General features: G+C 37.6%; 12 protein-coding genes, 4 long non-coding RNA genes and 1 pseudogene across 21 annotated transcripts; 10 read left to right on the top strand and 7 right to left on the bottom strand.

Moving 5' to 3' along the window:
* The first annotated feature begins 2387 nt into the window (after window positions 1-2387).
* On the top strand, window positions 2388-5864 carry LOC136998364 (uncharacterized). Its single transcript, XM_067350897.1, has one exon. The coding sequence runs from the start codon at window positions 4788-4790 to the stop codon at window positions 5859-5861; it is 1074 nt and encodes a 357-aa protein (XP_067206998.1). The 5' UTR covers window positions 2388-4787; the 3' UTR covers window positions 5862-5864.
* A 124-nt stretch (window positions 5865-5988) lies between these two features.
* On the top strand, window positions 5989-7651 carry LOC136999035 (uncharacterized). The gene is made up of 3 exons (XM_067352430.1): window positions 5989-6665; window positions 6882-7523; window positions 7567-7651. Exons 1-3 carry the CDS (start codon window positions 5989-5991, stop codon window positions 7649-7651), a joined length of 1404 nt encoding a protein of 467 aa, XP_067208531.1.
* A 12-nt stretch (window positions 7652-7663) lies between these two features.
* Window positions 7664-8496, top strand: LOC136998365 (uncharacterized). Its single transcript, XM_067350898.1, has one exon. The coding sequence runs from the start codon at window positions 7714-7716 to the stop codon at window positions 8494-8496; it is 783 nt and encodes a 260-aa protein (XP_067206999.1). The 5' UTR covers window positions 7664-7713.
* Window positions 8497-9898: 1402 nt separating this feature from the next.
* Window positions 9899-11971, bottom strand: LOC136998363 (uncharacterized). Its single transcript, XM_067350895.1, has one exon. The coding sequence runs from the start codon at window positions 11315-11317 to the stop codon at window positions 10223-10225; it is 1095 nt and encodes a 364-aa protein (XP_067206996.1). The 5' UTR covers window positions 11318-11971; the 3' UTR covers window positions 9899-10222.
* A 4414-nt stretch (window positions 11972-16385) lies between these two features.
* LOC136998366 (myelin transcription factor 1-like) lies at window positions 16386-20915 on the bottom strand. Its single transcript, XM_067350899.1, has 4 exons — window positions 17008-20915; window positions 16856-16921; window positions 16543-16767; window positions 16386-16467 (listed from the first exon to the last, which is right to left on the bottom strand). The coding sequence occupies exons 1-4, from the start codon at window positions 17117-17119 to the stop codon at window positions 16409-16411; spliced, it is 462 nt and encodes a 153-aa protein (XP_067207000.1). The 5' UTR covers window positions 17120-20915; the 3' UTR covers window positions 16386-16408.
* A 202-nt stretch (window positions 20916-21117) lies between these two features.
* On the top strand, window positions 21118-25450 carry LOC136998362 (uncharacterized; annotated as a pseudogene).
* An 8941-nt stretch (window positions 25451-34391) lies between these two features.
* Window positions 34392-43311, bottom strand: LOC136998338 (uncharacterized). The gene is made up of 4 exons (XM_067350871.1): window positions 37919-43311; window positions 37568-37784; window positions 37214-37459; window positions 34392-37064 (listed from the first exon to the last, which is right to left on the bottom strand). The coding sequence occupies exons 1-4, from the start codon at window positions 38070-38072 to the stop codon at window positions 36998-37000; spliced, it is 684 nt and encodes a 227-aa protein (XP_067206972.1). The 5' UTR covers window positions 38073-43311; the 3' UTR covers window positions 34392-36997.
* A 650-nt stretch (window positions 43312-43961) lies between these two features.
* On the top strand, window positions 43962-45998 carry LOC136998337 (uncharacterized). The gene has a single exon (XM_067350870.1). It carries the CDS (start codon window positions 43962-43964, stop codon window positions 45996-45998), a length of 2037 nt encoding a protein of 678 aa, XP_067206971.1.
* A 12560-nt stretch (window positions 45999-58558) lies between these two features.
* LOC136998339 (uncharacterized) lies at window positions 58559-64962 on the bottom strand. Its single transcript, XR_010888905.1, has 3 exons — window positions 60268-64962; window positions 59962-60127; window positions 58559-59881 (listed from the first exon to the last, which is right to left on the bottom strand). It is a non-coding gene; the product is annotated as an uncharacterized lncRNA (long non-coding RNA).
* A 21277-nt stretch (window positions 64963-86239) lies between these two features.
* LOC136998336 (uncharacterized) lies at window positions 86240-91199 on the top strand. Its single transcript, XR_010888904.1, has 3 exons — window positions 86240-87622; window positions 87721-87813; window positions 87969-91199. It is a non-coding gene; the product is annotated as an uncharacterized lncRNA (long non-coding RNA).
* A 2280-nt stretch (window positions 91200-93479) lies between these two features.
* On the bottom strand, window positions 93480-98729 carry LOC105670437 (uncharacterized). The gene has a single exon (XM_067352431.1). It carries the CDS (start codon window positions 98727-98729, stop codon window positions 93480-93482), a length of 5250 nt encoding a protein of 1749 aa, XP_067208532.1.
* Window positions 98730-103333: 4604 nt separating this feature from the next.
* LOC136998335 (uncharacterized) lies at window positions 103334-107249 on the bottom strand. 6 transcript variants are annotated; one of them, XR_010888902.1, is made up of 8 exons: window positions 106993-107249; window positions 106690-106854; window positions 105358-106390; window positions 105057-105283; window positions 104672-104708; window positions 104206-104350; window positions 103849-103948; window positions 103362-103761 (listed from the first exon to the last, which is right to left on the bottom strand). XR_010888902.1 is itself a non-coding variant. In XM_067350869.1 (7 exons), the coding sequence occupies exons 3-7, from the start codon at window positions 105494-105496 to the stop codon at window positions 103662-103664; spliced, it is 603 nt and encodes a 200-aa protein (XP_067206970.1). In that variant the 5' UTR covers window positions 105497-106390; window positions 106690-106854; window positions 106993-107249; the 3' UTR covers window positions 103334-103661. The 6 variants fall into 6 exon arrangements, 2 of the variants coding, with proteins under 2 accessions (XP_067206970.1, XP_067206969.1); XR_010888900.1 differs by having other exon boundaries at window positions 103363-103761; window positions 104191-104350; XR_010888901.1 differs by having other exon boundaries at window positions 103363-103761; window positions 104191-104350; window positions 104672-104711.
* Window positions 107250-107693: 444 nt separating this feature from the next.
* On the top strand, window positions 107694-111273 carry LOC136998645 (uncharacterized). The gene is made up of 3 exons (XM_067351695.1): window positions 107694-107928; window positions 108343-108687; window positions 108860-111273. The coding sequence occupies exons 1-3, from the start codon at window positions 107914-107916 to the stop codon at window positions 111011-111013; spliced, it is 2514 nt and encodes an 837-aa protein (XP_067207796.1). The 5' UTR covers window positions 107694-107913; the 3' UTR covers window positions 111014-111273.
* Window positions 111274-112206: 933 nt separating this feature from the next.
* Window positions 112207-114390, top strand: LOC136998858 (uncharacterized). The gene is made up of 3 exons (XR_010889386.1): window positions 112207-113156; window positions 113949-114078; window positions 114166-114390. It is a non-coding gene; the product is annotated as an uncharacterized lncRNA (long non-coding RNA).
* A 3115-nt stretch (window positions 114391-117505) lies between these two features.
* On the top strand, window positions 117506-121064 carry LOC136998607 (uncharacterized). The gene is made up of 2 exons (XR_010889192.1): window positions 117506-118482; window positions 118562-121064. It is a non-coding gene; the product is annotated as an uncharacterized lncRNA (long non-coding RNA).
* Window positions 121065-121078: 14 nt separating this feature from the next.
* LOC136999036 (uncharacterized) lies at window positions 121079-122020 on the top strand. The gene is made up of 4 exons (XM_067352432.1): window positions 121079-121190; window positions 121277-121342; window positions 121433-121666; window positions 121893-122020. The coding sequence occupies exons 1-4, from the start codon at window positions 121079-121081 to the stop codon at window positions 122018-122020; spliced, it is 540 nt and encodes a 179-aa protein (XP_067208533.1).
* An 817-nt stretch (window positions 122021-122837) lies between these two features.
* On the bottom strand, window positions 122838-124583 carry LOC136999037 (uncharacterized). The gene is made up of 2 exons (XM_067352433.1): window positions 124383-124583; window positions 122838-124013 (listed from the first exon to the last, which is right to left on the bottom strand). Exons 1-2 carry the CDS (start codon window positions 124581-124583, stop codon window positions 122838-122840), a joined length of 1377 nt encoding a protein of 458 aa, XP_067208534.1.
* Between the last annotated feature and the right edge of the window lie 19596 nt (window positions 124584-144179).

Consider the following 144179-nt stretch of genomic DNA (forward strand, 5'->3'; position numbering starts at 1 on the left):
TTTCCTTTCTTATTTCTTTCTATCTTGCCTTAGAAAAGAGCTGTGATCCGTCCCACTTAAATCATCTTGTATGTATACAAGGTGTATAAAATAGGTGGGAAGCCCAGAATATCTTGGAAAATGTTTAATACAAAAATGTTTCACATTAAAATTATAGGGTTTCAAAAGATGTATTTACTAATTTTATCAGTTTTACCTTGGGAGGAAGCACTTCGGAGATTTGAAGATCATCTTTATTTTTTTAAACGGTACCATTCTAATTTTTTTGTTGAAATCGATTCTTCGCTATATTCACCGTAAAATTTTATAACAGTAGGATAGCAAAAAATTGTACAGTTTACGAGATATTTTACACTTTTATTTTACATTATGTTACATAAACTATGAAAGATTTCGTTAAATATTAATTTTTCAATTATCTTACTTTAACACTTTAATGTACAAAATAATGACAGAAATGAATTGGTGTTAAAAAAACATATAGTTGTTTTTAAGAAAAAATATGTAACTAAAATATTATTATTTACCATGTTTTTTTCACACCAATTGATTCTTTTCATTAATTAGTGCATAAAAATGTTAAGGTAAGATTATTGAAAAATGAATATTTAATGAGATGTTTCATAATTTATGTAATATTATGTCAAATTAGTGTTAAATATCTCGTAAGCTGTTCAATTTTTTGCCATCCTATTCTTATAAAATTTTACAACAAATATAGCGAGGAATCGATGTATTAAAATAAAAATTAAGGTAATACCATTTTAAAAAATGAAGATGACCTTCAAATTACCGAAAACGCCTTCATCGAAGGTGAAACTGATAAGATCAATTAATAAATCTTTTTGAACTCTATAATTTTTATCTGAAACATTTTTTTATAAAACTTATCTTTTTCGAGATATTCTGGAATTCTCATTTTTTTTACACTTTGTATGAATCTATAATTGAGGGCCCGGATCGAAGAACTCGCCTAGTGCTCGAAATCCTGTAAAGGTATTATCCAAACGTCTCAGAGCATGAAAATTGTAAAAGTCGCAAAATTAATTTTTTTAAATATAGGCTTGTAGAGAATGACGAGACGGAACTTTTTTCTATTTGCAGTTTTTTGTTCAATGCCTATTTTTAATAATAAAAATAAAAAACTGAAAAATTTTTATCCCCAAATTCAATAAGATTTTAAGATATAAATCGTCGTAATTTGGCCAAATTTTGTTAAAATTGTTTGAAATTTGGTATACGCATGCAGTATAGTCTGGCGATGCCTACAAAACAATAAAGAAGCTGAAAATCATCTATTGTTTGATAATAATTAATTGCAAATTGAGGCCAGTCAGTAATCACGTTTTTTTAGTTTCGCCGATAAAAAGTATCGAGGAAACTTGAAATTTTAAACAACCTCCAGTGAGACATTTCTTCCTCATTATTGAAGGAAGGTTTCTGGAAATTTTCAGATCAATTCATAGAAAATTTGTGGAAATATGCATTTTATAAAAAAACATGCGACGCCGCCAATGATAGCTCCGTGAGCGCTAAGCACCATCAGGCAGCGTACTCACCGTTCGGCTTTCCAGGACTCGATTTTATAATGATTTTTTAAACCTTCAACTATTGTTATTTGTTAAATTACTATCGTCCTAGAGACCGCGTCTGTGGAGTGTATGTGAAATATTTTGAAATAATAATAATAAAAGTATTTAATTAAAGACCCGTATTAATAATAGTTTATTTCGATATTTCGTGGGGAGTGGGCGATTGTTGAAATGTATAACCATTAAAAAATCATAATAAAATCGAGTCCTGGAAAGCCGAACGGCGAGTACGCTGCCTGCTGGTGTTCAGCGCTCACGGAGCTATCATTGGCGGCGTCGCATGTTTTTTTATAAAATGCATATTTCCGCAAATTTTCTATGAATCAATCTGAAAATTTCGAGAAACCTTCCTTCAATAATGAGGAACAAATGTCTCATTGGAAGTTGTTTAAAATTTTAAGTTCCCTCGATACTTTTTGTCGGCGAAACTAAAAAAACTTTATTACTGACTGGCCTCAATTTGCAATTAATTATTATTAAACAATAGGCGATTTTCAGCTTCTTTATTGTTTTATAGGCATCGCTAGACTATACTGCATGTGTATACCAAATTTCAAACAATTTTAACAAAATTTGGCTAAATTATGACGATTTATATCTTGAAATCTTATTGAATTTGAGGATAAAAATTTTTCAGTTTTTTATTTTTATTATTAAAAATAGGCATCGATCAAAAAAACTGGAAATAGAAAAAAGTTCCGTCTCGTCATTCTCTACAAGCCTATATTTAAAAAAATTAATTTTGCGACTTTCACAATTTTCATGCTCTGAGACGTTTGGACAATACCTTTACAGGATTTCGAGCACTAGGCGAATTCTTCAATCCGGGCCCTCAATTGTGATTCATTTGACATAAATTGAACATAAATTTTGAGTCATTTTTGTTTCTTTAATTTTTTTATTGTTAATATTTTTTACATTTTATGTATTGCATGTTATATTAACTGCAAAAGTAATGCTATGTAACATAAGAAAGCGATCCTTTGTTATTTATTTTTACAAATTCAAAATTACATACTAAAATATATAAATATATATTTATTAGTTATGTCTGTAATACCTAAAAACTAGAGACGAATAAAACGTGGGCTGGCAATTTGTAATAAATGTAGCCAGAGGCGATCTAACGTGGGCTGGCAATATTTAAATAATATAGCCAGAGGCGATCTAACGTGGGCTGGCAATATTTAAATAATATAGCCAGAGGCGATCTAACGTGGGCTGGCAATTTGTAATTAATGTAGCCAGAGGCGATCTAACGTGGGCTGGCAATATTTAAATAATATAGCCAGAGGCGATCTAACGTGGGCTGGCAATTTGTAATTAATGTAGCCAGAGGCGATCTAACGTGAGTAGCTATACTATGGGGGTTCTAACCCAGGGGCAATGAGGGGGGTGCGGGTGAAGAGGGGAAGAGGGGTATCGGATAACAGTGGAGGGGGTAATAACGTCATCGTTTTTGGAGGAGAGGGGGTAAATGTGGAGTGGTAGGGGTATCAGATTACAATAATTTCCGGAAGATAAGGATTGTTAATACAAATCGCGAGATAAGGATTCCCGGAAAAGATAAGGATTGTTTATTGGAAAGAGAACTGTTTACATCCTATGGTTTTTTTCTACACATCAAAGTAGAGCGCCATGTTGTTGGAATCGCAATGTTTATAGTATGTAGGTTCGTGCAAGTTTACGGATTGCGTCATCGCTGTATTTTAGAACAAAAGCCCATAGCAACAGGCAGCCACGTCAACATTTTTCGGCGCCATGTTGTTAGATTTCAATTTTGTATGCAACAAAATAATTCCCGGAAGAGATAAGATGAGGATTGTTAATACAAATCGATAGTTTTAATCAGTGTCGTGTGCAACAAGCGGGTATATAAAGCATGTGAAAAAGAATAGGGAACCATCAGTCGTTCGAAATCATTGTGAAAATCACTAGTTCGCTGTGACGTTTACTAGCAACGATGTTTTGCACCATGTCAACCGTGAATAATCAGATCAACGAACAGCAGAGTGCGAAGAAGCTGCAATTACCTAACGTGTAAGTTGACTCTCTTACTATTTGCACTTTTAAACTCACCGCCATTGTTACACTTTGAACTCACGCAAGCTTTTATCCACAGAAATAAAAGTAATTCACCAAGTAATTCACCAAGAAGCATGATCACGCCTCCCAGAATTTTAGCTAGAAGATACCCGTTGACAAAAACCGGCTATAAATATCTGGATATCGGAATCAATATTTCTACGCCGAGCCACATAGAAATCGCTCTCGGTGACAACCATGGCAGAGAGATACATTTTACATACAACATGTGGAAGATCCTCCTGGATCAACGACATGCCATCCACCATTTCTTTAACAATGATGAAGACAAAGCACATGCATCATCTCAAACCATCGAACATGTCACGCTACGGTTTGGAAAGATAAATAATCTAAAAGTGCTGCGTCTGGAAACATCAACGGTGTGTTTAGCAATGTCACACAACACCATATATAACATGATCGCTCTCGAGTATTGTGTGGATCGTATCGTTCAATCGTTGAACAACGTCACTAGTATGGTCGACATCAAGTTCACACACTTTCGAAAAATCGCGAGCGGTGCGAAGGATCCCATCGCGGTGATACGTGAGAGCGAATCGTTCGATAAGAATGATATAATCGATTGTGAGCTGTTAGCTCAGGTCTTTGGATCGCAATAATTCTAGCATATCACATACTTTATTGTTAAAATATTTTCACCATCATAATGTATTTATTAGATGCATCTGTTTAATAAATATTATTTCAATTAAATTATTTTTTATTATCTCGACTATATACCTTTCTCACCCTATCCGCTATACCGACTTATCCTACAACGCGCGCATCAAAGTAGAGTGTCTGTTTAAATCGCGTCATCGCTGTATTTTAGAACAAAGAGGTAGCATTTGAGCGCCGTTTCTTAGAGGGTGTGATAAGGATTGTTAATACAAATTGTAGGCATCGCCATGTTGCTAGATGCGTAATCATGTTTGGAGGAGAGGGGGTAAATGTGGAGTGGTAGGGGTATCAGATTACAATAATTTCCGGAAGATAAGAATTGTTAATACAAACATGAGCCATTGTTATGCTTATAGTTAGTGTCGTGTGCAACAAACGGGTATATAAAGCGAGTGAGAAAAATATGAATCTTCAAAATCATTCGCAATGGAGAAGGAGCGCGATCTTACCGTACGAGCAGCAAATATCAAAACGACGGGAGAGTTCCTTCCATGGGACTACGAGTGCAACGAGTACCTCGATTCTCTCAAGGAACAATGTCGCAAGAGACAACGCACCGGAGTAGTCAACTCTCTGGTGGCGCAAATTGCGCGTCTGGAGGATGTGAGGGACGCCCTGCACGAGCGTTTCGTACCCATCGGTGCTGGATACGGTGGATACGAGAAGAAGGGCTACACGTGGAAGGAGATCGAGACGGCGTTTAGGAACCGTGTGCTGACGGGTGTGGTTGTCAATCGCGAATACATCGATCCTCGTGAATTTTTTGAAAATGTAAAAAATACGGTTATCGAGCGGATCCAGGGCGTCATGGCGGAACACAACAGCGTCAAGATTAACACCGCGTTCAACGGGGAATTCGTCGCGGGCGACAAGACTGCCGTGAAGACCATCGCCACCAAAAATTGCGAGTTGTTTCCCACATCCGATCTCAACGAGTGGTACACGCGGCACGTGGAGGATGATATTCTGGCGGCTTTGGAGGAGTTTCAGGAACGCGATAGCGGATGGGCGTTGTCGCGTATCCTGAATCTCACCGTCAATGTGAACAAGTTCAATCCTCTGCACGCGGGATGCCACATCGAGTTACCGTGGCAAATTATGCTAAAAAGGGCTGTGGTCAACGTGCAATCGACAGACAATGCATGTTTCGCGTGGGCGGTGGTAGCAGCTTTATATCCAGCGAAAAAACATCCGGAAAGAACGATAGAATACCCACATTACTCGACGGTGCTCAACCTGTGTGGCATCGAGTTCCCCGTGACGCTGTCACAAATATCAAAGTTCGAGAAACTAAACGCCATCTCCGTCAACGTCTTCACCACCGAAGACTCAAAAATCGTCCCTCTGCGGCTCGCCGATGACAAAAAGGAGAAGCACGTCAACCTGCTATACGTGCGTAAAAACAACGATGCACACTTTGCGTGCATAAAGAACCTGCCGCGGTTGGTGAGCTCACAACTGAGCATGCACAAATGTAAAAAGTACATTTGCGATCGGTAAGTAAAAACACATTTATAGAATAATTCGAAACTTTATTCACAGTATTAATCATACAAATTATTACAGGTGTCTACACTACTTTTATACACGGGAGAAATTATCGGCGCACAGCGTCGACTGCGGGAAAATGAACGACTGCGCCGTCGTTCTCCCCAGCGAGGACGACGAGTGGCTGACGTTCCGGAATTACAATCGGAAGGAGCGGCTCCCGTTCGTAGTGTACGCCGATCTCGAATGTACGCTCGAGAAAAAGGTGGATCAGGACGGTACTACTTACGCCTACCAACATCACAGAGCCTATAGCGTAGGATTTTATGTAAGTTGCACGTACGATAATTCTTTATCTAGTTTTAAGTCGTATCGCGGTGAGGATTGCGTGACGTGGTTCGTCAACGAACTTCACGATTTGGCGCGCCGTGTGAAAGCGATCCTCACCACCGTCGTCCCCATGGCGGATCTTACGCGGGAAGAATCGGAAAAATTCCGTAGCACCGCGACGTGCTACGTGTGCGAGAAACCGTTTACGCCGGACGACACGCGGGTGCGCGATCATTGTCATCTGACCGGGCGTTACCGCGGTGCCGCGCACTCGTCGTGCAATCTAAATTACAAAGACTCCCACGTTATCCCGGTGATATTTCACAATTTATCCGGTTACGACGCGCATTTCATTATTAAAGACGTTGCCAATGCCTTTGAAGGCAATGTCGAATTGTTACCGCTGACGAAAGAGCGATACATTTCTTTTACAAAAAATGTTAAAGATACCATGGATCAAAAATCAAAATTGTGTATAAAATTACGGTTTATTGATTCGTTTAAATTTCTCAGTACAAGTCTCGACAAATTGGCATCATATTTAACTGTGGATGAATTAAAGATTACACGATCGGAATTCAATCATTTATCCGCGGAACATTTCAATTTGCTTACTCGGAAAGGTGTGTTTCCCTACGAGTACGTCGACAGCGTCGACAAGCTCCGGGACACAAGCCTGCCATCGCGCGAATCGTTTTACAGCTCGCTCACCGGAGAAACGGTATCCGAGAGTGATTACGCGCACGCGACAAACGTCTGGCAAACTTTTTCGATCGAAGATCTAGGTCAATACAGCGATTTGTATCTAAAAACAGACGTTCTTTTGTTGGCGGATATTTTCGAAAATTTTCGAAACATGTCTATAAAGAGTTACGGTTTAGATCCCGCTCATTATTACACTCTACCGGGATACACGTGGGACGCTATGTTGAAGTACACGTGTGTAAAATTCGAGTTGCTCACGGACATCGATATGGTACTGTTTGTCGAGCGCGGTATACGCGGCGGTCTCAGCCAATGCTCCAACCGATACGCCGCCGCCAACAACAAATACATGCCATCCTACGACCCATCGGAACCGTCGTCGTACCTAATGTACTATGATGTAAACAACTTGTACGGCTGGGCGATGTGTCAACCGTTGCCCTACGCCAAATTTCGATGGGTCGATGATGTCGAAAACTTTAACGTAATGTCCGTTGCATCCGATTCGGCTACCGGTTATGTGCTGGAAGTCGATCTCGAGTACCCGGTGAATCTTCACGACGCGCACTCCGATCTGCCGTTCTGCCCGACGCGCGATAAGCCGCCCGGCAAGCGGGAGATCAAATTACTCGCCACGCTGTGCGATAAGCAGCGTTATGTCATCCACTACCGTAATCTGCAGCAATGCGTGCGACACGGTCTGCGAATTGCAAAGATTCACCGCGTACTGCAATTCGCGCAATCTCCGTGTCTCCGCGGATACATAGAACTAAATACACAGTTTCGGACACGGGCGACAAACGATTTCGAGAAAAATTTATACAAATTGATGAACAACGCCGTTTTCGGCAAAACCATGGAGAATGTGCGAAATCACACGGATGTACGACTCGTTACACAGTGGGAGGGACGGTACGGAGCGGAGGCTATGATCGCGAAACCGAATTTCCACAGCCGAAGCGTGTTCTCGGAGAATCTGATTGCCGTAGAGTTGCGAAAACTCGAAGTGAAATTCGACAAGCCGATCTACGTGGGTATGTGCATCCTCGACATATCCAAGACCTGCTTGTACGAGTTTCACTACGAGTACATGGCGCCTCTCTACCGCGACAATTGTAAAATTATGTACACCGATACCGACAGTCTGATATACTTTCTGCACTGCGAGGACGCGTATCGGGATATGAAACGTGATATATCCAAATTCGACACGAGCGACTACTCCGAGGACAACGTTTACGGTATGCCGCGCGCCAACAAGAAAGTACCCGGTCTGATGAAAGACGAGAACAACGGCGCGATCATGACGGAATTTGTCGGACTGGGAGCGAAGATGTACGCGTTGAGAGTCACCGGTCAAAAAGACACCAAAAAGGTTAAAGGTGTAAAAAAGAGTGTAGTCGCTAGAACGATAACGTTCGACGATTACACTCGGTGTCTCAACGCCGAAATCGAGCTGACGCGGCGTCAATCGTGCATCCGCTCAAAGTTGCACGAGGTGTACACCGTGTCGGAGTCGAAGCTCGCGCTCAGTCCGTACGACGATAAGCGGCACGTCGTATCCGGTTCCACCGACACTCTACCATGGGGACATCGCGAGATACATTTGTAAATAATGCGTAGTAATTTATATAGTTTAATATTTTATGTATTATTGTTATTAGTTTTTTAAATGTATATATATTGTAACATATTGTAGTAATAAAGAACACCATTGTATATATATGTATAATAGTTTATTATAATACAATGTAAAATATACACAGTTTATTACAATACATCGTCTTTATTTATCCAAGAGTTGTGCGAATTGTCGAATCCCAACCACTTTACAAACACCTTATCGTCCTTTCGGCGCAACACCTTCTCCACGAGATAAACGTCGGGTTGAGCGGTCTTGAGCAATTCGTGCTCGTAAAAGCCTCCCGCGACCTGATCTCCGCGATAATCTTTAATCAGATACGTCACAGGATTGGTACGTTGCACCGTGGCGATCTTAAACACCTCCGTCGACCAATTCGGCGTGTATCCTTTCTCGAATACAGTTTTGAATTTGCTCACGCGCACCGAATCACCCACCCTGAATTTCGCCGGTGCAGCAATTTTTATGTTACTGTACACGGTGTTCAAGAGTCCCTTTGCGATCGCGGGAGTGACATCGATCGGACGCATACCGATCGTACGATGTTTACGACCGTTGTATTCCGAGACCAATCGCGGTAAATCGTCGATCCACTTGTACGATCCCGCGAGCGTAAAAAACTTCCACATTTCGTTCTTCAACGTGCGATTGAATCGTTCCACCACCGAAGCCTTCATGACCGAGTATGTCGAATAATGATTGATGCCGTGTTTCTTGACAAGATTTTGGAAATCTCTGTTGTAAAATTCTTTTCCATGGTCGGTCTGCAAGTTTTTCGGAATTCTCTCCCTAAATATCGCGGAAAATGCTTTGGACGTTTCGATTCCACCTTTGGTCTTTAAGGGCACGGCCCACGCGTACTTGCTCAGCACATCGATAACGGTTAGAATGTAGTTGCAGCCGCCGTTGGATCGCGAGTACGGTCTCATCTCGACAATGTCAGCCTGCCACAAATCGTCGTATCCTTTCACGACGACTGGCCGACGCGTAAAGTTTCTTCTCGCCGGTGCGTGGAGCTCGTCCACGAGCGATCTCCTCTCCAGGCTCACCGCTTCCTTCTTGCTCATTGTGATTCGTTTTGCTTCTTCTTCTTCTTCATCGCATCATCGTAGTATTCGATGAAATTTTTGCAGCTTGTTACGACAGTGTACTAGAAGACTCCGAGGAGGAATTTTCGGTGTTTTTGAAAGAATCTATCCTACCGATATTGATGCAAAAGTTGTACTCTTCCATCGAGTAGCGCCACACTCTCGTCGAGGAGACCTCTCAGATCGTGAATCTGTCGTTCCAACGCCACGTATCTGGTCTCGATGTAATTGTCGTGGTCTCTCTTCCAGGTCCGCTCGGTATTCTCCGAATCTTCGAGTCGCGAAAGTACTTCTCGCTTAAAATTTTCACAGAGCATACGATCTCGATTCGCACGATCGCTCATAAGCTTGAGGTGATGATCCAGATGCAGCTTGTTGACAGCGTCGGTGTCCGCTTCAGGGTCGGCGAGATGTCTGATCACGCGTGACTTGGCATTGAAAACCTCACCATCCTTGCAGAGACAATTCTCGCGCACGTAATTCTTCGAGACTCCGCCGCTCTGTCTCGTCACCCTGACGCTTCCTCCTCCTAACTGTAGTCCGAATTTGTTGATAGACATTCCTGTAGCATCACACGAGCAATACTGGCGATAGTTGAAAAGCTGTGATTAATTTATAATCAGACCGGCTTCGCGCAGTTCCTCGATAATCGAGAGAAACTCGTTATCGTGCGCGTTGTTTCCCGCCTGACGGGAGGCGTCCAGCAATCGAAGGCGATCCACCAATTCGTTCGGATCATCCCAGTGCACGTAATCGACCGCGTTGTCGGTCACAGTCATGGTCTGTGGTACGTTACACTTGGGTAACGTGCGACCCACACCTCTCTTGTCGAGATGTGCAACACCTCCACCTTTCTTAGATATCAGAGATGTGATGATATGTTTGTATTTGTATCCTTTGTTTCCCAAAACAGGTAAATGCGCGTTATGACCGCGTCTGTGAGCGTTAGTAGCGAGTAGTATGCTCTTGTACTTTTGTTTGTCATCCTCCGTACACAGCGTATCGTCGGGAAGTCTTTTGAATATTAATTCGAACAGGCCGGGTGTGCCAGCGTATTTCACACCGTCCACGATCACATTGTCGTCTTTATCAATGTCGAAGACCTTGTCTCCGAGAAACGTTCCCGCATCGTTAAAGTATACACCGTACACGTTGTCGATCCCTCTCTTCTTGTCACCGCTCAAGAGCTCCCCGATGTACTCTTGACCCAGCGGACCCATTTGGCCGTACAGAGCTTCCCGACCATCGGACGTTTGCATCGTCTGTCTCACGGATGTTACGAAAGACGGGTCCGTGGTTTCGAACACGTTTTCGGTCGGTAAATATGTCGGCGCTTCAAACACCAATTTTTGCGGCTGGAACGGAGTCGAGGCTTGTATCGGTGGCGTCAATGGGTTCTGTATCGGTGTCGTCAACGAGGTACGCTTGATTTTCTTCTTCTTCTCAGAGCTTGTCCGCTTTCGTTTGATGTCCGGTTCGTTTTTAATCTCGAGATCGTCAACCGAATCATCGTCACCCTTGATGTTCTCGACGATTCGTTTCAACGGTTCTACGATCGGTTTCAACCGTTTCTCCAATTGCACCTCTTGCTCCACTCTACCCGTCTTCAACGTCCGATGCTTCTTGCGAATCGACTCGCTCGTACGAGCGATTTCCTTCGCGATCTTCTCCCTCTCGTCGATATCTTTCGTGTCAAGCGTCATCGTCAACGTCTCGAGAACAACTAACCATTCCGCGGTACCGCAAACTCGTTAAAACCACGTCTGTAACGTCCATCGTTAATCGCACTATCCTTGTCTATCACTAAAAATCCGTACTTGTGCTGCCAACATGCGTGACACAATGTACCGAAATCTTCGTACGTCATGTCCGTATTCACATGATCGTTGTAGACGTGCTTAAGGTTTGTTCCATCCTGCTTGAATATTACGAGTAAATTCGCGTTGTCGCGCACGAGATGTTTCGGTATTTTTGCATACGTTTGGCATAGATAAAAACAATCGACCTTCGAATGTCGACCCATAGCAAAGTACTCACGTATCGCATTCTGCTTGTCGCACGCTATATCGTCGAAGACGAATACGGAATTCGGTAACGCCTCGCTGTGCGGTACAATTGTGTTGTTGTCCGAGAATGTAAAGTAGCCGATTTCATCGATCGATCCGAGCAATCTTTCGAGATATCGATACTTTGGTTGATTCAACGATTTCGAGTACACGTACACGTTTTCGAAACGTACACCGTTCGGACTTTCCAGCAGACTAATCATTACATTGGTTTTACCGCAATTCGAGGGACCGCAAATGATACCACGTATCGTGTTTGGCAGTATTTTACCGTGTCTGCACGCCTTCTCACAAACCCCTTGCGTCTTATCATCCATGTTTTTCACACGGATCGTGTACGGTTGTTGTACAAATTTCATTTTTTTTTTTTTACCAGACTCTTTCTCATCCTTGTTATTACGCGACGAGTGCGCAGCATCGGTTGTTGGAAAGAGCGGTACTGGTTAATGATCGATACGCGCCTCCTATTTATAGGTGAGCGCTGTCGAAACACACCTCAGTTGGAAATATGATTTACACGCGATACGTTAGAATTCGTGCTCTATGAAACGATACAAGGGTGCCGGTTTACTGAACAGTGTAATAAATCGACTACCGTTGGAGCTGCATATACCCGGCTACCAATTTTGCGGGCCGGGGACTCGTCTGCGGAAACGACTCGCGCGAGGGGATCGAGGTATCAATCCGTTGGACGCGGCGTGTCGCGATCACGACATCGCGTACTCGCAAAACCGCGAATCAGCGGACCGCCACGCAGCCGATCGCGTTCTCGCCGATAAAGCGCGGGTGCGGATCACCGCTGCGGACGCGACTCTCGGTGAGAGGGCTGCTGCTACCGCCGTATGGGCTGCTATGAAAGCAAAGACGAAATTGGGGATGGGTATGACAAAGAGAAAGAAGAAGAAGACCAAGAGGAGAACGCTTCCGACGGCGAAACGCGGTGGTATGTTACCGTTGTTACCGCTCTTGGGAGTCATCGGTTCGCTTGCCGGTGGAGCGGCGGGTGTTGCAAAGGCGGTGAACGACTCTAAGGCCGCGCGACGACAACTCGAAGAGACGAAACGTCACAATAAAGCAATGGAAGGACGGGGGATTTATCTCGCTCCGTACAAGCGGGGCAAAGGATTGAAGAGAAAAAAAAAACGTCGAAAAAACGATAGAGATGCCCACGGGTGCCACCACCAATCTACAGTTGTTACAAATAGCGAAGCGTATGCGAATACCGTATTTCCGAGGTGTCTACATGCGTAACGCTTTACCCGACAAGATACATAAAAATGAGAGCGGTATCGTGAATTTGGACGATGTCGACGGGCCGGGCACGCATTGGGTGGCGTACGCCAAGAGAGGCGATCGCGCCGTATACTTTGACAGCTTTGGCAATTTGCAACCGCCGAAGGAGCTTACACGCTACCTCGGAGACACCGATACAACGATAACGTACAATCGCACGGTCTACCAGACGTACGATCAAACGATCTGCGGACAATTGTGCCTCCTGTTCCTTCAGAAAATAGATATAAAAATCGATCCGCCATCGATCGACATCAGTTGTCGATGGAATCTCGACAATGTCGCTGACGCTCACTCTAAGCGGTAAAAGCAGCGTTCTCACGGTGGATTATTTTCCACCGATAGACTTGAGCGATGGGGACTACGAGCTCGGCCTAACCACGATGGAGACCTACAACACGATTCCGAACGTGACGGTAGCGAACAATAAATTTTATTTCGACGACAATGACGAAGAAATTACAATTCCCGAAGGATCGTACGAATTGGACGCCATTGCTTCTTATCTGAAACGCGGGATACTGCAAAAACGAGGAAAAAGTGAAGAGCAAGATTATCCATTGTCACTTCGTCCCAACGTTAATACCATGAAGAGTGAAATCATGTGCGCTTTTCGAATAAATTTCGCCAAACCGAATACCATCGGACCGCTGTTTGGATTTTCGACGGGTCGTATACTGGAACCGAGAAAGTTGCACGAATCAGATTCCTCGGTAAACATCGTCAACGTAAACATTATTCGAGTGGAATGCAGCATAACCACGGGTGCGTACGCCAACGACAGGTCGGTGCACACGATACACGAATTTTCACCGAACGTGCCTCCGGGATATAAAGTCTCGGAAACACCGGCGCAAATCATTTACCTTCCGGTCATCGCGAGGAGCGTTACCGATATCACCTTGCGTGTGGTGGATCAAGACGGACGATTGATCGATTTTCGCGGAGAGGAGATTACCATCAGACTGCACTTGCGGCGACGTGGTGCGAGGAAATGCTCGTGTTGAACGAACAGCGAGTGATTGAGAGAACAACGAAAATTGGGAAAACATCGCCATTCAAGAGGCTCAGTACGACGAACGTAAACTTTTTAAAATCGTTGGGATTCGTTGTGAGAAACGTTTAAAGAGATGGATATACTCGACATCGCTGACGAGCCCGTCTTCGACGAGCGTATCGTGAAATATGAGATGCACACGTACAATCCGTACGCTAACACGACGTTGGGACACAGCGACGAGATACGAATACCGATACAGCAACAGGATTTGTACACGTTACCGTGTGAGAATTTTCTCTACGTTGAAGGAAAACTCGTTACTTCTGCCGATGAGAATAGAGATAACGTGTGTATAATGGGAAATAATTGTGTCGCGTTCATGTTTGATAAAATGCAATACGAGCTCGACGGAGTTGAAATCGATCGTAACAGAAACGTTGGAATAACGAGCACGATCAAAAACTATGTATCGCTGACGACGGAGAAGAGCAAGACGCTGAAATACGCATCGTGGAATCCGGATGGATATTCGTTGCTCGATGGAAACTTTAATTTTTGCGTTCCGCTCAATACTCTTTTAGGATTCTGCGAGGACTACAAACGGATTGTAATCAACGCTCGTCACGAACTTGTATTGATACGATCGCGCAACGATAACAATTCTCTCGTTGGACGAGCCGGTGCGAATCCGACGATCGAGCTACTCAAGATACAGTGGCGAATGCCTCACGTATCTCTGAGCGAAGTCAACAAGCTGTCTCTTCTTCGAACTTTGGAAAGCGGAAGATATCTGAGCGTGTGCTTCCGTTCGTGGGATCTGTACGAGTTTCCTCTGCTGCAAAACACGACCAAGCATTCCTGGGCGGTCAAAGCTGCGACGCAATTGGAAAAACCGCGATACGTAATCTTCGCTCTCCAAACCGGTCGAAAAAACGTACTGTCTGAAAACGCTACGCAATTTGACGCTTGTAAACTCACCAATGTGAGACTGCATCTGAATTCAGATTTTTATCCGTACGACGACATGAATTTGGATTTCGACAGAAATCGATACGCTATACTGTACAATATGTATGCGCGTTTCCGCAAAGCTTATTATGGACAGGACGATACGTATTTGGACATCGATGAATTCTCGAAAGCCGGTCCGTTCGTAGTCATAGATTGTTCGCGACAAAACGACTCTGTCAAGAGCGCCACCGTTGACGTGCGAATAGAATTTGATTGTAAGGAAAATATACCGGCCAACACCACCGCCTATTGTCTCATTATACACGATCGAATGGTCGAATATAATCCACTGAACAACATTGTGCGCAGACTCGTGTGAAAAGTTATAAATTAGACGTGTGCGAATGGGAACGTCAGTTTTCCGACGGTCGACGATGATGTCTGACGTACCAATTTTCGTCGATCTGCAAGGTTACGCGTTCAACAACATTTTTATCGTGAAAGAGGTAGCGGTACTTCGCGATGGCGAAACGTTATCTCATTACGTATTTCGTGAACACGTACCGTGGTATCTGTTGACGAAATCGGAAAAATCGCTGGCGTGTTGGTTACGGATACACCACCACGGCTTCCGATGGGAAGATGGACACGTCTCGTACAGTCAGATGAAAAGTCTTATCAACAATGCCATTGGTACGGAACCGTCTCTGATATACGTGAAAGGACTCGAGAAGAAAAAGTGGTTGTGCGAGATTTTGGAAGATGATGTAGAGATTGAAACAATAGATGCGGATTACGAAGATATCGCACGCCTGACGAACTTGGATGTAATCGGAACCTTGCGCTGCGCGTATCACACGAGACATTGCGCTATGCGGAATGTTTGCAAATTGTACAAGTGGTGGTTTGAGCGTAACAAACGTGTAAAACAACTATGATTTATGCTAATAAAATGATGTGTATCACACTCGTATGACTTTTATTCCACCTTTTACCCATCACATAATCCACCATATAATCTGGTCTATCGCTTATCTCGCAGTAAAATAGGACGTTGAATAGGATGGGGAAAGAGTCTGGTAAAAAAAAATGAAAAATTAATTTATTTAATATAAATAATATTTATTAAAAAACTAAAAAAATATATGTACATTTGAGTGAACAGAATTTTTTCAATTGTATAAAAAATGTTTTTCCGACGCCTTTCCACCGCCGCCGCATCGATATCCCTCCGCTTGCCTCGTTTCCTCCGTTCTTTCCTCGCGAGGAATCGACTGGCGAAACCGACGACTTCGAAAGCGCGCCGCAGGAACCTCGCCCGACCAAGTTTTCCTCCGACTCTTCTTCTCCACCACCTGTTTGAACTGCAAAAAGTCCAAATTAAAAATTAATGAATTAATTAAAAAAATTTGAGTATGAAAATATAAAATCGAAAAAATTTGTAGTGTTAAATCAACTCACCTCTCGATTTTCTTTTTTTTACTTTACTCCCCCGTTTGATAATTGTAATCGGGAGAGTAAGAAATCACAGGGGGGCTGTATCCTGTGAAAATTTTATTGTTTAAAAAAATAAAATTCGAGCATAAAAGTAACTGTAAAAATTTTCAATCTTTCTTACCTCTGTCACCCATTCCCCATCCGTCTTGCGCGTAGCCTTCCTCATCCCCTCCTTCATAATACCTCTCCTCTTCCTCAGTCTGTAATTCCTCTTCCTCAGTCTGTAATTCCTCTTCCTCAGTCTGTAATTCTTCTTCCTGCTCTTCCTCCTCCTCGCGAAGTGAGCTCGTCGATTCGTCGCTCGCGAGATCGACGAGCTCAGGCGTTAGAACAATTCGAGCGCGAGCTAAAACATTAAATTTTTTGTAAAATTTCCTAATATAAAATCGATGGTGTTATTTTATTTCATATAAATAATGTATGCAGCGACTTACACGAGGGTCCGGCTTCGTCGCTCGCGAGATCGACGAGCTCAGGCGTTAGAACAATTCGAGCGCGAGCTAAAACATTAATTTTTTTTTTGTAAAATTTCCTAATATAAAATCGATGCTGTTATTTCATATAAATAATGTATACAGCGACTTACACGAGGGTCCGGCCTCAGGCGAGGTATCTGCTCGACGTCTTACCCCGAGACGTCGAGTAGCTCGCTCGTCACGGTTTTGACGCGTACCACGCACCACACCCTCCACCACCATGGTTTTTTTAGGTGTTGAATGTTGTAGCGTTCCTAAAACAAAAAAAAAAAATGATTTTTAATTTTTTAAAACTTTGTTTTAATATTCATAATACAAAAAAAAAAATAGAAACTTACCATTTTTTACCGCACCATGATAGCAATTCGACAGCCTGATGATATAGCCTCCCACATCCTCTTCCTCGTTGTCGTTGAACGCTCGCCTTGTCTCGATTATTTTGCCAGCAATAATCAAGAGCTGCAGATAAATCGAAAAATGTCCCAAACGGAATAAAACCGCGAGCACCGCACTAGGGCACGCACCCGCAAACTTTGCGAATACCGCATAATTATTATCGTCGTTGTCGGATAACGATGATAAATAATTATCGATGTATAGCCCGTTTAAGTTACACGCCAATCGCAAACACGAATCAATAATTTTCCGCAAACTAGACATTTTTAAAACGAATAATTAGCTCTCGGATGATTTCCTACGTTCCACTCGAGCCTTGAGAAGTTAATACGTCGATGCAATAGTTAATCCCGGCTTATATACCCTTACATCAAAGATGCCGCTAAATCTTATTATAATCTAATTATGTTCACAGATAGCTAACATTTGTATCGATATCCACTATAGTTTACAATAATATGTCGAAGACGAGATAACTCGCTCGACAGCAGCATTTCCTTTTCGAGGAACAGTAATCGTGGATCTAAGGTTTCGCTAGGACGATAGGTGCTAAGCTATTCGTCGCTAACTAACATTCGTATCGATATCCACTATAGTTTACAATAATATGTCGAAGACGAGATAACTCGCTCGACAGTAGCATTTCCTTTTCGAGGAACAGTAATCGGGATCTAAGGTTTCGCTAGGACGATAGGCCAGCGTATCATATTTCCATTTATTCAACGTCTATCGTACGTCTTTGAACCTCTATCGAACGTCTATCGTATATCTTTTAACGTATTGTTGAACGTCTTACGTACAACTTTTAACATCTTTTGTACATCTTTTCAACATTACTTAAACCACTTTTAACATCTATCAAACGTCTTTTAACGTTTATTACTACAGCGAAATTGACGTTTTTGCGTCGAGCTGTATATAAGGTGTGCGGAAGAGAGAAATTTATCAGTTCAAAGTGTGCACGCGGTGGAGAAAAAAGTATAGAAAAATGGAGCGTGATCAGAATAGAAAAAATTCCGAATACGAGAAGTGTAAGGATTGCGGAGTGTACCACAAGCCGATAGCTGTGGTCGAGCCTCGTCCGAGAACGACTCAAGCGCCTCCCGTCCCTCCTCGTAATCGTGAAAGGCGTTAAAGGCTCGGTTGAAACAATTTTTTTTTTTTTTGTAAAAAATGTATAGATGAAAAAAAATATGAATAAAATTTGTTAATACTAATCTTATTGCAATTTTTTCTCCTTTCACCTACCATCCTTAAATTACATATTAAGTTTAGATTAGAGTTCCTATTAAATTTATATTTTTACCGCGGATAATTTGTATTAAGAAGAAAACATAAGTATATTATTGGTGTTTAGAATAAATGCATAACTTAAATAATTCACTCTATATTATTCGTCACAATTAAAAGAAAAAAAAAATGATAGTCACTGGTCCGCTCGTTTCCTTCTATCGTGTAGTGTAACATGACGCGCGCGCTTATCTCGCAGTAGGATAGGTCAGTGAATAAGATGAGGCACAGGAATAATAATTCAAATTATTTTATTGATAAATAATATTTATTAAAAATAATTAGTTCCGCATACATGGTTCAGTGTTGTATACTCCGTTATCCCGGTTCTGCAAAAACATTGTTCATTCTTTTCTTGCACCGAGGTGTTGCATACTCCGTTCTCCCGGTTCTGCAAAATGTGTACGATCGATGTTTGATGTTGAGGAGTTGTGTGTACTTTGTGCAAATGTATCGATGTCGGCACCTTCTCTGGATGCATTTTTCTAATTTTTTCCAGTATCGCTGATCTATACTGCTTCGGTATCATATAATATATGTAGTCATAATAGTGTGAAGAGATCCTTGATATTAGACTATCCTGAGCGCATAATGAGCACAACTTTTCCATCAATATCGGCAGGATAGATTCTATTAAAAACGTCGAAAATTCCTCCTCGGAATATTCTAGTACACTGTCGTCAATTTCACTCGTCCATTCGATAAATTGTTGTCGAAATATAGTATCCGGAATATATGGTTTAATGAATGCAGGAAATGTTGTATACTTTTCAATTATTTCCTCACTGCTTTTATACTTCCTTCTACATTCCCGACATGTTGTTAACCAATCTGTGAGAGTACTCAGATTTTCCTCTCGTAAGGCGAGACTGTCTTCCATCTCTGTAATAAATAAAAATTATTAAAATAAAAAAATATCCAATTAGTTATTACGCATTCGAAAAATGTGTATTAAAGATATTTTAAAAATGTGTACTTTACCTATTTCAGTTTGCACAGAGTGCAATCTTTCCTGTACGGTGGGGGCCCGTCGATGTGGTCACGCTGCCACGACTGGTTGTAGTGCAACGAGCACCGACGATAACCTTGCACTTCCGGATCCGCTCTTAAATGATCCGGTAGCCTATCCCACACGTGATCCACAAACCGAGCAAAGTTTTTTATAAGAATCACTTTCGGCACGATTTCTAATTGCTCCGCGGACAAGCTCAGAATGTCACGTTCGTCCAATAGCGCGATGAACATTTCGACTGTTATACCACTCGTTCTTCGCGGGCCTTATATACCCGCTTGTTGCACACGACACTGATTAAAACTATCGATTTGTATTAACAATCCTCATCTTATCTCTTCCGGGAATTATTTTGTTGCATACAAAATTGAAATCTAACAACATGGCGCCGAAAAATGTTGACGTGGCTGCCTGTTGCTATGGGCTTTTGTTCTAAAATACAGCGATGACGCAATCCGTAAACTTGCACGAACCTACATACTATAAACATTGCGATTCCAACAACATGGCGCTCTACTTTGATGTGTAGAAAAAAACCATAGGATGTAAACAGTTCTCTTTCCAATAAACAATCCTTATCTTTTCCGGGAATCCTTATCTCGCGATTTGTATTAACAATCCTTATCTTCCGGAAATTATTGTAATCTGATACCCCTACCACTCCACATTTACCCCCTCTCCTCCAAAAACGATGACGTTATTACCCCCTCCACTGTTATCCGATACCCCTCTTCCCCTCTTCACCCGCACCCCCCTCATTGCCCCTGGGTTAGAACCCCCATAGTATAGCTACTAACGTGGGCTGGCAATATTTAAATAATGTAAAGTCTCAGGCTGTCAGTTTACAGGGTCTGATAACTTACAATAATAAATTATAAATTATAGATGTCTATCCGATTACGTACAGATATAGGTAAAATATAGTTAAGTTATAAGTAAGGAAAAATAACAAAGGATTGCTTTTATTTATAACGTACAAATTTTAAAATTTTCATGTTATGTCAATTTAATAAAGTATATTAGTAGGAGCATATATATATATATATAGGGTGTCCTATTTTAAATGAGAACTTCAAATATCTCTTGAACAAATGCATTTTAAAGACAAATGTTTCAGACAAAAGTTGTAGGGTTTCAAAAAAGACATAAAAAGAATGAAACAAAATATTTCTAGATAAAGACATTTCATAGATTTGGAGGGCAACTTAATTTTTTGAAATGGAATTACTTTAATTGTCTTATGTCAATAGATTCCTTGTAACATTCTGCATAAAAGTATTATGATAAGATTATCGAAAAGTAAATATTTTACGAGATATTTTATATCTTAATCTGATATATTTGGATATAAAATACAAAATATCTCGTAAAATATTTACTTTTCGATAATCTTATCATAATACTTTTATGCAGAATGTTACAATCTATTGACATAAGACAATTACAGTAATTCTATTTCAAAAAATTAAATTGCCCTCCAAATATATGAAATGTCTTTATCTAGAAATATTTTGTTTCATTCTTTTTGTCTTTTTTGAAACCCTACAACTTTTGTCTGAAACATTTGTCTTTAAAATGCATTGTTCAAGAGATATTTGAAGTCGTCGTTTAAAATAGAACGTCCTGTATATATATAAAATAAATGTAATGTGCATATATTTATTGATTTCTTTTTGCAGGCGTCAAATGCTGCAAACAGAAGTGCGAAATGCGCAATTCGAGGAAAGAAGTGAGACAACAAAGCAGCAAAATGAAGAAGAAATAAGTAAGTACAATAAAAATGTCGAATATAACGACGATAACAGTTTGGTTATCGAAAAGAGTCATCTGGATACGAATCGTATCCAAGAAAACATGCCCGAAAGTCGTTGCATTGTCGACCTTTCTTTTATGTGGAATGAGATCCACAGAGTATTTGATGATCATGCACGAGGAATTGAGTGCCAATTTAAAGATTGGAAACTCGTAAATTCGCGTCGCCGTGGATTACTAACGCAGTTGTTCTTCAAGTGCCAAATGTGCAACTATGAAGCCAACATATGGTCAGAACCTTCAGAACCTAATAAACTGGATCTCAATAAAGCTGCTGTAGCTACAACTATAACAATTGGGAATGGTTATGCCCAACTGGAAGAATTCTGTGCGGGTATAAATATCCCTTGTATGTCTGAAAAGACTTATATCAAATATCGAGAAAATGTAGTCGATGATTTTCAAAAAATAGCCATGGAAAGTATGAAAATGGCAGGCGAACTCGAAAAACAACTTGCTCTCGAGAGGAATGAAACTATAAATGGCATTCCGTATATAACCGTTGTAGCGGATGGTAGTTGGATGAAGAGATCATATGGCAACACCTATGATTCACTGTCTGGTGTTGGTGCCATAATTGGATATCGCACAAGGAAAGTTCTCTTTATTGGCATCCGCAATAAATTTTGTACGGTGTGTGATATGGCAGAGCGAATCGGTCATGAGCCACATAGCCATAAATGCTATAAAAATTTTGACCGCAACGCTAGCTCTACAAGAATGGAAAGCGACGCCATTGCAGAAGGTTTTAAAAATAGCCTTGAAATGCATGGACTGATCTATAGAACTGTTATTGCTGATGGCGACAGCAGCGTATATCAGTCCATTAAAAATAATGCGCCATATCGCGAACAAAAAGTGACTGTACGAAAAATAGAATGCAGCAATCATTTGCTTCGCAACTTGTCCAAAAAGCTGAAAACTGTTGCAGAGACAGCACAGCCAAAACAGCATAGAAAACGTGGCTTTGTACAGCTACGAAAAGTTGTAGGAAACAACATTTTAAAAATACGGAAAGAAGTGGTAGAGGCAGCCACTTTACGAAGGGAAGAAAATATACCTCATCATAGCAAGGCTACGGAATTACAAAAAGATATTTTGAACATTCCTAGCCATATTTTTGGTGAGCATAAAAGATGCAAAGAACGCGGCCGTATATGCGAAGAAAACCGTGAGAAAATGCAAAATTATGTGCCGTATTTGAAATTTCACGGTTTATATCAGAAAATTGAAAGTGCTGTTACGTACTTGAGCGCTTATTCCGATAGTTTGTTGTTAAATTTAACAAACAATCCTGCAGAATCGTTTAATTCAATAATCTGCAAAACAATAGGTGGAAAGCGCATAAATTTCGGCCTACGTGGTTCTTACAATGCTAGAATTGCGGGAGCTGTTGTGCAGTATAATACTGAACAAGTTCTTACGCAAATGTATGAAAACATGTGTAAGAATGTCCCTCCAGTCGTTGAGAATTTAGAAAAGCGACGACAAATAAAAATTTCGAGAACCAAAGAATCTCGAGAAATGCATGGCAGATCAAAAAAATTCAAACAAGAGCCAGGAACAGATTGTTATTATGGCCCGCAATCACAAAAGCCAGATCTTCCGCCTAACGTTTATCAACAATTAGAAGAAAATCATATGGAAAAGTTAGCGGAAAATGCGGAAAAGAGGCAAGAAATAGAATTAGAGACAAGAGGCCAAAGTGATTGTGAACTATGGCATTCATTGAGACGTGAAATGCTAACAGCATCCAATTTTGGAACCGTATGTCGCATGAGACCAACAACGTCTTGTGCAGCAACTGTAAAAAGCATTTTGTATCCTCCACACATTGACACTGTAGCCATGAAATATGGTCGCGAGAAAGAGGAAATCGCCAGAATAGAATTAGCTGCAAAATTGAATAAAAAAATTGCACTATGCGGATTGTTCATTGATTATGAAAATCCATGCTTGGGTGCTTCTCCCGATGGACTTATCGATGAAGATGGACTGGTGGAGATTAAATGTCCTCCATCAGCTGAAAATTTAACAGCTGATGAAGCTGTACAAACATTGCCTCAATTAAAAGGCATATTTGACAAAAAAAATATTGATAAAATGAATCGAAATCATCGATTCTTTTATCAAGTTCAGGGGCAGTTGAACATAACGCAACGCAATTATTGCATTTTCGTTATATGGACCCCAAAAAGTTTAAAAACCGTGCGTGTTAATAGAGACAATGTCTTTTGGGAAAAAGAAATGGTACCTATCTTAACACGCTTCTATTACGAGTGTATATTGCCAGAAATCTTAGACAGTCGGCATAACAGACATATGCCTATTAGAAATCCACAATATATTATGAATGCTCAAGAAAAAGCATCTAAAAAGAAAGTTAGTCACAAATTAAGTGTGCAAGAAAATAACAAAGTACAAGAGACAAATATTGTACAAGCTAAGAAAGAATTACAACGGAACATTTTGCTAACAGACGCGACAAATGTTACTGCTGATCTGAATGCAGAGCAAGATAGCGATTGTATCTTTGTCAGTTATACAAAAAGAAAAAATCTGACTAAAGATGAAATAGCAAAACGTAAGAAAGTTCTAGATGATACAATTGTTCCTCTTTCTTTGGTGAGAAACAATGTTTTGCCTGTACAGAACCAACTAAACGATGAATCGTTAGACACATTCTTACGCATCGTTAGAAAAACTTCTTGTTTCGAAACGCAAAGCGTTCAGTATTTGCAATTTCCTGAACTAATAACAGCCAGTGATAGCGATAACAGTTTACAAATAATTGGAGGCAACTGTACTGATCACTGGCGATGCATTTTTTTTATGGCTCCAAACTGCACGTGTATGACAGTTTACCTAACTGTACATACGACAAATTGGCAGAAAAAGAGAAAGATTATATTCGCAAACGTTATCCAACGATAAACGTGAGCGATATAACATTTCCAAAAGTTCAATCACAACCGGACAGCACAAGTTGCGGAATTTATGCAGCTGCTTTCGCAACAGCTGTAGTTTTAGGAAAAAATTCTTGTGAAGAAAAATATTCTAATGACGTTCAGCGCATGAGACGTCATTTAATGAATATAATAAAAAAGAACAAGCTGTCGCTTTTTCCTTCACAATAAGTGATTTCCGCAACATGGCATTCAAAAAAAGCAATATAGTTTAAAAAGTAGCATTTTTTAATGTAATATCGATAATATTCGATCTGTGCTTTTCCACACTTAAAAAATGCTTTATTATTCACACAGTTGGTGTGCAAAATCGGAGAGACGAAGAATAAGAATAATGGTTGCGTCTCACAAGAATGGGCGGCGGATGGGGCCCATTCTATATTATTTTAATTAATAATAATAATAAAAAAATACAAATAAAGCCAGAGACGATGTAACGTGAGCTGGCAATTTGTTATAACGTTTTCTTTCGTTTACTACATTGATCTGTGTTATGGTGTAAATTGTTAACAGATATTTGTACTTTTTTCGATCGAAATTCCGTCACAAAACTGCAATTTAATATACCAAACAAAATCGGCATGATACCAGATGTCTAATAAATTGTGATAAAAAGTAGCAAAGTAAAAATGAAAATATACTTGACATACATATAATATTATAGACTATATTACATGTAATAAATGTCATATGCTTTCCTTATTTGTATCCGTATGTAATTAATACTCAATTAGTTAATTATTGTATATTTAATGTACATATATGAAACATTTCATTATCTTTATTTTGTACATTATACAATAACGATTAAGATTATTTAATACATTTGTTTTAATGTTTTATATATATATTGAATACACATTGAATATTACAATATGTATTAATTGTTTCAGTCATTATTTTATAAAATCCTAAATAAAGATAAATGTATATGAAATAGGTGTGTGTATGTTATAATTAATAAATTAACTATTAAATTACTTATTTTTTTATTTTGTATTCGTTACATAAGAAAAAACAGAAAAGAATGGCTTTCTTTTTTAAGTTTATTAATTTCAATTAAACATATGGTATATACATATGTATACGGTGTATATATATATATATATATATATATATATATATATATATATATATATATATATATTGTTGCGCCCGTACTATTTCGCCGCTGATGCTGTGTGTGTTACAGCTGACGGACCGATCGATATTATCGATCGGTCCGTCAGCTGTAACACACACAGCATCAGCGGCGAAATAGTACGAGCGCAACAATATATATAATACTGTACGTTAAAGTAAAAAAGAAAGCTATTCTTTCCTTTTTCTCCTTATGTAATGAATAAAAAATAAAAAATAAATAAATAAAATAGTTAATTTATTAAAGCATGCACATACCTATTTCATATACATTTATCTTTATTAAAGATTTTATAAAATAATGACTGAAACAATAATACATATTATAATATTCAATCATATGTATTCAGTATATATATATACAGAGTGTGCCAAAAGTTCCGGAACGGTAAAATATGTCGAAAAAAAATCATTATGAAGAAAAATGTTTGATACAAAAGTTGTACGATTTAAAATGTACTATATACTGATCTTATCAGTTTAATCTTGATTGGAGACGCTTCGGAGATTTCAAGGTGATGTTCATTTTCTTCAATGAAAGTACCCTAATTTTGAAATACAAATCGATTTCTTGCAATATTCGGCGTAAAAAGTTATAGAAGTAGTATAGCCGAAAATTTAATACTTTACGAGATATTTTATACTTTTATTTTACATAATTGTACATAAACTGTAAAATATCTCGTAATATTTATTTTTTAATTATCTTACTTCAACACTTTTATGCACAAAATAATGAAAGGAATTGATAGATGTAAAAAACATAGTTATTTTTAAGAAAAATATATGATTGATCATTTTGACAACATATTTTTTTTTTAAGACAACGATGTGTTTTTTTTTTACATTTGTCGATTCCTCTCATTATTTTGTGCATGAAAGTGTCAAGGTAAGATAATTGAAAAATTATTATAGATATTTTATAGTTTTTATAAAATGATGTCAAATTAAAGTATAAAATATCTCGTAAACTATTCAAATTTCGGCTATACTATTTCTATAACATTTTTCGCCGAATATTGCAAGGAATCGATTTGTACAACAAAATTAGGATAGTTCTATTTCAAAAAGTGAAGATGACCTTTCAATCTCCGAAGTGCCTCCATTCAAGATCAAACTGATAATATCAGTATATAGTACATTTTAAATCCTACAACTTTTGTATCAAACATTTTTCTCTAAAATAAGTTTGTTTCGACATATTTTACTGTTCCGGAACTTTTAATACACTTTGTGTGTATATATATAAAATACGACAAGAAATGTATTATCCATTAATCAATTATATAAAGTACAAAATAAATATAACAATATATGAACATTCAATATACAATAATTTGTTAATTTTATATAAATTACATAAGGGTAAAAATAAGAAAAGCGTATTATTTATTATATATAATATATATAGTCTAAAGTATTACACATGTATGTCAAATATATTAATTTTTACTGTACTAGTTTTTTTAATTTATCAGACATCTGGTGTATGCCTATTTCATTTTGTACATAAAATTGTAGCCTTATTACGGAATTTCAGTCGAAGAAAAAAACGCGAACATTGTTTACAAAACATCTGACGCGCAGATGACGTAACCGCACGTCGGTGTAGTGTGTCACCACTACAAACAAATATATTTGTAGTGGTGACATTTTTTTTAGAAAAAAGAGAGCCAAAGACAATTTATTCGTGATCACGATCTATCGTGAGCTGACAATTTTTAATAAATACAGTCAGAGGCGATCTAACGTCAGCTGACAGTTTAGAAAAAACAGAGCCAAAGACGATTAATTCATGAGCTGGCAAATTGTAAGAAATATTGTCAGAGGCGATCTATCGTGAGCTGACAATTTTTAATAAATACGTATTTCTAAGTTTGTTATTTACTACAAGTGTGGTCTTTTAATGTTTTATCGCATAATTTATAAAGTTATTTCACCTTTTTTCTCGCAATTGAAATTCTATCGTATGGCTGTGTGATGTACATACAAGACGAAATAGACTTATACAAAGTATCTAATAGATATAAATTAGATATGATAAAATATTTTATTTGAAAAATATATATATAATACTATATATCTAATTGGAAAAAAATATTATATGCTTTCTCTATTTTTATTTTTATGTAATTAATACAAAATAAATGAATAAGTTAATTAATTATTCAATACATACATATACATATTAAATATAATTATCTTTATTTTATATTTTATATAATGACCGAATTGATATATACTCTCATTATTTCAGCCATTATCATATAAAATACAAAATAGGGATAACTATTTATTCAATATATGTGTATATGTATATATTAATTAATTGATTAATTAGCTATTTTGTATTTATTACATAAGGATAAAAATAAGAAAAATATATGACATTTTTCTTCAGTGATATATATAGTATTATATGTATTTTATTATTTTGTCATATTTAATTCATATTTATTTGACACCTTGTATACGCCTATGTCTTCTCGGACATTATATTGCAACCTTGCGACGAAATTTCAATCGAGGAAACAAGCGCAAGCATCGTTTGTTTACAAACTATCCGATCACACGTACACAGACCACACGTCAATGTAGTGAGTTACCACTACAAACAAATGCGTACACACGGACCTACGCGGCATAGGTCCGTAGACTACGCCGATAATGTCATTTCTTTTTTAGTACCATCGAAATGATGGCGCTTTCGCGTCGGAGTTCGGCTTCCACTCTAGCATCCTCTTAATTCATTTTAGTTAGCAAACACGTGACGCGAGCTGAATAGCCTCAAAGGAGGATGATTAATTAAATTTTAAGTTAAATTTATTAATATCCGCGGCTACAGGCTTGATCCTTGCGATTTAGATATCGGGGACATTGTATTTTCTAAAGCCTGTAGAAATCGGTTCCTAAATAAGGAATCAAAGAACGATAGCGCAAACAGCGGTAAAAGTCATCAAAGATATATAAAAAGAAGTGGTCAATAGTTAATCGAGCACCGCTAAACTTTTACCGCTACGAATGAATGGGCTATAGTTCTTGTGTCGGCTCGATGCCGCCGCCGGCGTAAACAACATGCGTCTTTGTCGGGTAACCTTTACACCGATTGGCGGAAGTCTAGCTACCATAAGGCTGAAACCGGATTGGCGAGCGACGCCAAGGAAGGGGAACGTGGTAGTGGGACAGGTATATAAGCGGCCGGAACGACGAGTCGAGAGAGTTGAACAACCGAGACCGCATCGCGCGATGTGGGTCTCTCGAAAGAAAATATACGACGAACAACCGTCGATCTTTGGCAAGTAGTGAGCCAAAGACGATAATGAGGTCCGGTATTGTCGGCCTCACGCGACACGAACATCCGCGTAGTGCATAAGTGCGATGTATCGCGTGTGTAACAATCACCTCGGTGATTACAAAATAAATATTTTACTTGGTTAAAATATTTACCTGTGTGTGTGTCTGTGTCAATTGCGTCAAATACCTACCTACCTCTGAGCGAGTCGAAAGACAATCCATACGGCAGCTGGCAGTCCTGGACGATCCATGATCCCGGGGAGAACCTGTAACAGAAAACCGAAAGATTAAATGGACAAGTAAGGGTAGAAATAGACTGTAATGCTCACGGAGAGGATGGCGAAGAATCCGTGTCACCGGAGAGGGCTGACATCCGACGAGTAGCAGCGGACCGACCGACGCAGTGGATAACCTTGCTGTTGGCATAGGAGAAAACAGCTGGCGACCGTCGACCAAAGCGAAAGCGCTGAAACCTGGAGGCCGGTGAGTCCAAGTTTGGTTCCTTCCACCTTGCGCGCTCGGTCACAACCTAACCTTGCAACCGACTACTGGTCTCGTACTAACCGCGGGACCATCATCCGGTCGCGAGCCGGAAAGCTGCAGCGGAACCAGGGACAACCGGAGCGGAGCCCAGGAACACCGCTGAGACGAGGGAGATCCGGGAACCACCGGTCAAAACCTAAGTACCTCGTCTAAATAATTAATAAACTGGCGTGAGTAATAATACTCAAAATTCTTTTATTTTAACTATTTTTATGTATCCGTAAATTCGGAAAAGATTATTTTTAATTTAAAGTAAAAGCCAGTTGCGAAAAGTTATCGCTACGCCCGATATTATCTTAAAGGCGTAGACGTAGATTTTAAGATTACATTTACATCTAGCTATAGGATATAAGTGTAAATATAATAGTGTTTTGCGTAGAATATAAGTAATAACAATTTTCATTAAAAATTAGTTTTTCATCTCTTTTAATAAGTACGTAATGAGCGTCTCGAAGTACGAGACGCAAAGTTTAAGTTACACAATCAATACGCTCGGAAATGACTCGCGAGATAAGTTGGTTAAGTTAAATAAAGATTAAAAGCGGGTCAAAATATTATTATGTTGTTATTAAGTTAATTTCATTTTATATATCCGAGGCTACAGGCAAAATTTATTATTTTATTTTGACACGGGTAAAAATACCTATAAGCGGCCTGTAGCATATTATATTCCTTATTAGGAATCAAAAGGGCGATAGCGCAGACAGCGGTAAAAGCTATCAAAGAGAATAAAAACAGTCGGTCAATAAATAACCGAGCACCGCAAAACTTTTACCGCTAAGATTGAATGGGCTATTGTGCTTTTGACGGCTCGATGCCGCCGCCGGCGCAAACAACTCGCGTCTTTGTCGGGTGACCTTTACACCGATTGGCGGAGATCTTACTACCAAATATCTGGAACCGGATTGGCGAGCGCCGTCAAGGAAGGGGAAAGCGGTAGTCGGACGAGTATAAGAAGACAGGCTCGAGCCGAGAGGAGTTAGTTGAAAAATTCCGTCGGGCTAACCGACGTAAGATAGTTAGTTTAGAGTTTCGTCGGTCTAACCGACGCACGATCGAAGTTAAAATGTATCCGTTACTAAAATCAAGGTGTCTCGGCAAGTAGTGTGCCGAACATCTTTCGAAGACCGATTTATCGGCCTTGCGCGGCGCGAAACGACCGCGTAGTGCGTAACACATGATGTATTGCGTGCGTGATCGTTACTTCGGTGACAGTGAATAAATATTTCACTTGGTTAAAATATTTAAACCTGTGTCGAATCAATTACATCCATACCTACCTTAGCGCGAGTCATCCGACGATCCATGTGGCAGCCTGGCAGTCCTGGGAATCCTGTCATCCTGGGGAACCTGTAACAGAAAAACCACAATTAGTAAATGGATGCGCGAGTGTAGTGTAGGCCGTAAGTCTCGTGGATGGGATAACTTCGAATACAGATCGACCGAGGAGGCCGACATCCATCGAGGAGGCAGTGGAGAAATCGACGCAGCGTTCAACCTTGCTGTTAGCAGAGGACAAAACAGCTGGCGACCGTTGACAGAAGCGAAAGCGCTGAAACCTGGCGACTGGTAAGTCCACGTTTGGTTCCTTCCACCCTACGTCTCCGGTCACAACTTAACCTTTCAATGTCATTTTTCTTTGATTTTACGCACTTTACGTATATTAACCGGTATAACACTAAATGAACACACTTAGTTATTTTTTTACAAATTATTCTTTATTTCTCATTATATATTACATATCAAAACGAATGGTACATATATCGCATGCGTCTTATTTCACTTTCTGGCAAGTAACCTTTAATAATCTTTAATGTCACATGTATATTTACAATTTCACACTTCACGTTTATTTACCGGTATAAAATTCAATAAAAACATTGTATAATTATATTTTTCACAAATTATTCTTAATTTATTTCCATTAATTACATATCAAAACGAATGGTATATATATCTTTCCGTGTCCAAGCGAACGCACAATTGAGCGATGCACAACTGAACAGTGCGCAAATAAACGGTGTCCAAACGAACGGTGTCCAAACGAACGGTGCGCAACTTTCTGTGTCCAAACGAACGGTGCGCAACTTTCTGTGTCCAAACGAACGGTGCGCAACTTTCTGTGTCCAAACGAACGGTGCGCAAATAAACGGTGTCCAAACGAACGGTGTCCAAACAAACGGTGTCCAAACGAACGGTGTCCAAACGAACGGTGTCCAAATGAACGGTTCGCAACTTTTTGTGTCCAAATGAACAGTGCGCAAGTAAACAGTGCGCAATTGTACTGTGTCCAATTGAACCGTGCGCAACTTTCTGTGTCCAAATGAACCGTGTCCAAATGCAACGTGTCCAATTGAACTGTGTCCAAGTGAAGGCCACTCAATTTACGCGGTGTCGGCAGTAAATGCACGACTCGGTAATTTGCAATATCGGCAATAAATGCACGATTCGGTAACTCGCGGTAACAGAGGTAACAGAGGTAACCCGACGAAATCGGTAACCGGAAATGGGTACCAGGTGCGTGTAATCGCACCGCGATATCGGTAACTCCAATAATTCTTTTAATATGTTTGGCCGCTCCCCGCTCAGTATATGGCAGAGGGGCGCAGTTCTTCTAGGTAACGTTAACAATCCGGAGTGAGAGGCGAACACAAGGGCAACTCAATAATTATTGAACAATAATGTATGTTTAATAATTTATTGACAAGGTTAAAGATAAGTAAAATTCGGCATGAGCCAATGCGACGGTAGTTGTTCGATGAAGGCGGCGGCGATACAAATCGCCCGCAAGATCGGCAGCATAAAATAAACTTCGGTAACTACTTATATGGAACTTTGAAACGCGATCACGAAAAACGGTAGCTGATCCGACGATACTCAGTAAAATAGATAGCACGTATAATGACAACACGACGGGACCGATAAAGGCCAAATAAATACAGTTTGAAACGACGGTTATCTAGCGGCCAGAAATGCTATGTCGCGCAGCGGCTATTTTCGCGGATTTTCTTTGTTTCTCGCAGAGACGCTAAAGTGACGGTAACAGCAGTCTCGCGGAGAACGTTCCCGCGCAAAATCCGTCCGTCGAAGGTTGGTGGTATGGTGAATCGTACGATGATGGGCCCGGTGGTGGATACGATGGTGGGCCCGGCAGTGGATACCGTGGTGGGCACGGAAGAAGACATGGTGGAACAAACGCAAGAAACGCTGAAGCGTGTGCAGAGTATGTCGTAACATACGGCGGAGCGCATGAAATATGCCATTGAGGTGGTGGTGGTGCTGCTGCTGGTGGTGGTGCTGCTGGTGGTGTTCTGCCTTGTTGTGTCCTTTTCTGCACCGTGCGCAATTTTTTCTTATGTTGTGAATTCGCTGCAAACAGAAGAAATATTAAATTAAACATTTTATATAATTAATTGTGCATGCAAGCACATACACGCACATACACTCGCGAATACATATGCACGCACATACGCGCACATACACTCGCAAATACACATGCACGCACATAAACTCGCGAATACACATGCACGCACATTTATTCACACAGATACTACAATTTAATTTTATTACTCACCTTATTTAATGCGGTTGATTCTCTTGCACGGGCTGTAGCACGCACATACATGCGCATGCACGCACATACACTCGCGAATACACATGCACGCACATACACTCGCAAATACACATGCACGCACATAAACTCGCGAATACACATGCACGCACATTCATTCACACAGATACTACAATTTAATTTTATTACTCACCTTATTTAATGCGGTTGATTCTCTTGCACAGGCTGTAGCACGTGGACGGACGCCTAGACTGGTGCCTGGTCGGGCGCTCGGACTGGCATCTGAACGGGCGACTGAACAGACGCTTGGACGGGCACCTGAACGGGCGCTTGGATTGGCGCCTGAACGGGCGCGTGGACAGGCACATGGACGGGCACGTGGTCCGGTACCGATGAACGTACCGAACCACGTGCCAGCGATGGTACTTGTCCTTCACTTCTGACTGCAATAGAAAAAATATATTAATAATTTAATACTTATTGTAATATAAATGTATAAACTATATCAGCGCTCGGAATTAGTTGCACATTTTGAGCCGATTCAGGAGACGACGCCTCCTGTTCCCCCACTACCGCCCGGCCGCTGGCGGCCGAGCCGCCGATAGCTCTAACGCAGGGGCGTTTTATATAAGAAATAGGCTGAGTTGTTGAGGCACCTCTCAGAAAATAGTAATATTTTCTTTGCTACATAAATAATGTTTATTTTTATTAATAGTTAAATATATATATATTATGTATTAATGAAAATAAACATTATTTATGTCGTGAAGAAAATGTTACGATTTCCTGAGATGCTTAAACAATCCAGCCTATTTCTAATATAAAACGCTCCTGAGCCAGAGCTATCGGCCGCCAGCGGTCTGGCGGTAGTGGGAGAACAGCAGGCGTCGTCTCGGGAATCGGCTCGAAATGTGCAACTAATTCCGAGCGCTGAACTATATTATAAGAATACTTACTTTTGCGAGTTCGTTTTTCCATCTCATCGGCGTCGTCAGAAAGAACTGAGCGGGAACATGATGTAAGAATATAAGGTGTATCATTGCGCATAATGGCGGCCGAATGTAGGAATAGCCAATCAAATTGTTGCCCCAAATGCAACGTCAAATAGCGCAAAATTTGAATGTACAAGTAATAAAAATATGAATAAAAATGGAATAAGTATAAAATAAATATAACAAAAAACAAAAAAGATTAAAAGTAATGACAAACTACGTAAAAAGGCGTAATACGCGTAATGAAAGTAAAAAAAAATTGGAAATTAATAATAAAAGATATTATGAATATTAAGAAGTACATAAAAATAATAAAATTGATTACTGCATATAAAATTTATAACGATATAATATTCTTAATGGCTATATATTGTAAGATCAAATTATCAAGGCTATTATATATAATAATAACAAATAAATTCATTTATTTAATATAATACATTTTGTTATTGTTTACATTTTCTTTATTACAGATGTTATATAGTTTTTTAGATTTTTTCTTGAGTATATTATTTTCCACGATATTTTTATTAATATTTCGAAGTCTTATATATGTCCGCGTACGCACGAGACATGCAATTACCTCTTTAGGAAAAGTATTATTTATTCTTTTTAATACAATATTGGTTAATTTATCAAAGATCTTATCTTCTTTACTAAAAGAATTAGCATGAAATTTTATGAATTCCTCTTCCATAATTTGTGCTGCTCGTAAAAAATGTTTTGAAGGATACATGAGATTTCCTCTGGAAATTGTACATATCCAATCATTAGATATATTAGGTAAATTTTTTGTTGGAATTCCCAAGTTATTATAGCGATTTCGAAATTTATGTGCTACATAACCAGTAATATATAAGGCAGCATTATATTTTATTGTTTCTTGATTAACGGCTTGTTCAAAATCATCAGTTAATTTTAATTCTTCATAGCTAGGTTCATAGTTACTTAAATCATGCACTGAAATAATTAGAATAAGAGATAGAATAGAATAGAATTAGAATAGAATAGAATTAGAATTAGAATAGAATATAATTAGATAAACAACTGAAATAAGGAAGTGGAATAAGTAACTGAAATAATTAATATATTAGATCTATTCGTATTGTTCGAAATTCCAAAAATTCTTTACGCACTTGAAACAAGATAAATATATGTATATTCAGGTAATGAAGAAAGAGAAAGCAAAGATGTTGAATGCAAAAGGTGGAAGCAACACGAACAGACGTATTGGTAAAATATGTCCCAGCCAATCGTAAATTAATATTAACAATAAATTTAATATTTTTTAAATATTACCAATAAAAAGTTATACGAATGATTTAGAGACAAAGTTTCAATTTGTCTGCATACCTTCTGCAGTTTCTTCTGATTCGCTATGTTCAACTATTTTCGCTATTATGTTATTGCTATTTTGTCCGAAACTTGTGGAATATTCAGGAACTTGTGGAATATTCAGAAACATATCTTTCTCTTCTTCCTCAGACAATCGGTTTGCTGGATAAATAGAGTCTGATCTACGTACATCGGTCATAGTAATGAATGAGTTACAAGTATTATCCTCTTCGATATTTATTTGTTCAGAAAGTACATGTTCCGAATGTCCCAAGAATATACCATTTTAAACGATTTTTTATTTCAACAGGCGTAGGATGATCATATCCACTTCCCATGGATCTTATGTATGAAAAGAAATGTTCAAGGATATCTTGATTTAGCCTTCTTGTTAGTATGTATTTTACATCAAAAATTTCAGAAGAATACTGATTTTTTAAATATGCAAACACTTCTGGCAACGATCTGTTGCATAACAAAATTCCTTTCTGAAATTGCAATAGACTTTTTCGTTGTCCTACTCGCATTTCTATCATAAGCTCAGTCATATTATTAATAATCTTATTTTGTTCTTCGATATTGATGCCATAGGCATTTGATATGTTAGATTTGTGATATTTTAATGAGCTATTAAAGATATCAAACCAATCATTGAAAAGTTGTAATAAGTCGGATGTATTTTTCCATTGTGTATTGCCAAGAAAACCATTTTCTCCACACCATTTAATTTCTGCTGCATTTGTGTTTGAAAAAATCTGTGCTGCTAGTTTTACGTTTTGTCGTCGCGTCCCTTTCACATCAAGGTGAGCAGGGCTCAATTTATGACATATTTTCAAATCATTGTTATTTAATTTTAATAGTAGTTCTAAGCATGTTTTGTCTACCAGGATCCCTTTAGTTGTAAATCCAGAGTCAAGTAAATTGTTTCTTGCTAATTTTATTAGATGTGGAAAATCAGCATAAAAAAATATTTTTTAAGATTCGTTTGCAGGATGTACAATAAAACATTTTTTTTCGATGTCTGTTGTTATGGTTTTGTCCTTTGATTGATTAGGATAATCAACTCCGATGTGTAAAGTTTTCCACAACTTCATGTTAGTTGGACCCATATCACTTGTGACAGCCGTAACAATATAATTTATATCGTATAAATGTTGTACGACAGTAAACAATATATCTCGGGACATTGGTGTATCAAAATTATAATAAATTGGTTGACTCCAATTATTAAATAAACCCCGAGCCATGATAAACAAGCAAGTTTTATGTGATCCATATACTTTTTGTTGCTTTCGATCTATGTCTAACTTATTCTTAACATATACATCATCAAATGTAAGCACAGTTAATTTCTCTACTGTTGAAAGATTGCGTCCTTTAATTGACATAATATTGAGAACCTCTTTTAAAAATTCAGGAAACACGTTAAAGCTTGATACCCAATTGTGTAAAGTAGTTAGACATGGCAATGGTATCTTTTTAACGTTTCGCAAATATTTATATGCTTTCGGACTTAACGCCCGTAGTAAAATAGCAGACATTATGTCTTCTGATGACCATTGCACGCGACTACTTGATGATATTAACATTGAAATTTGACCTGGTGTGAATACTTTACATAAAATGTTGTTAACTATTGCTTCGGCTTCCTTCTGATTATTATTCTTCAATTTTGATACTTCAGCTTGCAACTGTGCTACTTGCGTACTTAATGCTTCATTTTCTTTCAATAATTCTTGCTTTGTTTCCTCAGAGCTTCAAAGTTGTGTCATTAATGTTTTTTTTTGAGATATTATTTCTGCTAACTTCTTTGTTTCTGTAAAACAAGAAATATTTTTATATGATATATATAAACATACATACGTTAGGAAAATGCTTATAATCAGAATAATCATTATTTACTTCATAATTTTTGACAATGTAAAAGAGTAATAAAAAAGTTTTAAAAAAGGAATGAGCAGATACCTCCACGTGGTGCATCCTAGATATGCATCCATCTCTTCCTGACTTTGTGCAGCTCCTGTTTCCATATTTCGGACAGTTTCTGTCTCCATATCTTCTATAATCACTTCCTGACTTTGTGCAGCTCCTTTTTCCACACTTCGGACAGTTTCTGTTTCTATTTTTGGTACAGTTTTTACATTAGATAAATGCTGTTTTTCTTTTGCATATTGCACAAGCTGCGTATATGTAGGTATACCAATCACTGTTCTGAAATAATATAAAACCATTTATTTATTCATTTATTTACTTATTTATTTATATCCACGTGTACATGTAAAATTATCAACATATTAAAAAAATGTGTAAAATACTTACAGTACGTTATTTACTTTAATATGCTTGTTGCTTCCAATGCTTTTTTTCTTTTGTGAGACTTCCTTTCTTTTTTCTTCTGCATTTAATCTTAACATCTTGCAAGGAATAGCATCCTTTTTTAAACGTCGTAATTCTTTGGCCGGTGTATTTTTTGATCTCGGTTTTGTAAATGTCATAACGAAATGATTTGAATCAAAATGGTTACTGCATATTCTTGCTAAAAGTTCATCATAATATTTTTATATTGTAACATGTATAAATTATATATATATTATATATATAAATATATAAATAAATAAATGATATAAATGATATCATGTATTTACAAATCAATCAATTATAGGAACTAACCTAAATCAGCATTGAAATTATCATGTTCATTTTCAATGGCATCAAGCCACTGTTTTCGATTGCTAACATCTTTCGGGAATCTAAAAAATGTTATTCCGTTGCTATCACTTTTATATGTACGACTTTTACAGTCCTTTATACAACACGATGGCATGACTGTATTTAAATCCGTTTACCGTAACTACGGAAGCAGACATGTTCCTTTTCGCATTTGGGGTAACTCACTGATTGGTCGAAAAGCGGGTCTCATTTTCGTTCTCTGCGCATCTCAAGAATGCATTGAACTATATACCATACTGGAACGAGCACTGTTACGTGCCGCAACTTATAGTTTCTTATATTACTCTTTTTTATTCGAACCTTTGAACCTTTTTTATCTTTACTCCTTCTTGATCCTAAACACATGACCCTTCGATGACTGCAATAAACATAAACGCTGTCCCTATGCCTAACGCATATTTTCCTTTTGACAAAACCGCTTCCTTCCAATAAACATTCCGCCGCTACGATTTTCCTACAGCATCTTAAACGAAGATCATTCTCGCCAGTTCAGTTCTCGATCAAAGCTCAAACCAGCAACATCAAATAAAGACTTTTTCCACAAACGTGTCCCGACTTATTCTAAATAATCTATTACGTAGCTATACGCTCGTAACAATTGGTGGCAGCGGTGGGATTGTTTGTGTGTAAAAGTGCGGAAATTTTTACTATAATTGAGCTGATTGCTGTTAATTAATATTAAGTGAAAGAAAGTTAGAGACCCGGAATTCGAGAAAACTTCGTAGCCAAGCAAGACTATCAAGTAGAAGAACCGAGGTCAATCATAACTTGGTGCTATCCTGACGAAATTAACGGGAGCACATTTCGATCAACCTGCTGAGATCCTGTCTGTTAGCCGATAAAACCACGACGTGTAGTTTACAACCTACTCCGAGGAAAAAGGCATCAGGACGCTCCTGGACGAGCACAGCAGCTAACGAAGGAAAAGGACAGCAACAACGAGACTCCGTGGACGGCCAGCACGAAAAAAGGTCAACCCTCATCATCATCTCATCTACGTCATCATCATCAATTCATCTATATCTACCAGCGGCGTGAAACCATCTCGTCATAGATATGCTGCGCATCGTACTTCTGTAAGTCTATGAATTTTGTAAACTTTAGAGACACTAAAGCGCATTATAATACAGACAGTTCGGAAAGTAGTTCGTCGATTAGTTATATTAGCGATAATAATTCTAAACATAATCACGTAATCTCAAATCTAGAAACAATCAATATGAACGATCGAACAGAAACGGTAGAGTCAGCGCAAGGCGTAGATCATTTTGGCACAAATCTAGAAAGTCGAAGATCCTCGACGAGTAACAGTAGCTATTTTCCCGTCCGTAATAGTTTATCGCTCATACCTGTTTTTAATGGAAAAAATATTCCAGTGACGCAATTTACAGCAGATTGTAAAGGAGTTAATGACTTAGTCGAGCCAGACGATAGGTTATTTTTCTTTAGATCGGTCTTACAAGTTAAATTAACGGGAGATGCCGCGTTAGTGAGAACAATCTATACAATAAATAATCTTGATGATTTATGCAAAGCATTAGAAAAGGAATTTGGAAATTCCAAAAGTTTTGACCATTGGGAAGTGGAAATTAATAAACTTCAGCAAAAAAGAAATGAATCCATTGAAGATTATGCTACTAGAACCAGAAAATTAAACTCTGAAATGATCCTTGCAATTTCTAATTACCCTGATCCAACAGCAAGAGCAGGACTAAGAATCTTTGCAATGAATAAATTAATTACTCATTTCTTAGGCGGATTACACAATCAAACGGCACAACTTCTTTTATCACAAAAATTTAACACGTTAGAAGACGCAATAGAAAGTGCAACTAGGTACATTACAACATCTAATTATCATTCAGAAAGATTTAGACAAAATAGATTCAACGATACATCGAGAATAACTTGTAATTACTGCAGGAAAATAGGACACACAGAAAACGAATGTAGGAAAAAACGTTACGATTCACAAAATGCCTCTCGTGAAAATCAAAATTCTTGGCAAAATAACCAATATAATAACGTCAGACGCGAGCAAAATTTTTCGCGGAATAATAACCCGAACGGAAGCAGATTTAACAGTAACCAAAATTTTTCTAACACTAACTATCAATCCAACCGGTTTAACCAACCCAATCAATATAATCAAGCGAATTATCAACGTAATAATAATTTATCTAACAACCTACCTAATAATTCAACTAATAATTCACATTTAAACTACCATGGCCAAGCGAAAAGCGCGCAACGTCAAGGCCAAATATCGAGTCGCGCACATCCGATTCAATCACTAGAACAAGAGCAAGAACATATACAATCAGAACAACCTCAAGAAATCTTATATCAATCCCATTCGAAGAGCTTAGAAATTCAGGAGACAGATTCTTGTTAGATACAGGCGCTGATATTAACATCATTAAAGCTAACGCATTAGAGCGCGATACACTTGTGTATGTCGATGAAAAAGTAGAAATTCAAGGCATAACCGAAGAAAAGCAACAAACTCTCGGAACTGCATACTTACATTCAAATACGGGAGTTCACGAATTTCATGTAGTGTCCAGTAAATTCCCTTTGAAGGAACAAGGAATTATAGGTTCTACATATCTGCGTCAAGAAAACGCGAAAATTGACTTCAAAACGCGAACGGTAACAATTAGTAATAATCAAAGATACCCATTAGAATTTAGTAATCGAATAACGTTACCGAGTAGAAGTATTTGCCCTGTGATGTTACAAACGAAACATTATAACATTGATAATGCATTCATAGATCACAAAGAGTTAGAACGTGGTGTTTTTCTAATGAATAGCATAGTAAAAGTGAATCACGCGGGAGAAACGTATACATACGTGACAAACACGACTGAAAAAGAAGTAGAACTAGAGTTACCTGAGATCGATGTAGAGCCAGTGGATATTACCACGAGCCCGAGGGACAGCCCTACATATAAGATAGACTCGGTAATCTCAAATAATGTAACAAAAAGATTAAAATTATTAAAACAGAATTTAAGATTAGATCATTTAAATGAAGAAGAAAAACAGTCAATACAACCTATAATCGAAAATTTTAATGATATATTCTATTTACCGGGAGATCAATTAAAAGGTACTAATAAAATTACACACTCTATAAATACGACAGATAACATCCCTATAAACGTAAAACAATATAGATATCCACCGATCCATAAAAACGAAATTAAAAATCAGGTAAATAAATTATTAGATCAGGATATTATTCAACCGTCTGTTTCACCGTATAACTCACCGTTATGGGTAGTGCCGAAAAAACCCGACGTTGATGGTAACAAACGATGGCGGTTAGTAATAGATTTCCGTAAACTAAATGAAAAAACAGTTGGAGATGCATACCCTTTACCTAACATATCAGATATCTTAGATCAATTAGGCAAAGCCAGGTATTTTTCGTGTTTCGATTTAGCCTCAGGCTTTCATCAAATTCCCATGGATCCGCAAGACACCGTAAAAACAGCCTTTAACACGCCTAACGGTCATTTCGAGTATAAAAAAATGCCATTCGGTTTAAAGAACGCCCCCGCGACGTTTCAACGCCTGATGGATAACGTTTTAACCGGACTACAAGGAAATGTTTGCTTTGTTTATTTAGACGATATCGTTATATACGCACAAACTTTAGAAGAACATAAACAAAAATTACACCAAATTTTTGAACGAATCAAAGAAGCTGGTCTTAGCTTACAGCCAGACAAGTGTGAATTTTTCAAGCGCGAATTAACATATTTAGGCCATATAATATCAGATAAGGGAGTTAAACCTAACCCAGAAAAAATAAAAGCAATCGAGCAATATCCAGTCCCTAAAAATCATAAACAAGTAAAACAATTTTTAGGACTTGTAGGGTACTATCGTAGGTTTATTAAAAATTTCAGCAAAATTACAGAACCATTTACCTCGCTCCTCAGAAAAAATGTACCATTTAAATGGGAAATGATGCAACAAATTAATTATGAAAAACTAAAACAGTTACTATCGAGAGAACCTATTTTACAATATCCAGATTTTGATAAAGAATTTTTATTAACTACTGATGCAAGCGATGAAGGAATCGGTGCAATCTTATCACAAGGTGAAATAGGCAGCGATCTTCCCATTGGTTACGCTTCACGAACATTAAATAAAGCAGAAAAAAATTACGATACAACAGAAAAAGAACTTTTAGCTATTGTCTGGGCAGTGAAACATTTTCGACCTTACTTGTACGGTAAACCATTTAAAATTATCACGGATCACAAGCCGTTAACTTGGCTCTTTAATGTTAAAGATCCATCATCCCGACTAATGCGCTGGCGATTAAAATTAGAAGAATATAATTATAAAGTCGTATACAAAGAAGGAAAACTAAATACAAATGCAGATGCACTCTCTAGAAATCCGCAAATAATGACCTTTCAGATACAAGCTTCAGGTAGTAGCGATGCGAATTTGAGCTATAGCTTATTTTTACAACACGCACTAAATGATTCATTGTGGGAAACAGATAATATAATCCCTCAAATTTCAGGTAGCATAAAAGGTCTTTTAGTGAAAGAAATAAACTCTTCTCCTAAAATTAAAATTTCTCTTTCTAAAAACGGTAATAAAGCAGAAGACATAACGCTCGCACCGGGAAATATTAAAATTAAGAAAAAGAAGCATCTAACTGAAATAAATCTCGTTACACGCGAAAATAAAAATACCCCAATAAATATGGAAGATATTTTTAATTGCTTAATTAAACTAAAAGAATATGTAATTGCACATAACCAAACGATAATTTCGATAGCACCTATAGGAGACGCTAACAATAAAATAAAAATAACTCAAATGATAAAATATATATTTAAAGATACACCAATTAAAGTATATCTATTAGAATCGTTAACACAAGAAATTGTTGATCCAATAATAAAACAAAATATTTTAACAGAACTACATAATTCAGCGATCGGAGGTCACAAAGGCGTAACAAAAACTTTAAAACGAATACAACAATACTTCTCATGGGATGGTATGAAACAAGACGTAAAAAATTATATAAAAGCTTGCCATGATTGTCAAAAACGAAAATTAGTTAGAGTAAAAACAAGAGCACCCATGTTAATTACTGACACTCCAAGTGAGGCATTTGAAAAGGTAGCGATCGACATTGTGGGTCCCTTGCCGGAAACAGAGGAAGGACATAAATACATCTTAACCACACAGGATCAATTAACGAAATTCTGCACGGCTTATCCATTGCTAGACACAAACAGTACGACTATAGCTGATAAAATCGTTAATAAATATATTTATACCTATGGTTCACCTAAAGAATTGTTGTCCGATCAAGGTAGTAACATTTCAGGAGAGTTAATGAAAGGAATTGCAAAGATCTTTAAAATCAAACAGGTAAAAACAAGCGTTTACCACCCTCAGTCAAATGGAGCATTAGAGCGCTCACATCACGTATTAGCTGAATACCTTAAACCATATATTAATCAAAATCAAAATAATTGGGATTCATTTCTAGATGCCGCTATGTTCTCTTATAATACCGCTTATCACGAAGGAACAAAAATATCTCCGTACGAACTAGTATTTGGACGAAAACCGCGACTTCCTTCCGTACTTGTAGAACCGAGACAAGGAATCACTCACGAGGAATTTCTCGCAGATTTAACGAATAGATTGAATTACTTAAGAAAAAACGCTAAGAATAATTTACAAAAGGCTAAAGAGTCAGCAAAAGAATATTACGATAAGAAAATGAAACCATTAGTTTTAGATCCGGGAGAATACGTTTATGTATTACACGAAACGGTCAGAACAGGCAGTAAAAAATTGTCTGATCAATACGACGGACCATTCCAAATTACACGTAGACTGAACGATGTAAATTATGAAATTAAAAGAGGCAAACGCAATCAAATCTTGCATGTCAATAAATTAAAACGCGCATATTTTCCTTTACAGAATGTTGATGTCGATGATGACTAGTTCAGAGTCTTTTGAGGCCTTTACTAACCAACCACTAACGAGACTGGCAGGAGTCTATTTTGAAAACTTAGGCGACCTTCTTATTTTTAGAGACCACTGGAAGTTTATTAGTTATGTAAATCTTGCGCCATTGGAAGAAAAAGAAAAAATATTGAAATTTTACGCGGAGAAAATCGAAATCTTATGTTACAGCAGATACCATATGTACGGAAACAATATAACATGTTCAGGACTACAAGAATTAGAACGTATTAAACGAAGATTAATAACATTAAAAACAGAGCGAGAAACTATCAACGACATGGTAGGACGATTCGATGACGAAATCCGTTTCAACAACCGCGGAGCGAGAGTCAAACGTGGTGTATTTGACTTTGTAGGACAAATTTCGAAAATTTTATTTGGCACACTAGATTCATCCGATGCTAATTACTATAATGAACAAATAGATCTCGTCTATAACAATTCAAAACAGCTAACAGAATTATACAAAAAACAAATCAGCATTATGCGATCCACGATTAATCAGTTTAGTCTTGCCTTTGCAGAAAATAAACATAAATTTGAGGAAATTGATTTTAATTTGTATAAACTTAACGACGAAATTTACAAAAACACGGGAAAATTAAACGCATTACAATTAAACACCGAAACAAATTCATATTTGTTAGAATGTGCCGAATTGATGTTAGAATATGAACTAGATTTAACAATACTTACCGATGCTATATTACTAGCGCGCCGAGGATTACTCCATCCGAAAATACTTACACCTAGAGAATTATTTAATAATTTAAAAGATTCACATTATATGACAAACAACAAAAGATTACCTGTAACTTTAGACCCTAGCCAACTTAATAACCTAATCGATGCTAGCGATTTAAGTATATTTTATAAAAATCATAGGTTAGTTTACATTTTCGAAATTCCATTAATCGAACAAAATGATTTCATATTATACCATATGATTCCATTACCGATCAAACAGAACGAAGAAAACGTTTACGCATTCATAAACCCGCTACACTCGTACATAGGACTCAGAACTGACAAACAATTGTATACACACTTAACCGATCGAGATATCACAAAATGTAAAAAGATTAACGACGCAATGATTTGCAAACAAACGGACCTATTGTACCAGATTTCGACCGTCCATACTTGCGAATCGGAACTACTGAAATCCGCTAGATTAGAAAACATATTGAAAGAATGCGATATCCGTGTAATGAAAATTCATAATACTGTCTGGTATCAATTACAATCTGCAAACTCGTGGCTTTATACTGCGCCGCGGGAGGAGACCCTTCACATTTTATGTAAAGACGACAAGCCGCGTCAAACACAACTACTTTTAACTGGTTTAGTTAAACTATCCCCGGAATGTGATGCCATTTCGGATAATGTATTATTACATACCCAAACTATAAGTATAATCGATACCATTGACAAAGATTTTATTCCTAACGTTAATCTTAGTACAAACAAATTATGCGAAGATATCAAAGAAAGTAATGTTAATATTTCAGAGCTTCAATTGTTAAACATTGGTAAAACACCTCACTTAGATATTAATTTGTTAAAAACAGCTAGTTCTAGTTTGGACGAATTATATAAAGAAGCAAATGAGATAGGCAAACATCACCGAACTAAAACCTTATATGAAAAAACCTTGAGTTGGTTTTATTATATATTATATACTATGATAGGATTAGTTATTATCTATATAACGGTAAAATGTTCATTGATTAGTAAGTTCGTTCATATTTTTAAATTATGTTGTATACCTAAGGAAGGCTGCGTTCAGTATTTTAACAACTGTTTTAATAATAATATAACCACTCGTAGTGCTCATCCGACAGCTACGCAACGCGAAGTTACCTTTATATCTGTACCGACCGACAGCGAAGAATCCCTTCGTATCGAAAGAGAGGGACATGGAACAAATAACGAGATCCGACGTTCTCGCTCTCGTAATAATCGATTGTCAAGACTTGAACGCGTGTGAGACAAAGCACAACTATTGTATCGTTTTAAGGAAATTTAACATTGCGAATTAATGACATAGTATAAGAGCCTATACATGTGTATGTTAGAGTATAAGACTACGTTATACCTCATTGTTTAGAACATCGTTGAATATTAATTTTTCTGATCATTGTAATACTAGATTAAGTTACTGCGTTAATTTAGAAATAAGATCTTAAATGTATTTTTCTACTTCGAGAAAGATCTTCATTCCTAAGGGGGGAGATGTTACGTGCCGCAACTTATAGTTTCTTATATTACTCTTTTTTATTCGAACCTTTGAACCTTTTTTATCTTTACTCCTTCTTGATCCTAAACACATGACCCTTCGATGACTGCAATAAACATAAACGCTGTCCCTATGCCTAACGCATATTTTCCTTTTGACAAAACCGCTTCCTTCCAATAAACATTCCGCCGCTACGATTTTCCTACAGCATCTTAAACGAAGATCATTCTCGCCAGTTCAGTTCTCGATCAAAGCTCAAACCAGCAACATCAAATAAAGACTTTTTCCACAAACGTGTCCCGACTTATTCTAAATAATCTATTACGTAGCTATACGCTCGTAACAGCACGCCTTTGTTCTCGACCGGTCAGATGGAGATAGCTGTTTGGACCCGGATCTCTCTATCTAACCAACAGTCTCGGTCACGTGTTCACAGCTACTATTAGTTCTACAAACATTCGCCTTCATAAAAATAAAATTTTATGCTTTAAAATAAAATTGTTGGATAATTATAAAATTTATATGTTGAAATTTATTTTTATATTATAAAATTATTTAATAAAAACAATGTATATTGTTTAATAAAAATTGTTAATATATAACATGTATGTATACATATATATTAAATAAAAAAACTTAATACATTTAAACACTTCTATATTTTATTTGTTTAAATATTATAATTTTGTTACATTTATTAATTATAATATCACAATTAAATCACAATTGAAATTAAAGTAAAACAAAATTAATATACATTTAAAATAAAATATATAATTAAAATAAAATCAAATAACAAATCACAATTGCCTCAAATTAAAATATTGCACAATGCACATTGTGACTAAAGAAAAACGAAGCAAAATAAAGATGAACAAGAAACGATTATACGTGACTAAATAAAATAGTTTTATGCAATTTTGCGCGTTTTGTTCCACGTTCTTTTAAATGTCGTTCTGTCATTTTTTTACAAAAAGTCAAAATGCGAAGTTTTATATACTTCATTGCTATTACTTTAATTATTTGAATTTCATGCAAATCTTCACTTCCCGTATTATCAAGAAGAGGATGTTCAGGTATAAATAATTGTTTTATTTTAGGCAATAATAATTGCATGACTCTGATTACAATATTTTGTTTAAAAGAATTATTCTGTATGTGACCTGAAGCTAATTCTATTTTGAAAGCTTTTTCTGTAGTTTGAACAATTTGAAACGCAACATTTGATGGATAATAAAGTTTTCCTCGATTAACAAAAGAAGTGAATGAATTGTATTTATTGATATTAATTGCATAAGTATGAAATGTATTACATCTTTCCATATTTCTTTCTATTAAAATATTTATGCAATGATGGCAATGTATTTCAGTAAGAAGTGTACGAATAATAGAACCCGTTATATAATATAAAATATTTTGTTGAAGAAACGATAAATTTACATTATCTATTAAATTTGATAGGGCTTGCAATTCTTCTTCATTTATATTTATACAATTATCATCATGTATTGTACGTTTTGGCGTTCGAAATTTTAAAATAGAGGGTACTTCGTAATTGTCACTTAAACAATTTGCATTAAAACTAGCACGTACAGAATTACGAAACAAAAGTTGCCGTAAAGCCCATTTAAACTGTAATGCATTAGGATTATCATTCCATCCACCACGTCCTCTTATGCATGAAAAAAATAATTCTAAATGATCTTGAGAACACTTATATGCTAAAAAATATCGTAAAGCGTTTACTTCTTTGTACAATAGATCGTGTGCTAAATTGTAAAAACTTTGACAATTTATAACAAATCCTAGTGCAAAAGTACTTCGAGAATGGACAAAAATATTAATGTCATTTATTTTTAAACTCGAAATGTATGTGATGCTATCATCAAAAAATTGTTTGACTAATTTTAAGTTGTTAATCGTCATAGGTGACTTAAAACCTGTACCAAAACCGTTTCTTGTATTCATCGTGTCAAATAATCTATCAATGATACGAATAAATTCTGTTGTTGCTTCACTATTTATAAAGTTTTTATCTCCACTTGTTCTAAGAAAATCTATTGCATCAGCAACACCACTACTTAATACCTGTGCTGCCAAAAGTACATTCATTTTCTTATTTGAAAAATTAACGTGATTATAACTTAATTTATTAGCAAGTTTTAAATCTGCTTCTTCTTGAATTGTATGCAGTTTTTTAATATAACTGAATGAGATTAAGCCAGCTTTAGATGAAATATTTGTTTCTGCTAAGGCATTACGTGCTAATTTAACCATGTGACATGGATCCATTATACAATAAACATTTGACTTATTTTGTGGATGTTTAAAAAAGGTTTTTATATTGTCAGTAGATAGATTACATCCAAGTAATTTAAACGTTGAAAGGTTTGTTTTTGTTCCATCACATGTTAATGAACGTACTATTACGCCTACTTCATATAATTTTTCAATTGCACATTTTATTAGTTGTGCTTGCATATTTGCATTTATTTTGTTAATAAAAAAATATGCAATTGGGCATTTAAACTTATTTGTATATGAAACTATTTGAAAAACTAATACTTCTGTAGCTAAATCTTGAGAATCAATATTTAAGATATCACCATAATCAACATAGCCTCTGTTTTTATCGGTTTTTATATCATGTATAATTTGAGTACGAATTGCCATTGAGTCAAATATTAAAGCTACATCTTTCAAAAATTGCTTTTGTGGTATTTCTGTTTCTAAATATTTAAAAATTTCCGAAAGAAAACCTACTTCACAATTATAATTTCCAAGCCATTTTCGTAACATCGACGGATGTGGTAAACACAATGTTTCTCGAAGCGTGTCATATCCTTTAGGACTATAAAAATATAGTGTTAATGCAAATTGTTTCATTTCTTGCGTGTATCGTCTTTGCGTTGAAACAACATTATTATTATGATATTCATTTAAAATAATTTGTAACTTAGAATCACTAAAATTATTCAGTAATATTTTTTCCAGATCTGTGTTTGTGTCATGATTCGTTTTAAACGTTTCAACAATGTTCCGTGTTGTTTTAATAGTTTTTTCTCGACGATGTAAACGTTTTTGTAAAATGTGTATTTTTTTCAATAATTCACCTTCTCTTCGCTCTTGTTCTGTTGCCGTCTTTATTACATTAGAATTAAGCATGCAAATATCCATTTGTTCATCCACTTGTTTATCTAATATTTTTTTAGTTGTTTTTCTCTACCAAAATCAAATAAATATTTTATACACACACGCACATATTAAAAATATTAAGATATATATTTAAAGCTATCACACACATCTGTACGTAATGTTACAAATGCCTTAAAGCGTTCTTTCACTGCTTTTCTATTTATTGAAAAGAAAGAGAAAAAACACATTTCAAAGCATTTGTAACATAAAATAAACTCCAGTCTCTTTGGATAAACTATAGTGTGTATATTCTCAATATTGTTCATTTCTCAGTGACATCAAATGTAGCAGTCTATTGTGAGATGCAATGAATGACAAATTAACTTTAATGACAAATATATTTACTTTTATGCTTCTAATTATATTACCAACTTACAATATGTACAAGTATAAAAGCGTAACTAAATATATATAATATACATAAAATTGTGTATATATCAATATTCAGATAATTGAAACAATCGCTGAATTGAGTCGTAGATACATCCCGATTAATCAGATTCAAATATATATATATACACAATCGATTTCAATTATATACACACATTGATTATACATACATATATATATATATATATATATATATATATATATATATATATATATGTATGTATGTGTATTTTATAATAAGAATCCAGACAGAATGCATGTCTAAAATTGGAAGAAGATCCTAGAGATCCTGAAAATGTGTCTGTTATAGACAGTATCTGGGAAAAAATTTATTTTTACAATAGTAAATTAAAATATTTTCAATAAACCATACCTCAATATTCTCTTTATCTGCATCATTGCTAGATGTTATATAAAAAATTGACGGACTTGCATCTTTGAATAATAGATTTTTTGCTGTTCGTAATACATAGGAATCACGTGAAAAATGCTTGCTACATATATATGTGTGCTGTTTTAGGGGCAAGTCCAACAAATCTTTTGGTATAGACATTATCCATTTTTTATATTTTTTATTATCTTTCATAGGAAAGCTGAAAAATATTTATTAAATACTATAAAATGTACATACACAAGCACATGCACACACGCACATAATTATACATATATATCTATATATATTTATACATTATAAAATATAAATAATATATTTATCAATTTTAATTTTAATACCTGTGAAAAGAAAATTCCATATTGCTATCGCTGCTGTTTAAACAATTTTTTAGGCCACAAATTTTTCCCATGCTTGACAGATAAATAACAAATTGTCCTATATGTATATAAATGGTATATATGTATGCGCAAGGCGAATGTTTTCAGCTAAGAGAGTAGACGAGATAGAAAGAGAAATCCGGTACCAAGTCGCCGCCTTGTCTGACCGTTTTGTCGAATGGAGGGGGTAGCCTGTGCTCCTTCCAGTATGGTATATAGTTCAATGCAAGAATGATACACCTTATATTTTTACATCATGAGCGGGAAGACCGCGCTAGCAGCACCGCGGTAGGGGAGGCACGCAACAAGCGAGAATCGCTTACGTCACGCGTCCGTGTGCGCTCGGCCGACTGGTGTGTAGAAGCGAGCATCTGTCTCGCTTCCACCGAAGCTTCTAAACACGAGCCGACAACAGCGTACGATAAATGTTAAAAAGCAAGCGTTTCTAAGGTGAGTGGGCCGAGTAACTAGAATATTAGAGATCCCGTGTTCGAGACCTGCTTCTTGCTACATTTTTTTTGCATTAGTTTCTAATAGTTCTAACTATTACTAATGAATAATGTCATAATTTTTTGGCTAAAAAATATTCTTTTATATTTATTAAAAATATTTGCATATGTAATAGTAACTAAACATATTGATTAGCTATTGTTAATATATAGAAAAATAATTAAATAATTTTACAACAAAATACTAGTTCAACATATGCGAATATCATAAATAAATATAATATTTTATAGCTAAAAAAACTTTTATAATTTTTTTTATTGTACTTGTTTATATATATTTCTTTAATTTTGAACTGTTACATACAAATGCAAAAAAAAGTTGCAAGAAGCACATTTCGGACACGGAATTTCTAATATTGTACCTACTCGGCCCACTCACCTTAGAAACGCTTGCTTCTTAGCATTTATCGTACGCTGCTGTCTGCTCGTGTTTAGAAGCTTCGATAGAAAGGAGACAGATGTATGCTCGCTTCTACATACCGGTCGGCCGAGCGCACACGGACGCGTGACGTAAGCGATTCTCGCCTGTGTGCGTGCCTTTCCTACCGCGAGCGGTACTCTCGATGCTCTCGATGCAGAACTTGGTATCACTGCACTGATTCAGATAATTGCATTATTGTTACATACACACGACTTCAATAAATGTCTGTGTATAAATTAATTTCACAAATTTACAACACTGACGTTTTAACGCGTAGGCTATGTTTTATTTTTAAAAAATTGAAAATAATATATAATAATTGTACATTATATTATGCAACATAGTTTGCAACATGCAACTGCATACTTTTTCTTGAAAGCAACTATGTGTTTCTTTATACCAATTGATTCGTCTCATTATTTTATGCATAAAAGTATTAAGGTAAGATTCCCAAAAATTGAATGTTTTACAAGATATTTTGTATTTTATGTCAAAATACTGTAATTTACAAGCCTCATAACTCGAAAAGTACTTAATGAAAAATAACTTCATTATAGTGTTTTGAAAAGCTCTTGACACCAGCTATTAGATTTTGGAATCAAAAATAGGGGTTTCCATTTTAAAAAATAACTCTGACCTTTAAATGACCTTGAAAATCAACTGCAAGATCAAAGTCAAGGTCACCATCAGATAGATCCCTCGAAATCATGCAAATTTCGTCTGAGCCATTTTTTTGTACAAGCACATCTCTACGTTTTAAAAGGGTGGGACGGGTGGTCTGAAACACCCGGTATATCACATTTTATGTTAGTACAAAATATAATAAAATCTGAAAAATACAATATTAATAATTTATCCATATAAGTAACATACAACTAAAAAATATTGGCTAGATGTATCAGCATGTGTCTGTTATGCAAAAAAATAAAAATAATTAAAAATAAATAATAATTAGACAATAAATATTGCACTAAAATTGCACATAAAAAATAAAATAAACAGAAAAGTCTTAAGTATTAAGAACCATCAGATGAAGTTCCTGCTTTTCCATATAAATTTTGCGGATTATGTAATTTTAAATGTTCGGAATCAATTTCAAAATTTGAACAATAAATGCCTTCAGCTTGAAAACTAGACCGCATAATACAAATTGCAGAAACAGTTTCATTAGATAACTGATTTCTTTTTTTAGTTTTTACATCTGTAACCATTGAAAAAATTCGTTCCGCTTCAGCATTAGAATGGGGAAAAGAAAGAACCGCTTCGACTAATAACTCTAAATTTTGAAACCTTTTTTTCCCATTAAAATTTTTTAATTCTAATATTTTTTTCCACATATCGATTTCTAAAGAAGCTAATTCTTTTTTTTCTTTATCATTAAAAACAGATGGTAAAATTCTCCATTCAAAAGCTAATTTAGTAATATCAATATTAATATCTCCTAGCGGGCAATAAATGTTAAACGCGTAGCAATAAATGTTAAATCTTTAAATTGTAGATTCTAGATTCATCGTAAAGAGCAACTTTCGGCTGTAAAAACATTAATTGTTCAAAAACAGTATCTCTATATGGCAAACGTTTCAACATTTCGCGAACTGCAGTTATATAAAACTCTAAACAATTTAATTTAATTTCTTGCGCGCATTCCAAAGATAATGTTTCTAAAAGACTTTCACATTCCGGACCAACATATATATTATTAATATATTTAATATTTTTTTTATCGTTTATATTAAAATTAACAATACACTTTAAAGCTTCTGGAATAATAAAATTTTGTGCTATTTCGCGAATTAATTGTTGGCTATTTTCAAACAATGTATGTATTAAAACTTTACGAGCTTGAAAAAGAGCATTAAACTCGTTAAAAAAATTCAACGAATATTTTAAAAATAATAAATATGCTTTAATACAATTATTATTTAACTGATTTAAAATTATTTCCGCAGATTTTAATTTATCCTCTACTACAGCCAAAATAAAAAAATTTTTTAAAATTTCCCAATTATTTAATAATCTAACAACGCATTTATGTAATACCAACCACCGAGTATTTGATAATTTTAAAATCTTATTTCTTTCCACATTGAAAAACGCCTGAAATTCGCCTAAAATTGCACATCTCTTTGCACTACCTGAAATGTAAGTACTAACTCCTCGAATTAAATTTTCGCACGACTCAAGAAGTTTTTTGCATACTCTACTTGCTACAAGCGCGGATGAATGGCAAATACAGTTTAACGTGACAAGACCCGGTATTTCTAATTTTAATCGTGACATATGTAACGGTGCAGCCCGCAAGCTGCATCGTTACGGCTACGGACCGTCCATCGTCCGTAGCCCACCAAGGGCGCATCGAGCGCCGATAAATTTCTTATCGTAACAACGGCGGTCAACCGCCGAAAATCCCCCACACCCGACCGTTCCGAAATTCCGTTTTGTAGGGGACTCGCCGCCGAAACCGCCGATGCTTGCCGATTCGAAACCATTCGGCTGCCAGCCGGGTATAAAAGAGGCCCGGCTGTACGTCTTCTCACCAGATCCCGTTCGCTGATAGACAGCGAACATCCCTCTACGAGTATCCTCGTAGTCCAAACCGAGCATACTCGGATTCTATACCTGTTCCAGCACACGAGTATCCTCGTGTACCGCCGAGCGTCCTCGGTATTCTTGACTCTCGCATACGAGTATATTCGTATACCCGCCGAGCGTACTTGGCTCCTCTAGGCCACCGAACTTCGTATTGCGGGCATTCCCGCGTACCTAGCCAGGTCGCCGTTCTAAATTCTAAATTCCGCCTTCGTACGAGCGTCCTCGTGCTCCCGCCGAGCGGAATCGGCAGCCTAAGTCCGTATATCGCGTTTATTCGCTGGGATTTCAAAACCGTAATCCGTCCGGCAGGCAAAACCGCGTCGACCAATCCACGCCGCCGAATAATCCGCATCGATCTACGATCGAACAGACTCGCGATACTCTACGAACGCATTCACCGACAAGCGCTCCGTCTTGTACCAACCGTTGCGACACGATCGCCCGCGCTTGCGCTCTCGCCGACCGCACCAGGACGCCTCACGTCATACTTTATAGTTTCGCATAAATAATTATTCCACCGCTGCCTAAATAATTATTTCACCGTCGCTCTTTTATATCACTATTGCCGATACTTCACGTTGCTTTCGCCTTTATTTTGCGCCGCTTTAAAATAATTATTTCACTATTGCCGATACTTTGCCTTTATTTTCACGTTACTTTCGCATTTATTTTACGCCGCCTTAAATAATTATTTCACCGTCGCTCAAATAATTATTTTACTATTAACGATACTTCGCATTTATCTTCACGCTGCTTTGTATTTATTTCACGCCGCCTTAAAGAATTATTTCGCTGTCACTTATTAATTATTTCACCGTTGTTAATATACCGATTGCACCGATATTTTGCTATTTTGTATACTCTTTCGAATTCATTTCGCACACGCTTTGCATGTACACACGAGCATTGAAGCAGATCATTCGAAACAAATCATATCAACATCTTTCTCAATAAACGCTGTTTCATTATTTTGTTATAAACGAGCATTTGGTTTATTTGACATACCCCCAACCGACCGAACCTGGATTCCGGCGAGCTACTCCGCGTCCGCCGAAGCTCACACGGTTTCACATAAAAGAATTATTGCAACCAATCATTACAGATGCATTATCGCTTGCCATTCCAACAATATTTTGTAAAGGAATTTTGTTTTCATTTAACATATTTTTAAAAATTTCAAAAAGTTTATTCGCGGAACAATCTGTTGCGTCTACAGACAATAAATTTAATAATTGAGTTGTTACTTTTTTATTGAAAAGTGAAACATATTGCACAAGAACACACATAAGCTTTTTATCCGAAATATCTGTGCTTTCATCTATTAAAATTGAAAATTTACATTTTTGTAAATTAGTAACAATTTTTTCAATCTCGCGTTTTGCAATTACTTGTGTAACTACTTTAGTACATTTATCTCGTGCTAATGAAAGATCTGATACAACTTCAGGGATCATATAGATATCTTTTAATAGTGGAATTAAATAATCTGCGGAATAAAATGCAATATTATGCTCAGCAAAAAATGCTGCTAATTTGATCTCGGCGCGTTTGACTTTATCTTTATGTGAAAGAGTAACACTACTATTATCATTATTATTCGAAAAATTAATGTTAACATTTTTAGAATTTATTTGTTCAATATGTTGGTCTGATTGCGAATGTTTAAGTAAATTTGATTTGCAACATCTGATGGCTTTATTGCATACAGTACACAATGCTTTATGTAGTGTAGGATGTGGAGCTTAACCATCCTTTAAAAACATTTTCATCTAGCCATGATGATTGAAATTTTCTAATTCTAGGTCTTTTAGGTTTATGCTCCATAGATTCCATATTTCTGAATAAATAAATAAATCTTACCTTATTTGTACTCACCTAACCTCCTCAAAACGTCCCGCCATACGATTAACACACAACATATAACGGCACTGGATCTCCATCACCGCACATGCGCAGAGCCGCACATGCGCATACAACCGGTCCCTAATCGGAACACTGTCGCGCATGTGCAATCACGCATTTATCTTCAAAAAACAGAAGTGTTTATCCATGACAGCCAAGGATATATCCTAATTTTATGTAAAAGTGCTGTATCTGCCGAGATAAATATACGAATGCGCATGCGCGAAGGAGGAAAAACCGTCATTATCTTGGCAGGTGTTGCATTATAGCAAAAATGGTACAAAGCTCTATCTATATGTAATATATCTATGGGTTTGCCAGACGGATAATCGCTCCACGATTGGAGGAAATCTTGCTAGGCTCTGATTGGACACTGCACCAACAGAAGGGAGAACAGTCGGATCCAGGCACGGACTAAGGAATAGAGGGACGGTGCACAAGCTGTACCGGGGGAGCACGTTTGCGGCGGGGGGGGGCCGCCATATTCGTTTAGTAATCACCACACATAGAACTCACTATTTGCGTATATGTGAGAAATGAAAGTCAGATCCTGCGCACAATAAACAAAATAGGAAATAGAAATAGAAATAATTATTAAATATTAGAAATAAGAAATTGGAATTACTTATTTTAAAAATAAAAAGAATAGAAAAAATTAATGCATGAATTAAGAAATAAGAATTGGAACTAATTAATATATTTTATTCTCTTGTTAGATGTAAAATAATTTCTCTTTTTAATATTAAATGTTTATTGCTATTTCTAATATTTTGTCTACTGTATGCAGAGCCTCAGAGTAATAAAAGTTAAAGTATTTATTTTATAAAAAATGTCAAAAACAAAAAAATAAAATGTCTACTAAAATGTAAAAACTAAACACATTATAATAAAGTTTTAAAATAAATAAAACAAAATTAACAAAAAAATATTTCTTTTACATTTACTAGTTACATAAACTAGTTCATAGTATTAATTAAACTAATAATACTAAGCATTTATTGATGCTTATGTTGAACTAATTTAGTGAACTTCTGCCTATCACTAATACTTTTATCTATAGTCTTAGAACAAATGTAGTGTAGTCTAATTTTAATAAATTTTTTAATTATTGCTTCAGTAAGATATATAGAATGAGGCTCTAAAATATTTTGATTATTGTGATCTTTTAAATTTGAAAATAATAAATCGCAATTTATTAACGACCGTTTTATAGAATTTATTAAAAATTAATCTGAAAATTTTTTTAATAAAAATTTTCCACCACTTTCATAAAGACATATTTTTATTATTTTTTCAGCCTTTGTGCAAATATATGTTACATCATGAGAAGGATAAATTAAAAATCCTCTACTTTTTATGGTAATCAAAGAATTTGATGATGATGGTGTACCTTCTAAAGCTTTTAAGCAATCTTCACATTTTATTTTTGCCTGTAAAGATTTTACAATAGAACCTGCTATATAAGAAATAATTGTTTCTGCAATCTCTGATACATTACATGGATTTTTAACATAAGAATGTGTATCAAAATTCTGAATTAAAGTTAATAATCTGTCTGTATTTGTATCAATATTTGTATTAATTAATTTTTTATTTTTTTCATTGTCTATTTCAGCTGTAACATGTTTGATTGATGGCGTGGTCATATTAATTACATCAACCGGTTTTAATTTAGATGTTATATGTAATATAGAAATGTTTTCCTGAGGTATACAGTTGCCTGTATTATTTGCACGAAGGTCATGATGTACTAAGAGTTTTTTGTATATACCAACGAACTGCCGAGCCGTTGGATTATTGTTACAGCCATTATGTGCTCTTATGCAACCAAAAAGCAATTCAATATGATCTTGGCTTATTTTATAGGATGGTATGTATTTTAATACTTTTTTATTTTCACATAATTCGTGGTATAATTGTTGAAGACTGTGAATGCAAATTAAAAAACCAATAAATCCAGTTTTCCTTTTAGTAAAAATAAGTTTAATTGAATCTTTTGTTTTTAAATTAAAAATGTATTTTTCGCATTCGAGTAATTTGTTAATAATAATCTCATTATTATGACTATGTTGATGTAATGGTTGACAATCACTTTGATCAAAATATTGTAATGGCTTCTTAAAATGTAAATTCTTCAAACTTTTAGAATTCATTATGTCAAAAAGATCATTAAATAAATTTATGAAACGAATAGTAGCATCGCTATCTTTAAATAAATAGATATTCATATTTTTTAAAATTATCAAGGAATCAGCAACGCTCTTACTAAATAATTGAGATGCAAGACGAACTTTCATTTTCTGTTTTTGATAATTTAAATGTTTCTTACTTAATTTATTAGCTAAATGAAGTCCCTCTTCTTCTTGAACAGAGTGAAGTTGTTCAAAGTATTTCCAAGATACTTCCCCATCTTCAGAAATTATAGTGCAAATATCTCCTAAGCAATTTCGCACTAATTTTAGCATATGCGCTGGATCCAAAAATATAAAAACTTTTTCTTCAGTAACAGGATGTAAGAAGTAAGTCTGCAATTTGTTATTTTGGAGATCTTTATCTATATTAAAACCAGTTAATTCTTTCATAATGCTCATATTTATAGGTGCACCATCAAACGTCAAAGAAACAACATTAAGCTTAAATGCATGCAACAATTCTAAACTTTTCAAAATAAGCAATTTTTTTGTATCAGTTTTTAGTGAATCTATAAAAAAATAAGCAAAAGGAATTTTCCATGCTGCATTCACACATACAACAGTGAAAACCAGAACTTGTTTAGCTACTTTATTTGAATCAACATTAATATATTTTTCCATTTCACCAAAGTCAACCATGCCATACACTTTTGAATGCACCCGTTCAATTTCACTTTTTATATCCATTTCATCGAATATAACAGCCCCGAACAAAGGATAATCAACAGCTTTACAACGTTCTTCAATTGATTTTAAAGCTTCTGTATTAAAGCCTGGATTTCCTTCTACAGAAGTGTACCATTTATATAAGGTTTTTGGATGAGGTAAAGCACATTCGAATTTTTCTCTTACATAATTATAAGCTTTGGGACTGTAGTAATGCAATGTTAGTGCAAAAGACCTTAGTTCAGGACTGTATTGCTTACTAATAGTTTTAGCCTCACATTTTAAAATCATTTTTTTCAATAAATCTTTATTAGACTTACCCATTTGCTCTAAGATGTCTAGATAATTTTTATTTAATTTTGATTTTAGAGAAGATATAACTATATCAAAATCTGGCTCAGACTTTTTTTGTTTCAATTTGCGTTTTAGATTTCTTATTGTTTGTTGACTTTTCCGTTTGTGCTCCTCAAAAGATGCTTTTAAATATTTTATTGTGTCATCTCTGTCATCCTGAAGATGTTGAGGACTGACAGATGTTGAACGGCTAATATTTGAATATCCAGGCAAATTTTTTGGAGAAGTAGTACAGTTGTCAAAAAGTTTTTCATCCAGCACTGTATAATGTTCTTGAAGTTCACCTTAAAATAGTATATTGTTCACAAATTTTTCAAATTTACAATAAAAATTTACAATAAAAATAATTAGATAATAATGTAAAAATTCTAACTAACCAGCTGATAAATGTTCTTTTCTCCTAACAAATTCTCCAGTGAATTCATCGAGAAGCATTTGTTCATCAGCTTGCATGGACATATTTTTATCTTTATTGTATTCCTCATTTTTAGTATTTAGTTTCTTGGTACAATGAGTATCATTTGATGAAAATGATGCTTCTAAATATAAAGGTTGGTTATCAGAAGAAAATGATGAATTTAAATAATTCTGTTCATTTTCAATGTTTTCGTATTGAAGAGTACTATCGACAAAAGCATCACTCTAAAAAAGTAAAAAACTTTCAATAAAAAAATACTGATGTTTGTATACCAAGCAAAGTTGAATATTATAAAATTTTATACATAAGGTACTGCGTTTTCACGTAAAAATATTTTATCCAAAGTTTTATTTATATCTTCTGTTTTGAAATGTAATGAACAAACTGATGCAGATTTTTTTAGATTTATATTTTCATCCAATCCAATATTTTTTAGCCACAAATTTCTTTTATTTATATCTTTTGGTAATCTGTAATAAAAACAGCATTTTTTAATATAATAAGAATAAAATTATATAGTAAGATAATGTTTCAAAATGTCTTTTCCAAGAAAAATTTTACTCGATATAATATATGGAACCTAATCTAAATAATAAGATGAATTTCTTACCTATGTAAACTAATTTTTAAATTTTGCTCTAATGTTTTTTGAAGTTCGCTTTTTCTTTCATTTTTTTCATTTGTCATGGAGCAGCCTGGTACTATACATCTAACCATTTTTTATAAAATTTATAGTACAATAATAAAACCGCCTAATCTCTTGTCACCCGTTATGTATGGCACCACTACACGAGTGTAACCATGTCACAGACACAGAATCTCTGTGTGAGAATCGCTACATCAATATGGCGGAAAGCAGTCCCCCCCGCACGCTTGAGTTACCGTCCCCTCTCGCCTAAACTAGGACTTTAGACTCAGTCCCTCTATTCCTTAGTCCGTGGATCCAGGGGTATAAAAGCTGGACCCGAGAGAGCTCTCCAGCAGTGATGCGATATTTCCCACAGCGGTCCCGGCTCCGCTGCCTCACACAATCTTACAGAAGCGCTACGTCACGTATCCGTGTGAGCTCGGCCGTTCAACCAATGGAAGAGAGCGAACGTCTCCCTTCCACCGAGCCGACACAACAGACGATAAATGCATGCTACTTGCATGTTAAAAGCAAGCGTTTCTGATTTAGAAAAGAAATTCTGAGGCGAGTGGCTGGAATATTAGAGATCACCTGTTCGAGACCTGCTTCGTGCAACTTTTTTTTCTTTTTTCCACATTTGTTTCTAGCATAGTAAATTATTAGATAATATTTTTTTGCCCAAAAAAATAATATTTTCTATTTATTATTAATATTCGCATATATTAAACTAACAATTTTAGAAATAATACAGATCTGCTATTGTTAATAGAAAAATGAAGTTATTTTACAATGTTGCAACAAAGTGCTAATTTAACATATGTGAATATTTTTAATAAAGATAAAATAATTTTTTTTAGCCAAAAACATTATCTAATAATTTGCTTAAAATAAATATCGAAAAAGGAAAAAAAGTTACAAAATCACAGTTTTCAAACACGAGATTTTTAATATTCTTGCCATTTGCCTTACTCGTTTAGCCATGCTTGTTATTTTACATTTATCAACATGAAAGATTACACGCCTGCAAAGCTTTTAATTATTTATTTTAAACTACTGCATATTAGCAAGAGTTACTGCAGTAACTACATATACATGTACTGTGGAGATTAGTGGAGGAACACAGTAGCATATTAAAAATGCAGTCAAATAGATGTAGATTGGTAATTTTATTAGTACTATTAATAAGTAGTGGTCTTCCGCACCACCTTTGAGGTTCCACTTATGGCGCGTTCGATTTTTTTTTAAGTGGATCGTCGCCTGGAGCCCTATTGTACCACTTTTTTTTACACCTGTTATTTACAGGTTAAAATAATTTACAGTAGTTGACACTGTATTTTTGTATCTATATACTTACTGTACTTTGTATACTTGTATACTTTGTATACTGTTATAGCCACTATGGCTCACAATTTGTGTACAATTATTTTGTTTTGTGTTAAATATATATTTTATTTTAATCATTAATCAAAATAAATTGTGTGAAATTCTTTCAATCCGTACCTGTGAAACGAATGTTGTCGATACTTACCTTATCCGTTCTGCATCCGGTTGATCCATCGTCTGTGCGCAAGGTGAACCTGTGAACAAACAAAACAAAAGGGATTAGAACAAGATACATCGCAGCATCTCATCAGGCGTCATCGTCCGTACTAAAAGAAGCGACATCCGATCCTGAGGGTCATGGAAGGACGAGGCAAGAATTTCAACTTTCTCGTTTAAGAGGTTAAAACGAGTGGCGACCAATCTACGGCGAACGTATTGCTGCCTGCGACTGGTGAGTCCTGAGTAATCTATCTCCATAGGGCACGTCCGGTCACACCCTAATTCAAATTTGAGGGGTGAAACACCCTTTTGAAAAAAAAACGGGTTTTTTCTTTTTGTGTGAATATCACCAAAATTGTAACAAATATCAAAAAATGTTTCAAATAGAAGTTGTATGGTTTGTAATGAGCTTATAACTGTTTAGTTGAATTTTCAAAAAATGTAATTTTTTTTATTTATCCCCACCTCTTATTTTTTCGAATTTTAAAATTTTTGAAATGACAAATGTTTAAGCATTTTTTACGCTGAATGCAATTATATATGATTTTATTATGTTCCGAAATCGTATCTTTCAAAAATGAGTCATCAGTATCACATTATATGCGTCGCGCTGCATGACGCATCGTTTATACCGCACTTGTGTTGCGCAATAGTCGCAAAATAAATATAAAAATGACATGTTATCACATACTTCAGAAAAAAAGTTAACTAAAATTGTTGCTAAAGCATTCCTTTCACATTACACCCTCATAGATAATCGCTGTATTTCGTGTGCAGTATATTTTATATACTGCGATACATTCTACACACAGTTACATTCTACTAAATTACTACGATACTTTTAAACTATAAAGTATTATATATAAAATCTTGAAATATAAAATGTATATTATAAATATAATATACATTTTATATACTTTATAGTTTAAAAGTATCGTAGTAATTTAGTAGAATGCAACAGTATGTAGAATGTATCGCAGTATATTAAAATTATTAAAAGACTAAACTTTACGGAATTTTATATTTCAATTCATTGTCAAGTCGGGTCAAGAGGGTAGAGTCGGAGTGGATGTTGAATAGATTGATTCGTTCACTGTTTTTATTTCATAAATTATTTTCCCGTAGTCACTACAAGCGAAACTTCAGTGTAATATGCGCTGATAGCTAACTTGCATATGACAACGCGCTGCACACAAAATGCAGCGATTATCTATAAGGGTGTAATGTGGAAGGGTGCTTTAGCAACAATTTTAGTTAACTTTTCTTTCTCAAATATGTGATAACATGTCATTTTTATATTTATTTTGCGACTATTGCGCAACACAAGTGTAGGATAAACAATGCGTTTTTTTTTAATTTTTTTTTTAGGTGGGAAAATCCTTTATGGATACCTGCGGCCTTGGGGGAGGTACCGCGGGTCATGTGGGAATCTCCCGGAGCGTCCGGGGCTACCCACTAAAACCCCACTGGTGACCGTGCTCTGGCATTATCGGGAGCACCCAGGGCATCGCCGAACGGCATTCTTCCCGGGTGCCCCCAGCCCGCCACTTATGAAAGCGGCCCTGTCCCTAGTCCCTTCTAGCACTGACTCTTCCCAGGGCCTGTCTATCTCTTAGCGGCAAGGTAGAGTCACTACTACCCCGCCACGCCCCCACGGGTTGTTTGGAGGGCGGGAATGGTGCCTGGGCCCCCGCCCAAACACCAGCCCCCCGTCCGGCTTGAGGGCGGGGCCGACGAAACTCCGTCTGTCGCCCCACCCTACCTCAGGCCGGACCTACTCTCTCTTCCCCCCCCCCCCCACCGGCCGTTTTGGGTGTGGGTATATCCCACATGATTGTTCCCGTCCCCCGATCGGTGGGAAAGTACTCCCAGCCTCCTCTAACGGAGAGGCTTTAGGGGGAAAGAAGAATTACCTCCTCCTTTCCCCCCTTTCTTTTTCTTCTTTTTCTTGTTTTCCCGGCGCTCAGCCCTTTCGGGGGAGCGATGAGACGAGATAATCTCCCCCAGGCCGGCCAGGAAGAATCTACTCGCCTCCCTCAGCGGAGGAGGTTTTGCAGCTTTTGGGGGCGGTCCGGAAGCCGGTTTGCCATTCGGACCTCCGAGGTGAGTTTCCAATGTGGGTACTCCCGAGCCGCCTCCGCCGCCACTTCCCTTATCATTCCAGTCCCGGCCACGTGGTCGGAACCCTCATATGTCACAATCATCTTTTTGGCCACCCTTTCTTCCCGGGGTGCCTCTGACCTCGTACAAGATTTGGGTGCGGTCGTACCTCCGATCTGTCCACCCTCTTTTCATCCGCGTGGTCACCTCCTCTACCATCAGCGAAAACTGGGACTCTCTCAGTCCCCACCGCGGCATCTCGCTGTTCCATCTGAGGATGACTCTGGAAGTGGTGAAATTACCCCCTCCAGACCCATTCCCCAGCGGAGTCCCTCCCGCTCGAGGTCCCGACTGTGTTTCCGTCGTCCTTTCGGCTTGGCGGCGGGGAGGGAGAGCCTCCCGTCGTACTGGTGACATGAGCCCGCCCTCCATGCCACCGCTTCCTTCTCCCATTCATCCTCTATTTTGCGAAGTTCTCGCTCCGTGACGACTCCCGGTTGAGTTGCGGCGGATGGGGAGCCCTTTCGTCCCTCCTTTCTCTTCCCCTTCTCTTCCCTTTCCTTTCCGCGCGCGCGTGGGGGTGTTATGGCTGCCCCTTCCTTGCCCGCGTGGTGGCGACTGGTGGTGGTCGTCTCCGCCCTTGTGTCGGAGAGGGCGATACCGGTGGCAGCGTCGGCATCCGCCTCTCTTGCCGTCCCACCGATGGAGGTGAGGAGGCGACAACTATTTGCCCCTTCATCCTTCCTTAAAGACCTTGCCTTTCCCCCCCCCCCCGCCTCCTTGGCCCTAGATGCCTATGAAGGACGTCCTTTTCCTCCGTCTCTGCCTTGGGGGGATTTCTCGTTTTTTTGACGGGTATAGCTTCCATCTCCCTTCCGCGCAATTCCACCATGGTTTGAGGAAGCACCGTGCTCCTCACCCTCGGTCGGAGGAGGGCAGAGGTTCTATTGATCCCTCCACTCTCCCCCCTTTTTGCGTCTCTCTCCTTCCTTCGTGGGTGGGTGAGCGGAACAACCGCCTCCACCCCTCCTCGCCGTGGCGACCATTGATCGCCCCTTCCTTTTTTGCTGAGGGGGGAGTGCCGGCCGGCCTACCGGCCTCCCCTCCTTTTTTCACCACGGTGGGGGCGAAAGGAAGGCGTTGACTTGCCTCCTCCCCCAACCTCTCCATCCTTCTCAGGGGAGGGCGCAGACGCTACCTCCATCTCTATGGATAGAGGACTCGAAGGGCAGCCCCCTCCTCCATTTTCATCGTCCGTTGGTCAGGGTAGAGAAGGGACACATCCCCATTCCCCCTTTTTTCGGGGATCCTCGTCTTCTCTCCTCCACCTCCATTTCTAGAGGGAGCGGGGAATCAGTCCCCTTTTCCTCCATTTTTATAGGGGAGGGGTCTGAGGGAGGACTGGCCCCCCTTTCCTCTTCTCTTCCTCCTTATTCGCTTCCCTCGTGGAGGGACGACAGGGCAGGAACGGCCCCCAATCCGCGTCCCTGCCTTCCTCCTCGCAAGCGGGACAGCGCGCTCTCCTCTGCGCGCATGCCCTCGTTAGGTGATCGGCGTTCCCGCAGTGGAGGCAGTTTTTACTGCGGTCCACCGCCAAAGGGCACCTCCACCTCTCATGCCCCCTCAGGAGGCATTTGTAACATCTGGAGGGGGGGGTCCTCTTTCTAACGGGCATTTGACCGCCCGCTCTGTAGGTCTGCGTCCAGGCGTCACATCTGCTTGGCGCAGGCCCATCCACCAATTTGGAGGGGGGAGGGGGGATTTACTGTCCATTCCTCCGGAGCTTTTGCCCTCTCTTACGTAGCGCGCTTGCGCGCGGCCTTCTCTAATCTCCAGGAGGACAAAAATTTTTTTAATTCTGAGCCTCCGCCTACAGACCGCCATCCGCGGTAATCATTTCGTTCAGGGCGCCCGTGTGGCACGCCCTGGATGGCCCGTCGTGAGATGACGACAAGGGGGGCACCGGGACCAAATATCCCCCTCGCCGGCTCTTGGGGTTCCGAAGCCCCTGAGGCGGTAAGTTTATTCTCTTTGTCGTCATCTTATATATCTATTTCGTTGTTATTTTTAACGCAGTTGTTTTCTGCGGATTTGGAATCGGGGTTTTCCTTCCCCTAGAGCAGTTGCCGACCAAGACCGACGAGTCTGTTCTACCTGGGTTATTTTTACGAGGTTTCCCTTCTTCTCGCCCGCAGCCCTATTGGGCTAAAGAGCCTGGCCGCTCCTCTCCTCTTAACTTGGGGCTTAGCCTCACCCAGGAACGCAAGCTCCCGCCGCGCCAATCCGCGTGAACCCCACACGGGCCCCCAACCAGCGACTGACCCATTCGGGGAACGTTCCAATCGACCAGGAAGAACCCGACCCCATCGGCCGCCTGCCGAAGGCCCGACATACGGCAGCCCCCAACCACCGGCACGCACCGGAAATGTGTCCCCAGCGGGGAACGCGCATTTTCCCCGGTAAGACGCATCCCGCCGCGGCCGCCGTTGAACGCCACCCATGCCAACCCGCCACCCCATCAAGAAAACGGTCGAGTCACAGGGCCCGCCACGGGCGGCCATATTGATAAGGGTGAGTATAAGGATAAGTGTAGCGTGAGTGTGTGAGTGTATGTGTGCGAAGGAGTGTGTGCGTGTAAGTTACAGTAACCTTACCGTAATGCGTGTGTATGATGTGCGTGAATAACAGATGAATGGATATGCATGAGTGTACGAGTGTGTTTTTGGGCGGACGGGACCCCCCCCCCCCCTCCGTATCTCTCAATGCACGGGGATTCCCCGCCAGTATGCATGGCCCCGACTTCCGAGCATCTTCAACAGGTAAAGGCGCCCAGGAAGTGCGGGGCCAGAAGTCCGTATGTATGTGTATGAATGATGTCGGTGTATGACATGAAGTTCGCGGGGCCGGCTGACCCCTGGCCGAACACGACAAAGAGCCCACAATCCCCTTCCTTTTTTGGGAAGAGGGATAATTCCCCCCCTTCTCCTCTATTTCTTTATTTCCAGAGGTACCCCGCCCCGCTCCCCCTCGTGCAATGGGGGGCCAGCCGTTATGCCGGAACACCGGCGTGCTAACGAGACTGGCCAGGTCCCGGATTTTTTATCTAGGTTTACTCCTCTATCTTGGTGGTGTGTTTACCACACCTAACGGGTCCAGGCACCCGGGGGTTTGTAGTCGGAGTCCCCATCTCCTACCGGCGATTGGGACGGATCCCTAAGGAATCGCCGGGCTCCTCTTGTTCCCTCCATCGAGGGAACTGTGCACTCTTGGCACCGTAGAAAAATCCCAGCGACCATCTCACGGTGAGCCTTTTTACCACGACAAAGTGGCACACGACGAGGAGAATAAACGATGCGTCATGCAGCGCGACGCATATAATGTGATACTGACTCATTTTTGAAAGATGCGATTTCGGATTATAATAAAATCATATATAATTGAATTCAGCGTAAAAAATGCTACAACTTTTGTCATTACAAAAATTTTAAAATTCGAAAAAATAATAAAAAGATAAATTTAAAAAATTACATTTTTTGAAAATCCAACTAAACAGTTATAAAACCCATTACAAGCCATACAACTTCTATTTGAAACATTTTTTGATATTTGTTACGGTTTTGGCGATATTCACACACAAAGAAAAAACCCATTTTTTTCAGAAGGGTGTTTCATCCCTTAAATTTGAGTTAGGGCCGCTATAAAAAAATATGTGTCTTTTCAAATTGTATGTTTTACAACATATTTCAAGGAGAATCAAATCGGAGGAGGGGACACTTGTGAACGTTCCGTTATTAGATATAGATGATGCTTCATGGAATAGCATTGCATCTTTTTCTATCGTTTACAAAGAGAAAAGCCAATACAGTAATAAGCGTCGCTATACTGTATTAAAACAAGGTTGGACAGATGTTATACAAAAAGCATGTTGGGAAAAAACTAAATTACCTTGCGCATATTTTTTTAAGAGAGCAAAGATTTTCGATCATAAAAAAAGCGTATACCTAAAAATAGTTGGCAAATACAATGCATGTGGCGCAATTTTTGAAGGACATTGTTTAAAAAAGCCCATTCTTGGTCACGGTATTAAAATTTCTATGAAAACGACAGATACTCGAGGGGTTCCCAACGTTAGCAAACGTATGCTTAAAGGATTAGAAAGACAGGTAATTCAGCAAAAATTGCTTTCTACAAAGGCTGCTAATTGGCGTTGTAAAACAACAAAAATTATGACATATGCAGTGTTCTTAGGAAAGCCCGTCAAAAAGCTAAAGATAAAGATTTAGGATTATACAAGGTACCTGATCCTCTTATGTCATTGCAACAAATGAAATATAACGTAGAATTTGCAAGCATAATACGAGAAATAGCGCTAGACTATTTTATTGCATGTATTGGTCGCTGATGCAGCTCGACTTGTATAAAGATATTATAAAAACTAAAGTACCTTTATCGATTGACGCCTTTTTTTTTTTTTTTTTTTTAAAGTGGAGAAATCTTTTATGGATACTCGTGATCTTCGGGGGAGGACTATGGGTTATGTGGGAGTCTCCCAGGAATGAAAGTTCCTGAGCATATCCACTAAAACTCCACCGGTGACCCACTCTGGCCGTATTTGGAAGGGTCCAGGGAACCGTCAGTGGCATTATTTCCTGAACCCTCTCGGCCCGTCGCTGTCAGCGACCCCTCTCGCCCGGGCTGTGCCCAGGTTGCCCTGTTTGGGTTTTACTCTGTTGTTATAGTGGGTGAGCAGGGTCACCTCGCCCTCCCGACGGTGATGGGGGCGGGATTGATGCATGGACCCCCGTCCGCGCACCAACCCCTCCTCCAGACTGAGGGCGAGGCCGGCGGAACTCTGTCTGACGCCTCACCTCTCAGTCTGGATCTTCCCTGTATCCCCCACTGGCCGTAATGAGTGTAGACATAAATTATGCCAGCCAATGGGGGAGTACTCTCAGCCTCCCCTTTTATGGGAGGGCTGTGAGGGCTTGGGAAGAGGAGGAAATTCCTCTTTCTTTCTCGCCCCACTCCTCTTACTTTTCCCTTTGTCTGGCCCTTGATGAGGGAGGGCAGGACAAGTGAATCTCGTCCATATTCTCCCCCAGGCCATCCAGGAGGAACCTGCTTGCCTCCCCCAATGGTGGGGGAGGTTTTGCCAGTTTTGAAGGCGGAGGTCGGTGGCTGTCTAGCCAACCTAACTTCCAAGGTGAGCTCCCAATGTGGGAACTCACAAGCCGCCTCCTCGGCAATCCTCCTCAACCCTTCCACGTGGTCGGGACCGGAGTATTCTACCTTCATGTTCATGCAAGTCCTGGACCTGCTTATGAGCATGAACGTGATGTGGCGGGTGTCTAATCCACGAAGGTGATCCCACCCTCACACCACCCGTTTCGCCACTTCCTGGCCATTAGGGGGGTGCCGCCACCAAAGGATGACTTTAGAGGGGGTCCGCCTCCCTCCACTCCACCCCCCGGTGCCAAATTGTCCTCGTGGGAGGGGACTATGTAGGAGGGGACTATGTTGGTGGCACTCGTCGACCGTGTCACCCTTGTCAATTCCTTGTGAGTGGGGGGAGAGCAAAGACCCTCCCCCTCCTTCTTTCTCTCTTTCTTAACCTTTTTTCCCTTCTTGGGGGAGGGGGGAGGAGAACCCCGCGTCTTCTTGACGGAAAGGATTTTCACCCCCCTCTTTTTCAACTCCGTCACCTGAGTTTGGGGGGGCTTGGTGCTCCCCTCCCTTGGTGATTTGGAGAAAAACGTGGGAGGATCCGTCTTTCCCCTCCCCCTTATCTCCTCCCTTCTCTTAAGGATGGGGATGGGAGAAGGGCTTTGAAAGGCCCCTCCATCTCCTCCCTTTCCTTCCTTCTCCTGAGCTTGGGGGAGCTTCGTGCTCCCCCTCCTCGGTGATTTGAAGGAAGACGTGGGAGGATCCCTTAGTCTCCCCCCTGTCTCCTCCTTCCTCTTTAGGGTAGAGATGGGAGAAGGGCTTTGAATGACCCTTCCCCCCAGCCTTTTCCTCCATTGCAGAAGGGGGTAGTGATCCCCTCCTCTCCTTCGCCGATGTTGGACTTGGAGGTATCAACTCCTCATCCTCCACCTCCATAGCATAGGGGTCGGGAGAGAGGGTTATTGGAGGGATGGAGCAAGAAGAACTCCCTCCCTCGACTCTCCTCCCTTTCCCCGATGCGCCCTCCTCCTCCACCTCCATTGCTATAGTGGACAGAAGGGGGGAATAATCTTCCCCTCCACCCTTCCCGCTGAGAGGGGTTCTGAGGGGGAAGTTGGCCCTCCCCTTTTCCCCCTTCTCTTCCTTTTTCTCTGTCGTCCTTTCGGAAAGACAACTGGGCAAACGCGGCCACCAATTTGGTGTGCCATGTCTTTGCCCGCCTCTTTGCAAGCCGGGCAGCTCGACCTCCTCTGCGAGCATTACCCGAGCTTGGTGGTCAGCACCCCCACAGTGGAAGCAGCATTTGTTGCGGTCCACCGCTACGGGGCACCGCCATCTCTCGTGCCCCCTTTGGAAGCATTTGTAACATCGAGGGGGGAGAGTGGGGTCACCTTTTTCCTCTTTTTCCCCTTTTCGAGTGAGCAACTGCCCCTCATTTCTCCGGGTCTGCGTGCAGGCATCACGTATGCCCGGCGCAGGCCCCTTCTCCGTTTTGGAAGACAAGAGTTCGGGGCCCTTTTCTTCAGGGCATTTGCCCCCTCTTCTATGCGCTTGCGCGCATCCTCCCTTAGACGCTTGCGCGCTTTCTTCACGGATCTCCTCCAGGAGGATGAGGAGGATCCATAAGATCCTATGGGCTTCCGTCCACAGGTCGCCATCCGCGGTAGCACTTTCGTCCAAGGCGCCCGCGTGGCACGCTCTAGATGGCCCGTTGCACAATGACGACAGGGGGGGCACCGGGACCGGATACCCCCCTCGCCGGCCTCTGGGGTTCTGAAGCCCCTGAGGCGGTAACGTTGTCCTCTCTGTCGTCATTATTTTTCATCACTGTAATTTGTTAACGGAGTTGTCTTTTTTGGGTTTTTTATCGAGGTTTTCCTTCCACTAGGACGGTTGTCGACCAGAACTGACGAGTCCGTCCTGCCCGGATTTTATCTTCGGAGTTATTCCTTCTCCTAAGGTGTGCTCTTGAACACCTGTTGCCTCACCCCAATCCATCCTGGGACCGAAATCCCGATCCGAAAAGGGAGATCATTGACCCAGGGGAGCCTTGGCACCACGACAAGGTGACACACCGTCGTCAAGGCGATTGACGCCACTGGGTCAATAGTTCACAAATTAAAAAGACCTAATAATCAATCCAATGCAATTTTCTTGTATCAAGCTGTTGTACCAACTGCAGAAGGAATATTTCCTGTTTTCCAGATTCTTTCAGAAAAACATGATGCAAATACTATATCTTATTTTATAAAAGAATGGCTACGATCCGGTGCTTCTGCGCCGTATGATACTGTAACAGATTTTTTGTTTGCTTTACTAAACGGAATTTCTTTAGCCTTTAACGAATGTAATTTAAAAACATATGTAGACTATTGTCTACGTCATCTTTCTGGCAAAAGTGTTCAGACCACAATAAGATGCTACATTCGTGTAGATATAGCTCATCTGATAAAAATAATCATGAAGTGGAAGTGTTTTAATGATAAGCTTCCGCGCATTAGAGATTTTTATGTCTGGTGTATTGGTCTTATTACAACTTGCAAAATCAATTCAGATTTTTAAAAAATGATATCAGCTGTTTTTATAGTTTGTTTTAGTGATGAATGTGGTGACAATGGAACTGTATTGTAATAAACAAGAAACTTTCCTTTTAAACGCAATTCAAACATTTTTGATAGAATTAAATGAAGAAAGCGACGATGATATAAATACCTCTAGAATCCAGTGAAGATCTCGACAAGGAATTTGATTACAATTGTCCACAATTAATAAAAATATACGATAATACTAAATTAATAGCTGAAAAAACGCATTTATTAATGCGACCCAATCCTTATAACGCTCCAGAATACACAAAATCTTTCATGCGATTGTGTCATTATTATGTTTTGTGGACAAACGTAATGTCTAAATGCAGTAAGGCAAATTATACTGTAGCATCTTCAGCAAAATCAGAATCATATTTTAATGAAATCAAAAATATTATACTGTGTGACGATAATAAACCTCTTAGGCTCGATAAATTCATTATAAAACATGTTAGTTCAATTATAGCCACATGTAAAATTCAACGTGCTACTTATAATGCGACTTTAAATACACATGACGTTTTATCGGAAATATCTAAAGCCGCTGAAAGCTTAGATTGTTCTACTTCTCCGACAAAAGCGGTCGAATTATCAGAAAATATGAATTATATTTCAAAATTTCCAGTGACATTTACAGGAAGAAGAAAACTGGCGTGGACAAAATAAAAGAAGTATGCGGACTAATGATAAAAGTATTTCTTCTAAAAGAGGAAAATATTTACGGGCTTGTCCAAACGTTACTTTAATCCACAATCGTCCTTTACGCAAACGGAAAGATATCATAATACAAAATGGCAATTTACTTGCTTCTGTAAAGATAGAAAAGACAAAAGTTAAAGTTATGAATACCTGCTCATTCTATTCACTCATTGAACTAATGACCAATGGGTATTCGGATTATAGAACATCAAAGACAGGAGGGAATAGAATTTTCCGATTTTGAATTTTTTCATTAATAGTTACTGATTATGCAACGAACAATATTACAAGCAAATGGTACATTAAAAGAGCACTTTATTTATTTAAGGCCCCTGACAAACTTCTCGCAAGCATACTTGATTATTATTTTGTTCCTATAACATATCAAGTTTAATCTCAAAGTTATTACATGATGTACCAAGTAGAACAAACGAGCTTACCTGTAAGAAATGTAAAACTAACCCTAAGATTATTAAATCAGTTCTGCAAATTGATTTAAAGCCGATATTGACCGAAGGATTGAAAATTGGTTTAGAGAAAAGTGTTAATAAATATTTTTTAATCACAAAGAAGAAAGTTCATTGTAACTCTTGCAAAGGTTATGGGTATGAATATAATGAAACAGGCTCACATCTGTTAATTGATACAGAATATCCTTTTATCAGTATGCTTCAAATAGATCCCGCATTTTTATCTGAAATATCTTTATCTGAAATACCGCATTTTATTATGATAAGAAATATTAAATGTTTTAATCGGAGTTATACATTTTATTCCACCTGAAATAAAAAATGGTATTGGCCATTAAGTTGCTTTTTGTAAGACAGTAATTGGATCATGGAAACAGTGTAATGATGTAAAATTTAAAGCAGATCTAATTCCCAATGGATCTCTATCAAGTACGCTTGTTCGACCAGCAATTATAAGGTATGTTAAAATATAAGTCGAATTAAAACAAAAGAGAGAGAGATATTTACACAATTTCAGAAATCTATAAATAAAAATAATAATGCGCCTGTGCGCACGTGTGCACACACATACACACACACGCGCGCGCGCGCGCAACAGAGAGGGTTTGGAGTCATTAAATATCGCGGGAGTGACAAACCGTGAGGTCCTGATCTCTGCCTGTGTCACAAACACGCGCGCGCGCACGCATGCGCGCACACACACACCAAAGAGGTGTAAATCCGACCGCGCAATATCCACGTTGTACATCTTGGGTAAAGCTAATCTTGTCACAACCAAAACAAGTTATATTTTATTGCTTTTATTGCTTTATCTGTCCAAAAAATTGTCGTACATATTTAGAACCTTTCCAAAAAAACCTGTCGTATATATCTAACCAAAACAAAAATTATATTTTATTGCTTTATCTATCAAAAAAATTGTCGTACATATTTAGAATCTTTCCAAAAAACCTGTCGTATATATCTAATAAATTAAAAATTTCAAAAAAAGCTATCCTATATACTTCTTACAAAAAAATGTGGTATCAGGAAATGGCACCAAGTGGGACTAAAGAAATATGAAAAAACTTGCACACTATTTCTATAAAACTCTTCTATAAAACTCTTGTACATAAAGCTCTTGCATATATAATTAATTATATTATATACTATATTTTATCATATTTTACATGTACTATACTATATATACTATATATATTATTAGATATACTATATATATTATAAAAAAATTTTTTAAATATTTAAAAAATAAAAATATTTATTAAAAAACGCAAAAAAACTTGGCGCTGCTACACCTCAAAGTAATGAAATTAACATGTAGTTTACTGTAGCAGCGCCAAGTTTTTTTGCGTTTTTTAATAAATATTTTTATTTTTTAAATATTTTTAAAATTTTTTTATAATATATATAGTATATATAGTATAGTACATGTAAAATATGATAAAATATAGTATATAATATAATTAATTATATATACGAGAGCTTTATGTACAAGAGTTTTATAGAAGAGTTTTATAGAAATAGTGTGCAAGTTTTTTCATATTTCTTTAGTCCCACTTGGTGCCATTTCCTGATACCACATTTTTTTGTAAGAAGTATATAGGATAGCTTTTTTTAAAAATTTTAATATATTAGATATATACGACAGGTTTTTTGGAAAGGTTCTAAATATGTACGACAATTTTTTTGATAGATAAAGCAATAAAATATAATTTTTGTTTTGGTTAGATATATACGACAGGTTTTTTGGAAAGGTTCTAAATATGTACGACAATTTTTTGGACAGATAAAGCAATAAAAGCAATAAAATATAACTTGTTTTGGTTGTGACAAGAACGTGTACGTGGCGCCTTTTTTTAACCTTTTTTTTAAAAAGGTAAAAAGGTAATTTTTTGATAGATATCACTTTTTTTTTGTTATAATTTTGACTATAAATTGAAACTAATTTAGGATACTCAGAAAAGAAATATTAAATTTTGAGCTATTTAATTTCATTTTATTAGACAAATCATACAGTAAAGTCTCAAAACAGTTGTCACATAAGGCATAATAATAATTGGTATAATTGGTATAATTGTATAAATTTGTTCAATTTTACCACACATTCTGTCAAAAAAAGTACATGTTTCAAGACATTAATGTATAATTTGTCTAAAATAAATAAAATTAAATAGCTCAAAGTTTAATATTTCTGTTTTGAGTATCCTAAATTAGTTTCAACAATATTTATTTCCAGTCAATTTTATATAATTCCAGTTTAATAATTTGTGTTTATTATAATGTTTCTTATTTACTATGGATTTCTTATTTACTATGATAAATATTTTGTATGGATAAATATTCAATAATATACCTAAAATACGATCTGAACATTTTCTTAATTCTCTGCCCACACTGTGATGTGAAAAAATTTTCTTAATTCTCTGCCCACACTGTGACGTGAAAATAATTTTGTTGTCAGCCATAGCGTTAACTACAGAAGGTGACTTATGCTATATTTAAAAAAAAATATAATTTTGACTATAAATCAGAACAGAAATATTAAACTTTGAGCTATTTAAGTTTATTTATTAGACAAATCATACACTAAAGTCTCAAAACAATTGTCACATAAGGCATAATAATAATTGGTATAATTGTATAAATGATATAATTTTGTATAAATATAAATTTTTTCAATTTTACCATGATTTCTGTCAAAAAAAGTACATGTTTCGAGATATTAGTGTATGATTTGTCTAAAATAAATAAAATTAAATAGCTGAAAGTTTAATATTTCTGTTCTGAGTATCCAAAATTAGTTTTAACAATATTAATAATTTCCAGTCAATTTTATAATAATTAAAAAAAATATAGCATAAATCGCCTTTTGTAGTTCCATCACAATGTGGATAGAGAATTAAATGTAAGAGAATGTTTAGATCATATTTCAGATATATTATTGAATTTTATTTATCCATAGACAAAAAAATTATACACATAAACTCGACAAGAAATCTTGCAATACACAAAATAAAATTGACTGAAAATGATAAATATTGTTAGAACTAATTTAGTATACATAGAACAGAAATATTAAACTTTGAATATTTAATTTTATTTATTTTTATATATTTAATTTTATTTATTTTATATATTTAATTTTACTTATTTTAGACAAATCATACACTAAAGTCTCTAAACAATTGTCACATAAGACAGTGATAAATGTTATGATTGTATTTAATTGTTGTACCATATATTCTGTCAAAAAAGCACATGATTCGAGACTTTAGTGCATGATTTGTTTAAAATAAATAATCAAAGTTTAATATTTCTGTTCTATGTATACTAAATTAGTTCTAACAATATTTATCATTTGCAGTCAATAATTATATATATATACACTTATACACTTATTTCACTTAATACGAATTTCTAACAAATTTAGTCACTCGCACTACACTGCTCTGGATAAGTACTCTTAAGTATGCATAGTGCAAATGGCCAAATTTGTTAGACCGAATTCACTATAATTACTTTTTTTTTATTTTAACACTTTCTGAACTGAAAAATTATGTAAATGCCAAACAAACGTAAGCGCGCGCCGCGCGGCTTCTCAGCGCCATCAGCGCACCTAACGTCAGAAACTTGCAGATTCCACCATCTGCACAAAGTACACTTTCTGTCCACTAATTATCTAACTACAGAATACTGAGAGTGTACACTTCTGCACTTTAAGATCGAAAAAAATTTTTTTTATGAAGAATACTATTATTTTTGATATACACTATCTTTATTCGTCTCCACAACACGTTATATATACATTTTACGACCGATACTAATATATAAATGTAATTAATATAATTATATTATATTATATACATCAAAACTGCGAGCTGACAGGTCTGAACGCCGCCATGTTAGAATGACGCTGACCAATAAGACATGAGCGACATACATCTCAACGCGACATACATCTCAACGCGACATACATCCTAGCGAGATGATTTTCTAGATTTCTCGACTTTGAATGCATATATTTATTTTTATAAAGCACACAGAGCAAAAACAAGCAGACTTTTCTTATGTAATTTGGGTATGCGCTATCGATTGAGCCTATTGCCAACTCAATCGGCTCAGCCGCTATCGAGATCCGATAATCTCGGCTCTGAACCTTCCGTCTCGCGTAAAGATACACGGTCGGTCTTGCGCTACGCGTAAACTTGGCGCGAGACACTACCGTGTCTCTTGATGCCGGCGGTATCATAAACTCATGACTCGAAAAGTTTTTAGTGTAAATGAGCAAGATTATGTGGACCAAAGTGAAGATGACTCCTCTTCCAAATTCAATTGTCTATAACTTTCGAACTAGAGGGCAAACGTTTGCAAAAAAAGAAAATTTTTAATTTTTTAGTATTGGGAGGCCAGTGTGAAGTTGCCCCTCCCCCCCCAAAATTGATTTGCCTATATCTTTTGAACTAGAAAGGGGCAAACGGAAATTTTGATGGGGCATTTGTGGGCAAACGATGGGCAAACGTTTACAAAAAAAAAATTTTTAATTTAATATTGGAGGGCTAACTTCACACAGCTAAATACTTGCCATAGTAATATAAGAGAAAGAACGGGAGCGAACAAGTAAAAAAATGTAAAAGATGTGTGAATAGAGCAAAGAAGATGACCACGCAAAAGATATGTTAGGTACATAATTTTTTCAATTCACCATTTATTTATTTAAACAAAAACATTTAATAATGAATATTGCAAAGCTATTAAAAAAGTTTGTATTAACAGAAGTACTTGCAATCAATTAGCAACTAATTTACAATATATCGTATAATATAATTATTTTATATTATTATTAAATTTGTAGCGTTTTTCAAACAAATTAAATGACAATGTTTTCTTGCGTAAAAATATGACAGCAAGTAACATTCGAATCGCGTTTCCATTTTTGGGGCACCGCACAATCCTGTACACTACTAAATTTAAAAACAGTAGAGCGGATAAACAAAACTATGAGGTTTGTTTTTTTTAGCTGAACTGGTTACACTAGTTCAGAAAGTGTACACTGAGGCGTTTGTTTTAACGGAACTGACGTCAGATGTGGTTGTTCTTTTTCGAAGTGTAGCGATCCTCAGTTCAGTAGTTCTCTGCACTGCTTGCCCTTGAGGTAGTGCAACAGTTCAGTGCAGTGTTTTAACCTGGAAATTTGAACAGGTAAATTTATGTAAACATATTAACCTTATACTATAAACATTTTATTTTGTGAAGATTACTAAAATACAAGTTACAATATGTGCATATATTTTTATTACATTATGCAATTAACATCCCAGGTAGCACATATTCGTTTCATATATGTTTCCTAAATGTATCCAATGTTTCTTAACCGTTAAGCATCAATAAAAAACGTTTTTAAAACCATTCAACAAAAACATTTTTTAAACCATAATTTAAAAAACGTTTTTTTCACGTTTTTAAAAAACGAATACTAAAGAGGGCGTTAATATTAGAATTATCGATTTTCATGTATAGATCATAACCGAGCCCCACACAAGCGAGAAGCGTGTACATGTGCTGAACGCTTTGCGCAGCATATGTACGCACTTCTCGCTTGTGGGGCTCGGAAGCCGGGAGCCCGGTAGGAAACATTGCATCACTGGATCATAGCCGTTGTGACACGACTTACGACTTGACCTATTTCATATCAAAACGCCGAACGCCAAAATTTATACCAAATATCTTCGCACTTCTGCAGCAAATAAGGTGAGTTATATACAGGGTGTCCCATTATAAAACATCCACGCAAATTACTCCGAAGATAAGGGTGATAGCAAAAAATGACCTTAACAAACGTTGTAGGATTAAAAAAGGGTCAACTGAGGGTGACCTTGACTTTGACCTCGCAGTTGATTTTCAAGATCATTTAAAGGTCAGAGTTATTTTTTTAAATGAAAACCCCTATTTTTGATTCCAAAATTTAATAGCTGATGTCAAGAGCTTTTCAAAACACTATAATGAAGTTATTTTTCATTAAGTACTTTTCGAGTTATGAGGCTTGTAAATTACAGTATTTTGACATAAAATACAAAATATCTTGTAAAACATTCAATTTTTGGGAATCTTACCTTAATACTTTTATGCATAAAATAATGAGACGAATCAATTGGTATAAAGAAAACACATAGTTGCTTTCAAGAAAAAGTATGCAGTTGCATGTTGCAAACTGCATTGAAGGAAAAATTGCGAGCAATAAAAGTAATGGTCAACAATCCATCTTGGGTGAGTTCCATTTGGCGATCACAACGCTCCTAGGATCATTTTATCCTTGTTTTTCATCGAAAGTTAAACAAGGATAAAATGATTCTAGGAGCGTTGCGATCGCCAAGTGGAACTCACCCCTTGTGACACGTTGCCAAAGCCACCGCCACTGCCACCGTTGCCACCGGGGCCACCGCTGTCATCATTGCCACCGGGGCCACCGCCGTCATCGTTGCCACCGGGACCACCGCCGTCATCGTTGCCACCGGGGCCACTGCTGTCAGCGTTGCAGCCACAGTCGTAGCCGCCGCCGCCGCCACCAGCATCATCATATTCATATCTTCCGCCACATATTATAAAAAGTAAAAATTATATCCGCTCTTAAAATAAATATAAATTTAATATTTAAATTTTTTTTTAGAGATAAAAAATTGGCAGCAACAGCAGCAACAGCAGCAACAGCAACAACAATGGCAGCAGTGGCAGCAGGAGGGACAAGAGTACATACCAGTGCTACGTAAGTTATTTTATTTTATTTATTTTATTTTATATATATTTTATTAATTTTAATTTTATTTTATCCTCGAAAATAAATTATTTAATTTGTTTTGTTCTATTACAGCACCACGATGGAGCAGAAGAAGAGGAGGAGGTCGCGGTCGTCGAGGAGGTCGCAGTGGAAGTCGCGGGCGAACTCGCGGCCACATTCACTTCCATTTCTAATATTACTTAATTACTTCTTATATATACCGTCTCTTGAAATGTCTTGAAATATTACTTATATATAATATATATAAACTTATATAAATATACAATACCAATGTATATGTATAAATAAAAAAATATATACAGGGTGTCAATTAAGTCCCGGGACGGCTGAATATTTTCTCATGTAAGGTATTTTTGAAAAAAGTCAAGGTCATTTCTGAAGTAATTTTCAACGAGGAATTCAACGGTGACTTTCAATTTGACCTTGAGCTTGACCTTCAAGGTCATTTCAAGGTTAGGTTAGGTTTTTTAAATAGAAACCCCCTTTTTTGACACCGGCAATCGAAAGAGCGGGAAATTTTACGTTTAGATATGTACTAAGTCATAGGTAGTGTTTGATCTTGAGGGTCACTCTAAGGTCATTTAAACTCGAGCAAGGTCTGGATATCTTTTGGAATAGATGGTTTTCAGTTTTTTTTTTAACGACCAAAACTAATAACTTTAACAAGGCGTATTTAGTAATGACCTAGAGCATGGCATTGAAGATGACTTTCAAGGTTGTTTCAAGGTCAACTTTTTTTATTTACTTTTAGCATTACCCAGGAATAACGACGTGGACGTAGTAAAATCTATTCCTTTTGGGGTGCTTAATTAGCGTGAGTCCCCTTGCCTCTCACGTCCGGAGTGCTTGATTAGCGTGAGTCCCCTTGCCTCTCACGTCCGGGGTGCTTGATTAGCGTGAGTCCCCTCGCCTCTCACGTCCGGGGTGCTTGATTAGCGTGAGTCCCCTTGCCTCTCACGTCCGGGGTGCTTGATTAGCGTGTTTTCTTTCAAGATTCGAAGTTTAGCGCAGATGTTCAAACTGCAAACCTTAAGCTTCTTGACAAAAAGCTATGCGGTTGTAAAAATGAGATACAGCATTACGAATCATCACTCTATCAATTAAAGCGGCCTCTTGCATAATCCGATTCCGCAGTTCATCTAAGTTTTGTGGTTGAGTGGCGTATACTTTACTCTTTAAGTAACCCCAAAGAAAATAATCAAGAGGCGTCAGATCAGGGGATCTAGCAGGCCACTCGATTTCACCTCTTCTTCCAATCCACTTATGAGGAAACTGAGTATCTAAATACGCTCGAACGTCCCTACCGTAATGAGCGGCTGCTCCGTCCTGCTGAAACCATGTATCATCATAATTATTACCTGCTATTTTTCTTATTCTTGGTATAATTTGATTTCTGAGCAGCTGTTCATACATACCGGCATTGAGATTACCATCAATAAAAAAAGGGCCTATAAGTGTATCATTCAAGATGCCAGCCCAAACATTTAGCTTTTGTGGATATTGTGTGTGACTGTCCAACATCCAAGCAGGATTTGTTTCGGACCAGTATCTGCAATTGTGTCTATTCACTTCACCTTTTAAAGTGAAAGTAGCTTCATCTGAAAAAACTATATTGTACAAAAAAAGAGGATCTTCATCGATTCTGTTCATCATTGTTTCGCTAAATTCGATCCGACGATCAGGATCATCTTCATTAAACTCCTGTACCAAATGAATCTTGTAAGGATTAAAATGTATGCTTTTCAAAACTTTACGTACTGTTTCATGAGAAGCGTCATGCTCATTACCGGCTCTACGTAGACTAAGATGCGGGTTTTCAACAAATGCTTGAGCAATTTCAATCTGTTTCTCCTCAGATGCTACAGATTTTGGCCGACCACTTCTCTCAAGGTCCTTGACAGTCCCATTATCCATAAAGCGCCGTACAGTCCTTTCGACTGTAGATTTTGAGACAGGACTTAACCCGTTTCCATTACGAAAAGTGCGATTAAATAGCACCCGAACTTCATTATAAGATCACACTCGATCTCCCCAACCACGCATCATTAATAGAGATACCCTCTCTTGTTCCGAAAGTTTAGCATTTTAAAATTTTTCAAATTCTTAGTTGCCATATTAGATCCGCCATTTTGAATTTTCGAAATGCGACTTCAGATTCGTTATTAGCAACCTGAAAAAGTCCCTGATACCAAGTATTATAAAAATTCGTTAATTTCTAAAAATTTTCAAAATGTTTTGGTGGCCATATTGGATCCGCCATTTTGTATTTTCGAAAGATAACTTTAGACTCGTATACAGTAACCTGAAAAACTCCTTGATACCAAATTTTATAAAAATTAGGTAATTTCTTAAATTTTTTAAATTTTTGGCGGCCATATTGGATCCGCCATTTTAGTTTAGACTCATGTGACAGTGCACAGATAAACAGAGTACTCGAAAGTGTTAATTGGAAGAGAAAAACGTCGAATGAATAATCGCTACACTTGAATAATTACCGTTTTTATTATTTTTTTTCGGTTTTCTGAAATTTTAAGTATGATCCAATTGAATTTGATAATTTTGCCACGCGCCATTGGAAAGCTTACATTTTTCTGTAAATTTTAAGATTTTTTCAAAAATTTTTAGATCAAATAGAAAATGGGCAGCATGGGTGTAAAGTTGAGAAAGAATGCCCCATATATATATATATATATATATATATATATATATATATTACATTTACAATATATTATTCAACTAGTCGAAATAAAATAAATATAAATGATGTATTTTGGTGAAATTGATTTGTTTAAAATATTACACATGTATAATATTCGCGCGATATATATATATATATATATAAATAGAAATAGAAATAGAATAGAATAGAAATAGAAATAGAAATAGAAATAGAATAGAAATAGAAATAGAATGTAGCCAGAATATTTCATATGAGACATTCATAAAGATTTCAAGCAAAACCCCTCCAGAATATTGCAAGAATATTGCAAATGTAATATTTCAAATAGAAAGTCTGTAGAATATTTCATTCGCAACATTCTGAAATATGTCAAATAGAATGTTGCCAGAATATTTCATATGAGACATTTAGAAAGATTTCAAGCAAAACGTCTCTGGAATGTGGCAGAAATATTGCAAATGTAATATTCTAAATAGAAAGTCTGTAGAATATTTCATTCGCGACATTCTGAAATATGTCAAATAGAATATTGCCAGAATATTTCATATGCGACATTTAGAAAGATTTCAAGCAAAACGTCTCTGGAATGTGGCAGAAATATTGCAAATGTAATATTTTAAATAGAATGTCTGTAGAACATTTCAAATAAAATATCCTACATGTAATATCTCTAGATGTTTGCAAAAATATTTCAAATAAAATATTATGTACAAGACATTTGAAATATTCTAGCGACATTCTGGTAACATTCCATGCTGTGTGGGTACTCTCCTAAAATTTGGAATCAAAAAAGAAGTGCAAGCTTGTGAAGCTTGCTATGAACAAGTTAACAAGTTAGTAGAATTTTACGTTTTCTTTTTATGTTGCCTATGTAATCGGGTATTTTTAGTATATCAATTTTTCAGACCATCTATAGCACAAACCAAAGATATAGATTTTCCAGCTACACATCTTAAAAGTCCTTTGGCACAACAGCAACAGGTATGTATATTGTTTTAGTAAATGCTATATATATTTTATATATATAGCATAAAACTTTTTATTATATCAAAATATATTAAGCTACTAATCATCATTAATTCTTATAAAATACTATGACTTTCAAATTGTGTGCATCTCATTCTCTCTTTCTCTTAGTTATTAAATTATAAAATTTTATTATCTCAGACTATATTATATATATTTAACTTCAAGTTTATTTTTATAATCAAATTAGTAATCTCAAACATGACTTCTTTGGAGTATTAGGTGCTATTGTCTATTATGTAAAAAATTAACCAATTATAATCAAATGTGAAGAGAATATTCGATTATAATTGGTCAATTTATTATGACTTATGGTTTATTATATTTAGTGCAAATCCAGCCTTATGCTATTACATTTATCGTACGACACATTTATTAAGTTTATTGATTTGCTGAAAGATATAATCTATTTGTAATTAATTAATATGTTTAAGAAATTTGTCCCACAATTTGTCGCAATATCAATCTTAATTGCTTTTCTAATAAAGAATGTTATGTTAAATAAAATAGTCCATATAGTCCTAGCTACAAATGTTTTCAAACATTCTTCTTCTTTTCCTCTTTTTATTGAAAAGAAAGAGAAAAAGAGAAAAGCTTTGAAACAATGAAACATCAAGTCGACAATAACAACCAATAGAAATTGTATTAGCTATATATTGTTGCGCCCGCAAAATGAGATATCACACGCGTCAACGGAACTCGCGGAAAATAAGTAAAACAACACAACACTTTATAAGAGAGAACACTTTAATTATAAACACTCAACAAATAGTAATCGAGAATACAATTTAAATATCAGAGCTGTCATAAACGTCCGCCCGAGCAGACAGCTACCGAAGATCTGACATATGACAGCTTGTTTACAAACTGTCATAGAGACCCTTTAAACCGCTAATCGATATCGTCTTGACAACAAATATAAGAAAAACTCTTGTTATTTACAAATGCTATATGGCTTTAACTTTATAGTGACCGATCGATATTATCGATCGGTCCGTCAGCTGTAACACACAGCATCAGCGGCGAAAAGCACAGGCGCAACACTGCTCTCCTTCTTCAAGATTGTCGTCCCGACAATTTTTCTTGAAATCAATCCAGGAAAGTTAATTGTTGTCTTCGAACTTCTAGTGTCGACTCCAGGGCATTTCAACGACTTCCTGCTCTACCTTGTGCTGCTGCATCAAGTTACCGAGCGCCGTTATCTTGATCCCAATCGAACACCTTTAAATTCGAAAAAACCGTCGACTCCAGGTACCCTCTTGGTTTCCTTGCTCTACCTTGTGCTGTTGCAGCAAGTTACCGAGCACCAATCCAGGTCCCAATTGATTAACTTCCTCTCACCATCTTCAATTTCTATGCCGCCGCTCTTCACAATTCTTTGGACAAGAGAGGGGTATCTGCCGTGGACCCATCGCTCTAAAAAGGACTTCTCAAATCCCTGCCTCAGCATTTGCTCTTCGGCCCACGGAAAAACCACGGTCAAAAACCGTGGGCGAGGCAGTCCTTGTTGAAAATGTTTGAAGAATGTCCGGAAAAATTTCTTGAAAACAAGAAAGAAATCCATCTCTCCAGATTTATTCTTCCAAAGAAATTTCTTACCTTAAAATACATAAAAACTTTAAACAGATAAATTGTCCTTTTAAAATAAATATTTATTTACATTAACAAATTTTTGAATATTTAATCTTCTTTTTTAACTAAAGTCAGACATTCCGCTCGAAAATGTCCCGTCTTCCTACACTGCCAACATTCTTTTTCCCCGTAAAATTCCAAACCATTTTTTTCATTTTTAAAATTATTTTCTTTTGTCTTTATTCTTTCATTAATTTCTTTTATCGTTTTGGCTCTTTCTATTGCTAATTTTAAAGAGGTTATCCCTTCTAATTGTAATGTTTGTTTAATAAATCCATCATTAATTGCACTAATAAATTGTGCGCAAGCTATTTTTTCACGAACTTCCTCAGAACACTCTGAATATGCTAATCTTGATAATCGTTCAATATCTGCGCCAAAATTTGAAAGATTTTCTCCGAATTTCTGCCGCCGATTAGTAAACTGTGTATAATAAAGCTGCGTTCCGATATTCACTGCAAGTACTGAAAATCTATAGTGTACGTGACATAAACTATAGATTTTCAGTACTTGCAGTGAATATCGGAACGCAGCCTAAGTTCCCAAAAGATGTCCATCTCCAAATTGTAACTCCAATTTCGATTTTAAATTCTTATATTGCAAATTTTCTATCTCTATAACGCAATCTAATACCGACCTAGTTTTTCCCCTTAAACAGGAAACTAACGCGACAGTTTTAGTATTTTCCGACCAAAAATTCGCTTTTGCTATTAACTCGAACTGAACGAAAAATTCTCTTAATGATCCCGTACCATCAAACGTATCTGGTTTTAATTTAAACCCTAACTCTTTTGAAATTGATTCCCGCGTATCTAATTCGTTTATTCTCGCTGCCCTGTTCGATATTCTATCACTATCTCTTAAATTTAATTGACTTAGCTGGATTTCATCAATCCGTTGAAATCGCTCTTCCATTCCTTGTAGCATCTCGTCCCGCTAACAAAGCTGCACTTGAAAGAAATTCTTCCTGCTGTTGTTGTCGTTCTGCGTGAAGCTTCTGTATCTCCCGCATAGCAATTTGGAGTGCCGTAGTCTCGGACGATGATGTCCCTTCAGCAGAACTCAGTGGCGTCATTCCTCGCAGCCGCGGTCTTTTCCGTGACACTAATCCAGCTTCATTTGCTTCCCGTTCTGTCATTATGCTTGATTTATCCCGGACGAGATATCACACGTGTTAACGGAACTCGCGGAAAATAAGTAAAACAACACAACACTTTATAAGAGAGAACACTTTAATTATAAACACTCAACAAATAGTAACCGAGAATACAATTTAAATATCAGAGCTGTCATAAACGTCCGCCCGAGCAGACAGCTACCGAAGATCTGACATATGACAGCTTGTTTACAAACTCATAGAGGCCCTTTAAACCGCTAATCGATATCGTCTTGACAACAAATATAAGAAAAACTCTTGTTATTTACAAATGCCATATGGCTTTAACTTTATAGTGACCGATCGATATTATCGATCGGTCCGTCAGCTGTAACACACAGCATCAGCGGCAAAAAGCACAGGCGCAACAATATTATATAAGACAGTAGCCAATAAAATGATTTAATGTAAATACTCCTTGCAGGTCTTTGTTAAATTAGCGGGAAGAAAGGCCATTATTGTGTATTACGAGCAGTTATAAGAGAGATGTGTGTTTTGTCATATTTTATAAGAACACGAGTTTTATTATAAGTAAGACTAAAGTAATTATAAAAATGTACGCTTTAGTGAAATTTTGCGATGATAATTATTATTACGTATCAAAATCAATTATTGTAAAAAAAGACACTACCAAAGCATTGTACAGTGATGGACGTAGATATGCAGCAAACGTTTTAGCGAGAAATGATAAGTAGCACATTTCCGACTTACTCAACAATAATTGAACATTGAAAAAATTTTATCTTATTTTACCTCATAAAACAAATTTAAATTATTTTACAGATAATAAAGTTATATTAAAAGAAATAGCGAAAAACATGAATAATGAAAAACCATATATTATGTACCGAAGGATTTATTTGGAAAAAAAATATAAACAAATCTGTGGAAAACAATAACCTTCAAATACAATCCGGTGAGTTTTTAATTTCAATAAATTTCATAACTGCTATTTTATTATAAATTATTATATTATTATATTATATTCGTTAATAATATGCATTTTACTTTTAGACGTTGGCACTGTGGTAAGATCTGTCGATGAAAATGGAGAGACTAGTGTTCAAAGCAGAAGTTGTGAATCTGGAAGCAATGCTGAAATAGGTGAGTTTTTAATTTTAATAAACTTCATATGACTGCTATTTTATTTTAAATTATTATATTATTATATTATATTTGATAATAATATGCTTTTTATTTTTAGACATTAACATTGTGGTAAGATCTGTCGATGAAAATTTTGGAACTAGTACGCAAAGCAGAAATGATGAATTTGGAAGCAACGCTGAAATACAATCAGGTGAGTTTTTAATTTTAATAAACTTCATGTCTGCCATTTTCTTATAAATTATTATATTATTATATTATATTCGTTAATAATATGCTTTTTACTTTTAGACGTTGGCACTGTGGTAAGATATGTCGATGAAAATGGAGAGACTAGTGTTCAAAGCAGAAGTTGTGAATCTGGAAGCAATGCTGAAATAGGTGAGTTTTTAATTTTAATAAACTTCATGACTGCCATTTTCTTATAAATTATTATATTATTATATTATATTCGTTAATAATATGCTTTCTATTTTTAGACGTTGGCACTGTAAGATCTGTCGATGAAAATGGAGATACTAGTGTTCAAAGCAGAAGTTGTGAATCTGGAAGGAATGCTGAATTACAATCAGGTAAGTTTTTAATTTTAATAAATTTCATGACTGCTATTTTATTTTAAATTTGATAATATAATGTAATCTCTTTTCACTTTTAGATATTAACATTGTAATAAGGTTGAATGTAGTAAAATTAAAACTTACTGCAATAATATGCTTTCTATTTTTAGAGATGAGCACTGTGGTAAGATCTGTCGATGAAAATAAAAACAGAGAGGCTGATACCCATAATACAGACAGTAATTATCTGCAAAATTCTGAAGTTCTTTTAACTATAGGTAAGTTTTTTATCACATACATTAAGTCCATTATATTATTTAAAATTGAACACTATATACATGGAGAATGTATTATTTCCTAGATAAAATTGTAATATTTATTTTTATTATAAGTTTTATTTTTATTTTCAGATTTGTGTTATAATATCAATACAAGTAGCAATTTAGATGATTGTGTCAAGAAACTAACTTTCGATGATTTTGGTATGTATTGTTTGATTGCAATTATCATATGTTATTGATTTATACAGTTTCATGATTTAATAATATTTTATTTCTATTTAACAGATTTGACAGATACAGCAAATATACCTGCTATTGAAGGTATAGCCTGTAATCAAGAAAATGAAGAGAACATAAATCTATCTTCTGAGAACCATCTTCTTAATTCATCGCTGCCTCCAATATCATTGTCTCCAATATCGTCTCCAACATCATCGGCGTCTGCATTGCATAGTATACAGATTTGTTCTTTTTTAAATAATTAAATAAAAGAATTACATGACTTTGATGGCGCGAGACACTACCTTGTTTCTTGATAAATAAAAGAATTACATGATTTAGTTATGATTGCAAAAAATACATCACATAATATAAATATTTCTGATTTAATCATGTTGCTAAAAAGAAATAAACGTTTTATAGACTAGAATTATAGATTTACTTAGGCTGAAATCAGATGATACGGAAAAGAGCTGCGGAGCGGAATGTACGGACCAATTAGAAAGACAGAAAAAGAAAACAGTGGAAAATAGAATGGCTGTGATTGGTCCACGTGTTCCGTTCCGCAACTCTTTTCCGTATTATCTGATTTCAGCCTTAGATATAAAAAAAAATTATTTGCGTTTTTTCTTTTTTTTTACAATTTTTTGTACATTAGCTACACATGTATTTATATAATGTACAGAATTTTATTAAGAACTAAAAAAATTAAATTACTTAAATAATAAAATTATTATTATTGTTAAATTGTTATATAAATTATTAAAAATAAAAATTTTACAGGAAACTATATACATATATAATCAATAATTTACTTTTAAAATAAAAATATGTGTGGCAAATGTACAACAGATTACAAAGGAAAAAAACAAGAATAATATTTTTTATATCTACACAAGTTTATTATTTAAATCACAACTGCATAAAAACTCTCAATACCTGTACTTATTTCTTGTTAGAAATACATTAAAGCCTGAACACAATGAAAAGCACAGGCAATAGGAATAGGGAATAATGTAGGAAAGAAAGAGAGAGAAATAGTTTTTTTCTCTTTTTTTTCTATGTTATTTCCTGTTCCTATTGCCTGTGCTTTTCATTGTGTTTCAGGCTTTACAAATCATATTTAAAAAATCTTGAGAAAACAAGACTTAGGGCCTCAGACTGAAGGCCCTTACCAGATTTGCTGACTTTTAATTTCAAGACAATGTTTTATATTTTATCTGTTAGTAGTCATACAGTAAAATTGTTGCCTTTATGTGTTTATTTCTTGCATACGTACACATGTATTTTTTGCAATCATTGGTTTGTACACATTTAAAACTTAAGATATAGCAATATTGTGCGTTAGCTAAGATAAAGAGTATAAAACATCATCTTGAAAGCTTGAATAACGGGTTACCAGTCAGCCATTCTATTAAAGTCCTTTATCAATTTTTTTCTTAGATAATGTTAATAATAGTTCTAAAAGTTATGAGTCAGAATATTTGCCATCTAATGAAAAATCTGATAAAGAATCCGATGAAAAAGATTAAGAATCCGATGAAAAAATTGAAAATGATCCATGTTCACTGAAACGTAACAAATTACAGAAAGAGAAATCAATTTTATGTACATCAGCGTCTCCAATATCAAATCCAAATATCTCGGCAAAAAATAATACATTTGGATGCAATGATGAAAATATGTCTGTGGACCAATGTAACCAAAAGTCAAAACAAAATTACTGTTACTTCTGTTCAAAATTGCAAACACAACTTTCTCGCCACTTGGAAACTGTGCATTGCAATGAACCTGAAGTTAAAAAATTCGCTACGTTACCTAAAGGCAATCCGGAAAGGAAGAAAATAATAGACACTCTTCGAAAAAATGGTAATTTCAAACGCAATTTAAACTCAGAAATAAACAATGGAAAACTCATTGTATGTAGACATCCTAACAAAAAATATAATAAAAATGCTACAGACTATGAGGCATGTGCAAAATGTAAAGGTTTTTTTTCAAAAAAAACTATACGGCATCATTCTCGAAAGTGCCTTAAAAAAGATTTTAGTAAAAATAAGTGCATAATGACTATGGAAAGAAAAGCGACTTGCAGAGTGCATCCTTCGGCAAATTAAACATTAGCGAAAATAATATTTCCCGTTATGAAGGACGATAACATTACAAGAACAGCACGATTTGATGAATTGATTGTATTATATGGTAATAAACTAAGTATTAAATACACAGCACAACACCAACACGACATGATACGTTCAAAATTGCGTCTTTTTGGACGATTTCTTATAGCATTAAAAGAAATAAATAAAAATGTCGAAAATTTCAAGTCTCTATCATCCAAGTGTCCGTATGACGACTGTGTTTCTGCAATAAATGTAGTTGCACAATACGACAAAGAGAAACGGATGTATAAAACTCCAGCAGTAGCATCTAGTTTATCTACATTATTGAAGCATGTGGGAAACGTACCCAGGGAGAAACACAAGATCGGATATACGTCTATTAGATGTCGGAGCCATCTAGTCTAAAATAATGTCTAGAAATATCTAAATTAGATGCCATGTAATTTTGTGTCATTTATTTCCTTATACAAAATTAAAACTTAATATTTACACAATAGCGATGTATTGTTTATCAAACACTGTTTAGATTACAAATTATCTTTCGGCATCTAATAGATGTCTAATAGACTTCTAACAATAAGTAAATATATTAATGCAATATAGCCTCATCAGGATAAAAACACAAAAATTTTGTGGTTAAAAAAATAATCTCATAAAATGTATTTTCTAATATTAATATTTACTTTGTATTTGCGCGAATCAATTTCTGTCTGTCATGATTTTGGAGATTATAAAATTAATAATGATGTCTACATATATGGTCGATAGCTATACCTGCAAAAAGAAAAAGATAGCATTATGTCTGTCCTCTTTTACCCGAGGCTGTCAGCAGCATATACAATTAAATAACCCCCTCTGTCCTGGTCAACTTTTATCTAAACCATTTTTTTTGTAGATACCGTAATTTGGAAGATATTCGGATCCATAGATTAAAATGACTCACCCTGTATAATTATAATCGATTATAAATTGTTCTTTAATATTATATTATATTAATATTATATATATATATAATATTTTTACGGAAAAATTGTTTTAGTAATTTTGATTTTTGCGGGTGCTATATTGACCAATCAATATCGATCATTTATATGATTGGTTACGTTGCCTTTCATACCGCTCAGGCTCAACAAGTATTGCCGCGCGAATGCCGTAACCTATTCACGTGTTCACGTGCTGTGCTGTCTTGTGTCTCGTGTGTGCTGCTATAAAACAGTGAAAAATGGATAATGAAAAGAAACCGGTAAGTGCACGATTTTTTTCCCAAGAAAAAATTGATTGTGCTTTATCTTGTGATTTAATATCTTTGTGTACTTTAAAGTAAAATATTACGCTTTTAGGTTAGTTCGCATTTGCAAAAGTTCGCGTTGCATCGCATTGTACACTCTTTAGTTCTTTTTTCTCTCCAACGCCTGAATATAACGTTCTTCTCATTTTAAGTGCGAATTGTATACAAGTGTACAAAATAGCAACGCAACAATAACAAACTTTTTGTTTGTTTTACTTCTAATAATGTATAAACTCAATTTTTAGATTATACTTCTTTAAAGATTTTGTCAACTTTGTCTTATTAAAATTTTAGATCTAGAAAATATTAGATTATTTTTTATCTTAGAGTATTAGTAAAATTGAACTTAACAAATTTTATAATAAATATAATTAAATATTGTGTATGTATTCGCAAAGAAATTTGAATAATGTAGAAATGTATTGTATAATATATTCTACTGTAGTAATATAAGTACCTACTTTAGAAATCTTATAAATATTATTATATTATATATATTACAATTATGTACTGTGTTAAATGTATATTATGCAGTATTGTTTTAAGGCTCAGTGAAACATATACTAAGAAAAAATACAGCATTGTAGTGTATGCGTCAAATGATATTAAAGATATAAATGCGCAAGCATCCTACAATGCTGTATTTTTTCTCAGTATATGTTTCAGTGATCCTTAAAACAATATTGCATATTATAATAAAACAATGTACTTATGTACTACATATAAATAAATCTGACATTATATTACACGAGGCTATAATTTTGACAGTTCATTAATATATATTAACAATCCGTTGGGTTAAGCCCATATCAGACTACGTATTAAAGATTTGTTCGTGTCGAATTCGCGCGTATGCTAGCGGCGATGCAGACACAGATTACCGGAACCGTTTTTCACGAAAAACGCGCAGCAAACGGAGTCGCGGGTGGAATCCCTTTTTTGAATTGAAGCTGAAAGTCTTTATGCGAATTATTATCTCGACAAATCGTTCAACTCGTGCGACCGTTTCTCATACGTAGCAGCAAGGCCAGAAAATATTATTCAGCCGATCAAAGCACAGTCGAAAAACAAAGCTTATAAACACGAGCGAGTTGAAGATAAAATGTCTGGTGTTCGAACTTACGGAGAAATAAAGCAACTGTCTATTTTTTAGTAAACCAGGCAATCACATTTAATTAACACAAATTTTAACAATTAAATGAACAAATTCCAACGAAAGTAATTGACGTTAATTCGCACTCGGATTCGTGAAATCGCGGAGAGCGGTTCGACAATTTAGTCTCAAGATTTTCAGATGCGTTTTTAGAAGGAATTAATAATCTGAACGTTTCGACTGTTTAAGAACAAGTGAAGCTTTCAAAACGATCTCTCGCGATCGACGGCGATCGATCTCATCGAGCGACGAAATTCGGCGTCGCGACTTGCGCATTAGAGTTTGCGGCGGTTGTCGAGACGCCGAATTTCGAGTGATCGCTTAGCTTGTGTAGCGGAGCTTTATGTCGTAGCGGTTTTCTTCATTTAAACTATTTGCGTTTATTTACGAAGATCTTGCATTTATATTGATCTTAAACATACCGCCCGCCTTGGAATGGCAATTCCGAAATATGATCGAACTCTCGAACTAGTGAAAACGCTCGACAACGAAGCTCCAGCCGTAATACCGTCGCGAATGCGAAATTGATGACTGGTGAAATTCGAGTAAACACAGAATCAAATTCGATGATAAATTCTTGTGAGTTTCTTGGCGTGGGGGTTTTTTTTTTTTTTTTTTTACACCGATGGAGTGTTCGTTGGCTCGCTATCGAGAGGTAATAAACATAATTTTGTGATTGGGCGCTTGAATTCGGACGACGCTGTTTTTATTGACACGACGCGAGGTAATGCATCTGAACCAGAGTGTAATTGCGTAATGCGTCCGAGCTCCCATTTGCAGGGAGGCAAATCTGGCTTGCGCAAGAGAACCATCTGACCGACCTTTATTATTTCTTGTTTGCGCTTCCATTTGACTCGTTGCTGGAGTGTGTTGACATATTCGTTTTGCCAGAGTTTCCAGAATTTTTCGGTCATTAATCGCACGCGTTGCCATCGTGACAACCGACTTTCCTTCAGATTGAGCAACGATGGTTCAGGAGTCGTTGTGATAGCAGAACCGATTAGGAAATGGCCCGGAGTCAAGGGTTCGTAATCGTCGAGATGGTCGCTTAGCGGCGCAATAGGTCGCGAATTCAAGCACGCCTCTATTCGACAAAGAAGCGTCGTGAATTCCTCGAATGTGAGCGTCTCGTTTTTGACTAGGCGGCGGAGATGATGTTTCACACTTTTTACACCAGCCTCCCACAGTCCGCCGAAATGCGGCGCAGATGGGGGAATAAAATTCCAGCTTACACTGTCAGTCGCGATTTTATTTTGAAAATTGCTCTCGGTGAGAGCGGCCCGATATGCGGACGCGAGCTCTCTGTCAGCGCCTAAGAATGTAGTTCCGTTATCGGAATACATTGACTCCGGTAATCCTCTACGAGAGCAGAATCGTAAATACGCATCGAGAAATGCGTCGGTCGAGTAATTACTAACGAGCTCAAGATGAATCGCTCGTGAATTAAGGCAAATGAATAAGGCGATATATGCCTTTTGAGTCTTGATTCCGCGACCGCTACTTGTGCGAATTTGGATCGGACCGGCATAATCAACGCCACAATGCAGGAAGCTGCGCTCTGGTTTTGTGACTCGGATCGCGGGAAGATTTCCCATTAACTGTGACGGAACAGCTGCCTTTTCGCGAGCGCACGGAACGCATCGATGAATGATGGCTTTGGTCATACTTCGACTGCGTAGGATCCAAAATTCCTGTCTTAATACATTTAAGGTTAGTTGTAATCCAGCATGCAAGGATCGCACGTGCGCATTTTTAATAATGAGATGAACAAGCGGATGTGACGCGAGTAGAATCGGATGCTTCCTGTTGAATGGGAGAGGCGAATTTTGCAATCGGCCTCCCACTCGTAACACATTGTCCTGATCAATGAATGGATTAAAGGAAAGGATTGGACTTTTATGGTTGAGCGATCTTTTATGAGTGAGCGCTTGGATTTCCGTGGAAAATAAGGCTTGTTGGATATAGCGGATCCAATAAAGTTTAGCGCTGCGATACTCGTCAGCGGATACTGCGGCAGGAACTTCAGACCCTTGCGGTTGATCGTGCTTCCTGCGTTTACATTTATTTAAAAATTTATATATATAAGCTGTAACGCGGATCAATTTAGGCCAGGATGAATATTTTTTCGCTAGATCCCATTCGCGATCGTTCATTGCGACCGTTGCGCATGTAGTTCGCACTTCGAGCTCCGTTTCGTGAGACACTGTGCTATTCTCAATCGGCCAAAATTCGGAAGAGCGTTTTAGCCATGGTGGGCCTGACCACCATAAGTGATGATTGATTAAATCTTGTGCGAGCAATCCGCGAGACGCGCAATCAGCTGGATTATCGTCGGTTGATACATGACGCCAAGTGAGATGAGGGAGATTTGCAAGAATTTCGGTGACGCGGTTTGCAACAAATGTTTTCCACCGAGATGGATGTTGACGAATCCACGCTAATACGATTGTGGAGTCCGTCCAACAGTAGCATTGAGTAGTATTTGCTGAGATTGATTCTTGTACGAATTTCATTAGCCGTGATAGAAGAACGGCGGCAGACAGTTCTAAACGCGGAATGCTTAAGGGCTTTAATGGAGCTACTCTAGATTTTCCGGCTATGAGCGATATTGTTGAGTTTCCGTCAGATGAAGTGACCTTGAGGTAAACAACTGCGGCGTATGCAACGAGCGAAGCATCGGCAAAGCCGTGCAATTCTTGCTTGACGACGTGTGGACCGCACCCTGTCCAACGGGGCACTCGGAATTCGTTGAGCAACCTAAGATTTGAATGAATTTGGTGCCATGTAGTTAATTGTGATGGTGGAATCTTTTGGTCCCACTCCAATTTAAGGCGCCATAGAGTTTGCATGAAAACCTTTGCGATGATAGTTGCAGGTGTCACCCAACCAAGGGGATCGAAAATTTTTGCAATGATCGCAAGTATCGAGCGTTTGGTATCTGGCGGATGGTCTTTTAATGTCGATTGGAATTGGAACACGTCGAGCACGGGATTCCAACCGACGCCGAGCACTTTGAGCGTTTCGCTCTCGTCGAGAGGTTTTGTGCAAGCGAGACCGTGATCCTCCGGGTTGATCTCGGCTAGAAGATCCTGCGAGTTGCTTGCCCATTTTCGTAATTCGAAACCGCCGCATCGCAAGAGTCGAATCAACTGTTCGCGTACTTGACGAATGCGTGTTACGTCGTGTTCGCCGAAGAGTACGTCGTCGACATAAGTCTGATTCGTCAACACGGGAACTGCGAGAGGAAACTTCTGACCTTCGTCCTGCACCAGTTGTTTGAGAACACGAAGAGCTAAGAATGGTGCACAGGCTGTTCCGTATGTGACCGTGAGTAATTGAAATTCTGTGACGTGTGCTGAGGCGGACTGCCATAGAATTCTCTGATAGTCCATGTCGCGAGGATCAACGCGGATTTGCCGATACATTTTTGTGATATCGGCAGTGAAGACGTATTTGAACTGTCGCCATTGCATTATAACGGCCGGAAGTTCTGATTGGAGCTTCGGGCCTGCTAAGAGATGATCGTTTAGAGACGATCCGTTTGAAGTTGCTCTCGAAGCGTCGAAGACAACGCGTAAGCGTGTCGTTGTGCTACTATCCCGGATGACGGAATGGTGTGGAATATAAATGCATTGCCCTTTGTGCGAGAACGATTTCGGAGCGACCTGCATGTGCCCGAGGAGTTCGTACTCTGAGAGAAAATCTGAATATTCGCGTGCCTGCGCGGGATGAGCGTCGAGTCTTCGAATTAAATTGCGCAGTGATTTCTCAGCTATAGCGCGAGAGTCTCCAATGTCAATTGGAGGACCGTGTTTGAATGGAAGACGCACTACGTATCTTCCGGTGGAATCTCGCGAGTGCGTATTCCGGAAATGAGTCTCGCAACGTTCGTCTTCGGGACTTAATATTTTTTTGTGAGGCATCTCTTCGATCTCCCAGAATTTGCGCAATTCGTACTCGAGAGAGTCGGAATTGCAGCAATGATTTGCGTTAACCTTTAGTGCTTTCTGACATGTCGTGTTAACTGAGGACGTGTTCATGGGAGAGTTCGAAAGAACGATCGGCCCGGAGATAATCCAACCGAACGCGGTATTTTGAGCGACCGGCTCTCCGGACGTGGATTTTTGGATTCCATCGAGCAGAGTTTCCCCATAGAGATCTGCACCGATGAGGATGTCGATGGGATGAGAGCTGAAAGGATTGTCATCCGCCAACGTAAGAATTTTGAAAGGAATTGAGACTGAATCTTGTGCTGCGCGAGGTGGCGAGTATGCCGTTAATGTTTTTAGAATGAGTGCGGTCGTGGAGAAAACCGGAGTCAATGCATTTCGCGGCGAAATAAGTATTTGTGCGGTGTGGCGATGCGTTCCGGCACTTACACCTCCGATCGCGGATATTGAAATCGGCATACGAATTCGCTTCAACTTTAATTGCTGAGCGAGACGCTCAGTTATGAAGGTCATTTCGGACCCTTGATCGAGCAATGCTCGAACGCAAATCGTGCGACCGGACGGCGCGGCAACGTTCAGCCAAGCAGTTGCCAACAAGATCGTTGATCGGGTCTGTTTTTTAGTGGAAACAAACAAAGATTTTACTTCTGAGACAGCTGTCTCGGCAGAGCTTGCTGGCTGTTGCTGCGCCGCGCTTTCAGCACTTTTTGATGAAGAATCCGAGCTTTCGTGCAGCATGGAATGATGCTTACGTTTGCAATGTCGGCACGTGAATTTACTTGTACATGCGTAGTAATTATGTCGCTTGCTTAAGCAGTTCGTGCAACGATTTTCGGCTTTGACTATTTCGCGACGTTCGCTCGGATTCTTATTTATAAATGTTGAACAGGATTGTAAATTGTGATTCGCGTTACACAAGGAACATGGAGCATGCAGAGCTGTAGTTGCGTTGGCGCTATTAATTTTTGCAGATGATGCTTTGGTTGCCTTATCCGCGTTGACGGCTGGAAGCTTGAGATCTTCTAACGCGCGGATGCGTGTGTCAAGGAACGTTTTAAGATCTTCGAAGGACGGAAGGTCTTCAGTACAGAACTTTAGATTCCACGCCTTTCGTGTAACAGGATCGAGCCTTTGCGAAACGATACACACAAGCATGTCGTTCCACAATTGTTCCGGAGACCGTTTTAAATTTTTCAATGCTGCTACAGCGACCCCGACCCTGTCGCGTAGGGACTGGAGATCCGACACGGACTCGCGAGTTACGCTGCTCAAATTCAACAGCGTGCTCAGATGCACATTCAATAAACGGCGCGCGCTCTCGTAACGTGATTTTAGCAAATTCCACGCTACTGTGAAATTGTTTTCGGTCACAGCTAAACACTTCACGCAATCGAGGGCGTGGCCTCTGAGACTTGATGTTAAATAATGCATCCGCGTAAAATTCGTGAGATCGTGATTGTCAATGATTAACGCGGTGAAACGATCGCGAAAGCTCTCCCACTCCTCGAATTTTCCGTCAAAGGGCGGCAATTTGATGGGAGGCAAATGTTGAAGAGCAACCGACGACGTGTAGCCATGGTGCACACTACTATTTATAATAGATTGGTTCGGGCTCACTGGAGGTTCCAATTCTTCCAGACATTCGGCCATAAAGTCGGAGGTTGCGTGATATGTGTCCTCAGCGTGGTCGTATAGATTCTCCGAGAAGTAACTGCAAGCGGCTTGCTCCTGCTTCGTAAGCCGAGTCACTAGCTCGAGATGACCGGCTTGAATTTCGGCCCAACAGTCTTTCAACGCGCTTATTCGATTCCGTACTCGCGCTGCACTTAGATTGCCTTTGCCGATTTTTTTAAAATTGTCTAATGAGCGATCAAGCGAGCGTAACACCTGCCTCTGTTTTGTTAAGATTTCGGCCATGCTGAACGAGAATTTATCAAGATGAAACTGCACCAGAAAGGGTGCTACTTTTGAATTTTCCAATTCGCGATCCGTCGCTACGATCCGGCTCGAAGGACCAAAATGTTCGTGTCGAATTCGCGCGTATGCTAGCGGCGATGCAGACACAGATTACCGGAACCGTTTTTCACGAAAAACGCGCAGCAAACGGAGTCGCGGGTGGAATCCCTTTTTTGAATTGAAGCTGAAAGTCTTTATGCGAATTATTATCTCGACAAATCGTTCAACTCGTGCGACCGTTTCTCATACGTAGCAGCAAGGCCAGAAAATATTATTCAGCCGATCAAAGCACAGTCGAAAAACAAAGCTTATAAACACGAGCGAGTTGAAGATAAAATGTCTGGTGTTCGAACTTACGGAGAAATAAAGCAACTGTCTATTTTTTAGTAAACCAGGCAATCACATTTAATTAACACAAATTTTAACAATTAAATGAACAAATTCCAACGAAAGTAATTGACGTTAATTCGCACTCGGATTCGTGAAATCGCGGAGAGCGGTTCGACAATTTAGTCTCAAGATTTTCAGATGCGTTTTTAGAAGGAATTAATAATCTGAACGTTTCGACTGTTTAAGAACAAGTGAAGCTTTCAAAACGATCTCTCGCGATCGACGGCGATCGATCTCATCGAGCGACGAAATTCGGCGTCGCGACTTGCGCATTAGAGTTTGCGGCGGTTGTCGAGACGCCGAATTTCGAGTGATCGCTTAGCTTGTGTAGCGGAGCTTTATGTCGTAGCGGTTTTCTTCATTTAAACTATTTGCGTTTATTTACGAAGATCTTGCATTTATATTGATCTTAAACAAGATTGAAGATTGGAATTTAATTAATCAGGACAGAAAACTAAAATTTCTTTGTTTTGTTTAGTCAAATTTCAATTTTAATTGTTAATGCATGGTTTGATACGAGCTTTATATAAGCTTTATATAAGGCGTCTAATCAACATTTATAAGACATCTACAAGACGTCTAATAGATGTGTCTAATAGAAACCATTTCGACGTCTACCGAGATGCAAAAATCAACTTATTTTAGATCTATCGAATAGACGTCAACTAGACATCTATTTGACTTTACGTTTCTCCCTGGGTACTTATTACAATGTACATAAAAACAGGTGAATCAGAGAAAAAAAAATCAGTGAAAGATTTTTTACAACTCTTAATCATAGACATCGGAACAAGTGTTAACAAAACCGTTACTGAAACACAATCAGCTCAGAAAAGACAAAAAAGGATAATCCTGCCACCAACGCAAGATATTAAAAAATTATACGATTATTTGGCAAATTTGAGAAAAAAGTTTTACATGGCATTAGAAAAGTCGTTTTTTTACAAAAACTGGATTTCTTTAGCAGAGGCAACGTTAACTTCAATCCATGTGTTCAATAGACGACGGGCTGGTGAAATAGAGCGCATACTTATCGAAGATTTTAAAAATCATGAAAAAATAAATAAAAATATGTATGACGATATATATGCATCTTTATCAAAGGAAAATAGAAAAATAGCAAACAATTATTGTCGATTTTGCATAAGAGGAAAATTAGGACGTACGGTGCCTGTATTATTGACGAATGAATTGCTTAAATGCATCAATCTAATTTTGCAGTTTCGTGAAAAAGCTAAAGTGCCACGAGAAAACCCATATGTTTTTGGATTACCTGGTAATAACAAAGATAGATACAGATATCTTCGAGCTTGTATTTTAATGCAAAAATTCGCTTCGGAATGCAATGCAAGTGAATCATCAATTTTACGTGGTACAATTTTACGGAAACATGTAGCAACTTACTGTATAAAATTTAATCTCAATGATATCGATGTTTCGGATTTGGCAACATTCATGGGACATGCAGAAAAAATTCATCGACAACATTATAGACAATCCCTAGCAAGCAGGGATATTCCTAAAATCTCACAATATTTACAAGCGGTCCAAGGAAACAAATATTTTATCAGAAAATTCAAATAAATTTTTATCAGACAATTTTTATGACAATAGAAATGATACAACAAAGTTAGATAAAAAAAATTTATCTTCGGGTAACTTATATTAGACTTAATTTTCTTACAGAAAATATACTAGGCAAAAAAATGAAGGTATTACATAATATTTTTGAAATATGACAATATTTCCATTTCTAATTTAAGTAATTTAAATTAAACTTGCTACAAATATATGTGAAATCTGTCAAATATCTTAGTAATTATGAAATTGCCTGGTTTGAACTCGACAAACGAGCAACAGCTCTGTGCTATAACTTCTTGCTTCCTTAATTATTTGCTGAGAGATTTCAGATATATTAGATTTGTGACAAGTTCAATTTTTTATCTTATTTATGTTTTTTCGAAATTTATTAATTTTTAATACTGATAAAATATTTGTTTCAGACACATCTCTTCTAATACATCCAATGACCTAAATATACAATCATACAATCTAGAGAATAATGTACAAAAACTTAATAAACGGAAGAAAAGATCCAGTAAGTATTTTGCACCGATTTATCAAAGTTCCTATTCTGGTTGCGTGTACAATAAGTAGAATACTAAAGAATATTAGATTGAGGAGGAAAATTATTTTAGTAAAAAATAAACATCTTTTAGGATTTTAAATTAACTTGTTTTTTTAATTTTTTTCTGCATGTCCCATGAATGTACCCAAATCTTAAACATCAATAATATTGAGATTAAATTTTATGCATTAAATAGCCACGTGTTTCCATAAATGTATACCATAAAAAATTGATGATTTACTTGCATTGCATTCCATAGCAAATTTTTGCATTAAAATACATACATTAGGTCATTAGATGTAAAATGAGAGAATATCCTGAAACAAATATTTTATCAGTATTAAATAAGTTGTAACGATGCAGCCCGCTGCATCGTTACGGCTACGGACCGTCCATCGTCCGTAGCCCACCAAGGGCGCATCGCGCGCCGATAAATTTCCTATCAAAAACAGCGGCGGTCAACCGCCGAAAATCCCCCACACCCGACCGTTCCGAAATTCCGTATTGTGGGGGACTCGCCGCCGAAACCGCCGATGCTTGCCGATTCGAAATCATTCGGCCGCCAGCCGGGTATAAAAGAGGCCCGGCTGAACGTCTTCTCACCAGACTCCGTTCGCTGATCGACAGCGAACAACCCTGCTACGAGCGTCCTCGTAGTCCCGACCGAGCATACTCGGACTCTATACCTGTGCCAGCACACGAGTATCCTCGTGTACCGCCGAGCGTCCTCGGTATTCTTTGATTCCAGGATACGAATATATTCGTATACCCGCCAAGCGTACTTGGTTCCTCTAGGCCACCGAACTCTGTATTGCGGGCATTTCCGCATACCTAGCCAGGTCGCTATTCTAAATTCCGTCTTCGTACGAGCATCCTCGTACTCCCGCCGAACGTAATCGGCAGCCTAAGTCCGCATACCGCGTTTATTCGCCGGGATTTCATAATTGTAATCCGTCCGGCAAGCAACACCGCGTCGACCAATCCGCGCCGCCGAATAGTCCGCATCGATCTACGATCGAACAGACTCGCGATACTACGAACGCACTCACCGACAAGCGCTCCGTCTTGTACCAACCGTTGCGACACGATCGCCCGCGCTTGCGCTCTCGCCGACCGCACCAGGACGCCTCACGTCATACTAAATAATTATTTCTCTCTCTCTCTCTCTCTCACCGTCGCCTCAAATAATTATTTCATTATTACGATACTTCGCATTGATTTTCACGTATACTTCGCATTTATTTTACGCCGCCTTAAATAATTATTTCACCGCCGCTCGAATAATTATTTCATTTTGCCGATATCTTGCATTTATTTTCACGTTGCTTTCGCTTCTATTTTGCGCCGCTTTAAAATAATTATTTCACCATTGCTTAAATAATTATTTCGCCTTTGCCGATATCTTGCATTTATTTTCACGTTGCTTTCGCTTTTATTTTGCGCCGCTTTAAAATAATTATTCCACCGTTGCTCAAATAATTATTTTACCAGTAACGATACTCCGCATTTATCTTCACGCTACTCCGTATTCATTTCACGCCGCTTTAAAGAACTATTTCGCTATCACTTGTTAATTACTTCACCGATATTTGGCTAATTTGTATGCTATTTCAAATTCATCTTGCACACGCTTCGCATGTATGCACGAGCATTGTAGCAAATCATTCGAGGCAAATCGAATCAACATCTTTCTCAATAAACGCTGTTTCATTATTTTGTTATAAACGAGCATTTGGTTTATTTGACATACCCCCAACCGACCGAACCTGGATTCCGGCGAGCTAATCCGCGTCCGCCGAAGCTCACACGGTTTCAAAGTAAATTTCAAATAAACATACGTAAGATGAAAAATTGAATATTTAAGTGAATTTTTATCAGACGACGAAGAAAATAAAGAAAATGTCTATAATGACGATAGAAACAATACAACGAATTTGTTAGATAAAAAAAATTTATATTAGACTTAATTTTCCATTTTTAACAGAAAATATGCTAGGTAAAAGAATAAAGGTCCCACATAGCACGTAATGTTGCAGCAATATTGCAGCAATATTATTTTTCCATTGCAATATTACCATGAAATATAGCAGAAATATTGATGAAATATTATTGAGATGTCACAGCAATATTAAAATGTCCGCGAAGATTAATCGCAGTAATATTGTAGTCATATATCACAATTATATTACTGTAATATTAATGAATATTTCTGTAATATTTATGTGATATTAAATATAGCAAGGAATTAAATAATAAAATTATTTTAATACACAATAATACTTTATATATTAAAATATGTTACGTACAATGTTAGTACAAACTGAATGGCATATAATATATATATGGTTACAATAAGTTTTCCGTTTGTAAATTTTTTAATCTTCACTTTCATTTCCTGAAAGTGCAAGAATATCGTCGGTGTCTTTTGATTTTACATTTTCCTTTTCTATATTCTTGCTTTTTTCTTCCTTTATTCTAAAAATTTTATATATATATATTTATGTTTGTGCAATAAAATTTAATTTAATTATTGTAAGTGATATTTTAAAAAACTGTACTTACTTTTCTCGAGCCTGACGAGTAGGTGCATTAGCAAGCCAAAATCCTATTTTTTTAATGATGTAGTCCTCTGTTACATCAAATTTATGACGATAAACGGCACCTGAAATATTAAATTTCTATTATTATTTTCAATTATCTTTAACAATATAAACTTACGCAAACACAAAATAATAGTAACATAACATTATTGTTATAATTTCCCACTCAAAAATGTAACTGCAAGTAACATTGCCTTGTATGTAATAGTTACACTGTTGAGTGTTGAAAAATTATTACACAATAATGTTATGTTACTATTACTTTGTGTTTGCTGGGAATTTATTATAATTTTACAAAATTTACCCAAAACGCATTTACATAAAACTAAATTATAAAACGGTTTCTTTTTCTGTTTTCCAAGATAACTGTAACTACATGCTAGAGAGTTAGTAAAAATTTGCCTCATTATTTTGTTCACAACTTCGTCAACATTTTTTCCTCCTCGATAATATAATTTAGTCACCTGTAATAATTATTACAAATAAATAAATAATATATTATTTTATTTATAATAAGCAATATGTTTATGATAACATATGCAATATATATTTATGATAAAATAGTAAGTCGTTATCATTATTTAGTATGTATTCAATAAGCGTAAATAGAAATCAAATTTACATATTAATCATTTTCATTTTTCATTCATAAAAACATTCATTTTTTAAAAAGAAAGATACTGATTACTCTGCATAGAAAATTTAACACACATGCACAAGCATTATGAACAAATTAATTGCAATATATTTATTACTACAGAAAATATCAATTTATATATATATACCTTGCATTGCAGATGAATTGTCAGGAAAAGAAATTGTCTACTTTAAAAAGTGGATTATTTGTAATATATAATATATATTATTAATATATATATATTATTTGTTAAAGCAAAAGAGTTTATATCTAATTTTTTGTACTGTAGTAATATTTCTACTTATTTTATAAAATTTTTCAACATTTACTATTTCTTGATAGAATTATATATTATAATTATATGTAGTAATAATATTATTGTATAATAATATGTATATGTAATAATAATAATGTTGAATGCATTTTATTTTATTAATGTAATTAAAAAAATGATTTTGAAAGACTTTTAAACTAAACTTTTAAGTTTTAAAAAAATTGTTTAATAAGTTGTAAAATTGCAAAAATATGTGTACCACTTGATTATAAAATTCCTTATTTTTTAATTTTTCTTCGAAGTTTTTCAGTTGTTCTGCATCTTCAATTGGAAGTAAAGAAGCAATATTATCATCATCTTCACTCTTGTTATTAACTGTAGCATTATCTATATATCCTGATTTATCCAGACTATTGATAGATTTTAGTAGATCATTAATTTTTGTAAGAACAACATTTTCCTTCTTTATAGATAATTTTTGTAATTCTATAAATATTTGCAACATTAAAAACAATTAAATATTAAAAAACAATCTTTTAAACTTCCATTTTATGGCTTACCAATTAAATAATCTATTTTTTCATTAGTTGTTAAAAATGTATGATCTATATTTCTTGAAGTTTCTCTTATGCAACATGTTTTCTGAGAAGTATTCTTCTCTTGTACAATTGAGGTGTCAACATTATATTTTGTCAACATTGCGTTATCTATGAAAATAAAAAAAATTAATTATTGGGTTGGCAAGAAAGTCGTTTTTTCCTTTATTTAAATGAAAGGCGACAACAAAAACTTATTACGACATGACTTTCTTGCCAACCCAATATTTACATTAATATTTTAACAATTACCCAGATAACAAAATGTCTGCACAATGCTTTCACAGTGCGCGCGTGCGGATTGTTCGCCCTTCGACTAATGTGCTTTAAAAAGCTTTTAAATTTTACGCTCAATAGAGAACCAAAGATTATTACTTAATATTTTAATAATCTTATTAAGTTTGTTCTTTTTAGCTAAAATGGCTACACTAGTTCAAAGTTTATCTTTTTCTCTCCACATTGGAAATGAAAGGAGAAAGATAAACTCTGAACTGATGCAGCTAGTTTAGCTAAAAAGAACAGACTTATTATTAAGTGTACAAATAAGTTCTTGGTTTTTTTTAGATTATATTTATTAATATAAAAGAAATGGTACACTCAATTTTAATCGAAATAATATCCTTTTGAATTGATTACTTTTTGCCATCTCTCAGGTAAGGTGCCAATCTCTCGACGAAAAAATGCTTCGCCTTTTAAAGTAATCATTGATCCAATTTTTGACTTCTATTTCATTCCAAAAGCGGATATCCAAAAAGTCGTGCTCCATGGATTAAAAGAAGTAAAAATCCGAAGATGCGATGTCCGGAGAACAGATTAAATACAAAATAGATAAAGGAAAAAAAAACGCCGAAGTCTTCCCCATGATAATGAGAAGCTGCTGTTAAATAAGCATTTCTTGATGTTGAATGAAAAATCTTATTGCAGCCTATTCTTCGGACATCGCATCATTGGATTTTCACTTCTTCTGGTTTATGCATGATCTTTTGGATACGTGCTTCTGAAATAAAGCAGAAATCAAAAAATTGAATCATTTTAAAAGTAATTGATTTGAAATCATTTCGATTAAAATTAGGTATACTATTTCTTTTATATTAATAAATTTATAAAAAAAGCTGCGAGATCTTGTTTATACACGTAATATTCACGCGTGAGAGGAATATAAACTCGCACAAATTATCTGGGCATTTATTTTCGTGAGAATATTTTCCTTCCTCATACATAATTTTTGTAGAAATATTTAAAAATTAAAAATTTTTAATTTCCATTATTTGTAAATCACTTTTATGCATGACTTACCAATTACGTCAACAATTTTTTCATTACTTGTGTGATCTACATCTATATCTGTAGAAGTATCTTTAATGGTGAATGTTTTCATAAAAGTATTTTTCTTTTGTACAATTGATGTATCATCATCATGTACAATTGATGTATCACCATCATGTTTTTCAATTGAATTATCTATAATAGAAACAAGAAAAGAAATTATGTTATATTCAAGCAAATAATATGTATATCACAAATTAATGGAGCGTTTAAGAAGTACATTGACTGAAGTATATTACTTGCTATGCAATTTGTAAATATATATATAATTACCATTTTCCATACTAATAAGTGGTAATTTGGATGTTGAAGGAAATTCTGGATATTGGATGTTGGAATTCATTGTTTTTTTCATACTACTTTTAATTCTGTTTGATCTTTTTCTTGGAGGATATTCTTCATTGTCAGAATCCTCACTTGATAACATACGACGTGCACGACGTTTTCTAGTCTTTTTTGCATTTTCTGAATCACTAATATCAGTCAGCTGTTCTGCTAAGGACACTTTTTTCATAGCATTATCATAATCAGTTGCAATAAAACAAGCATTTTTATCACTTATATAACATGAGAATATTAATTGAACATATGTTCCTATGTTATTACTTTACGTGCAGTTCCAAAAATTCTTATGACACCTGTAAAAATTCCCACTCTTCATCAGGTTGTATCTCTCCTAGAGATAGCTAGTTCAAAGTTCTTCTTTCATCAAATGGACGGCCATTTAGCTTTTTTCTCGTCTGTGCATGAACTAAATAGTTGGAATAGCAAATATTCCATCATTAAATTCAACGATTAAATACATGTTCTAATTTTATTTTCAACGACAGTGAAAAGAGAATCTGAAAAAAATGACAGAAATAAAGAGTTCATTAAAAATATACATATATTACTATATATATTATATATATATATATAGTAATATATGTATGTATATATATATATATATATATATATATATATATATATATATATATATATATAATATGGTTTCTTGGGAACTGAAGCACTAGAAAAATGAAAAATTATGCATTATTAAAAAAGATATTTATGCTTATTATAACCCCAATAGCGTGTTATTACAATTTAATCGAGAGTCAGTTAGTAATAATACAAGAGGCAACAAGTTTGGTAAAACACGGCAAAGATAAATATATGACCTAAAATAAACCGATATTTTAGGAAACTGAAATCATGAAATTTCTGAATGTATGTACACATATACATTATATAATTTATATCTGTACCTTTTTGGAACTCAGCACTAGATTAAGTATATAATTCATTAGTATCAAAGTTATTAAATCTTGACACTATCACATGAAAAACAATCTGCGCACGTTACATTATGCACACTATGCATTCCGATCCGATATAAGGTTATCGCACACAAAATAACACAATTGCATATATATAACATAAGACTATCTCGACCAATGAGCATCTAATGTAAAGGCGCTATAAAGACGCACTTACTTAAACATAACGTGCGCGTGTCTTTCACGTAATATCAGTGTCAGGATTTAATAAATAACTTGGCACCAATAAATTATATACTTAATCTAGTGCTGAATTTCAAAAAGGTACGAATATAAATTGTATATATATATATATACACACTAGACATTCATCAACATGTCATCTAGTGAAGAAACAGATGGCGAAATTGTGTGGACAGATTACACAGATAGACACAAACGTCGTTTAGCACATAAAAGAAGTTTAAATGAATTTACAAAAATATATAAAAAGGTTAAACGAAATAGAGTTTATAATATAGCAAATAATAATGACGGTCAAATAGACTTTTCTTGCAATTCACGTACATGTAAAAAGAAGAATATTTCACAACATAGCAGCAATGATGTACAAATGTTCGCAGAGAAATGCAAATTAATGAACGAGGAAATTTTAAACAAATATAATATAAACAATGAATCAAAAATACAATCAGAAAATGAAGAAAATGTAAGTATAAATTATAAATAGGAAAGAAAATGAAAATTTTATGTTGTTATAAAATCGCAATAATTTCAATAAAATATTACACAAACTTAAGTTTTATTTTTATAATTAATTATTTAAAAAAGAATTACGTGATTATTTTATTTTTAATTTGTACCTGATTTCTTCTATGTAGGATGTCGAAAATGCTGTTAAAAATACTCAGGATATTGAAAATACCGAGATTAATAATCGAAGAGATAGTGAAGTTGTAAGCAATACCTCATATGAACTTGAAGAAAATGACTTTGATATTGAAAATACCGAGATTAATAATCGAAGAGATAGTGAAATTGCAAGCAATACCTCATATGAACTTGAAGAAAATGACTTTGATATTGAAAATACCGAGATTAATAATCAAAGAGATAGTGAAGCTGCAAGCAATACCTCATATGAACTTGAAGAAAATGACTTTGATATTGAAAATACCGAGATTAATAATCAAAGAGATAGTGAAGCTGCAAGCAATACCTCATATGAACTTGAAGAAAATGACTTTAAGTCCGAAATTACACAATGGGCTGCAGATTATAAAATACATATAAATGCATTAACAAGTTTATTGCAAATTTTAAAGAAAAGAAGCAATGTAAAACTTCCTAAAGATGGACGTACACTTATGTGTACTCCAAGAGCAACAAATATTACTTCTATGGATAAAGGTTTCTACTCTCATTTTGGAGTTGAACCAGCCATTTGTAAAATAATAGAGGACAGGATAAATTCAAAAATTGATAATTTAATAATAAATTTAATAATATCTACAGATGGTGCGCCAATTGGAATTTCTAGTGGAAAAGTAATGTGGCCTATTTTGTGTTCCGATGAGCTTTTACCAAAAGTACGAGTTATTGGTATATATTACGGTGAAAACAAACCAGCAGATTCAAATAAATTTCTTGAAGCTTTTGTAAATGAGCTGATACCATTAATAAATGTTGGATATGTATATAATGGAATATGTTATAAAATCAGACTGCATGCTCTGGTATGTGATACCCCAGCGAAGGCATTTATCTTAAAAGTAAAGAATCATACTGGTTATGATAGTTGCACAAAATGTTTAATTCATGGCGATCGAATTGAATATACTAATTGCTTTCCAATGGAAAAGAATCAATTATTATTAAGAGACGACGAAGTATTTCGAAATTTTGGTTACTCTGAAAATTATCAAATAGGCGAAACCATTTTAAAAAATATTCCTTATTTTGGTGCAGTAAGTAATGTGACTCTTGACTATATGCATTTAGTGTGTTTGGGAGTCATGAGGAAATTGATATTTTTATGGTTAAGAGGACCATTAAATACACGTTTATCTAGCTTGACTGTACAACAAATTTCAGACAAATTACTTACTTTAAAGGAATATACGCCGTCTGACTTTCCTAGAAAACCAAGATCGCTTGAATTTATTAAATTATGGAAGGCCACAGAATTTAGACAATTTTTGTTATATTCAGGTCCAATAATTTTAAAAAACATACTCAATAAAAATGTTTATGAAAATTTTTTGACATTACATATTGCAATTCGTATTTTGGCCAGCACTGAACATAGTAAAAATCCTCAATTACTTGAGTATGCAGAGAAGCTTTTAAACACTTTTGTTCAGTCTTTTACAACAATTTACGGAGTTAAATATGTTTCTCATAACGTGCACAATTTGCTACATTTAACATCGGATGTAAAACGATTTGGTGCTCTAGATGGTTTTAGCGCATTCCAATTTGAAAGTTACATTTTTCAGCTAAAAAAACTGGTTCGAAAAGGAGATAAACCACTTCAACAAATTACTAAAAGGCTTTATGAATTAAATGTTATCAGTCAAGTCGAAATACGCAATAAAAAATTTTTTCTCAAGAAAAATCATAAAGATGGTCCATTGGATTGTGAACATGAATATAAAGAACAATATAAAATATTGAATTTAGGTTCATTTCATTTAAAATGTGACGACAAAAAAAATAACTGTGTTTTATTGAAAGACAATACTGTCGTTTGCGTCTACAATATTGCCAAGAGTAAAAATAATAATATATACATTATAGGAAAAAAACTGATATCCGATACAAGTTTATTCACTATACCATGCGAATCACAATTTCTTGGAATAGCCATAGTCAAACAAAACAAATGTATAGAATCATGGTTATATCAAAACATATGCGCTAAAGTTTATAAAATTCCATACAAAGACAAATTTGTTATTTTGCCAATATTACATACAATTGTATCACATCCAATATTACATACAATTGTATCACATCCAAAAAATCATGTGTAAATATATATGATATATATAATATATATGTATCAATATATTTGATATTTTAATAACGTCTCAATAACATCGCTCTAATTATATGTATTATTTATTATCTTGCAACAATATATTACAATATTACTGTAATATTTCAATGTTATTTATCAACATGTAATATATCAGTAATATTTCTGTAATATAGTACGATAATGCGTAATATTTCTGGTATATTGCAATATTACTGAAATATTTACGTAATATTTCGTGCTATGTGGGGTGTTATGTAATATTTTTAAAATATGACAATATTTTTATTTTTAACTTAAGATCACAAATCGAACTTGTTACAAATCTAATATATCTGAAATCTCGCAGCAAATAATTTAATAATAATGAAACGCACGGTTTGATCTCGACAAACGTGCAATGACTCAGTGCTATAACTTTTTGCTTCCTGAATTGTTTACTGAGAGGTTTCAGAAATATTAGATTTGTGACAAGTTCAATTCTTTACCTTATACATGTTAATTCAAAATTTGCTTATTTTTAATACCAATAAAATTTTTGTTTTGGACATATTCTCTCCTAAAATATTCAATGACCTAATGTATTGCGATTTAATGCGAAAATTTGCTACGGAATGCAATGCAAGTAAGTCATCAATTTTGCATGGTACAATTTTATAGAAACACATGAAAACTTAATGTATAAAATTTAATCTCAATTCTGTCAATGTTTCAGAATGCTGCATGTCTCATGAATGTTGGCTACGTTCATGGGACACGCAGAAAAAATGCATCGACATTATAGACAACTCCTAGCAAGCAAGGATATTCTTAAAATCTCATAATATTTAAAAGCAATCCAAGAAAACACAGAAGATTTAAATGAATTTTTAACCCGTATGTTTTTGAACTGTCTACTATTAACAAAGATAGGTACAGATATCTTGGAGCCTGTATTGTAATGCAAAGATTCGCAAAAGAATGCAAGTAAATCTTCAATTTTATAAGGTATATGATTTTACGAAAACATATACCAACTTAAATATATATATATATATATATATATATATATATATATACATATATATGTCAATCGGCTATTTTGACGACAATTTTTGGTACGCATTGGCTACTTTGACGATTTTTGGCTATTTTGACGACTGTCGTCAAAATTTTAGCGGTCTATCGTATAATTCAGCAACGTAGTCGAACTAATCCTAAACGAAGAATTGGCTATTTTCACGACACTGAAACTTTGACGACATTAAAACTATCTAGTGGCGATTTTCGCGACAATCTGTAAAACTTATTAAAAAAAAGACGGAAATATTTATGTAATAAAAAAGCAGTTTTTTTTAAATAAAAACAATATTGAATTATTAGTTTATATTTTATTTACTTATAAATATACAATACAATAGTTTATATATTATCTTATAAGAAATGTATATAATTTATATTTTAAATATCAAATTTTATTTATATATTTTTGTATATATTTCTGCATATTTTTTGGAGTTTTACAATATTTTTGTATATAGTCTTTGTAATTATTACGTTTACAATTAATATTTGTCATACGTTTACAATTAATGTTTGTACAGATTTTTTGTTATAGTTTTTTTGAGTGAGATGTAGTACGAAAAAATACAATTACGAGAAAGTGCATAGAATAATATTATCTTATATAAAAAAAAAATATACATAAAATGACATATCATATTTTATATTAGATAGCAATATAGATAGAAGATTTTAAATATAAGACGTTGTTAAAATATAAAAAATATACTTTTTTACAAATGATTTATTTTTTCTAATTATTTTTTTTAAACTAATCGGGGAGAAGCAAAAAAATATTGCTTCTTCCTGATTGGTTAAATTTTCAATCTTCAATCTTTAATGCATAGTCTGATACGGGCTTTAGCATATTGACTGTGTTTACATTGAGGTACCTTTTCATGGTAGCGATCGTCGCGACTTTTATAGCAATCAGAGAGTCACGTGACTTCATCAGTCGCTTGAAAGTCGTCGCTGTTAGTCGCTTCTGTAGTTAGATTTGGTCTATCTTGCAGCGACAATAGGCTACTAATCGCTACTTGCTATTTGAATTTTTTATCATGAGTGATACAGATGAACTAATTGAGCAGGAAAATGAGGTAAGTAATATAATATTAAAAATACAATATAAATATATAGCTCTTTTTCTTATTCAAATAATATTCTTGAAAAAAAACAAGCTGACAGAGCCGGAGCTAGTTATAATTGCTCAAATTTCCCTTTATTATAAACATTACATACGTTTCGGCCTAAAGGACGTGGCCATCTTCAGTGTAACAAAATAAAAAAATCGTCGTTAGTCGTAAAACGTTGACAAGATAGTCAATTTAGGTAACGCATCCTTATCTTGATATGGATAGTACATTTTTTCATAAATTTATGAGAAGCCATGGATCATCTATCTTCGGAGATCCGTTAGAAATAAGTATCAAGTAAATAACATGCGTCGACGGCAGTGAGCCAGGCTTGACAGTCAATGTCATTTACAGTCATGTTATTTACTTGATACTTATTTCTAACGGATCTCCAAAGATAGATGATCCATGGCTTCTCATAAATTTATGAAAAAATGTACTATCCATATCAAGATAAGGATGCGTTACCTAAATTGACTATCTTGTCAACGTTTTACGACTAACGACGATTTTTTTATTTTGTTACACTGAAGATGGCCACATCCTTTAGGCCGAAACGTATGTAATGTTTATAATAAAGGGAAATTTGAGCAATTATAATATAATATTGATATTTGTTAACGTAATAAGACTCATAAATAATAGCGTGTAGTATATTTCTTTATTTAATCTTTAAAATAAGAGACCTAAAATAAGAAAAAAATGGTCATTACTATTGATATTTACATTAAGTAATAATTAAAAATCTGTGTTTAGGAATTGGTACAAGTCTTCACATGTGGTTTATGTGAAACTATTTGTGATGATATTCCATCACATCCATGCCTGAATGGGTTCAAAAGCTATTTTTTAAACGAGAATTCTTTTTACTTTTATCCACAGTGTGGTAAGTAGTTCATTATTTTTTAAGTATATTGTATCCAAGTATATATATAAATATGTATAAATATAGTAAAGGAAACAAATGTTACAGATGATGGTACGATCCTCGCAAGAAGTGCAGTTGGTGGAAAGCAACTGGTTGTTAACACTGAAGTTAGCAATTCCAAGTTAGTTTCCAAAAGTAATTATTCCTCATCAAACGAAACGTTTATCTCAGCAATAGAGATTCGTGAGCCTTTATAGAATATTAAATTGCCAGTTGCACAGAGGAGCAAAGAAATAAAATCTGTATTATGGGAGGAAGTATGTAAAGTAATGAAAGGAAAGTATACTGTGGAATCAGCCAAAAAGAAGTGGAAAAATCTGTGTGATACCCACCGAAGATATGTTAAAGAAGAAAAAAATATTCGTAGTGGATCTGCGACAAAGAAAAAAAATAAATGGATGTACTATGAGCAAATGGGATTCATGCGTGATATTGAATTAGTTGAGAAGAATACTGTGTCAAATATTAATATAAATGATAGTTATGAAGATGAGCATGATGAAAATGAAACCCCAAAAGGACAAGCATCGAAGCGGAAGAAAAGTAAAACTAAAGAAGAAGCAATCGACAGATTAGCTGATGCTCTAAGCACACCACAGCCAGCTATACAGTTCCCTGCACCACCTCCACCTCCTATGGATGCTGTTGATGCATTTTTGACTATGATTGGGCATGAATTGCGTTCACTCAATGATAGCATGAGAAGTGATGTCATGTTAAATATCCATACATATATTCATGAGGAAAAAAAGAAACATACACATTGATATTGACTTCGTATAACGTCAGCTAATCTGTCGATTGCTTCTTCTTTAGTTCTACTTTTACGTAAATATTTTCATTATTGAAAAAAACCAAAAAGACAGAATGCTCAGTCATTACATTTAATGTTACTTTAATTAGTAACACAGTCTTATACACAGTATTCTTGTCTAACTATTAGATTTAATGTTATTTTAGTTTCTTAAAAAAAACCAAAGAGAGACAAAATGCTCAGTCATATTATATTTTGTTACTTATTAGATTTAATTATTTTTGTTTCTTAGTTTTAGTTATTTTAGTAATTAAAATTAGCTATTTTAGCTATTTTAGTTATTTTAGTTATTTTTCTTAAAAATTTTGTAGTTTCTCTGTAATATTCGACAGTATTATTTTGTTATTGGTATCATGTTAATTGCCTCTGACTGTTGAGCTCACTAATTCGAAATAAATAAAGAAATAAACTTATTAATTATTATTATTTATTGTCATATCTTGAAATTATAATACACAAATGTATTATACAAAAAAAATTATACAACTAAAAATTATACAAATTATTAATTACCAATAGGTTCACAAATAATCATTCTGCCAACTAACAGCTTCGTTATTAAAGTAGGCACAAAATTCTTCTCGTACTTCAATTGCTGTTCGAGTGCTTGTGTTAGTACCCGCACGAGTAATGTCAGAAAATGCCGTCGTACCTGTTATATCTCTCCAAGTACCACCTACGACAGATCCAATTTCAGATTCTCGATCAACTAGGTGTGGTTCAACGTACGAAAGATTTGGACAATTGTTCAAATCATCTTCACGCAGCCAATTATGAAGAACTATAGTTGCTTGTATTATACGTGTTGTATTCAATACACTGGCTATTATCGGCTTACGAAAAATGCGCCATTTACTAACTAAGATACCAAAGCTATTTTCAATTACTCGTCTAGCACGACTTAAACGATAATTGAAAATGCGTTTCTGTGGCGTAATTTTCTGTTTCCCAGGATATGGACGAAGTAAGTATGTCGTTAGTGGAAACGCCTCATCACCAACAATACAATATGGCAAGGGAGTCTCTCTTTCATCTGAAATAGGCGCTGCTTCTGGAACATGTAGTTGTTTATTTTCTAATTTTATACCCATTATGGAATCTTTAAAGATGCCTCCGTCACTTCTTCGTCCATAAGCACCGATGTCCACAAACCAGAATACATAGTCGGCATCGCAAATAGCTAATAATACTACACTATGACTATTTTTGTAGTTATAGTACATAGATCCACAATTATTGGGACACTATAATCAAAAAAGGATATATTAATTTACAGTGTTTGAAATAACGAATTTAACCAGATGTATTCATTTTTTATAGGAATCTTACTTGAATAACCACATGCTTTCCGTCTATAGCCCCGATACAATGAGGAAAATTCCAAGTATCGCTGAAGGTTTTAGCAATACGTTGCCATTCTTCGGTGTTTATAGTCGATGGGAGAACTAGAGGACAAAGTTTTTTCCATATGACAGCACAGGTTTCCGATATAATTGCACTTACAGTTGTTAATCCCACTAGATATTGGTAATGCATTGATGTCATAGAGTCGCCCGAAGCCAGATATCTAAACAGAGCGTTTGAAATTATATTTTAAGTGATAGCTATGTCAATAATTATTTACATTAATCATACACACAACCTGGTGACAACTTTTTCCATAATTATCTCACAAATTGCACATAAATTTCTTGATGTTTACAAACGCTTTTTAAACACACTTTCTAAGCATTTGCAGAAATTCTCTCACATATTTCTCCAACAATACATTTCTATGCAATATCAGGGATTATTAGGGAATATATTTCCATCAGAAACGTTTAGTTACATACCTTAAGGTTAACATCAATCTTTCTTCCGCAACAATTGGTTGTCTTATACAATATTCTTTGCTTAAATCAGGTTGAACTAAATGCAACAACTCTTCCAATTTTGTCGCTGACATCCGGAAATAGTTATGGAAGCCTATATTTTCCAGTCGAAGTGATGGAAGAATTGCAGCATAAAAACCATGAAATTCCCGTTCTGCACAAATAGGGGTCCTCCAAAATCTTCTTTTTTTGTATATTTTTCTATCTACAGACATAACCGCAACAAATGCTGCACTAAACAATCGTTTCTTTCTAACCTCTTCTTGCTTTTTCATAATTTCTAAACATTTCCTTTGCCACTCGTGATATTCTTGTATATATTGAACAGCACGACTGTACCACTCGCTATACTTGGCAGTAAATAGTAATGACATTATGATAACAAAATTGTTACAAAAGTCCAAAAGTCTACTGTCATCGCTACTTTTTATCGCGCATTCTATTTTCATGATCGCCAAAAAAAAACAGCGATCGTCAAGTTTTGTCGCTAAAATTCGAGCGATTTGGCGATGCATGAAAAGGCACCTTTGATCGTTTGTGTGCAACTAAAGTGAAAGTGTACTCTACATTTTCAAGATTGATGAAAGTGAAGCATATCTCACCTGTCAACAAGGATAGAATAAAGTATGTTGGACGAAGCTGCAATATTGAAAGGCAAAAATAATATCTTCTCGATATAAGTTTTTCCTTCAATGACAGTATTATTATCTAAATTTATTGATAGATATCAACAGTAAGTGTTGCATTAGTATTTTGCAATTTGTAAACTTTAATATACAGTATCACATTTTTAAAGATAAAATAATAATGATTTTTTTAACGATTATTATGTCGTTTTCAGTATGTAGTTATAGTTATTTTGTTGGCTGTTTAGTAAGAATATTTTACTTTTCAGCTGGAAATCAATTGTTGAACAAAATGACTGACCAAGAGTAGTTATACTATGGGGGTTCTAACCCACGGGGCAATGAGGGGGGTGCGGGTGAAGAGGGGAAGAGGGGTATCAGATAACAGTGGAGGGGGTAATGACGTCATCGTTTTGGAGGAGAGAGGGTAATTTAGGAGTGGTGGGGGGTATCAGATAACAATAATTCCTGGAAGTGGGGGATTTCCGGGATTCCCGGAAGAGATAAGATAAGGATTGTTAATACAAACATGAGTCGTCGAGAGATAAGGATTCCTGGAAGAGATAGGGATTCCGAGAACTGTTTAGATCCTTTGGTTTTTCTCTGCGCATCAAAGTGGAGCGCCATGTTGTCGGAATGTATCATTGTTAAAGGATTCCGAGAACTGTTTAGATCCTTTGGTTTTTCTCTGCGCATCAAAGTGAAGCGCCATGTTGTCGGAATGCATCATCGCAATGTTTATACAATAAGGGTATATAAGGCCCGCGAAGAACGAGTGGTATAACAGTCGAAATGTTCATCGCACTCTCGGATGAACGCGATATTCTCAATTTAACAGCAGCGGAGTTAGAATTTGTGCCAAAGGTGATTTTATTAAGCAAGTTTGCTCGGTTCGTGGACCAAGTGTGGGAGAAACTTCCGGAACACGTAAGAGTGGACCCGGAAGTGCAGGGTTACCGTCGGTGCAAGAAACATCACAATCAACCGTGGCAGCGCGACCACATCGACGGACCCGCGCCATACGTTAAAGATTGCACTCTGTGCGAATTAGGTGAGAAAAATATCTCTAAAAATAGAAAGTGAGAAATATTCAGCGAGTAGATATTTAGGTGTATTGTAAAATGTTTCAGGATCACCACGATGCGACAGCCGAGGAGTCTCGTCGAACTCGCCAGGAAGGTCATAAACCAGAACGTCGCAAGCAGATACCTATTGAGCGATCTACCGCTTCCGGAGAAGTATATTCGACAATTGTATCAGACGTATGGTCGGGATCGCTTCGAAAAATTGTTATCAAAATGTAAGACGCAAGTCGAGTACTTAGGCATCGTACAGTTGATGTGTTGTGTCGATGCCGACGAAATGTTGGAAATGTTTGTATGCGAATATTGAAATAAAAAATTTTTATATTTAAAATGAAAGTTTTTTTTTTTTATCATCATCCCGCTGTAGTAATATAAGAGAACGCGTCGATTGTACCGACTTATCGCGAGTCAAGTTACACCGTTGTAGCGGACCATTTAAATAAACAATTTCAAAAGTTTTATTAAAATAAACTTATTCATATTAAATAAAAATAATTTAAATTATTATTCCTGTGCCTCATCTTATTCACTGACCTATCCTACTGCGAGATAAGCGACAGATCATATGTCACGAGGATCGTATAACTGAGGTGGAATAAAATCGTACGATATAAATCATTTATTTTTCTTTTATTTACGACGAATAATATAGTGAAATAATTAAGTTATACATTTATTCTAAACACCAATAATATACTTCAAGTTTTCTTTTTAATACGAATTATCCGCGGTAAAATATAAATTTAATAGGAACTCTAATCTAAGCTTAATATGTAATTTAAGGATGGGAGGTGAAAGGAGAAAAAATCGCAATAAGATTAATATTAGCAAATTTTATTCATAATTTTGTAAAAGATGTTACATAGATGAAAAAAAAATTGTTTCAACTGAGCCTCTAACGCCTTTCACGATTACGAGGGGGAACGGGGGGAGGCGCTTGAGTCGTCCTCGGACGAGGCTCGACCACAGCTATCGGCTTGTGGTACACTCCGCAATCTTTACACTTCTCGTATTCGGAATTTTTTCTATTCTGATCACGCTCCATTTTCTATACTTTTTTCTCCACCGCGTGCACACTTTGAACTGATAAATTACTCTCTTCCGCACACCTTATATACAGCTCGACGCAAAAAACGTCAATTTCGCTGTAGTAATAAACGTTAAAATACGTTCGATAGATGTTAAAAGTGGTTTAAGTAATGTTCAATAGACGTTCAAAGACGTACGATAGACGTTCAAAGACGTACAAAACACGTTCGATAGACGTACGAGAGACGTTCGATAGACGTTCAAAGACGTACGATAGACGTTCAAAGATGTACGAGAGGCGTACGATAGACGTTCAATAGATGTTAAAAGTAGTTCGATTGACGTTCAAAGACGTACAATAGATGTTAAAAGTTGTACGTAAGACGTTCAACAATACGTTAAAAGATGTTACATAGATGTTAAAAGTAGTTCGATTGACGTTAAAAGACGTACGATAGACGTTGAATAGATGGAAATATCATACGCTGGCCTATCGTCCTGGCGAAACCTTAGATCCGCGATTACTATTCCTCGAAAAGGAGATGCTACTGTCGAGCGAGTCATCTCGTCTTCGACATATTATAAAGAATTTTATTGTTGTAAACTATCAGCGGATATCGATACGAATGTTAGTTAGCGACGAATAGCTTAGCACCTATCGTCCTAGCGAAACCTTAGATCCGCGATTACTATTCCTCGAAAAGGAGATGCTACTGTCGAGCGAGTCATCTCGTCTTCGGCATATTTTAAAGAACTATATTGTTGTAAACTATAGTGGATATCGATACGAATGTTAGTTAGCGACGAATAGCTTAGCACCTATCGTCCTGGCGAAACCTTAGATCCGCGATTACTATTCCTCGAAAAGGAGATGCTACTGTCGAGCGAGTCATCTCGTCTTCGGCACATTTTAAAGAACTATATTGTTGTAAACTATAGTGGATATCGATACGAATGTTAGTTAGCGGCGAATATAATAAGATTATAATAAGATTTAGCGGCATCTTTGATGTAAGGGTATATAAGTCGGGATTAAGTACTGCATCCATAATAGATCTTCGTTGTTCACAAAGTTCGTAACGTAGTTATTTGTTTAAAAAAAAAAATGTCTAGTTGTCGGAAAATAATCGATTTGTGTTTGCGATTGACGCATAGCTTAAACGGGCTATGCGTTGATAATTATTTATCGTCGTTGTCCGACAACGACGATGATAATTATACAGTATTCGCAAAGTTTGCGGGTGCGTGCCCTAGCGCGGTGCTCGCTGTGTTATTTCGGTTGGGACATTTTTCGAATTATCCTCAGCTCTTGATTATTGCTGGGGAAATTGTCGAAATGAGACGTATTTACAGCGATGCTGAAGAGGATGCGGGAGGTTATATCACCTGGCTGTCGCATTGCTATAATGATGCTGTAAAAAATGGTAAGTTTTTTTTTTTTTTTTTTTTTATTATGAATATTAAAACAAAGTTTTAAAAAATTAAAATTATTATTTTTTAGGAACGCTACAACACCCAACATCTAAAAAAACTATGGTGGTGGAGGGTGTGGTGCGTGGTACGCGTCGAAACCACGACGAGCGAGCTACTCGACGTCTCGGGGTAAGACGTCGAGCGGATATCTCGCCTGAGGCCGGACCCTCGTGTAAGTCGCTGTATACATTATTTATATGAAATAACAGCATCGATTTTTATAGTAGGAAATTTTACAAAAAAAATTTAATGTTTCAGCTCGCGCTCGAATTGTTCTGACGCCTAAGCTCGTCGATCTCGCGAGCGACGAAGCCGGACCCTCGTGTAAGTCGCTGCATACATTATTTATATAAAATAAAATAACAGCATCGATTTTATATTAGGAAATTTTACAAAAAAAATTAAATGTTTCAGCTCGCGCTCGAATTGTTCTGACGCCTGAGCTCGTCGATCTCGTGAGTGACGAATCGATGAGCTCACTTCGCGAGGAAGAAGAGCAGGAAGAGGAAGAAGAGCAGGAAGAGGAAGAGGAGAGGACTTATGAAGGAGGGGATGAGGAAGAAGAGCAGGAAGAGGAAGAGGAGAGGACTTATGAAGGAGGGGATGAGGAAGGCTACACGCAAGACGGATGGGGAATGGGTGACAGAGGTAAGAAAGATTGAAAATTTTTACAGTTACTTTTATGTTTGAATTTTTTTTTAAACATTAAAATTTTCACAGGATACAGCCCCCCTGTGATGTCTTACTCTTCCGATTAGAATTTTCAAACGGGGGAGTAAAATAAAAAGAAGAAAATCGAGAGGTGAGTATTTTCATACTCAAATTTTTTAATTAATTCATTAATTTTTTTTTTTTAAATTTTGACTTTTTGCAGTTCAAACAGGTGGTAGAGAAGAAGAATCGGAGAAAACTTGGTCGGGCGAGGTTCCTGCGACACGCTTTCGAAGTCGTCGGTTTCACCAGTCGATTCCTCGCGAGGAAAAACATTTTTTATACAATTGAAAAAATTCTGTTCGCTCAAATGTACATATATTTTTTTTTAGTTTTTTAATAAATATTATTTATATTAAATAAATTAATTTTTCATTTTTTTTTTTTTTTACCAGACTCTTTCCCCATCCTATTCAACGTCCTATTTTACTGCGAGATAAGCGACAGATCATATGTCACGATGGATCGGATAACTGTGATGGAATAAAAGTCGTACGATATAAAAGTCATTTTAGTGTAATATAAATCATTTTATTAATATAAATCATTGTTATGTTACACGTTTGTTACGCTCAAACCACCACCACTTGTACAATTTGCAAACATTCCGCATAGCGCAATGTTTCGTGTGATACGCGCAGCGCAAGGTTCCGATTACATCCAAGTTCGTCAGGCGTGCGATATCTTCGTAATCCGCATCGATCGTTTCGATCTCTACATCATCTTCCAAAATCTCGCACAGCCACTTTTTCTTCTCGAGTCCTTTCACGTATATCAGAGGCGGTTCCGTACCAATGGCGTTGTTGATGAGGCTTTTCATCCGACTGTACGAGACGTGTCCATCTTCCCATCGGAAGCCGTGATGGTGTATCCGTAACCAACACACCAGCGATTTTTCCGATTTTGTCGACAGATACCACGGTACGTGTTCACGAAATACGTAATGAGACAGCGTTTCGCCATCTCGAAGTACCGCTGCTTCTTTCACGATAAAAATGTTGTTGAACACGTAACCTTGCAAGTCGATGAAAATTGGTACGTTCGACATCGTCGTCGATCGTCGGAAAACTGACATGTCCGCGTACGCACACGTCTAATTTATAACTTTTCACACGAGTCTGCGCACAATGTTGTTCAGTGGATTATATTCGACCATTCGATCGTGTATAACGAGACAATAGGCGATGGTGTTGGCCGGTATATTTTCCTTACAATCAAATTCTATTCGCACGTCGACGGTGGCGTTCTTGACAGAGTCGTTTTGTCGCGAACAATCTATGACTACGAACGGACCGGTTATCAAGAAATCATCGATATCCAAATACGTATCGTCCTGTCCGTAATAGGCTTTGCGGAAACGCGCATACATGTTGTACAGTATAGCGTATCGATTTCTGTCGAAATCCAAGTTCATGTCGTCGTACGGATAAAAATCTGAATTCAGATGCAGTCTCACATTGGTGAGTTTACAATCGTCAAATTGCGCAGCGTTTTCAGACAGTACGTTTTTTCGACCGGTTTGGAGAGCGAAGATTACGTATCGCGGTTTTTCCAATTGCGTCGCGGCTTTGATCGCCCAGGAATGCTTGGTCGTGTTTTGCAGCAGAGGAAACTCGTACAGATCCCACGAACGGAAGCACACGCTCAGATATCGTCCGCTTTCCAAAGTTCGAAGAAGAGACAGCTTGTTGACTTCGCTCAGAGATACGTGAGGCATTCGCCACTGTATCTTGAGTAGCTCGATCGTCGGATTCGCACCGGCTCGTCCTACGAGACAATTGTTATCGTTGCGCGATCGTATCAATACAAGTTCGTGACGAGCGTTGATCACGATGCGCTTGTAGTCCTCGCAGAATCCAAACAGAGCATTGAGCGGAACGCAAAAATTAAAGTTTCCATCGATCAACGAATATCCATTCGGATTCCACGATGCGTATTTCAGCATCTTGCTCTTCTCCGTCGTCAGCGATATATAATTTTTGATCGTCGTTGTTATTCCAACGTTTCTGTTACGATCGATTTCAACTCCGTCGAGCTCGTATCGCATTTCTTCAAACATGAACGCGACACAATTATTTCCCATAATACACACGACATCTCTATTCTCACCGGTAGGATTCATAACGAGTTTTCCTTCAACGTAGAGAAAACTCTCACACGGCAACGTGTACAAATCCTGTTGTTGTATAGGTATTCGTATCTCGTCGCTGTGTCCCAACGTCGTGTTAGCGTACGGATTGTACGTGTGCATCTCATATTTCACGATACGCTCGTCGAAGACGGGCTCGTCAACGATGTCGAGTATATCCATCTCTTTAAGCGTTTCTCACAACGAATCCCAACGATTGTAAAAAGTTTACGTTCGTCGTACTGAGCCTCTTGAATGGCGATTTTTTCACAATTTTCGTTGCTCTCTCAATCACTCGCTGTTCGTTCAACACGAGCATTTCCTCGCACCGCGTCGCCGCAAGTGCAGTCTGATGGTAATCTCCTCTCCGCGAAAGTCGATCAATCGTCCGTCTTGATCCACCACACGCAAGGTGATATCGGTAACACTCCTCGCGATGACCGGAAGGTAAATGATTTGCGCCGGTGTTTCCGAGACTTTATATCCCGGAGGCACGTTCGGTGAAAATTCGTGTATCGTGTGCACCGACTTGTCGTTGGCGTACGCACCCGCGGTAATGCTGCATTCCACTCGAATAATGTTTACGTTGATGATGTTTACCGAGGAGTCTGATTCGTACCACTTTCTCGGTTCCAGTATACGACCCGTCGAAAATCCCAACAATGGTCCGATGGTATTCGGTTTGGCGAAATTTATCCGAAAAGCGCACATGATTTCACTCCTCATGGTATTAACGTTGGGACGAAGTGACAATGGATAATCCTGCTCTTCGCCTTTTCCTCGTTTTTGCAGTATCGCGCGTTTCAGATAAGAAGCAATGGCGTCCAGTTCGTACGATCCTTCGGGAATTGTAATTTCTTCGTCATTGTCGTCGAAATAAAATTTATCGTTCGCTACCGTCACGTTCGGAATCGTGTTGTAGGTCTCCATCGTGGTTAGGCCGAGCTCGTAGTCCCCATCGCTCAAGTCTATCGGTGGAAAATAATCCACCGTGAGAACGCTGCTTTTACCGCTTAGAGTGAGCGTCAGCGACATTGCCGAGATTCCATCGACGACTGATGTCGATCGATGGCGGATCGATTTTTATATCTATTTTCTGGAGGAACAGGAGGCACAATTGTCCGCAGATCGTTTGATCGTACGTCTGGTAGACCGTGCGATTGTACGTTATCGTTGTATCGGTGTCTCCGAGGTAGCGTGTAAGCTCCTTCGGCGGTTGCAAATTGCCAAAGCTGTCAAAGTATACGGCGCGATCGCCTCTCTTGGCGTACGCCACCCAATGCGTGCCCGGCCCGTCGACATCGTCCAAATTCACGATACCGCTCTCGTTTCGGTGTATCTCGTCGGGTAAAGCGTTACGCATGTAGACACCTCGGAAATACGGTATTCGCATACGCTTCGCTATTCGTGACAACTGTAGATTGGTGGTGGCACTCGCGGGTATCTCTATCGTTTTTTCGACGTTTTTTTTTTTTCTTCTTCTTCTTCTTCAATCCTTTGCCCCGCTTGTGTACGGAGCGAGATAAATCCCCCGTCCTTCCATAGCTTTATTGTGACGTTTCATCTCTTCGAGTTGTCGTCGCGCGGCCTTGGAGTCGTTCACCGCCTTTGCAACACCCGCTGCTCCACCGGCAAGCGAACCGATGACTCCCAAGAGCGGTAACAACGGTAACATACCACCGCGTTTCGCCGTCGGAAGCGTTCTCCTCTTCTTGATCTTCTTCTTCTTCTTTCCCTTTGTCATACCCATCCCCAATTTCGTCTTTGCTTTCATAGCAGCCCATACGGCGGTAGCGGCGGCCCTCTCACCGAGAGTCGCGTCCGCAGCGGTGATTCGCTCCCGCGCTTTATCGGCGAAAACGCGATCGGCCGCGTGGCGGTCCGCTGATTCGCGGTTTTGCGAGTACGCGACGTCGTGATCGCGACACGCCGCGTCCAACGGATTGATACCTCGATCCCCTCGCGCGAGTCGTTTCCGCAGACGAGTCCCCGGCCCGCAAAATTGGTAGCCGGGTATATGCAGCTCCAACGGTAGTCGATTTATCACACTGTTCAGTAAACCGGCACCCTTGTATCGTTTCATAGAACGCGAATTCTAACGTATCGCGTGTAAATCACATTTCCAACTGAGGTGTGTTTCGACAGCGATCACCTATAAATAGGAGGCGCGTATCGATCGCTAACTAGTGGAATATCAAAGTTTGTCGGACGACGACGTACAATGAATAACCGGGATAATAAGAAGGAACGGAAGGAGGTGAATATCGCAAACGTGCATCGCTAATCGTGTGTTTGAAACAATATTTTTTTTTTTTTTTTTTTTTTTTAGGATAATGTCCGAATCATGTATGGAAATAGAGATATTTTAGATCTAGCGACGAATATCCGAGCACCGCTCTTTCCGACATCCGATACCGCGCACTCGTCACGTAATAACAAGGATGAGAAAGAGTCTGGTAAAAAAAAAAAAATGAAATTTGTACAACAACCTGCGACGTGAACTAGCCTCGGAATCACGCCAGATCCGAGGGAGCACGCCCAATGGAAATCGGTACTCGAGGCATCGGCAATAACTGCTCGACTCGGTAACTTACGGTATCAGAAACAGATGCTTAATTCGGTAACTCGCGGTACTCCACGCTCGTCGGGAGCAAGGTAACTCGCGAAATCGGCAATAACTGCACGATTCGGTAACTCGCGGTACTCCACACAATTCGGGAGCAAGGTAACTCACGCGATAACGGTAACCGGAAATGGGCGCCAGGTGCGAATAATCGCACCGCGGTATCGGTAACTTTAATAGTTCTCAAAATTTGCTCGGCCGCTCCCCGCTCAGTATGGCAGAGGGGCGCAGTTCTTTTACTTAACGTAGATATCTGGAGTGAGAGGTGAACATAAGGACAACTCAATCATTAATATTTAACAATAATGTATTTCCATGATTCGGTTACAAGGGTAAAGATGCGTAGATCGTTCGGCCTGAGCCGACACGGCGGAAATAGTTTAATACGGTAGTAAGGTAATTCGCTCAATCAATCGATAACGAGAACAAATTTCGGTAACCATATGAAATCTCGGAAACGCGATCACGATAATTCGCAGCTGATCCGACGATATTCGACAAAACAAATGACTTGTATTACGACCATCCGATACGGCCGGTGAAGGCCAAATAAATATACTTTGAACGACGGTAGCCTAACGGCCAGAAATGAGATGTCGCGGAACGGCTATTTTCGCGGGCGTTCACGTTTCTCGCCGAGACGCTAACGAGGCGGTAACAGCGGTCTCGCGGAGAACGCTCCCGAGCAAAATCCGTCCGCGGACATCCGCCCACGGTACTTTCGGTACGGTGATAACGCGACAAAAACGGTAACAAAACGATATCGTAAGGAAGACTGTAGCAATTAATCAGTATCCTACAAAAAGAAACGGTAACGGAAAAACGGTAGCAATTAGTCAGTATTCTACAAAAAGAAACGGTAACGGGAAGACGGTACGGTAACGAAACGAACGGCAAACGAAACGGCAACGAGAAAGAGACTGTCGGCGCTTAACTCACGCAAGACGGAGAGACTTTTACGCGATATCCGGAGCCGGCTGGACACGCGGTAATTGAGCGTCAATACGCGCTCACGGTATCAAAAATCTCGGTTAGTTGTGTGAGAGACACTAAATACAAAACAGACTCACGCTACCAGCCATAACCGGACGGAACTCTACGGCTACCCGAGAGGCGGCTTACATCGAGTTGACGTCTTCGGCGTCTTCGGCGTCGTGGGGCTGAGTCCTCGTGTTCGTCCTCACGCACTCGCGGCACACCGAACAGTGACTCTTCTCGGCTCTGCCTCTAGGTCCTTCCAGATTCGCGTCGCCTTCCTGCGCATCCTGCCGATTTTCCGAAAAGGGGGGCCCCTGAGAACCGCCCACAGTTCATCCAGGGCGCCCCCTTCCGCTCACTGTGGTTTCCTCAAGTCTTTCGGCTGATAGTGTGTCGGTAAGTCGATGTTCCCGGAAGAGACTGGTTAGGCTGGCCGGGCCATACTCCGGTCCTTCCGGGTGCAGCATCTTCGGGGTCCTCGAAGCCGTCTGCAGCCGGGCGAGGTCCGCTGCTGCGTGTCTTTGTGTTGCTTTTGACTTTGTGGCTGAAACCAAAGCGGAGTTAGATAGGGCTTGGATGGCGGAGGCGACGGAATCGCGGTACCTGACCTTTTTCGTGGGGTCACTAACGCGTGGCCCCTGCGGATGATCCCCCGGTGTCCGGCTTCCCTGGCGATGCTGTCTTCGCCCTGAGGCACAAAACACGCAACGCCGCCCGCACGGGGTCTCGCCTTACAACTCAAAAACGGTATTACGGTACAAAAACAGGAATTACAATACAAACGACGCGCAAAAATGGTGGAGTCTCGCGGGTTGCTCTCTCCACGCGAGGAGCAACACCAGGGCTCCTTGCTCCCTCGGCCGGGCTATCGCCCTTGTGACGGCGCTCGAAAAGCGTCACGTCACAACTCCCCCTTCCCAGAGGAGGACCGCGGGGTTTTCGGTCCCGACGAACGCCGGTGACCGCCCCTCCGGTAGCCTTACCTGTGTGTTCTCACTCCAAAACCGCAAAAACTCGACAGCCTCTCCAGTCGCTTCGTTTTTCCTCCCCCCCTGTCCCGTTCGGATTTCGCGTGCGACCCTCCCGAAAGTCTCTACGAATTTCCCGTCCACGCGAGAGTCACGGGGTGTTTCTCAGTTAACGGGAGGTTCACGCCTTACTACCAGGGGAGGGTGAGGAAGTAGACATGAGTCGGTTTGACGGTTTTTATTTGTGTGCTGTTAATGCAGCGACTGGTCGGTAACAACAACGAAGAGAAATAAAAGTACAATTAACAGAATGAGGAAAAAAAAAAACTATAACTATATAAAAAAACTATAACTAAAAAAAACTATAACAAAAAACTATAATTATAAAAAAAACTATACGAACTTAGCCTATGAGAAATACAAAAAAAAGAAAAGTGAAAAGGAAAAAAAAAACAGCAAAAAAAACGAAAAAGTAAGAAGGACAAAGAAAAGAGAAGAAAAAAAAAAGAAAGAACAGGAAGAAAGAAAAAAAGAAAGAAGAAGAGAAAAAAAATGTTGGGGTATGTGACCCCTGGGCCTTCACTGCGAGGAGGATTCCGACTGGCTTCGCCACGGCCATCCCTCGGAGCTGGTGGAGGTTTGCCGGGTCCTTCGCCCCCGGTCGCCTCGTCGTCTCCGCTCTCGCGGTCCCCGGGGCCCTGTGTAGGGCTCCGTCCGCCGATACGTGGGTCCGCAGCGCGGGCACGTGCGGACGGTCACGTCCCTCTCCCCGCAGCCAAAGCAAAAGCTCTGCATCCGGGGCAGGTCGCACTCCGGGTAGGCGTGCAGCTCGGAGAGACAGTTCCAGCAGCCTCCCGGATGCCGCAGGTTCTCCGCTGGAGGGGCCCCGTACCGCCGGGCTAGGTCCTCCCTCACCGTCTTAGTCGGCGGCGGCGGCGGCAGCCAGTCCTCCTGGACTGGTGCCGGTTGTCGGGCGCCCTCCTGGGCATCCGCTTGGGTGCCGACCTCGCAGGTCGGTCCCCGAGTCGTTTCCACCGCCGCGTCTCTCGTCTCCCGCGCCGGAGTTTGGGCTTCTGCGTCCCGGGTGGTAGGAGGCTCGGCCACTACGGCTCCCTCCTCCGTCCACCGCCAGCGGCGGGCCACCTCCATCGTGTCCCATAAGTCGTCCCAGAAACCGGGCTCGTGGCTGTGTATAAACCGCCATACACGACGGTGGCGGTGCCAGAAGGCGCGCGAGATCCGGTGTAATTCCTCGCCATCCATTACGTTGCGCTGCATCTATTGTTCGGGATCGGGAAGGCAATATGGTTTCAGGTCTTGTACGTGAATTTTTCCCGCGGGAGATCCGTCCAGCTGGACTAGCTCGTACACGACGGGCGAGATCACCCGCGAGATTTTCAAAGGGCCCTGGAACTTGTGTGCCAACTTCGCGGCTATATTCTGCGCCGCAGACGATAATACGTGCTGTCGCTTCAGCACCAAATCGCCGACCTCAAAACGTCTATCACGCCTGCGTAAATTATAACGGGAGGACTGCTTTTGAAACGCCTGGTCTAGGTTTTCCACAATCCATTCGCGCAATGACTGTAACTTCGTCATGCGCTTCCCCCAGTCCGCGGTATCTTTACTCTCAATTTCGGTAACCTCATTATCGCGACGCCTTAGCGATTGCACCGGCTCCAACTCCCTTCCTAAATTGAGGAACGCAGGAGATGTCCCTAAGGACGAATGAAACGCGGTGTTGTATGCGAAACGAAATTCGGACAAATGTTCGTCCCACTCGCGGTGGTCCTTCTCTATGAACGAAATGACCATCGTCTTAAGAATGCGGTTTACTCGCTCTACGGGATTAGCCTGAGGATGATAGGGCGGTACCGTGGTGTGCGTAATATTACGCCCTTCGGCAAACGCCTTCATCGTTTTATTAATAAATTCGGTACCGTTATCCGTCAATAAAAATTTCGGAGCGCCCCACCGAGAGATTACTAAATCTTCGAGGGCCTCTTTAATTTTGATTCCGGTAGCCGATCTGAGTGCCTTGCACTCCATCCATTTTGTGAACAAATCCTGAATAACGAGAATGTACTGAAATCCCGATTTACTACGCGGCAATGGTCCTATGATATCGGCAGCTACGGTTTTCCATGGGCCGTCCGCAATTCGGCGACCCATGAGACCTGCGGGACCCGTTTGTTCGACCTTGGTGCGCTGGCAAATATCACACGCTCGCACGTAATCGGTAACATCCCGAAACAAATTCGGCCAGAAATAAGAAACGGCGATACGCTGATAAGTTTTTTCTACGCCCAGGTGACCTGCCTGCGGCGCGTCGTGCGAGTCTTTTAAGGCTTCTCGGCGCAATTCTTTCGGTAGGACTAATTTCCACCGGTCGAGGTCTTCGACTATCTCGGAAATCACGCGTTTCGGCCTCAAAAAGTACAATTGCCCGTCCACGACCTTCCATTGCGTGTATTTACTCGGACTTGATATCACCTCTTTATATCTTTTGCGGTACCACTCATCCTTTGTATCTATCCCCGGAGCGGTATCGGCAGCGGCAAGCGCGCCAGCGGTATCATTTTCGGTAACCAAATTAACGGTATCGGTAGCGGTATCGGTAACGGTATCTGAGTTTTCCACGGTAACCTGAGTTTCGAACATGCGAGAGAGTGCGTCAGGCACATGATGTAAGGCACCTTTCCTGTGAATTACCTCGTAATCGTACTCTAATAATTCGAGAGCCCATCGAGCTAATCTACCTGTTGGATTTTTCAAATTATGCAACCAGCGTAGACTGCTGTGATCGGTAACAACTGTGAATTTATAGCCTTCAAGATATGGTCTGAATTTCTTTATCGCCCAAACGACTGCTAAGCATTCTTGTTCGGTAACTGTGTATCTTGTTTCGGGGCCTGCCAGAGCTCGACTTGCGAAAGCTATTACCCTTTCTTCGCCATCGATATTCTGGGTCAAAACGGCACCTAATCCTACAGAACTAGCGTCAGTCTGCAATACGAAAGGTTCTTCGAAGTCTGGGCACGCAAGTGTTGGTGCGGTAACTAAATGGTCTCGAAGCTGATCGAAGGCGCGGACCTGATCACTCCCCCATTCCCAGCGCTTGCCTTTTTTCAAAAGGCGTGTCAATGGCTCGCTAAGAGTGGCAAATTGTGGAATAAATCGTCGATACCAGGACGACATGCCTAAAAATCGGCGCACTTGCTTGATATTTAGCGGCGCGGGATATTCGAGGATCGGTCGCGTCTTTTCAGGGTCGACCATTAGCCCTTCTTTTTGCACGAGAAATCCCAAATATCGCACCTGAGCACGGCAAAATTCACATTTGTCGGGATTCACGGTAAGACCGGCAGCGGTAATTCTATCCAATACTTTATTCAGCCAGATCATATGTTCCTCAAACGTAGGCGTTACTATCACAATGTCATCGAGATATGCAAACGCAAAAGGTTTCATTTCGGGGCCTATCAACCGATCTAACAACCGTTGAAAGGTTGCGGGAGCCCCCGTTAAACCGTACGGCATCCGCGTAAATTGATAGAGTCCTTTACCCGGAACACTAAACGCGGTAATTTCTCGGCTTTCCTTAGCCAACGGTACCTGAAAATATGCCTGACTCAAATCTATAGTCGAAATGTAACGGGCTGATCGCAATTTGTCCAGAATTCCCGCCATGTTCGGTAACGGATATGCATCTTTCTTCGATAAACTATTCACCTTTCGAAAATCTAAGCAGAATCGGTACTTGCCATTCGGTTTTTTGACCATAACCACCGGATTCGACCATTCGCTAAACGAAGGTTCTATTATCCCAGCGTCTAACATTTTGTCTACTTCCGAACGGATGGCTTCTTGGACCTTAGGCGACACTAAATAACAACGCTGCTTCACGGGCGGATTACTGCCTACATCGATCTTATGTTCTGAGAGGCTTGTAATACCGGGATTCACAGACGGTTCCGGGAGGGTTTTCAAAAAGGTATCTAACGTATGCTCCTGTTTTGACGTTAATTCCGTCAATCCATAATATGAGCCTTCACGAGAAATTCGGTTGGTAGCGAGACGGTAACGAACGGTTGGATTTTGCGCAAAATACCATTCACCTGTTGCGAAATCTAACCCTATACCAAATTTCGTTAAGAAATCCACCCCCAAAATGCAGGGTACTGCCAACGTCGGCAATAATGCAACGGTAACCTCACGACACTGACCTTCTAATACTAACGGTAACTTGATTTCTTCGTGAATGTTTGCGATCTGTCCATTCGCTGTGCGAATTTGTATTCCTCTCCCCTTAGAAGTCACGAGTCCTAACGTACGAATAATTTTTATTCCCTCTCGACCGAGTAAGGTTCGATTGGCTCCGGAGTCCACGAGGGCCGAAAGTGTATAATTGTCGATACGGATCGTAAAATATCGCAGGGGCGGCAATTCGTCTCGCTCGAACGTAACGTATGAATGTATTAGCGTTTCGGTATCTGTCAATCTAGCTCGGGTCTCTCCCTGTGGATCCGGAGTCGTAGGGACCCTACCTACTGGCTCCGGTCCGCGTTTCCCGCACACGTAGGGCAGGTTCTGACGGTAACGTTCGGTTTGCCACACCGGTAACAATACATACGGCGCTGCTCGGTACATTCGCGTGCGCAATGTCCGAGTTTAGTGCAGTTCCAGCATTTAACATTGCTGGCCGCAGCGGTAGCGGAAACGGTAACGTTAGTTGACGAATCGGAAGCGGTATCGGTAGAGGTATCCTTATCGGTATCAGCCTTTGCTTTATTCGCGGTTTTGGCCTTCTTTTTCTTCTCCTTTTTAGTGGAGGCAGCGGTAGCAACGGTAACAGGGTTTTTCGGTTTTCCTTTCGGAGCGCGGTACGCTAAGTCCGGGAAAATAGATTGTTCCGGCGGTAACGGGGGTCGGTAATTTTGTTCCGCGAGGTAGCTTCTTTCTACGCGGCTCGCTAGATATTCCAAGGTGGAAAAATCTCCGAATTCTTGCCGGCGGATCGCGATTTGCAGACGCGGTAACATATTGCGGTGCGCGAAATTAAGCTGTTCCGCTAAGGGCCAGGGGGGCGTCATTCTATTTAATAACGCGCGTAAGCACGTTAGGTAATCGGCAGCTGTCTCGTGCTCCCCCTGGGTACGCCTGAAAATTTCGTCACGCAGCGCGTACTGAAAATCGGGATCCCCGAATCGCGCTCTCCATCCAGCCTCAAAATCATCCCAATTTCGCCAATTTACGCTCTCTAATCTCACCCAATAAAGCGCCATGTCCGATAAGAACAGCGGTAAACATTTAAATAGATCCGAATCCGATATCGGCACGATCGCACGAGCTTCTTTTATCCTTAGCAGGAATGCTTCCGCGTCGCTACCCCGTTTTCCCGAAAACTGTAGGTTCCACTTACGCATCAAATTATACGCCTCCGCAGTGGACGCGCGTGACGGACGCGGTTCGTATATTTGCGGGGGAACCTCCGGAATTTTCGGGGGACGCGTAGGATAAGCTCCTCCCACCGCGGCATCCTCCTTTTCCCCCCCGAACGTGAAACGGGGGTGTCCCGGGTAAGTGGGGTCTTCCCTTCGGGGGGTGGATTCACCCGACATCGCGCCCTTGTCAAGTGACATCGCGGCGTCCTCAGCCGGGCTAAGTGCCGGAGACGGGGGAGACTTTTCCTGCTGAGCGTTCTCGTACCGCGTAAGTCGCGCTCGTAAAACCGGCAAAATTCCCTGGATACTTAATCCTCTATCCGATAAGTGTTGTCGCGCTTGTTCGATAGTCAGTTCGTAAATCCACTGATGAGGATTACTATCCTTCCTCATGTGGAGAAAGAAAAATTATCCGGTCCTATTCCCTAGACCCACTCGAATATTCGTAAAAAAAAAACCGCAGTCAAGACGCAAAACAACTTCCAAAAAAAAATTATAATCTCAGTAAGGAACGGTACTAACGAGAAAGAAAGACGAGAAAGAAAAAAACGACGCTAAATTGATTCGTACTAACCAAAAGTACTTAGTTACCGAACGAGGATTCGCCACAAAAGAACGCAATACCGGAAAATGCACACGCAAAAACAACAAAAAAAAGAAATCAACGATATATGATAGAAGAAAAGAACGAAAAAGAAAAGAAAGAAAAGAAAGAAAAAATAATTAACGCCACTAACAAGACGAGAGGAAATCGAAGATACGAACGAACACCAAGAATCGAAAGTAAGCTTAATTTATTACTCTCAACTGACTCACGAGACGATAATCGCCGACAAACGAAAAGGGACACGGAAAGAGAAAAGAAATCGCGCCGAGAGCCGATTCTCGACGGCGTATTCCAAATCTCCACGAAATTTCAATAAGTCTCTCGAAAGGAAAGGAAAAAAAAATAATGATAACACCGCTACACTTGCAGGGTCTCACCGCAATTAAGCGTCACATACGCCTTCCTTGTTATCCGTACGCGAGAAGACATAAAAGAGAAAAGGACCTACAGAGAAAAGGAACGAGAAAAAGAAATGAAAAGGAAATTAATAACGGTAGCTTAATTCAAGATAAAAACAACACACGAAGTGACCGTATGCTCGAGTAACCGACACGAAAAAAAAAAGAAATCATAAACACAATTGATACGGTAACGAATAAATACGAGAAACAAACAATTTCAAACGACACGAAAACTGTACGTTTTAACGACTTTGATACGCCAAATCAGCCAAATTCAATGCGAGTCCGTTAAACCCACTATCGAAATTTTCATCATGTGGCGATATCAATATAATAATAATAACGATATTTTCAATCCGGCCTCAGTCAGGCAATACAGTACTTAGAAAAAAAAGGTTATTCGGTATGACTCGAGAGAAAGAAAAAAAAGAATTTTACAAAGAAACAAAGAAAAGAAAGTTAGCAGGCTAAGATCACTGTCATGTAATTTTAAAATCAATATATATCGGAAATGAAACGCGTTAATTGCTAGCGTTATCGTGAAAAGAAAGAAAAGGAAAAAGACAAAGGAAAGAAAGACGTTTTTAGTTGTTGAATACGGAACGCAATGATCAATCCACAAATATTAACGAAAAAGAAAGAGATAACGAGAACGGGCAAAAAGAAAATAATTAATTTTGAAAAGACAATAATTATGCACTTAAAGAGCGAAACGAAAAGAAAAGGAAAAGAGAAAAAAAGAAAGGTAGCAAAAAAAAGGTGTGATGTGATCACGCAAAGTTGAATTAAATAATTCCGTAAGTAATAAAAATCAAAAGAATACGTTGAGACGGAAGTTTAAACGCAACGAATCTAAACACGACCTTATACGTTGAAGCCTAAGAGAAAAGAAGTAACAAACAAAATCCGAAAAAAAAGTAACACATGAGCTATCGACAATAATCAAAAGAAAGCAACTGAGATCAACGGTATCAAATAATAAACAAGTTGGTCAAGCGGTCATAATAACGATTCTCTTATGCGAACAATATTATGCGAATGATTCGTTATAACGGAAATTTATGAAATTAACGAAAAGATCTTGAAAATCAGGCCTCGCGTATAATTAATATCGGAAAGATACGATAAACGGCTCTCTACAACACGCTCGAAATCAGTCAGGCGGAAATAATGCTGAACAGGTGGAACTTTAAAGGTCTCCGTTTTTCTATTGACCTACTTAATTTCTGCGAAATCGGTCTAGACGATCAAGAGACACGGCAGTGTCTCGCGCCAAGTTCACGCGCAGCGCAAGACCGACCGTGTCTCTTTACGCGAGACCGAAAGTTGAGACGAGCCGAGATTATCGGATCTCAGTAATGCCTGAGCCGATCGATTTAAAAATAGGCTCAATCGATAGCGCATACCCAAAATATATAATAAAAGTATGCTTGTTTTTGCTCTATATGCTGTATAAATAAAGATATTAAAGTCTAAAGTCGAAATGTCATGAAAACTATGAAAATTATTTCAGTCGTCTGGGATGTACTTTATAAATTCTTGCCGATAGATGGCTAGTATCTCAGATGTACACATATCGGCATGTATCGCCGGCAACGCATGCGCAAGCCATGTACATGCGAAGCGCGGAGCTCACATGTAGGTACAATGTGACTTGCGCATATATGCGGTAATCCTTCCATTCCTGCGGCTGCTGCTGTTTGTGTATCAAATCTGACCACACAGCGGTATACGTGTGTGAAGTAAAATATATGTAATACTCCTACATTGCTGATTGTGTTTGAGAGTTTCGAAAAATATTACGGTGCGGATGATATTTGTTTCTCACTCTAGAGCAGACTCTGTGCGTTGTGCGCAAGCGTTGTACCTATACATATATCCCGTACGCAGGCTACAGACGTCGCGCACGTGCAGAACGGCCAAATCGTGATAATATAATGTAATATCTGCTAGTTTCTATTTTTCATTGTCCTTATTGTCAGTATAAATTGTGAACATGTTAAAAATAATTATATATGTAGTATTTTGTTTTTAAATAACTAATCAAATGAATAATACGTACTAACATATTTAATTAATTATCTAACTCATGTACTCAATGTATTTGAATATCGTTTTTGAATGCCACTTATAAATTGCAAATTTAATTTAACTATGTAATACGAGTTTGTAATTCTATTTATAACAACTATAATTAAATTATTTATTAAACTGAAAGAGATGATAATAGGTCAGGGTCTAATAGAGACTAAATGAAATAGATAATTATAAACGTAATATATACAGGGTGTCCCATTTAACTTGAGACAACTAAATATTTCGAAAAATAAGCATTGTACGAAAAAATGTTCCAAATAAACTTTTAATATTATCAAGGGGGACGTCTGCCTGTGTAAAAATTAACTTGCCGCCACCGCCTCTTGGAGGTGGGGCGGGTGGCAACTTTGAAATTTCAAATGGGAACCCCCATTTTTTATTGCAGATTCGAATTCCTTGGAAAAAAATACGTAAGTTTAGTCCGAGACATTTTTTCGAATCGTGATAGATGGCGCTGTAATCAGTAAAAATTAGTTTTTGCCATTTTCTCTCACCATCGGGATGCTTTATTTCGGTGAGTCCCCTCGCCTCTCACTATTCAATTACAATAAATGCTCGAAATGATGACTTTCCATTTCGATGCATTTATTAACTCGAGCTTGGAATGCTTGTACACATGTAGAAAGTGTATCTGGCGTTATTTGTGCGTAAGCATATCTAATACGTTCCACCATGTTTTCTCGAGTATTTGGTACTTTTGTATACACTTTTTCTTTAAGGTAACATAAAATTATTTCAACTTTCAAAATTATTTTAAAATTATTTCAACTTTTTTCTCTAAAGATAAATAATCCATTATTTATTTGCCGACATAAAGAACGCGTCCGTAAAAAAACAAGTAGCTAGCGTACGTATTACTGAAATTTGACTTGACTTGAAATTTAAAGAATCCAGTTATTGAAGAATTGTTCTGACTTAATTTCTTTCATTTATTTTGTTTCTCCTTTTCAGTATTTTCAGTATTTCAGAAATTTACTACATATGTAGATGCCTCATAGTTTTGGTACGCTAGCTACTTGTTTTTTTACGGATGCGTTCTTTATTTCAGCAAATAAATAATGGATTATTTATCTTTAGAGAAGAAAGTTGAAATAATTTTGAAAGTTGAAATAATTTTATGTTACCTTAAAGAAAAAGAGTATACAAAAATACCAAGTACTCGAGAAAACATGGTGGAACGTATTAGATATGCTTGCGCACAAATAACGCCAGATACACTTTCTACATGTGTACAAGCATTCCAAGCTCGAGTTAATAAATGCATCAAAATGGAAAGTCATCATTTCGAGCATTTATTGTAATTGAATAGTGAGAGGCGAGGGGACTCACCAAAATAAAGCACCCCGATGGTGAGAGAAAATGACAAAAACTAATTTTCACTGATTACAGCGCCATCTATCACGATTCGAAAAAATGTCTCGGACAAAACTTACGTATTTTTTTCCAAGGAATCCGAATCTGTAATAAAAAATGGAGGTTCCTATTTGAAATTTCAAAGTTGCCACTCGCCCCACTCCCAAGGGGCGGTGGGGGCGGGTTAATTTTTATACAGCCAGACGTCCCCCTTGATAATATTAAAAGTTTATTTGGGACATTTTTTTGTACAATGCTTATTTTTCGAAATATTTAGTTGTCTCAAGTTAAATGGGACACCCTGCACAGAGAAGAAAATGATTGGATTGAAGCTGATAATGCTTCAATTAGAAAAACACAATGGCCTAGAAACAATATAATACTTATAGAATTTTGTATTTTTGTAACTTAATTAATTAAAGAGGACCGTCGTATGCTGTATACTGAAAGTACGACTGGGGTGATAATGGGCCGTCTTTAGCAAAATCTAACTGATATTTCATTATTTTAGCCTTAAAAAACACTGTCGTATATATATCATTAAAAAAAAATATCTATCGATTACCTTTTTTTAAAAAAAAGGTAAAATAAAGGTGCCAAGTACACGCTCTTGTCACAATCAAAACAAATTACTAAAAAAAAAGAAATAATATCTCAAAAAATAACCTTTTCAAAAAAAAAGGTAAAGAAAAAGGCGCCAAGTACACGCTCTTGTCACAACCAAAACAAAACAGTATTGTTTTACATTTAAAAAAAATTGCCGTATATATTAAACCTATCAAAAGACCAGTCGTATATATTACCCTTTCAAAAAAAGCTGTCGTACATATTAAAACCTTTCAACAAGTAATGCTGTTGTGTATATTAAAACTATAAAAAAATATGATATCAGGAAATGACGCCAAGTGGGATTAAAGAACTATGAAAAAAGTTGTACACTATTTCTATAAAACTCTTCTATAAAACTCTTTTATAAAACTTTTGTACATAAAGCTGTCGTATATATTAAAAAAAAATCTAAAAAAATGCTGTTGTACATATATTATTATATTGCATACTATATTTCACCATATTTTACATATACTATACTATATATATTATATATATTATTACATATACTATACGATATATATATTATTTATAATATTACATATACTATATATATTATAAAAAATTAAACTCATAAATAAAAAAAATTAAAAAAATATTTAAAAAATAAAAATATTTTAGCAAAAAAAATGTTAAAATATTTAAAAAATTTAATTAAAATAAAAAAATATTTATTAAAAAACGCAAAAAAACTTGGCGTTGCTACAGTAAACTACATGTTAACTTACATGATGTCAACTTATTACATTATGTCAATTAATCGTCAATTGTTATATTATTACTAATTTTTTTGCTTTATAATATTTTGAGGTGTAGCAACGCCAAGTTTTTTTGCGTTTTTTAATAAATATTTTTTTATTTTAATTAAATTTTTTTAATATTTAAAAATTTTTTTTGCTAAAATATTTTTATTTTTTAAATATTTTTTTAATTTTTTTTATTTATGAGTTTAATTTTTTATAATATATATAGTATATGTAATATTATAAATAATATATATATCGTATAGTATATGTAATAATATATATAATATATATAGTATAGTATATGTAAAATATGGTGAAATATAGTATGCAATATAATAATATATGTACAACAGCATTTTTTTAGATTTTTTTTTAATATATACGACAGCTTTATGTACAAAAGTTTTATAAAAGAGTTTTATAGAAGAGTTTTATAGAAATAGTGTACAACTTTTTTCATAGTTCTTTAATCCCACTTGGCGTCATTTCCTGATATCATATTTTTTTATAGTTTTAATATACACAACAGCATTACTTGTTGAAAGGTTTTAATATGTACGACAGCTTTTTTTGAAAGGGTAATATATACGACTGGTCTTTTGATAGGTTTAATATATACGGCAATTTTTTTTAAATGTAAAACAATACTGTTTTGTTTTGGTTGTGACAAGAGCGTGTACTTGGCGCCTTTTTCTTTACCTTTTTTTTTTTGAAAAGTATTATATAAGCGAGCGCGTGTATGAGTGTTTACGTCGCGTTCGGCCGCGAGCGAGCGACGGGTAGAAAAACTCTACAGCTGAGCGGCACGCGCCAACACAGCGAGCGGTATCACACGTATACGCGGCGGCACACAAATTCCAGAGTCCTCTTCTTTTATATAGGACTTAGAATATACTTATTGCAACTTACTTGCATAGGACAGCATATATATATTGTGGACGATACGTACATTTGTCATATACACAGACGAAAGAACATGAAATGTAATAAGTGGATTAGTACCTTGACAAAGACACAGATATAATTAATTGAGTTACGCTCTCTCACTCTCCAGATTTTACTCTCTCCTAATTTCCCGATAATTTTTCACGGCGTGGGCCCCACGTTGGGCGCCAAAATTTGCGACGTGAACTAGCCTCGGAATCACGCCAGATCCGAGGGAGCACGCCCAATGGAAATCGGTACTCGAGGCATCGGCAATAACTGCTCGACTCGGTAACTTACGGTATCAGAAACAGATGCTTAATTCGGTAACTCGCGGTACTCCACGCTCGTCGGGAGCAAGGTAACTCGCGAAATCGGCAATAACTGCACGATTCGGTAACTCGCGGTACTCCACACAATTCGGGAGCAAGGTAACTCACGCGATAACGGTAACCGGAAATGGGCGCCAGGTGCGAATAATCGCACCGCGGTATCGGTAACTTTAATAGTTCTCAAAATTTGCTCGGCCGCTCCCCGCTCAGTATGGCAGAGGGGCGCAGTTCTTTTACTTAACGTAGATATCTGGAGTGAGAGGTGAACATAAGGACAACTCAATCATTAATATTTAACAATAATGTATTTCCATGATTCGGTTACAAGGGTAAAGATGCGTAGATCGTTCGGCCTGAGCCGACACGGCGGAAATAGTTTAATACGGTAGTAAGGTAATTCGCTCAATCAATCGATAACGAGAACAAATTTCGGTAACCATATGAAATCTCGGAAACGCGATCACGATAATTCGCAGCTGATCCGACGATATTCGACAAAACAAATGACTTGTATTACGACCATCCGATACGGCCGGTGAAGGCCAAATAAATATACTTTGAACGACGGTAGCCTAACGGCCAGAAATGAGATGTCGCGGAACGGCTATTTTCGCGGGCGTTCACGTTTCTCGCCGAGACGCTAACGAGGCGGTAACAGCGGTCTCGCGGAGAACGCTCCCGAGCAAAATCCGTCCGCGGACATCCGCTCACGGTACTTTCGGTACGGTGATAACGCGACAAAAACGGTAACAAAACGATATCGTAAGGAAGACTGTAGCAATTAATCAGTATCCTACAAAAAGAAACGGTAACGGAAAAACGGTAGCAATTAGTCAGTATTCTACAAAAAGAAACGGTAACGGGAAGACGGTACGGTAACGAAACGAACGGCAAACGAAACGGCAACGAGAAAGAGACTGTCGGCGCTTAACTCACGCAAGACGGAGAGACTTTTACGCGATATCCGGAGCCGGCTGGACACGCGGTAATTGAGCGTCAATACGCGCTCACGGTATCAAAAATCTCGGTTAGTTGTGTGAGAGACACTAAATACAAAACAGACTCACGCTACCAGCCATAACCGGACGGAACTCTACGGCTACCCGAGAGGCGGCTTACATCGAGTTGACGTCTTCGGCGTCTTCGGCGTCGTGGGGCTGAGTCCTCGTGTTCGTCCTCACGCACTTGCGGCACACCGAACAGTGACTCTTCTCGGCTCTGCCTCTAGGTCCTTCCAGATTCGCGTCGCCTTCCTGCGCATCCTGCCGATTTTCCGAAAAGGGGGGCCCCTGAGAACCGCCCACAGTTCATCCAGGGCGCCCCCTTCCGCTCACTGTGGTTTCCTCAAGTCTTTCGGCTGATAGTGTGTCGGTAAGTCGATGTTCCCGGAAGAGACTGGTTAGGCTGGCCGGGCCATACTCCGGTCCTTCCGGGTGCAGCATCTTCGGGGTCCTCGAAGCCGTCTGCAGCCGGGCGAGGTCCGCTGCTGCGTGTCTTTGTGTTGCTTTTGACTTTGTGGCTGAAACCAAAGCGGAGTTAGATAGGGCTTGGATGGCGGAGGCGACGGAATCGCGGTACCTGACCTTTTTCGTAGGGTCACTAACGCGTGGCCCCTGCGGATGATCCCCCGGTGTCCGGCTTCCCTGGCGATGCTGTCTTCGCCCTGAGGCACAAAACACGCAACGCCGCCCGCACGGGGTCTCGCCTTACAACTCAAAAACGGTATTACGGTACAAAAACAGGAATTACAATACAAACGACGCGCAAAAATGGTGGAGTCTCGCGGGTTGCTCTCTCCACGCGAAGAGCAACACCAGGGCTCCTTGCTCCCTCGGCCGGGCTATCGCCCTTGTGACGGCGCTCGAAAAGCGTCACGTCACAAACCGTACACGATCCGTGTGAAAAACATGGATGATAAGACGCAAGGGGTTTGTGAGAAGGCGTGCAGACACGGTAAAATGCTGCCAAACACGATACGCGGTATCATTTGCGGTCCCTCGAATTGCGGTAAAACCAATGTGATGATCAGTCTGCTGGAAAGTCCGAACGGTGTACGTTTCGAAAACGTGTACGTGTACTCGAAATCGTTGAATCAACCAAAGTATCGGTATCTCGAAAGATTGCTCGGATCGATCGATGAAATCGGCTACTTTACGTTCTCGGACAACGATACAATTGTACCGCACAGCGAGGCGTTACCGAATTCCGTATTCGTCTTCGACGATATAGCGTGCGACAAGCAGAATGCGATACGCGAGTACTTTGCTATGGGTCGACATTCGAAGGTCGATTGTTTCTATCTGTGCCAAACGTACGCGAAAATACCTAAACATCTCGTGCGCGACAACGCGAATTTACTCGTAATATTCAAGCAGGATGGAACAAACCTTAAGCACGTCTACAACGATCATGTGAATACGGACATGACGTACGAAGATTTCGGTACATTGTGTCACGCATGTTGGCGACACAAGTACGGTTTTTTAGTGATAGACAAGGATAGTGCGATTAACGATGGACGATACAGACGTGGTTTTAACGAGTTTGCGGTACCGCGGAATGGTTAGTCGTTCTCGAGACGTTGACGATGACGCTCGACACGAAAGATATCGACGAGAGGGAGAAGATCGCGAAGGAAATCGCTCGTACGAGCGAGTCGATTCGCAAGAAGCACCGGACGTTGAAGACGGGTAGAGTGGAGCAAGAGGCGCAATTGGAGAAACGGTTGAAACCGATCGTAGAGCCGTTGAAACGAATCGTCGAGAACATCAAGAGTGACGATGATTCGGTTGACGATCTCGAGATTACAAACGAGCCGGATATCAAACGAAAGCGGTCGAGCTTCGAGAAGAGGAAGAAGAAAATCAAGCGTACCCCGTTGACGACACCGATACAAGCCTCGACGCCGTTCCAGCCGCAAAAATTGGCGTTTGAATCGCCGATAAATTTACCGATCGAAAACGTGTTCGAAACCACGGACCCGTCTTTCGCGACATCCGTGAGACAGACGATGCAAACGTCCGATGGTCGGGAAGCGCTGTACGGTCAAATGGGCCCGCTGGGCCAAGAGTACATCGGGGAGTTCTTGAGCGGTGACAAGAAGAGAGGGATCGACAACGTGTACGGCGTATACTTCAACGATGCGGGAACGTTTCTCGGGGACAAGACCTTCGACATCGATCGAGACGACAATTTGATCGTGGACGGTGTGAAATACGCTGGCACGCCCGGCATGTTTGA

Source organism: Linepithema humile, chromosome 3 (genome assembly GCF_040581485.1).
Source record: "Linepithema humile isolate Giens D197 chromosome 3, Lhum_UNIL_v1.0, whole genome shotgun sequence".
Classification (NCBI taxonomy): domain Eukaryota; kingdom Metazoa; phylum Arthropoda; class Insecta; order Hymenoptera; family Formicidae; genus Linepithema; species Linepithema humile.

What these genes read in the sequence shown, in the direction of transcription:
- LOC136998366 (XM_067350899.1), bottom strand. Translation starts at nt 17,119, where the DNA reads ATGGTGGTGGAGGGTGTGGTGCGTGGTACGCGTCAAAACCGTGACGAG. An exon ending in CGACGAAGCCGGACCCTCGT is followed by an intron (nt 16,768 to 16,855) that starts GTAAGTCGCTGC and finishes TTAATGTTTTAG; the next exon opens with CTCGCGCTCGAATTGTTCTA. An exon ending in ATGGGGAATGGGTGACAGAG is followed by an intron (nt 16,468 to 16,542) that starts GTAAGAAAGATT and finishes AAATTTTCACAG; the next exon opens with GATACAGCCCCCCTGTGATT.
- LOC136998645 (XM_067351695.1), top strand. An exon ending in AATCAGAAAATGAAGAAAAT is followed by an intron (nt 108,688 to 108,859) that starts GTAAGTATAAAT and finishes TCTTCTATGTAG; the next exon opens with GATGTCGAAAATGCTGTTAA.
- LOC136998338 (XM_067350871.1), bottom strand. Translation starts at nt 38,072, where the DNA reads ATGCCATCGTGTTGTATAAAGGACTGTAAAAGTCGTACATATAAAAGT. An exon ending in ATTAAAGTAAATAACGTACT is followed by an intron (nt 37,460 to 37,567) that starts GTAAGTATTTTA and finishes ATATTATTTCAG; the next exon opens with AACAGTGATTGGTATACCTA. An exon ending in CTAGGATGCACCACGTGGAG is followed by an intron (nt 37,065 to 37,213) that starts GTATCTGCTCAT and finishes CTTGTTTTACAG; the next exon opens with AAACAAAGAAGTTAGCAGAA.
- LOC136998337 (XM_067350870.1), top strand. Translation starts at nt 43,962, where the DNA reads ATGTTGATGTCGATGATGACTAGTTCAGAGTCTTTTGAGGCCTTTACT.
- LOC136999035 (XM_067352430.1), top strand. Translation starts at nt 5,989, where the DNA reads ATGAACGACTGCGCCGTCGTTCTCCCCAGCGAGGACGACGAGTGGCTG. An exon ending in AAATTGTGTATAAAATTACG is followed by an intron (nt 6,666 to 6,881) that starts GTTTATTGATTC and finishes ATCGTTTTACAG; the next exon opens with CTCGCTCACCGGAGAAACGG. An exon ending in ATCAAATTACTCGCCACGCT is followed by an intron (nt 7,524 to 7,566) that starts GTGCGATAAGCA and finishes CGTAATCTGCAG; the next exon opens with CAATGCGTGCGACACGGTCT.
- LOC136998365 (XM_067350898.1), top strand. Translation starts at nt 7,714, where the DNA reads ATGAACAACGCCGTTTTCGGCAAAACCATGGAGAATGTGCGAAATCAC.
- LOC136998363 (XM_067350895.1), bottom strand. Translation starts at nt 11,317, where the DNA reads ATGACGCTTGACACGAAAGATATCGACGAGAGGGAGAAGATCGCGAAG.
- LOC136999037 (XM_067352433.1), bottom strand. Translation starts at nt 124,583, where the DNA reads ATGAGGAGTGAAATCATGTGCGCTTTTCGGATAAATTTCGCCAAACCG. An exon ending in CGTACGCCAACGACAAGTCG is followed by an intron (nt 124,014 to 124,382) that starts GTGCACACGATA and finishes ATCGTTGACGAG; the next exon opens with CCCGTCTTCGACGAGCGTAT.
- LOC105670437 (XM_067352431.1), bottom strand. Translation starts at nt 98,729, where the DNA reads ATGGCCGAAATCTTAACAAAACAGAGGCAGGTGTTACGCTCGCTTGAT.
- LOC136998335 (XM_067350868.1), bottom strand. Translation starts at nt 105,496, where the DNA reads ATGTTGACAAAATATAATGTTGACACCTCAATTGTACAAGAGAAGAAT. An exon ending in TTTATGTAAATGCGTTTTGG is followed by an intron (nt 103,949 to 104,190) that starts GTAAATTTTGTA and finishes TTAATATTTCAG; the next exon opens with GTGCCGTTTATCGTCATAAA. An exon ending in ACTCGTCAGGCTCGAGAAAA is followed by an intron (nt 103,762 to 103,848) that starts GTAAGTACAGTT and finishes TAAAATTTTTAG; the next exon opens with AATAAAGGAAGAAAAAAGCA.
- LOC136998364 (XM_067350897.1), top strand. Translation starts at nt 4,788, where the DNA reads ATGGAGAAGGAGCGCGATCTTACCGTACGAGCAGCAAATATCAAAACG.
- LOC136999036 (XM_067352432.1), top strand. Translation starts at nt 121,079, where the DNA reads ATGGTGGTGGAGGGTGTGGTGCGTGGTACGCGTCGAAACCACGACGAG. An exon ending in CGACGAAGCCGGACCCTCGT is followed by an intron (nt 121,343 to 121,432) that starts GTAAGTCGCTGC and finishes TAAATGTTTCAG; the next exon opens with CTCGCGCTCGAATTGTTCTG. An exon ending in ATGGGGAATGGGTGACAGAG is followed by an intron (nt 121,667 to 121,892) that starts GTAAGAAAGATT and finishes GACTTTTTGCAG; the next exon opens with TTCAAACAGGTGGTAGAGAA.